At 46.5% G+C, this 144,179-nt stretch overlaps 1 protein-coding gene and 1 long non-coding RNA gene across 5 annotated transcripts; both read left to right on the plus strand.

Moving 5' to 3' along the window:
- Positions 1–14,085: 14,085 nt before the first annotated feature.
- On the plus strand, positions 14,086–52,459 carry LOC8052935. 4 transcript variants are annotated; one of them, XR_005717382.2, is made up of 10 exons: positions 14,086–14,162; positions 18,251–18,338; positions 19,155–19,300; positions 25,456–25,542; positions 33,921–34,130; positions 38,793–38,844; positions 43,603–43,717; positions 47,690–47,783; positions 50,335–50,410; positions 50,959–52,459. It is a non-coding gene; the product is annotated as an uncharacterized LOC8052935 (long non-coding RNA). The 4 variants fall into 4 exon arrangements; XR_005717383.2 differs by lacking the exon at positions 14,086–14,162 and adding an exon at positions 14,186–14,383; XR_005717384.3 differs by lacking the exon at positions 14,086–14,162 and adding an exon at positions 17,025–17,106.
- Positions 52,460–52,703: 244 nt separating this feature from the next.
- On the plus strand, positions 52,704–76,042 carry LOC8052934 (NAD-dependent protein deacetylase sirtuin-1). Its single transcript, XM_029988746.4, has 11 exons — positions 52,704–52,921; positions 53,421–53,561; positions 57,330–57,724; positions 60,578–60,730; positions 60,848–60,995; positions 61,639–61,718; positions 62,218–62,407; positions 64,978–65,095; positions 70,139–70,260; positions 73,991–74,104; positions 74,779–76,042. Exons 1-11 carry the CDS (start codon positions 52,765–52,767, stop codon positions 75,027–75,029), a joined length of 1,869 nt encoding a protein of 622 aa, XP_029844606.2. The 5' UTR covers positions 52,704–52,764; the 3' UTR covers positions 75,030–76,042.
- Positions 76,043–144,179: the final 68,137 nt, after the last annotated feature.

A 144,179-nucleotide genomic window follows, 5' to 3' on the forward strand; every position in this document is an offset into this window, starting at 1 on the left:
TTAGGTCAAAGTTGGAGTTTTGGAATAATTCGCAAATTCTAATTTTCGCGACGCGCTGGGATCGCAATATAGATTTTAATGTTTTTACATTTTGCCGGAATTGTTCACGGGACCTATTTTTCGGAATTGTAGGCGATTCGCGAACTTTGCGAGAATTAGGTCCTCACGAAAATAAAGTCGTTTACAGTATTTTAAAGTGAAGATGCTGCCTTGATTCGCTTCGTCCTGAGTGGTGCTACGCAGAAAAGCAATAACATATATTTTATGAGCCGTTTGTGTGGATATTGTTTTAAGGACTGCGCCGAATTGTTATTAGTTGTACCAATGCCTTTTACTAAGAGATATCGTCCACGAACTTCAAAACACTGTTTCCCCTTTGACAGACTCCCGAGGAGAAGATCGAATACTTGGAACCTTAATAAGCGCAGAGGTGGTCACCGAAAAAATTATTACCTTCAATATGTAGGCTATATAAGGCTCTAGAGCAGTCAACGGGACTGTGAATGAGCTGTTCAGTGCGTCATGGTGTTTGTGTTCGTTTCTAATGTAGCTTTGTGAGATGTATTTGTAGTGCCTCCAAATACCACAGGGACACCATTTGCTGACAAAATCGAAAATAAAAAAAAATTTTTTTATTTTCGGTTTTCAATGCACAAATGGCATCTTGATCGTGTGAAGGGATAATATTTTTGGTATATTTAAAATATTTTTTGATTCATATTTATAATGTATTTTGAATACCTTACGCACGTATTTCGAATGCGGCCAAAATAATACAGAATAAATACAAAATGAACATTCGTACTAAATATATTTCAAATCGTTTAAAGTACGGCCTTTTTTTGCTAAGGGACCCCTAGGCCACGTGACACCCCGAGGTCACGTGACCCCCTTGAGGCCACGTGACCCCCTTGAGGTCACGTGACCCCTTGAGGTCACGTGACCCCCTAATGTCTCGTGACCCCCTTGAGGTCACGAGACCTCAGGGGGTCACGTGATCTCAAGATGGTCACGTGACCCACCCAGGTCACGTGACACCCCTAGGTCACGTGACCCCGAGGTCATTTGACCCCTGAGGTCACGTGACCCCCTGAGGTCAGACCCCCTGAAGTCACGTGACCCCTTTGAGGTCACGTGACTCCCCTAAGGTCATGTGACCCCTTCAGGTCACGTGACCCCCAAGGTTACGTGACCCCCAAAGGTCACGTGAGCACCTGAGGTCACGTGACCCCCTTGAGGTCACGTGACCTCAAGGAGTCACTTATCCCTCAGTACGCTTCCATCTTCCTTCTCAAGAGCTGCGCTCTAACCGGCGTTACAGGGAATTGTAAACGGCTTTCATTTTTTTTTTACTTTTTCTTCAGGTAAGCTCGCTCTTTGCAAATTTTATAGAAAAAATGCAACAACTGTGACCAACGCTGTACAAAATCGGGACGCGACAGGTTAAGAAACTGAATTTTACGGTCGATTTAGAGAGCCTGGCCGCTCCTTGAGACACCCAGTAGAATCACCTTCCGCTTGCTTCTTTGGGTGGGCATTTTTCGCCACCAAATGAAGTGCGTGGTGGGATGGCTTTGTTTTACCTCTTTATGGATATGAAAAGCGCGGTAGCAGTTTCTGTGGCCGTCAAGCAGAGTGCAACGTTGCAACTGATGCAGTAGAATTAGTTCGTTCCTGGCAAACAGGTTGGCTGCACCTTCAAGCGGATGTTTTTTTGTTTGTTTTTCTTTCTGAAAGAGCTGTGGTTTGCTGCTGCTGTTCTCATTGGGATAAGTGGGATTGATCGACGCGAAATTACGTATGAAAAGCAAGGCCAAAGTCTCGATGTGCAAATTAATGCACATTTCAACTTAACGTCCGCTCTTTCAAAATTTTCTTTCCAAGAAACACTCGACCCCAGGGGCAGCAAACAGTTTTCAAGCCCAGTCGCTGGGTTTGAGGCTAGACTCTCACCGACGTCCCTGCTAACCCTAACCGAGTGGACTGTGATTTCGATAGGCGCAGCCTGCATATATATAGGCGCTGTTTCAAACACTGCTGGCGGCTAAATTCTCGTCTTTTCCCGCTGTATTTTGTGTTTCATGGTGCATGTATTTTCCCGAGGTCACTGAGAAATCATTGCACCACATTTGAAAAAAAAAGCAATAAAAAACCTCTAAACTATTTTTGTTGGGTACGCGCACGACAGAACGAATGCGACTGAAATGTATAGTTATATATTTTTTTTTAAGATAAGTTTTGACGGCGCCGCGCGATTCGCCGCATGTCAAACGACAAAACGCTTGGCTGTCAAAAATAAATTACAACAGAAGAGAGCCGAAAGGCGTGCATTTTTCACGCTCACAAATAACGTGTTTACCGATGGACAGGACACGGACATACAATTTAGAAAGTGTTAACATTCGAACAATATATTGTACGTACCGCACGATGCAGCGTTATCTGAAAATAATTTATTTGAGAAAGATCTTAAATAACACAGTCACAGTCGACGACAGTCACATCTTGACGATCGGACGGAATCCAAGAAGTCTTCGTTTTGGGGCACGTTTTGGGGAGAGCTTCCTTTTTTCACAACACCAAGGCAAACGAACGAACGCGCCTGACCTGTTTCCCACCCCAACCCGGACAACTATTTTTGGAGATGACTGAGGATTCTTACGCGGATTATCTCTGGGAGGGGGGAGAACAATGTTCGCAAAATCGTGTCGAGGGTCGTTCGACGTCCTTCACCTCCTTCGTTTCCCGTGAATGTCAAGCAGAAAAGTTTGAATGGCATACACTTACCAGCCTTACCTTACCGGTAAACACGTTATTTATAAGCGTGAAAAATGCATGCCTTTCGGCCCTCTTCTGTTGCAATTTATTTTTGACAGCAAAGCGCTTTGTCTTTTCACATGCGGCGAATCCCGCGGCGCCGTCAAAACTTATCGTAAGAAAAAAACACAAATAACTAGAACTATACATTCCAGTCGCATTCGTTCTGTCGCGCGCGCACCCAACAAAAATAATTTACAGTTTTTTTGTTTGTTTTTTTAATGTGCTACAATGCTTTCTCTATGCCCTCGGGAAAATACATGTACCATGAAACACAAAACATAGCGGGAAAAGACGAGCATTTAGCCGCCAGCAGCGTTTGAAACTGCGCCTATTGAAATTACAGTCCACTCGGTTATGGTTAGGAGGGACACCGGTGAATGTCTAGCCTCAAACTCAGTGACTGGGCTCGAAATCGGTCTGTTGCCCCTGGGGTTGAGTGTTTTTTTGGAACGGTGCAAAAAGAGCTCGCTGGCCGCCGCCATTTTGCGACTCTAGCGACCCCTATCAGCCAGAAATTTCAGCCACCTGCCTGAGCTATGGAAAACCGGTCAGCGTGACTCCCCACCTGCATTGTGCATTCGGAGTTTGCCGGCTTTCCTTGCAAGGTCTTACTTTTTTTGCCTGTTCAGGATGCTTACCCTTTGTGTGTTATCTTCCACTGTGAGAACCAGAGAATACCAGGGCTCGAAGCCTGCTCAGCCTTCGCAGGAAACGAACGAAGAGAGCGAACGCCAAGCAGCTCACGACGCAGGCAGTTCGACGTTCTTGGAAGATTATTTTCGTTGAGATAATCTACAAAAAGCCTTCCCGCCTATGCTCCATAGGCGGGAAGGCTTTTTCTTCGCGAAAAATAGCTGATAGGGTCGGGTCCGGGGTGTGGGGACGGAATAGACACGTTCGTTCATTTGCTTTGAAGCTGTGCAAAAAAGCAGCTCTCTTCTACATGTGCCCCAAAACACGCCGGATTCCGTCCGATCGTTGACACTGTGTATTAGAAATCCTGTGTTATTTGAGACCTTTCTCAAATCCTGCTTTTCAAAACGCGGCACCGTGGGGTGCGTACAATGTATGTTGTTCGATTGATGAGACTCGTTGAATTTCATGTTGCGGGCGGAAAATATCCATGCAGCTCGGATATCCTGTGTGGTCAAATACTTTCGACGGCTAAAATCTTTGTAGATTGACACGGCTGAGTGTGTGGTGACGTAAAAATATCAACATATTATGAAACAAATATTCCAGATGAATTTGTTCCGTAGCGCACGGACTCACCAGAACAGCTTTTATTATATTTTTTGTTCCCAAAATTAACACAATACGTTCTTAAAAACACCGAAAAATCCTATTCGCCATAGAACACAAAATAAAAAAATATAACGCGGCAATTTAGCCTCTACCAGCGCCCGGAAGTGCGTTTACGCAGGCTGCCACAGCCCACTGAAGAAAAAACCCACAGCCCAGCGCAGTCGGGCAACACTGACGTACCCTCTCAAAACCAGGGACGCGCGCTGTAAATCGCTTCGTTCGAGACTGCCGCTGGAAAGGTCTACAGGGTGATCCAAGGAGACGCCAGGCTCTCTAAATCGACCGCAAAATTTGGTTTCTTAATCTATCACGCTACGACTTTGTGCAGCGTTGCCCACAGAAGGTGCATTTTTTTTTTTTTTTTTTTTTTTTTTTGTAAAATTTTTAAAGAGCGAATTTACCTGAGGAAAAAGTAAAGAAAAAAAAAGGCTTAGCTCCTATGGAAACGCAGCGAAGCCACCGGTCTTCAAACAACACGGCGCCGTTTCGCACGGGAGACAAGAAATGGCGCAAGCGGTAGCGGTGCCTACCGCCGCCAACGAACGAGCATACGACGCCGAGACCCGGCATCTTTAGCAGACAAGGAACTGCACTTCCTTGTTGTTACCGCGCCTGTTTTTGTTTCTGCGACTGTCGCCGCCTGCGGAACGCGCGCTGCTTTGGAGTCGAAAAGATTGTCTGCTAAAAACGCCGGCTCTCGGCTTCGTATGCTCGTTCGTGGGTGTAAAATCCAAAAAGTAAGGGCGCAAACGAGCTGATGTACATTGCACATGGTTGAAAAAACCCCGAGACTGCGGGTAAACGACACAACACTGAAAAGTCGCTCGATGTTTTTTCAATGTTAAGGCGCATTCACACTGAGCAAAAAACGCGCGTTGCGGTCGACGTCGACGCCGGCGTCGTAAAATACGAAGCAGTCACACAGGTCCACCCAAACGGCGGCGTCGTCTCGGAGAATCTCACGTTTGTCGAGAGAACACGGAATTTTTTATTCGTCTGCTTCGCACGATTGTTGTTGCCTTGCCTTCGCGATTGCATATGCGGTGGGAGACAACCGTCTTCACTGAATGGACAACGGTGATGATTATATATACGTTTACACTCCGGTTATTTGCAGCATTGGCGAAAGGCACGGACTTGAACGGGCAGCTTCAGGTGCTCTTTTGCCGCGTTTTTGTGCAAACAAAGCACGGTGCTACGCCGGCGCGTCCCAGAGCCTTCGCGTCCGTACCTTTAACACTGCACGCAGCCTGTGCGAGAGTGTTTTCGATGGAGGGCTGTTGTATTCCGTAGTGATGGGTGTACACAAAATTACACAACACATTGGGAGTGATCGCTCCCGCATAGTCGGAGGTCGGAACACACCGCGAACTTCGGTGGCAGCTTTCGCGGCAGCTTCGCTCAAACGATGAAGAGTAGCTTCACAGCGTCGTACACGCACATAAAACACTGCTCACAGTCAGATGTTCCAATCATAGAGTTATTATAATGTACGCTAGAGGTTCAACTGGCGCTAGTGTCTACGCGACTTCCGTGGCGCAAATTGAAGCAGACAGCAACCAGTCTTCTTTTGCGGTGCTCCTGTGCATTCCTATGGGAAAACGCGCGTGCATTTTGCCTCTTCGCCGGATAATAACACGGAACACTTTGGTTATTTGGGTCGTACCGAATAGCATGTACCTTGATTAACACTGTAAAAGTATAATTGCTTTAGTTTGCGCATTTTTCTTCATCAGTGAACGATATTTAACTTCGCTACATTTCAGTTCCAAACGTGTGTTCCGCAGCAGGTGTGTAAGAACAAGCTACGATTCAAAGCAAAATTACAATCGAAACGAATATAGAATGTGTTCAAGACTCGCCAGCATTCCGGTGACGCTTGTTTATTGATAATATGCCAGTCCTGTCACTGTATGAAAATGATCCCGTCGTGCATGAGCGGATAAAAAAACTTTAAAACGTAGTGAATAAATTCCGTGGGCTATGAAAGGTGTCTCTTCGTGTCGTTCTCTCTACCGGGCAGCTTTTATTGCGCACTTCTTCTCAATGATATCAAGGGCGCGGGTGATATTTTGAACGTAGAACAAGCAGCTTCGCTCAGGGCAGAAAAAATAAAGCGGTATTTACTTATTTAAAATCGGAATAGATTGCGTGGTCTTCAATTTATTTTGATCGTACATGCACTGCGAGTTACTGATCCAGTGTTATAGTTCTTGCCGCCGTTCTTGATTTTCCAGATGTCCTTCGTTTGTTTGGCATGTATATCCCCCATGCTGGAAATCGCTGACGCCGCGTTCGCGCTAACAGTGTCCGACGGTGCACATAAATACACGTACGAAGCCGTTTTAGCACCGTTTTTAAGGCGACGAATTCGAAATAAAAACGCCGTAACTGACCAATTATTTTGTCGGCCTGACTGAGAAATGTTCCAAGCTACTTAGTACGTACGAATTATTTGGGATATTGGCTCTCATAATCGAGCGCAGGGAGAAAATGCACTCACTTTTTCCCATAGAAATGCATTACCGGAAGTCAATTTTCGACTGGTTGCTGTCTGCTTCAATTTGCGTCAGCACACTAGCGCCACTTGAACCTCTAGCGTACATTATAATAACTCTATGGTTCCAATCGGCTTGCTTCTTTCCACGCTGGAATATTTCCAGCCACGTTTGGCGAGCGCACGAATCCCCCGAGCTCTCTGCCTTTTCGCCTTCATTGTGAGTCGAAAATTAAAAAAACAGCGAAAACATGTCCCAACCGGAAAAGGGAACACGTCACGTCCGGACGCTCGCTGATTGGCTCAAGCGCGCGCGTCGAGGGACAAATTGGGTTCCGAGGCGTCGTCTGCGTCGTCTCCCTGCGTCGTCCTCCTCGGCGCGCGACTTTTTTCAATACAAAAATAAGCAAAAAATTCCCCACACGACGCGCGTCTTTCCGCTGTGTGAATGCGCCTTTCGTTCGTTGCGCCCCCTCTTGTCTCCAGTGCGAAACGGCGCCGTGTTGTTTGAAGACCGGTGGCGTCGCTGCATTTTCATAGGAGCTAAGCCTTTTTCTTTCTTTACTTTTTCCTCAGGTAAATTCGCTCTTTGCAAATTTTACAAAAAAAGAAAACAAAAAGCACCATCTGTGGGCAACGCTACACGAAGTCGTAGCGTGATCGGTTAAAAAACCGAATCTTGCGGTCGATTTAAAGCATGGAGTTATTATAGTGTACGCTAGAGGTTCAACTGGCGCTAGTGTCTATGCGACTTGCTAGTGCTAGGGAGGCTGTAGTGAGGGTGGGCGCAACTCAAAACCTGGAGAGCGTTTGCAATTTAATGGCGGCGCCTGAGGGAGAGGATTCGAGAAAGGATATGCGCCAGTGTTGCCTGCACGAGAGCAGGCGCCCGCTCTGTTGCAACTCTGTTGCTCCATGCGCCTTTCCTCCTCTCGCCTCCTATTGCAAGCAACGAGCGCCTTGGCGCAGCCTCTCTTGCTTCCTTCTCGCTCCGAGAATTGCAAACGTCGAGCGGAGAAAGCAGAGTGGCCACACAAGCAGCAACGTCCAAGATGGCGGAATTTACCATTTTTCGCGTTAAAAAAATACTTAACCTATCGCAACAAAATTGGTGGCTATGGAAAAGTAATCATTTATACCTTGTGTAAATTATTCAAGCACCTTAATGGGCTTTCATGACCCGAGTTAGGAAAGAAAAGGACCCTTTGCCCCATACGGCGCGTTCAGTAGCGCCTCCCTTGCCTCCGAACGGAGTGCCTCGAGTTGGAGTCATCGGAGCGCCTACTGAACGGCAAAAAAACCCGCGGCTCCAAACCTGCTTCTACGCAACTTCCGCTTCCTCCCCTGTGCAAGACGGTCTCCGAATAAACTGGAAGCAGACGATGGCGAGCACGATCGCTTTTATTTGACTCCGGTATTAAATAAGTCTTTACAAGGTCGTTGAAGAAAAAGCGGGTGATTGTACACATCAGCGCTGCTGTTCGAAGCGATGCAACACGATCGAGCCCTTCGCTTGGTGGTGCAAAGGAAGCTACTCTTATAAAAGCCGACAAAAAACGTCGTCAGCACACGCAAAATAAAGAGCTCAGCGAATCTACCCCGCCGGTTGCGATACTTTTATACGGCCATAAGTTTGTTCTGCCCTTCGTAACGAACTTCCTATAAAATGTATTCGTATACAGACGGGAAGTTCGGCCGCGCTCGGCGATCAAGGTTTTGTCGGTCGAAGCGAGCCTCGGCCAACGTGCACCCCGATTTAGCTACGCAAACAAAACATTAATCGGTATCATGCTCTGCGTGAGTGATTAACCGGCTTCCAAAGTCGCGTTCATACCCTGCCTTGCTCTGTTCAGTGCGGACAGGCGTATCGTCAATATTACCGAGTTTCAGTGCAACGGTGATCAAGACACGGCGTCAAATGAACGTTTGCGTTGTTTATTAGCATATTCAAGCCAAACAAAATACGGTCGAATGCATTTTCCGAAAGAGCCTTACCTGAAAAAGATATTCGACCGCGTTATTCGTCTTACCTGAGCACTTTTCATTATAACAAAAGCGAGCAAACCGCGTACCCGCAACAGAACCGAAGCAGCTTATCCCGCCATATTGTTTGTTTTTTCCTCTTTTAGCGCCGGAAATCGTCACCAGTCAGGAAATGACGTCACTTTAGCTCCTTTGACTCTACGTGCACCGTCTCCGGACTCGGTGCTTCGGAGCTTGACTCCGAAGCCCCGGAGTTACGTGCACCGGAAGTGACTTTTGGCCGTCCAGTGGAAGGAGTCAGTGACTCCTTGACTCCGGGGCCGCTACTGAACGCGCCCTAGCAAAATTTAGCAATTAAATGGCGTCCATGTCCCGTGATCGCCGATCTAGCAGTTGCACCCACCCTCACTTGAGCCTCCCTACGACTTGCGGGAGGCAAATTGAAGCAGACAGCAACCAGTCTACTTTTGCGGTGCTCCTGTTCATTCCTATGGGAAAACGCGCGTGCATTTTGTCTCTTCGCCGGAAAATAACATAAATAGCTTTTATTATTTCGGTTGTACCGGATAGTATGTACATTTATTAATATTGTAAAAGTGTAATTGCTTTGATTACAGCATTTTTCTTTACCACTGAACGATGTTAAGCTTCGATATATTTCAGGTCCAAACCTCTGTTTCATGGCAGGTATGTAAAAACGAGCGACGATTTTAAGCAAACTAACGATCGAAAAAAATGTAGGGTGTGTTCAAGGTTCGCTAGCATTGCGTTGGCGCTTATATATTGCTAATATGCCCGTCCTGTCACTCTATGAAAATGACTCCGTCGTGCATCTTAACCACGGTTAAAAAACATCCGAATGTAAGAAATAAAGTACGTGGACTACGAAAGGTGTGCCTTTTTATTATTTCCTATGTCGGGCAGTTTTTATCGGGCACCCGTTCTCTGTCTTCTCCGTATTTGCAAAGATTTGGGGCGTGCGGTTGATGATTTGAACCCAGAACATGCATCTTTGCACATATTCACGAGCAGAAAGAATAAAGCAGTTCTTATTTATTGCAAATCGGCCTGTATTACGCGGCTTTCAATTTATTTTGGTCGCCTGCATGCAGAAGGAGTTACTTATCCAGTGTCACTGCGTAGTTCTTGCCGTCTCTTTTGGTTTTCCTCATGTCCTCCGTTCGTTTGACACGTATATCCCCTATGGTGGAAAGCGCCAATGCCGTGTTCGCGCTAACAGTGTCCGACAGTGCACATAAATACATGTACGAAGTGGTTTTAGCACCGTTTTTCATGCCACGAATTTCAAATAAAAACACCGTAACTGACCAATTATTTCGTCTGCGTGACTGAGAAATGTTCCAATGTGCCGGTACGTACGAAATATTCGTGATATTTGCTCTTATAATGCAGCGAGAAAATGCACTCGCTTTTTTCCATAGAAATGCATTACCGGAAGTCAATTTCCGACTGGTTGCTGTCTGCTTCAATTTGCAGCAGCACACCAGCGCCACTTGAACCTCTAGCGTACATTATAATAACTGTATGATTTAAAGAGCCTGGCGCCTCCTTGAATCACCCTTTAAATGCATGTCCGAAACACCCCGTCACACGATTCGTGTTGACCGTTTGAGGCGGCCTAATCACACTAACAATCATCTTTATCACTTCAAATAAAGAAAATCTTTCTCTCCAATCACAATGAAAACAATATTTATTTTTATTTTTACACAAGCTATGATCTAAGCAGAGTTCCGTTCGGCATTCAAAGACGTGCAAACGAGCGAGTGCGACACTGAAATTGCGATTAACGCTCTACGTGCTCTTTCAAAGTATCATATATACTTGCACTTACCTCTTCTTCGCCGCAAGAGGCTCTAAGGATTTCCATCCCTCCTCGGTGTCGTCAGTCTCGAAGAAAAACTTCGCTGCGTTTCTTCGAGTCATGACGGCAAGTGGTCGTCTGCTATTTCCCGCCAACGGTGTTACATTTTCTGTTTGCCATAGCTCAAGACGAAGCCAATCCGAAAAGTATCCGGACGAGCCAGACGATGATCGATGATTCCCTCCGTTCCAAAATTGAGTAATGATCATGAATCCTTTACTCACTGTGTCACGTGACGTAGCAGACAGGTTACTCGGGTACCGTAACTCGTGTAAGGTTTGGAACACAGCCATAGAGGTCACTATAGGTGGCGCCACTCGTCTTCCAAAATGGCCGGTTTAGTGAGGGTCGGAGATGCGTGCCGCTGCTGAGCCTGTCTAGTGTGCTGGCTTCACTGAGTGACACAAATTATTTCTGGTAATACTAGGGAGCTAGGGTGTTATGAGCGCAGGTCACCTCTTTATCCTGACAATAAAAACGGTATGTAGCGTAATATTTAGGCCAGGAGGTACGTTTTAATTCTGGAGCAAAACCGAAACTAACCTTTATTTGGATTTAATTTCTCGGTATCGGTCTTAATTTCAGATTCTTTCATAACTCAAAATGTTTCTCACACCGTAATTATTTAGTTAAAAAGGTTGTTCGCGAAACCTTCTTCCCTTTAAAGACAGGGTCTTTCATACACCTTAGAGGTAACATAGAATGCTGTAGTTAGAAAATTCAGTGCTGATATTTTTGCATTCTTGCTGCCTTTCTCGCTCACATAATTGTCATATAAACCAATGAACTGCGCTCCTTTCAATGGCTTTTCGGGTATTTAGAAGATTCATTGCTTTAATATCTTTCACAGCACAAGAATAACAGAATAAATCCAATTTATATGATATGTTCACAAAACGTATGAATTAATATTAAGAAACGCTGTTCTCACTAGGAAAATTCAAAGACAAAATCCGAGTCGGGCAGCTGAAGTGTGCGTCTTTTTAAAGCAACGTGTGACGCATATCAGTTTATATTGCATCCAGTGTTTGACTGTTTGTCTATCTTGGTAACGATGCCAGAGGTCTTCATGTGCTAATAAGAAAACAAAATGACACCTTTCAGAAAAGACGATCATTGTTAAATGGCGTATTTCTGTGATTGTACGGTTAATTAGGGGCATATATTGCCGCGATCTTTATTAATAATGTTATAAATATTAATATTAAGATATCTTAATACGTAAATTTCAAGCTCTAAAATAATTAGTTGTTTATGATCTAATTTCAAACGCGCGAACAAGTATGACAATCTGAAGTGTGCTAATTATCATCACTGGTGCCAATTGCAGCATTTTTAATTACTAAGTGAAAAAATAAATAAATTCTGAAATCAATGACGACATCCTAGCTAATCTGAGAAATTCATGTAAAATTAGATTAATTGAGGATGCTATCAAAGTAGCGACTTTTGACAATCGGCAAAACTTCCAAAGTCGCCACCAATATTCTTCCAGACCAAATGCCCCCTCCAGAAAAAAAAAAAAAAAAAAAAAAAAAAAGATTATTTTTTTAATTAATACTCTTTTAACATTCATATCGTTTCGTATTTGCTCGCCGTCGTTTTGCCATCCTCAGCCTTTCCAGTTTGAAGGAACACCGACCTGCCTGCGCGTCCGCTCACTGCAGCACGTTTCGTTGGTGTTGGAAAACGGTGAAACAGTAGTGAGTTTTAGTATTGCATATACGAGCAAACGCAAGCGCTGTGTGTGTGCGTTAGCTTTGCATGTTCCACACTGCGCGTGCGCGGAGGCCAGGATTGCGGTCTTGGATTGGAGCATGGCAATGATGCGCACGCGCGACGTGGAGCAGGCTACCCTAACGCAAACGCACAGCGCTTGCGTTTGCTTCTATACGCTATACTCAAACTCTCTAATAAGGTACAATCTCATACGGGCTGCAGCACCACGTTGGGACAGTGAATAGTGTAGTTTGCTTTCGGAAACGACATTTCGCGAGCCATGATCGCGCGCAGTTCCGCCGTGCCCGCTGAGCAGGAGAATCGGGGGACCCTCACTAGAGCGCTTCCCGTTTCCGCCGTGGGAGGGCGAGCGGCGAGCTGGAGACGCGACACCCTGCAATGGATCGCTGGGCACACTACAAACCAACAAAGCCAATCCAGTGGCTTGTGGGTGTCATGTGCTTTTCAGAAACCTGAAAAACGAAATGAAATTGCAACATCCGCCGCGGTCCATCGAAGGGTGGTTCGCGTGGTTCGCTTGGTGTCCTTGCTGCGCTAAGTTCGCAAACTAGTCGAATCTCAAGCAGTCTCAAGCCCGCAGGTTCGACGAAAGTTCGCCGGATTCCAGAGCCAGCAGCCAGCCAGCCCAGGCCAGCCAGCTCTGAGCTCCTCCAGCCAGCCGGCCTATGCAGCCGGCCAAGTGGATTGGTTTCGTCAGTCGTATGCATAGAGTTATTATAATGTACGCTAGAGGTTCAACTGGCGCTAGTGTCTATGCGACTTCCGTGACGCAAATTGAAGCAGACAGCAACCAGTCTACTTTTCCAGTCTTCCCGTGTATTCCTATGGGAAAGCGCGCGTGCATTTTGTCTCTTCGCCGGAAAATAACACGGAACACTTTGGTTATTTGGGTCGTACCGAATAATATGTGCCTTGATTACCACTGTAAAAGTGTAATTGCTTTAGTTAGCGCATTTTTCTTCATCAGTGACCGATGTTTAACTTCGCTACATTTCAGTCCCAAACGTGTGTTCCGCAGCAGGTGTGTAAAAACAAGCGACGATTCGAAGCAAAATTACAATCGAAAGGAATGTAGAGTGTGTTCAAGGCTCGCCAGCAATCCGGTGACGCTTATATATTGATAGTATGCCAGTCCTGTCACTATATTAAAATGACCCCGTCGTGCATGAGCGGATAAAAACGTTCAAAACGTAGAGAATAAAGTCCGTGGGCTATAAAAGTTGTCTCTTCGTATTTTTTTCTCTGCCGGGCAGCTTTTATCGGGCACTTGTTCTCAAAGATTTCGAGCGTGCGAGTGATATTTTGAACGTAGAACAAGCAGCTTCGCTCAGAGCAGAAAGAATAAAACGGTACTTACTTATTTAAAATAGAAATAGATTACGTGGCCTTCAATTAATTTTGATCGTATATACACGTGTAGTTCCTGATCCGGTGTTACTGCGTAGTTCTTGCCGTCTTTCTTAATTTCCAGATGTCCTTCGTTCGTTTGGCACGTATATCCCCCACGCTGAAAAGCGCCGACGTCGTGTTCGCGCTAACAGTGTCCGACAGTGCACATAAATACACGTACGAAGCTGTTTTAGCACCGTTTTTAATGCGATGAATTTGAAAGAAAAACACCGTAGCTGACCAATTATTTCGTCGGCCTGACTGAGAAATGTTCCAAGCTACCTAGAACGTACGAATTATTCGGGATATTTGCTCTTATGATCGAGCGCAGTGAGAAAATGCACTCACTTTTTCCCATAGAAATGCATTACCGGAAGTCAATTTTAGACTGGTTGCTGTCTGCTTCAATTTGCGTCAGCACACTAGCGCCACTTGAACCTCTAGCGTACATTATAATAACTCTATGGTCGTATGTCTCATCTCAGCAGAGTTGCCGAAGTGGCGGTGTTTCCCCAACCACGACCGAACGTTGCCGTTGCCCAGGTAACCAAGTTTTGCGAAGTCAACCAGGTTCGGACCATAGGCCGTTTAGGCTCCGTAGGCACATCGCAACTGCGGCCCCGATCGCTGCGATGAGAGCGCACTTCGGCATGGTTTCGGGTAGGGTGTTCTTGGGAGCGCGGAGCAGAGACCCGGCGTTCTGACGCCCGCTATCCCCATCCGATGAGCGGACCGGCCTCGCAGGGAAGCGACGACGGAACCGTGTGAGTGGCCTCCGCTGAATCCGGACGAGCCTTGTCGCGCAATGCACAGACGGCTTCGTCGCCTTCGTTCGCTGTCAAAGACGCTAATCGTCGTTTCGCCCACGCTTCGAGCGCCACATTAATCGAATCCAGTTGCTTACGGGTGCCAACAAGGCTGCGTCGCACGCATGCATGCTCGTGCCAGAACGGTGTACCGGTTTCAGATGGAGTTAGCTGATAAAACCCTGTGTAATCTCTTTTTTAATTATGACTTTAGAGGCTTTGGAATGAAAGCATATGTTCGCGTTCCATGAACGCGTCCATATAACACAGGCTTTCAAACGAGAGGCTCGTGCCAGCGCTCGTGGTGCACACGCACGTCCTTTTCCTAAACGCCGCAGCGATTTCTGAGAAAGGTCGGAAAAATATACCGAGAAGCATTTGCTATGATTCAACTGAATATCCAACAGAAAATATTTTTAATCAACTCTGTATAATGAAAATTCATGATTTGTATATTTACCATCTTATGGGCTAGAAGAAAAGATCATCAGTCGCTGTCTCGAAAATTCGGCTAATTAACAGAGAAAGTGTATACATATATAACCAACACGAAGTATGCATGGGAAGTACAATTTATCAGAACAAATATGGTCATCACACATTAACGTACACTCTTCCGATCATTCTCAACCAGCTTAGTGTCAAAAATATTGAAATTAGCAGTATAAATGTTCTTCAACCCTATCACCTAATTCCAACAACAATCTGTCATGTCTACGGTTCTTTTTTTAATGTGCATATAATGTGATTTAATGTAAAATCTATTAATGTTTTTCTTTTCCTTTTTTTGCTTGTTGTTACCTGTTAAATGCATAAGTTTGCTTTTAAAAATGTGCTTCATCATGCTGTTGCATTTATGGGCGGCTTGAAACCAGTCAAGCTGTTTTTGTAAATAGCATTTTTTCCTCTTCTCCCCCCAACATTGTGTTTGTCGGAAAATAAAGGGAAATATTATTATTAATTCATTAGCCTTAGTACCTACATGACAGGGAAAAGCTGATGGCATCTGTCTGTGGACAAAGCAGTGGAAAGGGAAGCTTGCCACATAGAGAAGAGGAGAGTAAGAGAAGTGGTAAAGGAAAAAAGCGAGAGGGAAGCAATGTCACAAGGCAGAAGCCAATGCGCGTGCGGTACACCAGTGAACAATGTGAGCAGTGTCAAAGCTTGTGGGACGTGCGAGCGAGACGGAGGAGCGGAAGCAGTGCCCAGCTCGGCTTGCCGAAATGCGGCACAAAAAGTGGCAAGCCGATGCAGGTCTGGGTGCGACAGAGGCTGGGACAAAGTGGGCTTGGCGAGCCCGCTTCACTGGAAAGAATTAAAGAAAGATTTATTGGTTGATCCTTGGGAAATATGTTAGCACGACCTTTGTGAAACGGCACACACGTTCCCCTTCGGGAAACGCTAACACTGACCGTGTAACAAAGCCAAAAAGAAGCGGCAAAGACCAAAGGAAGCAAAAGAGAAAGCCGAAACAGAAAAGTTAAGAGGTCAGTGTTAATGTTTCCCAAAGGGGTCAGTGTGGCATTTCTCAATTGTCATGCTAACACATTTCCTAAGGATTCACCAATGAATCTTTCTCTATTGTTATAATTTTGAGCATGAATACAGCAGGGTTGCTGCCACTATAGAACAGATGGGAGTAGAAATAATTTCAGTTTGTATCTGTAGAGCTGCATGGCACAAAGTGCCAACCATTGTGGTTACGGCTACTTGACTGCATACTTGTGGCTACTATGCTCATCTGCTTCGCTGTGAAAACCCATCTGCAAAAGAAATAGATGTCAAACAAATTTATACTCTGGTGCTGGATATGGTGGCTGCTGCCTGAATGGCTTACTTAACCTTCCCTTTTGTCATGGGCAGATTAAGGGGGGGGGGGGGGGGGGCGGAGTGGAGGTAGAGGAGGCCAATACCCTTCCCTAAGCTCCCCAAGGTCAACTTTGTTTTAATAAGATAATTGATATACACCAGCCAAAAGTTTAGTTTTTTATGAAATAGCAAAAGGTGACATAGGTCAACAAAATAGATCTGGGCAATGTTTCGACCGTAACGTCATAGCTCAGCAGACTCCCCCTTCCCCCTCCGCCAGCCAAAGGCCAACCCGCCCCCCCCCCCCAGGTTTGACCCATAAATCCGCCCGCCCCTGCCTCTTGTACACCAAGAAGATTGGAACAGCACCAGGTAACATGGTAATCTGCAGACTCATGACCAAGGTGCACTGCATGCAAATGGTCTAGCCCATATTTGTTCCAGACTGACAGCTGCAATAACTGTCAGTAACCAAGGGAATGTCGGTGAATTCTTCAATGTTTTGCCTCACAATTCTCTAGTGAGGATCACAGCCAGGCAGTTAGGAAATTCTTTATATCTTTAGAGATCAGGTTTGACAGTACTCCCCTCACTCTCCACAAACTAGGGACTGAAATTACAATCTAAGTACAATAATCCCATATGTTTAGCGCTCACTCTTTCCTTATGCGAGGATTCCTACTGGTCATATGAACTATATTTATGCGACATGCACTCAAGGCAAGGAATTGGGACTGACAGCTTGTAGCATTGTCTCCTTGCTTCCTGTACATGGTGGTTGTCCAAGTTGGAGGAAATGAAAACCCACTGTGTCTTTCATCTTGTCGAGTTGCCCAAGAACAAAAGAAAAAAAGCCTGGCACCTATATTTTTGTGAGTCCCTTCCTCCTCGCAGCCTCACTGCATTTATAGGAGCAATGAATTCATACTCAAGTTTCGTCGTCATAGATTTGGTAGGGAGCAGCGGGCCCAGAGAAAATCTACGGCCCTGCTTGTGCATCCACTTGTTTGTCTTAGGAACTTGCGGTGCACCGAAAAAGACAACAGAAACTCCATTGAAACAAAGGACACTGCTATCAAGATCCAGCTTTTGTGCTTGACTTTTGGCAACCATTGGCCCGTGAAATGCTTAAAGGGACACTGACCCCCCCCCCCCCCAAACTTAAATTTTTTGCCAAGTGATTTAGTATGGGTGTCAGAAGACTACCCAATCAAAATTTTGCTACAGAGTCACATATATTCTTTATAGTGTCAGAAAAAGGAGCTGCTCTTAACCGAAACATGTGCACAGAGGTTCGGAAGAGATAGTTGCCGGTAGTCACGTGGCTATCACTCTCTACCTTGTTATTCTCCGTCCCTCTGCTTCTCGGGAGTGTGAAACAGACGACGACAACGAGGACGTTGCTTGAACCATTTCTCATGCATTTGTTTTGTTTCGCACTTATGCCCCTTCCCCTCTGCTCTGTTTTTGGAGATTGATTGACGAGTACCACGAACCACACTTGCAAAGTAGCGGTCCCACGTCTGTCGCGCGCCGCCATCGCGCCGTCCAGCACGCGGTACCTTGCCATATTGAGAATGTCGTCCACATCTACTTTTTGTGGAATGTATAACAATTGTTTTCGACTAACGTATTTGCATTTTCTGGGAAGCCACGAAAAATGTGGTTCAAATTCTTATCTATTTTTAAATTGAATATGTGCCTTAGATGAGCCACGACTTTGCGTCAGCTTCAACGGCATGTGACCATAAAAAAAAAAAAAAGAGTGAGCACACCTGAAACCGGCCAATTCTCAACCGGCGGTTTTTGGGCGGGAAGAATACAAATTTCAAGCCGCCAATGGTGTTCTGGGTAGTTGGGCTTTTGTTGGTCATGTTCAGATAAAAACCTTTGGCAAGCAGAAATACACTGTCAGTGTCTCTAAAAGACGTGCCTATTCGTGACAGCTGTCGTTTCAACATGGCTGGCCTGTCCGGGCAGTCTCGCTGCATCCAGCTGAGGTCATCTCTTCTGCAGGATCTACCGTGGAACTCTACCTGGCTACCAGGATGCCAGCTCAGGGTCCCGGGGCACCATTCCTACAATGTCTTCTTCGTGGGATGAGGTGAGTGGTCTACCCAACCTCGAGAAAGCTACGTTTTCGGCTCTTGCTTTCGCTGGCGAAATTTCTCCAGGCCTCAGATATTGCTTTAAGGGGGCTCTAAGGAGGCTTCTGAGATTGTCTTTTTATGATGCAAACTCAGTCTACATGCCCCAAGTGTCCTAGAAAACTCAAAATTATGATCTTGCATATCCTTTTTTATTATCAAAAACATAACCAAGCCTAACCTTTTCTGAGATATTTCCCAGGGCGTGGGCGTTTCGCGATGTTCGGTCGCATTTAAATTTGGAGCAATGTCGCACGTCACTGTAATATTAGATTTTTTTAGGGCGTGTCAATTAAGTTGTTGCCATAAAAGGTCATAGGCAAAATCCACTTTAGTCTCCCTTTAACTTCTGAGTAAGCTAGTGTCCCCTGGCTGAACATATGCGAATAAAATGTGCACCATCATGCGCTAGCCTTGTGGCTTACCTAACGGTAGCTCATTGCCAAACGTATTTCCCATGCAGAGCAGAACCATGTGTCTTTCTCCGTTGCCCAGCCCGAGCTGATCCGCGGCATGGGTCGGACTGGAAGAGAGTCGGGCGCACAGAGGTCCTTTTATGCGGCCTGGGCGAAGCCCGAGCGTCATGGTTCCGCTTTGCCGCTGACCTTTTTTAAACATTTCTGTAGGACCAAAGAGTGTTTCCCGTGATTTTGGGCAAAGGTTAGGACAACCAGCAAGAACGATTCAAAGCACCGAGACGTCTGAAGTGTCGTTACTCTGAAGCGCAGCTTCTTTGGTGGCTCCAACCGGTGCCGGACTCTGCATTACCACAGGAATTTGGCGCCGGCGCCACGGCCGAGGTGCAGCGGGCGCTGGACGCTGTGGACGGCTTCCTGTACGAGGGCACCTGTGTGGGGGTGCTCGGAGGGGAGCTGGAAGCCGAGTGCCAGCGCTGGGCAGACGCCTTCGTGCACCTGAGGTGAGGGCACCGTTCGGAACGTTTCTTTGGCACCCTCTGGATAAGCGCTGCCGAAATGTGGATGTTGAGCTTCGAGCCAGCACCTTCTAGACAAAAAGGCCATACTGTCCAATATTTTACTTCTGCCTAAGGAGACAAACAAGGGGCACGGATCAGACATGATTGTTGGGACATGATTGTTGTGTTGGCGTTTGGCCAAGACTCGTCCTCAATCGGCAAGAATACAGGTCTTGGCCAAACGCTGACGCAGTCCTCGTGTTCACTCTGTACCCTGCATTTGCCGCTTAGGATGACGGTGAAGATTGGACACTATGGCCTTTCATCTAGAAAGTTTCGATAGAGCTCAATTTTCCCCGAGATTCTGGATGCTACCTCGCTCCTGCGATATTTTGCCGAATGGCATTTAACCCAAATTATGGAATAATGGTTTGTATACTGTAAACGTTATCACACCGCTAGTGGCTGGAGAGGGTGCGAACTTTTGTCGAATCACAATGTTTGGCTAATTTTGCCAACCTTTGAACTAAGCAAAATTTGACAAAGATTGAGTTCAGACAGAGCTGCCCTACTTCTATACAAATATTGTGAAGTTTGTGAAAAAAAAAAAGAAAAACAATTCTACTTTATGGCAGTTTGTTTTAAACCTTCCACAATAATGTCCAGTGTTTGGATCATAAAAAGCAAACATAGAAACTTTTAACATCAATAAATTACACTTCTCCACCAAGTGGCATCAGTTAGTTTTCTATACCCACTCATGCCCAATTGTTGTAAGGTTTGTCCTTTGTGTCTCAAAACTTTGCATTTAATCTTAGAAAAAGTTGAACAGGTTTGAACTCAAACCTCAACGGGTCTGCAACGTTGCTACATTAGCATCACATTAGCAGAGTTTGCATCGGTAATATGGAACTTTTTCTAACCCATTGGTTCTCAATTATTGATGTTTCGCAGACCCCTTGTGGCTGGGTGGAGATGATGGAGGACCCCGTTTGTGGTGAGGGGAAAGGAGAGGTATAGGGTAATTATGATAATGATTTAGTAACTATATATAACTAAGGGCTAGTGTGAAGTACACCTCTTATTGACATACACACAAGATAACTCTTCCGAAAATTTAAATGTTTCTTCTCGGTCCGAAAAAATACACCTTTTATTGCTTTATTGCTGGTCTAAACCGATGAGGCAGGGCTTCACGGACCCCTAGAATAATGCCTTCACGGACCCCAAAGGGTCCGTGAAGGCATTATAATCAAAACATAATCAAAAAGGTACAGCAAAAGTTTTTTCGTATCATATACAATAGACAGATTGGTCATCGCCGTTTTCATAGCTATAATTCTTTTTTGGTAGACCTTAGCCTTCAGACTCTTTACGACAGGCGCCTGGCACGTGATTGGTCGTCGCTGTTTTTATAGCTAGAGTTCTACGTTGGCAGATTTAAGCATTCAGTCTCTTCATGACAGGAGGCGCGCACGTGATATGACATTTTTACGCCAAGTTGTGCACAAGTAGCGTTGACTGATGAGCAGTTGGCGTCGCTATGCTTGTCCATTCCGCCTAGGAAAACCTGTAAATGTCTTCACAGATTTTATACAGATATTCATTCAAAGAGCCCAATAACTTGATAACAATACACATACAATTCAATGTTCTTGCAAGTTAAGATTTTCAATTGACTTTTTTTTTTTATTTTAATGTACCGTGTTTGCACGATTATAACGCACACTTTTTTTCAGGAAAATGAGAGCTCAAATTTGCATGCGCGTTACAATCGAACCCATGAACCGAAATTTAAAAAAAAGTCAAAACTCCGTCATGGCTACATAGTATGCTAGGTGGCGCGGGCTACCACCTGTTTCAAACGTACAGCCGCTACGTATCCATCCATCTTTTTTTTATCACGTGGTCCAACCTCGTCGACGTGACGCCATCTTTTTGCGTTCCCGATAGTCACACCGGTCACTCCCGTTTCGCTCGTGTGTTCTTCAGTTGTATTGGCAAGATGGAGAAAAGGCGCGTTCATTATGAGGCGTCTTTCAAGTGCAAAGTCATCATCCTTGCGGAACAGGAAGGCAACCGAGCTGCATCGTGAGCATTGGGCGTCCCGGAGACGTGCGTGCACAACTGGCGTAAACAACGGGGCAGGATGTTCGCCTGCTAAGCTACGCGGAAAGGGTTCAAAGGCCCCCAACGTGGACGCTTTCCAGAGCTCGAAGACTCTCTTGCGGACTACGTAAAGGACTTGCGACTCAATCAGCTGCCCGTCTCCTCGGATGTGATCACGGTGAAGGCACTCCAGCTTGCAAGAAGGTGCAACATTCTCCGGTCTTATTTTAAGGCCAGCAGGAGCTGGATCTCCAAATCCATGAAGCGAAAGGGATTTTCGCTTAGGCGAAGAACCAGTATCTGCCAAAAGCTGCCAGAAGCATAGGAAGAGAAGCTGGTTACATTCCAGCGGTTTGTAATCAAGCTTCGCCAGTACAGGAGCCACGTGATTGGACAGATTGGAAACGCTGGTCAAACTCCCATGTTTTTCAAGATGCCATCGAACTACACAGTGGAATCCAAAGGCGTTAAGCAGGTGCGAATCCTCTCGACGGGAAACGAGAAGAATAGGATTACAGCGATGCTATGCTGCATGGCAGACGGGCACAAGCTGGACCCCTTCCTGATCTTCGAGAGAAAGACGCTTCCGTCGAACGTTACATTCCCTAAGAATTTTATTGTTCGGGTGCACTCCAAGGGCTGGATGGATACAGATCTCATGATCGATTGGATAGACTCGGTGTGGAGGAAGCGACCTGGTGCCGACCTGGGCGTGCATGCCATGTTGGTGCTTGACTCGTTCAGGTGCCATATCAGCGACCGTGTGAAGGACAAACTTGCAGCCTGCCACACTGACCTTGTGATCATCCCAGGCGGCATGACCTCTCAACTTCAGCCGCTTGGTGTCTGCTGGAACAAGCCGATGAAGGACTATGTACGTACAGCGTACAATGAGTGGCGGATTGATGGGGAGCACACGCTGACGCCGGCAGGGCGTTTGAAGAGGGCAACGCTCAACGACTTAGCAAAATGGGTACACGACGCCTGGGAGGCACTCCCTCGGGCGATGGTCGTCCACTCCTTTAAAAAGTGCGGCCTCTCCAACGCCTTGGATGGCAGCGAGGATGACTATCTGTGGTCTATGGACAGCGAAAAGGAGCTATCGTCGGACTGTGACTGTGACTAGTGTGGTGGTTCCGAGTGTATGTGTGAGTTTACTCGTTCCATAAAATGTGTCTTTCAGGTTTGTGGTATTCACTCTCCATTTATTTACCTGCGCGGTGCAGTCGGCATCAAGTTATTTTTCGAATATTTGAGGGCTAAATATACCTGCACGTTACAATCGTTACAAGCGTTACAATCGTGCAAACACGATAACTGTGCCAACAATTTAAAAAAAAATTATTATAGGTTATATTGATTTTATTGTACCCGTGTCAACTGTGTACTATTGCGGACCCTGTTAGCTGCGGCGGCCGTCCCATACCCCCAATGCCGCATAGCAGGCGCCTTCCACAACCCCGCGCGTGCGCCGTGTGGCAAACTCGCTCTTCCCGCCAGCGAGCGCACCTCTGCTTTGTCGTCTGCTAGGCGCAGAGCAGACGTCACAGCGCTTGCTAATGTTCGCTGAACACGGTTTTGTGTTCAGTGAACCACCATGTAAAAGGTGCATGAGAGGTGCCCACGGTTTCGTGGGCACCTCTTACGCGGTGGTTGATTCCCTGACTCACGTATATGCGTCCGCCTGACTGAGTATAATCATCACAATTAATTGTATATATCACGGTAGATTACTTTATTTCTCCCGGTCAAACTTGCAGTTGACTGTCTATTTCTGAATCACACCTGCTGCGCTCATGCTGGTTTGCAAGCGCATATTTTTGAAACATGCACTGTGCACGACTACTTCCAAAGAAAGCAAAACAAAAAAACAAAAAAATTACCGCATCTCCACGTGGTGAATGATGTTGATTGAGGCGAAGTACTGGTGGTGCTGATGATACTGATTTTTTTAGCATTTGACCGCAGTGCCCTTTCGTCTATAAACGTTGATCCAATGCATGCAAAGTTTAAGGCAATTATATACGCATTTGACCGCAGCACCTTCTCCTGTATAGACGTTGAGCGGCTACATGCAACGTTTCATCCATGACATCCCCAGCTCTTGAGTTACTACTACATCTCAGAGCCCCCTACTCGTCCCGCGGTCATGGCCGAGTGGTTAAGGCGATGGACTAGAAATCCATTGAGGTCTCCCCGCACAGGTTCAAATACTTTCAACTGCACAAACATTTTTTCTTTTTTTAAGAAGACTGATGGGATGGCAATCGATGTGAGCACGGACGCCGGATAAGGCTAGACCCTAAGGAGCTTCGCCCCTAAAAGAAACAAGAAAGGTAGACAGGGTTTATGCCACAATGACTCTGCAATCTGCCCCAATAAATATTTTCTGCCTAGAATGAGTGCGACACCCGTTCTTCATGGCGAGAATATCAAACGAGCAGAGACGGCTCTTAGTCGATCTGTGCCTAAATAGGCGCCCACAAAACCGTGTTCAGCGAACATTGGCAGACGCGTCGTCTGATCTACGCCTAGCAAACGACAAAGCGAAGGTTTTCCCGCAGGTGGGAAGAGTGAGTCCACCACACGGCGCATGCGCAGAGGTTTGGACGGCACATGCTATGCGGCGCTGGTGGTGCGCGACGGCCGCCGCTGGCGTGTTACAGCTAACAGTGTCCACGATAGTACAACTTCCTATTCAAGTCCCCATATATATGACAGCTCTAGTAGGCCTCATGGCTTTTGATAGGCACTGAATGAATTACTATCTGCCTATCTCATCTGTAAAGACCACATTATCCATGCCTCTTTTCTTCTTTTGCCGAAAAATATCTTATTTATGCCTTTCTACAAATGCATTGACTTCTTCATATAAAAAAATATCATCTGGGTGGGACCACCTTCCAGCATATCTAGAAAACATACCATCCCTTAATTTATTTATAGAAGCATCAGCTAATCACCTTTGCTAATATACCAGTCTAGACCAATGATTATTTGACAATTATATTCTTTGCAGTCTTGGTGCTTTTAAAAAGTAATTTTTTACAGTTACAGTTACTTTCGAAGAAAAATAGCAAAGTTACCGTTACAGTTACCACAACAAAAAAGTAACTCGTTACAGTTACGATCACTTTTGAAAAGTAACGACGTTACTTTTCAGGTACGTTTCTGTAACACAAAAAAAATTAAGAAAATCTAGAAAACGCCCCTCACAAAGGTTTATTGCATAAAATTAAAATTCTTGAAATTAGTGTTTGAAAGTTTTCCCCGCCAGAGTAGTGGTGCAAATCAAAATATGAAACATGCGTGGTGCGGAGTAGTGGCACTAATAAAAATATGAAACATGCGCAGTGCCCTTCGCATGTATTGTTGTTTCATGGTTGATTCGCCTGATTAAAAAGTGTTTGCACAGAAAAAGAAAACCACAACATAGATAGTGCTTCAAGACACTAAGATGTAAGTGTTCAGTCACAAAGTACAAGCGCATGAGTAAAGATAACTAAATCTTTTTTCATCACATCTACACAAGGCTATATTTGGGTCGTGACTCGCGAGAAAGAACGTATTCACAAGTTCGTGCAAAGCCAACTTGACGCTCGAAATGTCGGAACAGACGATTTGGAAAGTGCAAGGAATAGCTAGATTATACTCGTTCAGTAATATATTATTCATAAAGAACAGAAAAGTGACGTCTTTACTTTCATCATTGCCCCAGGAAAGTAATAAAAGTATAGTTACATGTTACATTTTTAAAAGTAACTCGTTACAGTTACAAGTTATCAAAAAGTAACAAAGTTACAGTAACGCGTTACTAGTAACGTGTTACTACCCAAGACTGATACTTTGTTCGTGCTTTTTCTGTCTATATTTATATACCGTGAATTATTATGCTTTCTGGGCCCTGAGGCTATTGAAATAAGTAACAAAAGCTATTGGCTAAAATGAGCATTTTTAATGAGAAGCCATATTGGATGTCATTGGGCACTAACATCCTATCTTTGCTGGCAGCAAGGGCTTTCCCAATCACTTTCTGTTTTGTCGTGCAGGGCCGTCGGCCGTGGAATTACACCTCCGACGTGTGTTGAGCCTCGAAGTGCATCCCCAAAGGAAAACAACTCTGGATCTGCACAAAGGTAAGCGGGCTCTCTGTGCAAAGCGGGACTTGTGTTCTGTGCACCTTACCTAAAGCTGGCACAATTGAGAGTTGCACCACAACCGACCTGTTTCTCTTGGAAAGGACTTGCGGTGTTTGACTTTTTGTTGTTACGAAGACAATGCAGTTTTCTTTGGTATCATCAAAGAAATTCCTGAATCAAATATTATGACGTAATCCCATCGAAATCTGTATTAAAATGCCTAACAATCCTTTTAAATCTACGCTGTGTGACGCAGTTAACACGAACATGCCTAGGCATGCTCATAAAACAGGGATGTACAGTGAGGGCGCACCGTTACCCTGCTTCCAAAACGCACATCAGCTGTGCCATACTGCTCTAAAATACAGACCTTTTTCTGTTAGAACCAAATTTCGAAAAATGAGTTCGACAAATATTCATACTATATTGAAACTGAAAGCACCAAGCTTTTGTTATAAGTTAATCCCATTAATCCTGGCATATAGTAAGTCCGCTTTGTCTTGGTGATGTTTTGTTTACAAACTTCGGCTATGTGCCCGAACAACACTTGCACAAGCTGCGGTAGAGCGGACACCGTCGAATGCAGACCAGGGCTGTAAAAATTAGTTCAGAAATGTACCAAAGATACAGTTACTCATGCAAAAAGTACCTAGGGTACGGTTCTAGATACTCATTTTAGAATATACCTAAGTACAGACACAGTTACTTAAGAGATACTATTTTCATGAAAACATAGTGAATGGTACAAAGACTTTGACCAACATAAATGTGCTGAACGTTAATGCGTAACCCTCTTAAAAAACAAATTAAAGTTTTGTGGATAGAAAAAAAATTTTGTTGACTTTAACCCCCTTAAAGTCAACAAAATTTTTTTAACTGGTTAAAGGTTGAACTTCTTAACTACTCTAGTGTTCGGGATGAAATTTGCAGGGGAGATTTAACTTCAGATGTAGGCGTACTGTGCAAACTTTCAGCTCTCTAGAACAACTTTACATATCTGCATAAGAAGATGTGTCAGTCTTGTTAAGAAATCTATGATATGCAAATGAAGCTATTAAAGGGGCCCTGCAATCATATTTAAGCGTCTACCTTTTATGCGGTTTCCACGTCTCTTGGGGTTCGGGCAAGCCAGCGAACACGGAAAGAGTAGCTAAATATCAGTGCGCCATATTTTAACCGGACGACACGGAAACCTCCTCCTCCGACGAGGGCGACCCGCGGTACCGAAAGCGCACAAAATGTGACGTCTTTGGTCCTGGGCTTACTACTGGTCAGAGCCACTAAAAACTTCTTTTTGGTCGAAATACAAAATATAAGTGGCGCGAACCGTTTCAATTATTTATAAAAGTAGTTTTTGTTCACTATTATAGATGAAAAAAAAGAAAGAAATTCAGTTTATAAAGTACGGAAACAAGAAATGACCCGTCAACATACCCGCCGCCGAGCAGTGGAAAAGGCGGCGCATACTAGAAAGGAGTAGTGGGATAAGGCGCCGACACGGGAAAATCTTGGATGTACGCGGCGGCGCTGCAGTCGTATGGACAGGAGGATCCAACCGGCTCCGAGCGTTCCGAAGGCCTTCGGCGAGAGGCTTTGTCTTGCGGTTTGGCCGTTTCGCGGTATGGCAGCGCGAAGTGGCTCCCATTCTGAACTGATCTTTACCCTGTGTATGCTGTCGTTTGTGGCCAATGAAGTGTCATGCCGAATTAGTGTTTAATCGCGCGGCAAACGCAATAAAAACCGCTTTGACTGCCCGTTGCATACAGCCTATCTAGAACATGCTTTAGTGGCGTTCTCTGGCGCCGTCGACACGGAGTGCGGCGGCCGTGAGCGCTCGATGAGCCCACTATTCACGGCCACTCAAGCCAGGACCTACGACGTCATGAAGGAGGTTATTTTTTGCTTGTTTTTGTAATTCTTAATTGCCTATAACTTTTAAAATAAAGCGAATTTCGCGAAAAGAAAAGTTTCACTAAGTTACTACGTTCAGTGCGCTCAGGTTCGGTGCAAATTAAAAAACGGTAAAAAGTCCTTGCAGGGCCCTTTTAAGCATCATTTTAACTGCTTGAATATAAAGTGAGGGGTGTGGGACTTCGGGCTATCTAGTTTTTATAACCCAAATGTAAATATTTCTGGAAGAGTGATTACCTCAAAATATAAGATACATATCTGTCCTATGTCAATTTTAGAAAACATAGTTCTTAGTAAACAGGATAACTGGGCGAGTTGGTATGCGCTCGTCCTGTCCAGTTTCTTCCTCTGTCCTTCCAAAAATTCGCGCTGTTACATAGTTCTTTTCTCAATCAGGACTTTAACTTGAGAAACAAAATAAAGTAGATAGCCCGATTCTCCAGTAAATTTCAGTTCAGAAACATCTTGATTGTGGTATCAGAAAAATTTTACCTTCGAACAAAAGATTCTTTTGTATGAAATTTGCAGCAAAAAGTGTAACTGAGAATAATGCATTCAAACATTGAACCCTTTTACTTTGTTACTGCCTCATAATGTGTTGAAAATATTTGATATCAATGTAACTATTTGGTGCATGGTTATGAAATTTAGTGTAAGGGTGTAAATTAGTTTCTAAAACCGAAAACCTCAAAATTGAAAAATTAATTTTTTCAAAAAATTTGGAAACTTAGGTCCATGTCCCCCTTACGGTTATGAAACATAAATGCGTGATTGATCATGAAATTAACCAAAATCAAGACTAGTATGAAAGAGTTGTGAAATGTGCAAATATACTTACGATATATATATATATATATATATATATATATATATATATATATATATATATATATATATATATATATATAGGTAAAGTAAGGTAAATATAAAAACAATGGACCGGGAAAAGTTAATAAGTCAAAGATGCATACTGTCGGAGTTACTAATTCGAAGTTTATTACGACGTTTCGAGCGGGGACCTATGAAGAGCGGTCCCCGCTCGAAACGTCGTAATAAACTTCGAATTAGTAACTCCGACAGTATGCATCTTTGACTATATATATATATATATATATATACGTACATACATACATACAGGGCCGTAACCAGGGGGGGGGGGGGTTAGGGGGTTCTGACCCCCCCCCCCCCCCCGAAATTTCTTTCTGGGTACGGCCCTGGTCGGTGCACTGGCAGCGGCAGCCGATTTTAATCTCCACCTCTGCGCACGCGCAGTGGTGCCGGTCGGCTACCAGGTACCAAACCGGGACCGGATCTCCGGTTTGCTGTAACTCTCCATTATATGCCACCGATGCACATGATTCATAGGCGAAAACAAGACAACAGACACTTTCAAAATGGCCGCCGTTGTCCCCGAAAAACCCCCCCGAAATCTTTTTCTGGGTACGGCCCTGTATATATATATACATGCATACATACATACATTTATAAATAAAAAAATAAATAAAGAGAGAAAGAGAACATGGTCATTTAACCCCTTAACCGTTTTGGACGAGCCTACATCATCAACATGGAGCCGTCCCCAAACCGATTGAGGATGAGTATAGCTCATCTGCTTTCCCCGGTTCACGCACTCAACCGTTCTGGACAAACCAAGCTCGCTCATGGCTTAGTTTGAGGCTCTGTTTTTTTTTTTTTTTAATTTTGCTTCCATTTTGTTTGTTACTAGAAACTTGAGTTGAAGGCAACAAATGTGACTTCGAAGACAACAATTAAGCAGTTGAGGATGATAAATTCCCAAAAATTAAAAAAAGGTTAAGGGGTTAAAAGTTGAAGTCACAGTTGGAGGAGCTGAAAGTACCACAGTAACAAAAACGGGAAAAGCAGAAAGCACGGTGTATTTGGGAAACATCATCACCCAACATGCCCAGCAACATTGATGCATTCCATGTCAAACCAGTTTAGCAAAAATAGACAAATTTTTAAAAATCATAAAAGATTTTGTTTTTGCTAATACTATAAAAGATCTCCATGTCCAAATGTATCATCCTAAGTATAAGAAAATATTCGGAATAAGGCCTCTTTCTTTACTACGGGGATACACAAACACAAGTTCGTAACAACTTCATTGGCGCGTCAGCGCCAGAAATAATTAAAAAAACCGCAGTCACTCATGGGCTTTTGGCAGCATGTTATCTTTTCTTATTTCGCTGCTCTATTCGCCTTTAGAACCACTACCTCCTCAAAGTGTTTGTCTGACATCTTCAATAGCAGCTTAATAGCGATTGTCCTTTCCATGCTAAAACGCACTGCACTACCGCACTGTTCGGAAGTCCTGTGTTGAATTTTAAGAACACGCTTTCTATCAGTGGCATGTGCTTGAAACATTCCAAATTTCTTGTCGGAGCAAGTTCAGTGTGTTGTATAAACCGTTGCTCCCATAAAGCACTTGAAGACGACTTCAAAATTATAAAAATGCTCATGAATGTCACAACTTTGCTCACCTGCTGAGGCTACTCAAAGCTTACATTAGTTCCATTCCCAAGGCTCGTATGAGTTCATATTTAAGATAGTCCCATGCGCGCTTGAATTTCGTTTCACTGTTTTTCCAGGTGACCTTAAATTTTGGATGACAGACGATAGCAATTATCAAATTCCTTCCTTCTCTCATTCCTAAGAACCCTCTATTTCCAAGTGAAGAAAAACATTTAGTTACTTCTTTTCGGTAGCACCTACAATAAAGTGTGTAGTCGACGATCACAAGCCTTTCATGTTTTCAAAATAATTGTATTAATTGTGGGGCCGTGGCAAGCAAATGAGACCACCTCAATTTATCTTTATGATCGTTCTCTGACTGAATGTGCCCTTCGGCTTCACCCTAGAGTCAATACTTTCCAGTTCTTACTTTCTATATATGGCTAAAGCAGACGAAAAGTACCTGCAAAAAGTAATTTCACAAAGTTACAAGTTACTGGAAAATGTACCTTAGATACAGATACAGAGAAATAAAGTATAGACTAACACGCGGGCTTGACGTCGCAGAGCTGCGGCGACGCTGCGATCATGCCAGAGCCGGGTGGTGTGGGCAGAAGGGCGCACGTTTCGCATGGGCGTCATAGCATTTCAGCGTGCCGCAAAGCTATGTTGCCATTAATTGCACCGAAAGCTACAGCAAAAGTAGCGGAGTGAGGTTCCTAGAAGTTCTCGGCAGACTCTGAAAGGCACAGAAGGTGGATAATATTCGTGAATTGAAAAGAATGGTCACCTCGCACGAACAACTGTTTGTGCGGCAAGCACTTTCTTGAAGGCAAGTGCGACTTCCATATCAATCTCCATCCCGAGCCTTGCTGATGTGCAGAAAAACCGTTGTCAATCGAGACCACCCGGATTATGTTCTCCCATGTTCATGCACAAAGCACTGGCCAAGCGCTTGTCGGAGGCTCGCTACGCCCATGCTACCAAGCACAAGGAAATCGGCAACAGAATGCCAGTATTGTAGGCGTTACTGAAAAGAAGCAACGAAATACGTTACTTGTTACTTGCAAATAAAAAGTATGCATTACCGAGCTGCGTTACCTAGAAATAACAGGAACGCGTTACCGCTACCGATAAAAAGTGAGACACGTTACTTCTGTGTCACTTTTTAAATTAGGATTTAACACGTTTTAGTGTTTTGACGATACAGGTATGCATAACATCATATATCAACCATTTTGTTTTTAGCCCGAGACTGAGGCAGGAAAAGAGGAAAGTTTCAAAGTAGAAGAAAAATGAACAGTCGAGGACACGTCTCTAACACAGCTAAAGACAAGTTTATTTGGTCACCTTCTTATATACAGTCCACGAACTTCACCACAGAACCTTCCCGATCTCGAAAGCCAAAAGATAACAAAGGTCTCACATCTTTCCACCACAATTGTCAAACGACCTTGACGTTTTCCACAAAGCAACAACAATGGCTCCCCTCACCCGGAAGACACTTGACTGAATCCTTCGCGTACGGAGTACACTCTCCCCCTCTACTCTCCGACCCTAGAAGTCCAATAGAGTCTAATAGTCTAATAGACCAATTGTGGTGGAAAGATGTGAGACCTTTGTTATCTTTTGGCTTTCGAGATCGGGAAGGTTCTGTGGTGAAGTTCGTGGAGTGTATATAAGAAGGTGACCAAATAAACTTGTCTTTAGCTGTGTTAGAGACGTGTCCTCGACTGTTCATTTTTCTTCTACTTTGAAACTTTCCTCTTTTCCTGCCTCAGTCTCGGGCTAAGAACAAAATGGTTAACATCCACCAGCTCGCCTGCGCAATCACTACATTATCATTGATCATATATCAAGAAACATTATGTTTATGCAGAAACTGAACATAATTACCTAAATACTCACAAGAAAAAACAAAACAAAAACAAAACGCAGAAAACTCGGAAATTCAAGTGGCTTGACGCTTAAAAACACAGAAAAAATTGAAGTGTAATTTCTTTAAGATTTGGGAAGTAGTTAACAGGTAACGTAACTACATTACCTGAAATAGTAACATATGTTACCCGTTACTGCGTCGAAAAAGTAACGAGTAGGTTAATACGTTCATGAAAAAAGTAACACATTCCTGGTAACGCCGTTACTTGTAACGTGTTACTGCCAAGACTGCAGTAAGGTGTTTCTGCTTGTCATGCCTTGTGGTCATGAGGGTAGGAAAAATATCATACCTTCACTTGAGGACGCTGTGTGTATTTAATCATTTAATAAATGCACTTCCGCTGACCCACAGTCTGCTGATACCACCGGCAGTGCAGAAAACGACTCGGAAGTAATCGTAGGCCTCGAGAGACTTGTACGCCTGCACCGTGTCGGCCGTGAACTGGCTTGGCGAAAAAAAACTAATTAAAAAACGACGTGACCCGTCGATTTCGGTGGCAACAACTTCGCGTCGGAAGTCCATCAGGCCTTGTTTGCGGCGTACAGATCCTCGAAAGCAACGCCGCCCACGCACAGTATGTCTCGATACCGCTGCCATTCAGGCTCGGTTAGCGAGCTTAAATAATCGGGCATAACGTATGGCATACATTTTCAGGAAATACGACGCACAAATGAAGCTAGAAGTGTCTCTTCAACGTCAACAACGAGCGCACGCCACACAACGCAATGGCGAAAACACATAGCTTCCATGCATGCGCGGCCTTCCGGACGTTTTGGTAAACAGAGCCGTTCCGCGTGTCGGTCTGTTCCTTTGAAGATATATTTGAAGAATTTGAAGATAATCCCGAAAAAGTGGGGGATGGGCGCTTGTTAGGTAATCAGTCTCACATATATTTGTATTGTGCATATTTTTTTAGATGTTACAAAATTTGGGGGTGGGCACTTCCGTAAAATGGGTGGACGCTCGGTATTTTATGGTATGTTTGTACGTTGAAGGTGAACATTTGAGAGAAGTCTCTCTGGTTGGGGAGCAAAAATAATAATAAATAATATATACACCAACCAAATCCTTGTATAAAGGCAAAACGCCTTCGCCACCCAACCGATGCAAAACGATAGACACTGCCGTAGAAGAAGAAGAAAACAGATTACTGCTCCTCAACGGCCATAGCCGCAGTCAACCCCTGAAGAAGAGACCGAGCTGGTCTCGAAACGTAGGGTTTTGCCTTTATACAAGGATTTGGTTGGTGTATATATTATTTATTATTACGTTTGTACATTGGTTACAACAAAAGTACCTTGTTACCAGTTTGCAGTTAGTTGTACCTACAGTTGGTGACAGGCTAAAAATTCAGGAGGCATTCTTCCCACCTCTTTTCTTTTCAGCAAAACGAACACTGGAGAGGAGGCGATCTCCTATCCAGCGTTCGCCCTGCTAAACTGGAAAGGGGTGGAAGGAGTTTCCCCTGAACTCTTAACCTGTCACTGACAATAAGTCCTTTTTAACCCCGATGCAGACTTTGCTGCGGTGCAGGGAATGCTTTCTCCATGCTTGTTTACGCAATAGTTTGGATGTCTGTTTGCATCACGTGGGTGTCTAATGTCTCTGACAATGTGAAACCAATGCTGCCAAACCAGGAAAGGTTTCGATTTTGGTTTGTGCTCGTGTCTAAAGCAAGATAGCACAAAAAATATTAAAGCATAGTCCACTTACCAGTTGTTAACTGTCGAACAGATTGTCCACTCTCTCTTGCGCATTGCTGCTGAACACTACTGCCGCGAGTGCTTCAGTCGCGCAGGCTATACTAGTTCGTTGTAGGTTAAGAAACCAGGTCAAGTTCCTTTTGCAAAGCCCTCCTCCACTTCAGCAGAGCAAACGGTGGAGAGGAGGCAAGGAGGGACTCACCTCCTCTCAGCATTTGCTTTGCTAAAGAGGAAAGAGTGGAGGGTTTTGTGGGAGAAGTCTGTCTCGGTTTCTTAACCTACAACAGACCATAGTTTGGTCGTTTGGTTGAGTGCTGCAAGTTCCCCCGTTCCTTTCTTCGCATGCTCAGCAACTGCGAGGCGGAGCCTGCCATTTCACCAACGGAGGACCCACTCAAAGACGAGGTGGCCGATCGTCTCTGTGCCCTTTTCTGGCCCGAGGTAACCGGGCAGCACCGCTCGCCCCTGCAGCACTTGCACTGCTCGAAGCCCCGGGCACGCACTGCACTTGATGCACACTCTGCGGTTGAACTGCGGCACCCGTGACATCTCCACGACCGGTGGGTCTGCTGCACTGATTGTCTGCTCACCCCTTAAAAGGAAGCTAAAGAGGTCCTTGGATTGAGCGAACTGTAGAAGTTGTAATGTAGATACCTTAAAAATTTAGGGTCTTAAGTTTTATTTTAATCTTATAAGTAGGAGCGTCGCAATAGCCAACTAATATTTCGAAGTATACCCACCCGTTGCAGCGTGCCGATGGTAGGAAGGCGCGAGAGCAGAGAGAAAAACTAGCAAAAGTGACGTCATCTGCGGGGTGAGATGAGCCTTGCTCGCCATTTGGGATTACGACTGCTTTCAGCTAAAGCATTGTCCCCGAATTACAAGGTATAGTTGTTTTTTTTCTGATATGGTGCGTATTATTATAAATATCACAACTGAAAGTTTGGTTTCGGGTGTCTACGGCAAAACCAAAACTATCTGTTAGAGGGATGGCCACACTGATCATCAGCCGTGCGACCACGACGTGATGTTACCAAGATGCTGCGGTACGCGGTACAACCAATCAACCCCAGCTCCACTGTGACGTGATGTCACAGGGGTGCTACGCCAGCGTTCCTTGACTAAAAGCTAACTTGCTTGCCACCCGCTAAAGAGCAGCTTGTCGAACCTTTAAACTCGATTTTAGTGGATTACATGGCTTCACTTTGAAGGAAGTGAAGCCATGTACTTACAAATATTCTGAGCATTTCTCTCTGCTTTCTTATCTACAATCATAAAGACAACCTAACATTAACTGATTTCTCCGACCAACGACCTGTGGTCATTTGACGTGGATTACCACCGGAACTTCCTTGCCCTGATGGGAATTATCTGCAGCAAACAATGTTGTCAACAAGAACTGTGGAGATTACCATGGTAACAAGGTTCGCAACACTGGTTCATTGGCAATGGCTATCTTGAAGAGTGTCACTACCCTAAGCAAAGTGCACACAAAGGTACCCTTGGATACATATCCCAGGCACTGTAATTTAGATGCCAGATTAGCGTGCCCACCTCATGGTCGTCTTTTGGGAGTGTGCTGCCCCCAGGCAGCAGAGTGAAGTTCTTAAAGGGACACTGACACCCTCCAAAAATGTTTTTTTTTTTCATTTTTTGCCAGGCGATTCAATAAGGTGTCAGAAGACTGCCTAATTAATATTTTGCTACAGAGTCACATATATTTTTAATAAAGCCATAAAACGCAACTGCTCAAAACCACAACCTGCGCACGGAGGTCGGAGAAATATAGAGGAGGAGGGAGTGCCGGAAGTCATGTGGCTGCACCCGACCGTATGCTTTTTATTTTTTTCCTTTCGTTTTTTTTTGTTTTTTTTTTGCCGTGGGCAGCAAAAGATTTGCGTTGCGGGAACTATTTGCCCTGCGCTTGCTTTGCTGTTATGTTTGTTCCGCTCGCTGTTCTGCACTTCAGGATGAGTTGTTTTGTACATTGAAGAATCGGAAAGGGGTAGCGAGTGTCCATGGTAAATGCCCGTGGTTGGCATCCGAAAAGAATGCCCCCAAGGTGTTGCGTGAAGAGCTGCCTCATAGGCTCCGCATCCCAAAGTGGTATTGTGCAGCAGAGTCTGCACAAGTATCTGAAAGATCAACAAGATCTGGACCAATGGCTGGTTGCAATTCCTGCAGAGCAGCTACAGGCACCTCGGAAAGCAGACACTACCCGATTTATATGCTCCTTACATTATGTGGAAAGTGACTACATTGAGTTAGCAGGTGTCAAAAAGGGAATCCTATACCATTTCGTTCGGCGACGTTTCGTCCACAACATTTTTTTTCCAGTGATAATTGTAAAAAAATAAATGTGTAAATATCCTAAAATGTTTGACAAAGAAACAAACAAAAAACAGTACACCCACACTGGATCGAACCAGGGTTCGCTGCGCGTGAAGTGGACACCTTTGAGCTACCGGGGGAACTCTTTGGTTCGTAGTAATGCAGCCCGTCGACTGTAAGCCGGAAAGTTTGCTGCAGATTTTCCTCCAGCAAAGGCACTCCCTTAGCTCGAAGTCGGGCAGCACCACGCAATGGCCATATTCGCACCTAGTAAAGAGATTCTACGCGTGCATATTCAAATCAAAGTACGCACTTCGTGCTTGGCGTTTGTGCAAGCAATGTTTTCAGCCACGAGAAGAGACGACGGCTTGGCGACAGCTTCGTGCAAATTCCCTTGGTGGTTGGGCGTGTTGTACGAAATGAATCCCAATTCTCTTGATCGGTCCAAAATTTCTCTTTTGAAGGAAGACAGATTCACTGGTACCGCGAACGTAGGGTGACCACCTTCCTGCTAGCGAAATGCGGGGCATGCTGACCCCGGGAAGGGGGTGGGGGGACGGTAATATACTTGGACTGTGGCAACTGCACAAATTAACTTAGTGCGCAGTCGAGCTTGGAGAAGTTTACCATGATGCTTTTTAACTTGAGACTGGGGTAGAAGCAGGAAGCATATTTTTCCCTCCTTGTGCCCCAGCCTCAGTTTTTTTTTTTTTACCTGAGACTGGGGCATAAGAAGGGAAAATAGAATCATAGAAAAAATAAATATTCTAGGAAATTTATCAACAGACACCACGAAATGTGGCTCTGCTAGCACATTTAACATCCTGTCTTGTCTCAAGGCATATTCTACAGCTGCAAATTGTATTGCGGCAATTACGCTCACATTATTTTCACTCTCAGTGATACATTTTGAGTTTTAATGGCCCATATGTTAACAAATGTGCCTATGTTGAAAACATAAAATCGACTGCAGTAGAGCTCAATGCATCAGAAGGAAAAAAGAAACAGTAAATATTTTATGGCTTCTTGTTTCCTGTTGATTCTTATTTTTACCAACATGCTCCAACAGAAATTTCGAGTCTTGTTGTTTTTGGCCGCTGTTATTTGCAGTCGTTTAGCTTGTTTAACCATCTTTACAAAAAAAAAAAAAAAATTGACAGCAACTTTTTTGCATTGACCTAGCACGATTTGAAAATAATTACAATAATTTATTTTCAACTTTTGGCGAGCAATTTTTTCTGGCAATATGTTGCCACCAAGGGAAGAGAGGCACAACGGCTCATGCGCGTCAGTTCTAATGCGTAAATGACGGTCGCTTCCCGCAATGCTTGGATTGAAAATGCTGTACCATAGCGATTCACACGATTGCCAGCGACCTCCACACTTCCCCGTGCCCCGTTGTTCAGCAGCGCCATGAGTTGCATAGTGAAGTTTACAGCAGTGTGAAATGCGGGACATTTTCAAGATTTTGGTATTTCTTGCGGGACGCGGGACATGATCACTCAATACGGGACAGTCCCGCGAGTCGCAGGACGGGTGGTCACCCTACGCGAACGACAGTTCTGAAGTAGAGGTCTCACGGCCGTCGCAGTGAACCCACAGAATGCTTCCGGTTCTTTGTGCAACTTTTTACAGCGGAGCTGTTAAGGGCTAGTTTCCCCATTATCGTGTCCGCGTTATCGTGTCCGCGTTTCCCCATTATCGTGTCCGGACAGCTACCGCTATCTATGAGCAACAACAGCAACCAGACAACCGGCTTGCCAGTTGTCTGGTTGCTGCTGTCACTCATAGATGGCGGCAACCTTTTCAGCCTTTCCACTCTGGTTTTCACCAAAGATGAAAGGCTGAATTTCTCTAGGCGTCATCCTAGAAGTCGTCCTCGAGGTCGTCCTAAAAGTCATCCTTGAGGTTGTCCTAAACGTCGTCCATGAGGTTGTCCCTGACGTCCTTGAGGTTGTCCTAGACTCAGTCCAAGAGGTTGTCCTCGAGGTCGTCCTAGACGTCATCCTCAAGGTCATCCTAGAAGTTGTCCTTGAGGTTGTCCTAGGCGTCGTCCTCGAGGTTGTTCTTGAGGTGGTCCTAGACGTCTTCCTTAAAGTCATCCTAGACGTCGTCCTTGAGTTCCTCCTAGACGTCGTCCCTGACGTCGTCCTTGGCGTCGTCCTCGAGGTCGTCCTAGAAGTTGCCCTTGAGGTCGTCCTAGACGTCATCCTTGAGGTCGTCCTCGATGTTGTCCCCTAGGCGTCGTCCTTAAGGTCATCCAACAAGTCGTCCTTGAGGTCATCCTAGACGTCGTCTTCTAGGCATTGTCCTAGACGTCGTAAAGATAACAGCTTCGCTGGTCCTCCATCTTCACATAAAGTTGAAGGGCTCTACATTTTTTTTCAATCAATGTATTCGCTGCTTTTTAGAAGCCACAAAAAAGGGGTTTCATGTTTTTTTTTCTATTTTTAATATTAAGTATGTGCCTTCAATGACCCACGACTTTGATTAAATTTGGTGGTCGTGTCTAAACCTTAGAGAACGGCCCGGGACCACGGAGAAGAAAGTGAGCACGACTCAAACCGGCTAGTTTTCGGGCAGAAAGAAACCAAATTTTAAGCCACAAATTCTGTTCTGGGTAGTTGGGCTCTCATATGTTGTGTACAACTAAAAACCTCTACGAGTATAAATACTTTGTCAGTGTCCCTTTAAGACGCTGCACGTGACATTACTGAACATTGCGCACATTCCGTGGGACATGGCTGTGTCATGTTGCATGAGGTAATGTTGTTACTTACTGCGTGCAGTGACATTAATGGACGACCTTGCACTCCCGTTGCAGTGTGTACTGCAGCCGTTATTAGAGCAAAAAGTCTTCATTTATGGCTTCCCTATCGTCTCGGTTTCAGGTGGAACTCTGGCTCAGGCTGTGTAAGGAACGACCTGTAAGCAAGCACTCAGGTGTGTGGCACCAGTTTCAGCCATTCCACCTGTCCTTTCGTGGTGAAACACTGGTTGTTCTGAGTAAGCTTGCCAGCTCAAATACATGAGCCCTGTTAACACTCAAGGGAAAAAAAGAAGAAAAGGTGGCTTGTTTGCAGTGTTATAAAAAGTGAGAAGGGATTCCAGTGACTTAACTGAGACGGCAAAAGAGATTCCTCAGTGGTTCGAAATAGAAATTGGAGTCTCGATTAAAGGGACCATGAAATGATTTTGAAATCGAGTTTCATCCACCGCACGTCGTAAAAGGTGTGAAAAGAAACACAAAAACACAAAAATAGGGAGCCCAAAAAAATTATTTGCTATAGAACTTTTAAAAGAAAACTGGACTCTTTTGCGCCTTCCTTCCTTCGCCTGTTCACTACGATGCATACGCAGAATCGGTGCACGTCAGCCGAATCCACATCGCCTATTGGGTAAGAGCCTACCTCACCAGCACCGCGATCGTAAACAATAAATAGCCGGCGAATGTTTCCTAAAAGTTTTGTTAAATAATATTCAGATCCACATTTTGTAGCATAATTAGAGATGTGTGGCGAAAATTGCCAAATTTGATAATGCTGAGAGCCAAGCGCCATCTATCGTGTGGTAAACGAAGCAACTACTGCGCGTGCGCAGTAGGGCAGGGCCGCCAGTTACTTGGGTGACGGCGACCGACGAACATTTATTTTCTTTGTTTTCCTTCCTCTCAAAACTCTGACTGACTGAACGTTTATTTTTCTACGTGTTCTTCCCGCGCGTGCCGACTTCAAGCAGCAAGAAAACAGTACTTAAAACAGACCACGACGAACAAGAACGCTGGATTCACCGACTCCGACGAAGCGTATAGGCCTAGCAGGCATTCCGACTCGGCGCTGCGTTGCTTCGTCGCAAGACCGTCTGCCTACGACCGGCTGGCGTGCTAAATGGAATATGCCCGCGCGACCCTTGTGGACCCTTCCCGTATTATAGTTTGATCACTGACCTCAATTCTAGATTAAGAGGTGAGGAGGTCAATCTCTTCCCCTTGTTTTCCGAGGCAGTGTTGACGAACACTCGTCGAAAAGGGACTCTCGTCGATTCTATCTTCTTGTTTTGTGTGATATAGAGCTGAAATAAACGCCGTATGGATTGCCTTCGTAACACGGTATGTACACTTTGTTATTGGTATGCCATTTTTATTCTGAGAGACTGCACGTCACTGTCGACCCCGGTCCAACCTTTCTTTGCCGAGTGTCGCGTCAGTATCGAGTTGCAATCGTAAAAGAACGGTCCCGAAGAGCTTACCAACAGCGCGAATACAAGACTTCCATCAAGCGCGCGCGTCCGCTCCGAGTGTAAGCAGGTATTTACGTGGCTCTTGCTGACACTCGTAGTTCAAACGTATCTTTTTTAACGTCGCCTCGCTCCTGCATCTCCGAGGCCGCGAAAAACGCCATCTACGTCGCTTTGCAAACGACTGACACGGGCCGGCCCTTCTGCCAACAATGACGGGGTGGTGACAAGACTCGCTGCACTTCCCAACAGGCATACCGGCGTATGGGACTAGTCCCATGCTGTCGCTGTAGCGCAACATATCTCATTGAATTTCGCTCAGCTGCGATGCGGCGATGAGAGGCGCCGATTCAGGAAATACGTCGGTGACATCAGCGCAGTAAAACCAACCGGCGGACTCTTCCTATACCTCCCATTGGGACTCCAATTGCAGACGGCAGCGCCAAATCTCCCCTAACGGGCGTTGGGTTTCTCCAAAAGAAATAAGAAATAGACAAAACAATACGCGCACCGTCGTCATGGCAACCGCTTGGTTATGGGAGAGGGTGAGAGAAGTGTGTTCCCTCCTCTCCCTCTCTCTCACCCTCGGCGACAAAAAGATGCGAGTTCGTTCGGAGTTCGGAGCAGCCTCCGAACTCCGAACGAATTTGCATCTTATTGTCGCTGATGTTGAGAGAAGAGGGAACTGCTCCCATTGCCGCCGTCTCGTTCTTCTACAATACAATGTAATCTTTTTTAGAACAAAAAAAAGTGTTTACCTTTTTTTGCGAATGTCCGACGCTTCCGAAACAATTGCACTTGACTTTGCCTCGCTCGATTGAGATCGGCTTAGCAACAGTGCATGTTCAGTGACAGCCAGTTCTCATAAAATCGTGAATGAATGAATGCAAAGCACGCCCAGCCGCTGCTGTTTAGCGGCTTAAGATGGGCGCACATCGCCAGTCTGAGCACAAGTCCAAACTTCTTTTGCAAGTTCTCTTTTTATTAGGCACGCTCGTTATACAAAGAAGAAGAAGAAAAAAAAAAAACGTTCATTGCACAGCACAACAAAGTAACAAAATCTACACGAAACTACTATTTAAGTATTCACAGACCTGCAATCACACATTTAACTCTGCGGTAGTTAGCGACAGTGATTCGATCGCCGGGGTTTCTCGCAGGTTCCTTCTGCAGCGAGCTGCTCCACGCACGAGCTACCGAGCTGCGGTGCTCTAACACCGATACCGCCCACACCGCCCATTTTAAGATACATGCGCTGTCCCTTGTGACCTTTTACAATAACTCTTCCATAAAGAAACATGCACCAGCAAGTTTTCGGCAATCCGAAACTGTATAACCAAAAGTATAGCAGCCCGTCTTTACCTTTCGTCACTCGATCGGCAACCCAAAGAACTTGGCAGAGCTGTTGCCACTGGAATTAGAGCACCACTGAGTCGAGCAATGAACAAGGTTTCGTTTGCTCTGTGTACTGGTAGCAGAAATAGACCGATAACCAATAGGTCAACGCTACTGCCCGCTGCCGCAAACGAAAACCAGGCGAAAACCACCACCGCACCGCTGGCACAGGCGCCGCCGAGCAGCCGACGCATCCGCGAGCGCGGCAGCCGACGCGCAACTGTTCTCAACGGTCAAAATACAAAAAACAACCGGCCAATGAGAGCAAAGTATGAGGGCGAAACTTTAGCTAACCAAGATATTTGCTTCATCTTACCAGGATAATTTTTGAAATTTGTAAGCAGCAACAATAATATGTATCTCATCCTATTAAATAAACTTTCCGGCGTAAACCGGAAAGACTTAATAGAATACCAACGGATAAGAGATGGCGCTGAAATAGCAAACCGGAAGACGCTCGAAGTGTCCGCCGGTTGGTAAAACCTACCGGCGCACCCCAACTCGTTGCCGCTACTGCCGAGAGAACTTCCGGTTCCGGAAACGGTCTACGTCACGGCTTCTTTTGCGGTCAGTTGGAGAGAATGAAAAAGTCGATATTTCAATAATTTTTTGTGTAAAAGTTAATAAACCGAGACGAAAACGGATGCCTGTTCGGCATTCAGTGAACATTGACGGTTTAATGTAAAAGTTATCTGGAAAAAGTAAAAAGGTCATTTCATGGTCCCTTTAAGATGGCTGCAAGCGTGCTTGTCGAGATGTGCAGCACTGAGAAACACTAACCAAACACCTAGGGTTTGAATGACAGAACCCTGGTGGCAACCTTCTTTGGGGGGTGGGGATCCAACAGCTTTGCCACGTCATAACTCTCCTAAATGTAGTGAAGTAGCTGGAGGGTGTATCTAAATATGTTTTTTCATTGCACTTGCTTCCTTCATTGGGTTTATCGGAAGTTGAAAGAGCAAAACTTTGTACAAACAAATTGTGTCGAGTCTGCACGAGGAAACTTTGGGAGGTTTTTCATTTGTTAGTGCATTATAGTACTTTGAAATACACTCAAACTGTTTTTTTTTTTTTTACATTATCTAACTATCCCTTTTGCTTAACCTGACATTCTGTAAGTTTTTATGTATTTCCAGTGTTTTGATATTGGTACTTTGCATTGCGATACATATACAGGGCGTTTTTTTTTAAGCTTTACAGATTTGTTTAAAAAAAGCTGTGAAAGGTACACTAATGCGGTTTGTGCAGGTGAGTTATACAACCAGGGGGACAGTGTATAAGGGGGTAATCATAATGATCAGTTGGCTGATTATGTAAAATTTATTAACTTTTTAATTAGTGAAAATAGGTATATGGTTCCAATTAGAAACTTGCTGAGCTTCATCGAAAACCAACTAATCAATTTATTTAGAAGGATATAACGCAGGGGCAGCATTTTTATGGCATTTCATAAAAATACTCTATTTGGACGCGTTTCTAGGTTTCGGCTTCTTATCGAAGCGCATCTCTGTGCCCGCGGTCCTGCTTCCCAGTGGCTGAGACGCGCAACACATGTGCATCCTACTTCCCTCCATCCTACGAGAGAGGCGAGGGGGTGGCTTTGCGCCGCAACCACCAGACAGCAGAATCGTGGGCGTAAAGATGCGCTCCTATAAAAAACCGAAACCTAGAAATGTGTCCAAATTGAGGTTTTTTTTGAACGCCGTAAAATGCTGCCCATCTGATGTCTTCCTTAAAAGAGTTTTCGAAGATGCTTAGCAAGTTTCTAATTTGAACCATATGTCTATTTTTTATTAATTAAAAGGTTAATTTAGAAATTAAATTTAATTAACTGACTGATCATTGCGATTAGCCCCCTATACAATGTCTCCCTGGCCGCATGACTCGCCTGCACAAACCGTGTAAGCGTAGCTTTCAAGGCTTTTTTTAAACAAATCTGTAAAATTTGAAAAAAATAACCCCATATTTTATCCAAATGGAACCAAACAAGCCAAATTGGCTATGGGCCCAGATGGTCTTTCAGTAACGTGTAATATGCATAGACCCTAATAAAAACCGTACTGAATGCAGGGGCTGGGAAACTGCACGGCCGTTCAGGCAGGGAGGCGCCGGGACTGGAGGGGGTCCTCACAGTGGAGCCCAAGCTGCTCGAAAATCGCCACGTGGGAGGGTACCATGACGCCGGGTAAGCGGGCCATGCTCATGCCATCGGGGCTCGGATGGACAGAACTGGGAGTGGCGCAAATTTCCACAGGAAGAACACATTCTAGAGAGTGGCAGCGTCACGTGCAGCATGGGCGAATCGAAGCCTTAGGTTAATGTCGCCAACACCTGGAACAACATTCAAGCACCCAGAAACGTTGCACAGTGACGTGATGACGCCTTTGGAAACTCGCAAAAGTTGTTAGATCCACCACGAATTTCCAAGGCAGACGGCGTAACTTCGGCACCTGTTGCGGTCACGTTGCACGTGGCACCGAGTGGTCGCAGCTGGCAGCACAATCGTTGCCAGACTCCCCGACGATGAGCTTGGCTTGCTCACAGTCAGGCGAGGTTCAGATGAGCAAAAAACTAAGTTTTTTGGGTGGTGACAGTTGAGGCTTCATTGCAGTCAAAGTGGAATGCGTCTTCAACTTGCGTGCTTACCATCTCCTCGTCTGTTGTCCCTCAATTTCCGCTGGATGAAGTCATCGCAGTGACATAACTTTTGCCTTCCGCGTATCCACCACTGCAATGGCAGTGGTGGATACAGAAGACGTCTGTTGTGCTGCAGCTCGTTCTGTGGGCAGACGATTAGCTGAAACCAAAGCAGACACAAGGTGAGACACCACGACGATGGCGACTGCTATGTCTGTTCTTTACCACCACTTCACCAACTGCCAGGATTGCGATGTTTGACAGCACGACAGACAGGTTCTCGCGACGTAATTCGTTGTCTCTTAGTGACCACACTCGATGCATGAGCGGTATGGGACGTTAAACACACCATTCGAAGACACATTTTAGACATTGCATTCAAAGTATGTGGCGTGCCTGTTCTTGAAAGTTTCTGTGTCGCGCGACTTGAAAACAAATCGGTGTCGGTTCGTATCGGAGACCCGAGCGTACTGAAGTAAGTGGATGGCTTGCCTGCCTCGTTAGAGAGAGAATGTTTATTTGCTGCTCTCGTGTCTGGAGCTCCACCATTGTTGTCGATCATTTTTCGCCAAGCAGGCTCTTCGCACGTCGAACTAGGAGGGGCCACGGCACGGTCTTGAACACCCCGTGAGAGTCAGCCCACTCTGTCCAGCTTTGAGGGTGTTGGTGGACAGAGGGGAAAAAAGAGGAGGTCTCGTGATGTGCAAGCGTTGAAATCAGTGGCAGATCCAGGGGGGGTCCCTGGGACCCCGAGCCCCTCCCAAGACATATCAGGCCACCTCCCCTCGCCCTCCCCCCCCCCCCCCCCTCCCCCCGGCCATGCTGCACGGACTGCACAAACAAGAACCTGGCGCGAAACTTTGATGGATTCAAAACGTCTGTATCCAAGCACAGGAAATTTGAACTTCAAAGTTTGGAATTTAAAAACTTTACTGTCGAACATCTGAGGTGATTGTTTAAACTATGTATTGGTGTCATTTCTTGCGACTTGCCGGTTAAGATGATAAGCAGGGCAGCATTAGAGCACACCTGCATCGTCGTGACAATGTGACGCAGAAAAAACAAAACAACGAACCTGTTTTTATTTGATATTGAGCTTTAGAGCAGCGACCTTCACTGTCGTCTTCGGAGGGCTTCGGCTGGTCTGAGGGGATTAAACATTGCCATTCCTGAACATAAGAAAGAATATCTAAAATAAGCAGATTTGAGCATGACAGACTAATGAAACCCTTCTTTAGGCGTCAGGGTGACTGTTCTTTGAGGGTCATTACTTTCCTTCGAGCACCCTGTCCAAGCAATCTGCCTTCGAGCTGTCATTAGCACTTGTGAGTTGGAAAGGCTCTGGATTAGCAACTTCGAATGCCTTTTGTTGCCATGCCCAAGAATTCCTTCAGAGAGGCAAAAAGAGAAGAGCTAGCGTTATTATGAACAATCTCAACGTTATTGGCTGTTACTCCAATCTCATCAGGTCCCCCGCGTAGGGACATAGAAAAAATGTCTGGCTTAGATGAATATGGTGAAGCCTATGCCCTATGGCCACACTGAATGGCAACGAGCAATTGAATTTAATTCCTGGGATTTTGGATTAGAGTTTGTTTCTGTCTGGTGTCTGAGCCAACCGAGTCTTGCTTGTCCGTTTCGACCTTATCGCTTACATCACATGCAGCGCAGAAAAAATGGTAAGCCTTATTATATTGCCTTTAACTTATTTAGTGGTTGTTTTTCATGTTGTATGTTAGCACTACCGAGTCAGCTGAAAGAGTATTTAGGACATAATTTAATAAAATATTCAAGCTTATTTTGTTGGCCTCATTGTGCATTGCATTCTGGTGTAGAGCTTTTTGGCAAATGTTTCGCCATATAATAATAACTGATCTCGGTTATAACGAAGTGCAAAAGAGAACGAGAAATCGTGATCGCTTCGCTGTAGCCACTATTTCGTTATAACCGACTTCATTTATAATCGGTGTCGACAGTAGCCGACGCACAAATATCCTGTGGCAATCTCAAAATCTGAAATTTGTTATGAAGATCCAAAAGAGACGTGGTCTAATTAAACTCTACGCCTGTGATCAAAGGTTCTGTCGCACATGGCTAGGGTTTTATCTTTTTGGTAAATACTGAGAAACCCCAAAATTAACCTCCAAACTAGTTTTATCAAAATCAAAGAAAATGGAAAAAAACTCGAATCGGAGCTGTCCTTAAACAGCCGAAACCCAAGATTCACTGGAAAAAAAACCTGTATTACCGCTTTATTTTATTTTGAACGGGAACACCACCCACACTGAACTGTCCGCGAGGCTGCTGCTTCCTTCATACTCCTTATCGCCTTTCTTTCTCTTATCGGCACGGGACTCACGCACATGCTCCATCGAAGGTAAGGGAATCCTATGCCCTTTCTTCTTCAACGTAAGTCCTGATAAACTCAGATTTTTTTGCGAGTCAGCCTGATCAACCTCCAGAGGGCCGTCTAGCTAGCTAGAGCTTTCATTGCTTTGAGCGTGTCTCCACGCGTTGGTGCCCTAGCTCATAGGTTTGGTAGGGTTTTATGTTTTCGGGGTTTATTTTTCTCAGAATTTGTGGATGCTTTTTCGGTGTTTACTTTCTCCCGCAGATTCAGTCTCCTTTGGTGACCACTTTTGGTGTTGGACGAAAAAACGAGGTTTATCGGAGATTATGTTAAAGAAAATAGGGCATATGATTTCTCAACCTCAGGTGAACATTCGCGTGACCCGAATAATCGAAAGGTCATGCCCGTACCGACGAGGAAAAGAAATGAGATGTGGGGATCCAGAGCAAAAACCAGCCTCGCAGGCAGTTCATTGGAGGCAGTGTTTTGTGCCAAAATAAAACAGTAGATGAAGATTTTCTTCCCGCAAAGGTTGGGCTTTTCTTATTTATTGACCGATTTTGATAAAACTGACATGGGTGTTAAGTTTTGTGGTTTATCGGGATGTACCAAAATCCTAAACCATCATAAGTCGTGCGAAGTGGGCAGAGATGTGAATCAAGATACTGTTATCCCTTGCTTCGAAGCGGGAGATATCGAAATCGTGTCTTGAATTGTGACACTTCATGTTGCTTAGGAGGAAAGACCTCTCTCTACTATTTATATGTGCATTTAAGCAAAGATCCAACACACAGTGAGGTGTGCAGCGAATGTTCCCCCCCTCTCTCCCTCCCTCCCTTTCTTTTTTAATCCTGGGAACCCCCCCCCCCCCCCCCTTGGAGGGCTTCTAAGGATCCGCCCCTGGTTGGGATGGTCCCGCAGGTAACGCGCACTCAAGGGGTAGCCGGTACAGTGTGGGCACGCCGGCCAGCCGCGACGTTTTTACAAAAAGTGGGTGTAGTGCGGTGTCACAAAAGTCTGCGTTTGCGCCCTCTTAATGGGTGTGCCGTCTGCCTGGCTGAATCGGAGTGAGGGAAAGTGTGGAGGCGTTACGCCGCCTCGACTTCTGAGCCTCATTAGCTTGGTCCGGGGGCGTTGCTCAGGGTACTAATGCCCTCTCTCCCGTCGCAGCCCCCCTGGGATCCCGCCGGGAAGGTCGTGGTCCGACGGTTCCTCTCTGCCGCCTCTGAGCTCGGAGGGCAGCCGCAGCTCGAGCAACCTGCCCGTGAGTGTCCCTCGTGGCCCGCAAGGAGGCGGGCCTTTTTTGCGTGTCAGTCTATGCTCCGTTTCACCTTATCTTGTACCGCAGCGAAGGCTAAAAGCGCAAGCTCATAGCATTGGCAGCTGCCCTTTGTGCACGAGAGCTTGTGCCGCCGAGGTGTGCCATAGAGCAAGGAGCTCGCGCTTGCAGCCTTTCCTGCGGTACAACACAAGGTAAAACAGAGTATAGTGCCCAACGTGTCTCTAGCACATTGTTTGCAACTCGACCCATTGTTTGCCACGGAGGCATTCCGTGTCATCGTGACGTTTGATACGACAAAAACGAGACTAAAGGCCGGTTCACACAGTTGCGGCTGTCTACGACCGAGTGCGTTACAACCTCTTATGATCTCTTAAGACGTGAGAATGCACTGGCGCTATCTAATGGGTGGTCGTGGAGCACATGCGTTTTCCGGGTATTTTTATTTTTTTCGCGCATCATTCTTTCACTATTGGCTTGAAAATCTTTTGACAATGTTATAAACGACCATTCGTCTCACAAATAGTACTGCAAAACCTTCGCTTTGGTGAAATTCGGTTCCAGGGCTACCTGATAGTTGGCACCATTGCTCCAGTGGTATGTCCTCGCATCGTAAGAGATCGCACTCAGCCGTAAGCAGCTGTGAGTGTGTGAACCAGCGCAAGATGCAGCGAGTCTCTCGTGTTGTTTGATCGAATGCCACCACGGTACACTGTTCGGCTTCTTGATTCCAGTGAAGAATGGGCTTTACCACGAGCGTTGCTTGGGAACAGCAAGTTTCTTTCATAAAATTCCAAATTGGGCGCATTGATCTTGAAAGATTTTCCGAGCGAACCTATCGTCTACGGTCACTGACAGGATGAGAGCGGCAGGGAGGACTACATGCGCAAACATAGTGATGTGATGCTTTCACAGTCGTAGATTGGCTGGGGTGGCTCGTAGCAGCTGCTGCAGTGCTTCGTGAGGTAAATCCGAGTGTACACCAACTTGTGTTTTCAAACAAAGCGGAACACACCACTGGCACCGCGCATGCGGAGTGGGGTGGAAGCAAGAAGCATCGCGTCCCGCATCAACAAACCATTGGAATGGAACGATGTCGCCGCCGGTGTTAGTCCCCATGCTCTTTTCCGTGTTGGGAAATATTGGTTCTATGTTTTCCTCGTAATGTCTCACTACTTTCGTGGCCTGAGCGAAATTAATCAGGCTTCTTATACCGCTAGACTTTGCATAAGTAGTGTGGCCTATGGCAATTCATTCCGCATGATGCTGCAAAATGGACACTGAAGCCTGATTCACATAATGAAATTTTGCTCGGTATTTTCAGCCTCGACATCACTCGCGCTTCAAATGTGTGGACGGTCGCTGCAGTGCTTGCCATCGATAGTGAAAATATCAAGCAGAATCGGACCAAGTGGATCAGGCTTAACAAGTCGGTGATAGCCACTGGTAACAATGATATCTATCATTTTGTGTTTACTGTCTCCACTGAGCCCACTTACCCCAAACAGCCTTCAAACTTAAAAATATTTTGAGGCCTGCACTTACACTTATCACAACCTTTTGTCTGCTGGCTGTTGTTGTTTGTACGTGCAGATGACAGTTCGAACGAGTTTGGAAACGCAGACAACAGTTTGAGCGATCAGACGGCCATTTGAATGTAAAGCTGCACTGAATGTGGTCCGTGGGTGGTCTGGACAACTTGGCAGTTTTTCTGCGTTCATGTTGGAACAAAACAAATGCATTTGACGGACCCCAAGGATCCATGAATTCAGCCCAAAGTGCTTCCCGCACAAGCAGCCATGGTCGGATAGTGTCTGGTTTTCCCTTTTTACGGTACCTATCCACATTTTCATACGTACCAAACGGGCAAAAAACACATGAAAGCTGATCTTCACACCTTTCCCGGCTCCTTTGGTACAGCCCCAGTTGCGGCATTTTGATGAAAAGGCAGTTTTTAGTGTGGTTTATTCCAGAACAGCACAGGAACGCCCATCCTGGATTCCGCCCACACACTTCGACAGGAAGTGCGCACGAAGTGCCATTACCATGACGTGACGTAACTGAGTTGAGTTGTCGTATAGTATCTGCACTTCTTTCGGCAATAGACCTTTCCGGAAAATAACATAAGGCCTGTCAACCCAGCAGTGCACCGCCTGGCTCAGGGCATTGTGGGGCTGTTCCAATGTAGGCTTGGGCCAGCTCGTACGCTCCGTACATACGGAAGCTGGCTCAATTCTTTTCTTCTTACCAGTCTGTGTTCAGAGAACAAAGAACACAGAGCAAACGCATTCCAAAGCTGATGCATGCCCTGTTTTGTTGTCATACTGCTTTTTTTGTGTTCTGAAATCGCAAAATGCTAAGCAAACATGAACCGCTCCTTTTACTTACGGGCACTATTTCACGTGCCATGCATCGGATTGCCGTAGTGCGTTCACAAACCAATGGGAGGTGCCGCATATTTCGGAAATGGTCCACTAGCCAAAGGGCATTGTCATAGTGGGACATGTGCTGAGGGGATGCTTCCGTCTTTTGCCAGGCATCGTCGACATCCAGCCGGCAAGGGACCAGCAGCGGCTCTTCAGTCTCCAGGCTGCCTCCTATTGGCTCATTGTGTAAGTGGCCCCATCGTGTGAAATGAAGCCCCGTTTGTCTTGTGCACTTGCGTTACGAAGGAGTGGCAGAATAGGGGAAGGGGGGGGGGGGGGTGCACGCCAGTACGAGCCGCACACCGTTTGTTTTCTCGGACCAGAAAGGCAGGTTGACCTGAGCCCCACCCGTGTACCTTCTTTGCATTCTAGTCGCATCACTGGCACAGGGGTAGGAGTAGATGCACGCGTTTCGGCGCATTGGAGGCTGCCAGTGTCATACGTAGCATTCTTTGCTTTCTGACTTAAACTTGGGGTACATCATGGCTTGGTTTTTTGGGTTTTTTTCTAGGGACGAACAAATTTTAGCATTAGTTTAGAGAGATCGATACATATGTGTGTCAGTTACATTACCCTGGCAGCAGTTGCACCCAATTCTTCGACGTACTGCAAAACATCATCCTGGTTCGGAGGCTCGACACTGGCGCCACTCGCATCTGGACTCTGAGTGTCTCCCAGTCCGGGAGTCCCCTGTTGCTGTGTCGGTCTGAGAGCGCGTCCCTCTTCCTGTGCAGCCCTGGGAAGCCTGTGCCTCGAGGGACGCCGGATGTCTGTGACCTCCAGGCCCCCAACGAGGAGTGCCAGGGGCTCGCATCTGCCCAAGCACTGAATGTCCCGTGAGAAGACTGTCAGCAGCGTCGGACGAGTGAGCAACGCTTGCCACACGGCCACATGTAGGATCCTCTACAGCCTGCAGTGCACTTGCCAGTTTTCTCGCCGTCCGGCGTGGTGTCACATACCGTCGGGTGGCAGTGGACTTTCTTTTCTCTTCGTCGCTGTGGACAAGTTCTGACGGACTTGCGCTTCCCTGGTTGCCTTTTGGGGGGTTGATGACTGTTGTCCCAAGACGGGTTGATCTTCTTGCCACTCTTGCGAATGTCGTTCTTTCTTGTGGGGAGGAGGGGGCTTTGAGGTTTCTTCTTTTGTTTTGTGTGTCTGCCCCTGCTTCAGGCCACTAAACAAGCTTGGCAGCATCGTTCCACGGTGCTCGTGCGATGTAACTGCGAAGCAAAACAATCGGGTTTCCGCAGTGCGAAGAGCAGCAACTAGGTGCACCTCGAAGGATCCCAACGAAGTTCTGGGCCACTTTGAATTGTTTGTTGAGTGCTGTCATTGATGGTTAGTATGGCTGTGCTCTATACCCAGGATTGTGTGCAGCATTGTCAGCGGAATGGGTGTAGCTGCGACTTAAAGAAAGGGCTTTGGTTGGTTTGTCTGGTGTTTAGTAGAGCTGGTTCTTATGTCTTGTGTGACATTGTAGCACGCCAGGTGCAGCTCGCAGACCCACAAACACACACACTTCACATAGTCGGTATGCACCACCATGCCAAACTTATGTGTGGTTCCGAAATGTGCACCTTTATCTTTTGCCCCCCGTTTTACTTTTGATATCCTTCGGGATATTGCTATGCCCTCTGCAGTATGTAAATGGGACCTTTCAGTGCATATTTGAACTTGAATATCTGTTACTCGTTTCTTTGGACATTGCACCTTGGGAAAGTTAGATGAAATTATGGTTGTATTTTTTTGTTTATCCTTCCACGATTGTCCTCACATTGTACAATAGCCACGTTTGATTTACTTACACCTCCTGCACCGGTACAGAAAAGTGTAGGCTGGTGTACCTCCGGCCATATCTAAATACACTTACCGGATCCAGTAGGCTGCCCTACACTTTTCTGCACTGGTGCAGGAGGTGTAAGTATATCGAACGCAGCTACTGTTCCTTGGTAAGAATATTTTTGTATCTTCGTGTACTTTTTTTTTATTGCAATTTTTTTTAGAAATTGCACCTTGGGAAACGTGAGATAAAATTATGGTTGTATTTCTTTTTTTTTTTTTTTTCACATTGTGCAATGTTTTTTGGTAAGAATACTTTTGTAGCTTCGTGTGTGTATTATTTATTTATTATTATTTTTTTTTTCTTTTCAGATGAGATTGTTGGTATTATTCGAGTCAGAAAATCGCCCGAGACAGATTATATTCCGTTTCCGAATTAAAACTTGTTTCAAACCACCTGTTTCCGTGATTTCGGTAACATGCGCCACGCTATGATACAAAATATGAAACAAATAATAGCTGAAGTTCCCACGTAACTATTTTGTGCTGGAACACCTTTCTCTTAAAATTTGCAGAAAAACTCGTGTAGCTTTTCGTGGGTGGAAGGCGGTTTCGGTTTTCTGCGGGCACTGCATCGCGCGCGCGCCTGCCTTGAGCTGATTGAGGCAGCGCTTGAGGGCTTGTCGTGCGAGTCGTGCGCAGTGACGTCAGTGTGACGTGCGTCTTGAACTTGCGCATGCGCAATTAACACGTTCGCAAAGATGGCGGATCGAAGGGAGTCTTTGTGTGCATCACCGGCTTACAAGCGTCCTCGTCTGGAAAACGACAGCAATCTGCTTGGATTGAGTATACCAAATGACGTAGTAATGCCACCGGAGGAGTTTAAGCGACAGAAGTTTGCGTCGGATGCGGCTAACGGTAAGATTAAAGCCCGCAAAGGGTTCCTTCCCTGTCCGACAAGCTGCCAGGTTTGGGCGCACGGGCGGCCGTGCCCGCTTGGCGTTCGCTGATTGGACGAGCCGCTGGCACTAAGCCTAACGTGTCGGGCTCGAGTCGCGGAGCAATGGCCGCTCACTTTGGCCTTCGTGCAGTTCCCGACAGCTTGGCCGCGTCGGAGCCTGACCTCTCTGCAAATAAATTATGATTTGCGCCCAAATTTCTGTTTCTCGTTCATTTTTGAGCTCAGACCAGCGCTTTGGCGTTGCATTGTCGGGCGGCTGTCACGTTGGTTTGTTTACATCCATTGGCGCGACGGGTATCAGCTGATGGCACTGTTGCTTCTCCGGAGTCGAGTTCACTGCGCGCGGTGGCGATCTCCGCGTGGGCGGGGCGATTACTGCTTTTTCGCCGCTTTCCCACTCCGTCCGATCGACGGGGAACGGGCTTAGGTAGACACTTACTTTTTTCTTTTTCCCAGTTTCCGAGGTGACTTCGTCTAGCGATGCCAACTCCGAGATGTGCAACGGGGACTCCGGCTTCCACGAGCTGACTTCCACCAGCGGCGCTGACCTGCCAAACGGCGACGGGCTCTTTCCGGAGAACGACAACGTGGTGACAGGTGAGCACCGTCGGCCCATGCACCCTCCTAACCCAGGCACTACTGCCGGGCTATGCTCGCCCGCGTTACGCTTCTCCGCGTACTTCGTCTGGCGATCGAAGGAGTTAACCGCTAATGGTGTCCACGCGAGGCATTTGGAAGGAACATCGCTGAGAGATGACTCGCCAATAGCAGGAGACACTCAATTGTGCACTCTTGGACAACCTCACCTAAAGGCACGCGCCAAGAGCGACGATTTGAATTAGCCGCGAGAGGACGCGTCGTTGGTGTTCGAGGGGTACGCGCCTCTGGGGGGCTCACGTGTGTCAAGCGGCCTCGCGCACCTGCTTCGCTCTCGTGGTTTGCTTGCATGATCTTCGGTACATGGACATTAGATTCTTCGCGTCTGACAACATCAGCAGAACCTGCAGCGACCCCGGAAGTGTATTTTACGTGGGGGGCTAGCGGTCGAAATAGAGGGGGGGAGGGGGGGGGGTGGAGAGGGAGGAGGAGGGAAGGGGATTAAAATTGAAAGAACAACCATTACCAAGATTTCACAGTTTATAGAAGGTTTATTATCACTACCTATGCCATGTGTCCATACATTCATCCAAAATTCCTGTCAACGAAACAATGAGATGTTGACACAATCGGATCCAATAGTAGTAGCTATACGGTGGCATTGATCTATGGTGTCGATGTAAAATGCACTGGTTAATCGGGCGCCTGCGCGTAGAAAGCTCAAATTTTCAGCGACGGTGTACCTTAGTCGTGGACACATTCCTGTGAAATTTCTGGGTGCAGCTCAGTTCCTGTAAAAAGTTATAATAACGCAGTCTTAAAAATTTCAAGAAAGTTTACTACAGGTGGACGCAGTCTTCCTTGGGTGGTAAAGCTTCACTGGCGATGCCCTTTTTTATTTCAGCATGTTTCCTGTTTTTATGATTGTTTTTGAAAAGAGTGTAAAACAGTCTGAGTGTATGATAGGGTGTTCGTCTGAACGTAGCAGGCTGGCTCGCCAAGAACCAAGTGGTGTTAAGAAAATCAGATGCAGAAATACAGGCGAGAATGCCGCTATTTTTTTATATCTCCGACGGCCACCGTGATAGCGGCACTTCAACACAGTCTGCAGTGCGATCTCTCCCTTGACAACCTGTGTCACCTGCTGAGGCCTCCTCTGGCCTTGGGAGTTTGGATTCTTTATTCCCTTAAAGGACACATGCAAAGGAAAAAAACATTTTTTTTAGACAGCTTAGATGGAAAAAGGATGTCATAAAACGATTTTACAACGAAGAAACAAAATTTTTAGAGCTATATTTACGGCGCTATACGAATTTGTAGTTGGCGCTCGCGGGAGCCGCTGCTGGTCACGTGGTAGGCCTGCGTGCCGCCACGCTGCGTCGCTGCCGCACGCTGAGCGTTGTGCGAACGCCGCTTCAACGCGTTTCTCCAAGCCGCCGTCGCCGCTGCCGCACAAGTTCGTCTGCTTCGGGGCGCCGCCGCCGTCGTCTGACCGGCGCACAGGTCTATCACGTCTGCTTGCGCTTTTTCAGGAGTTTGGGCCTTTGGGCCTTTCAGGAGTTTGGGCCTTTGGGCTCTAAAAGTTACTTATTCGTCTTGGTTTTTTGTTATACTTCAAAGAAAGATAAATAAGTTACTTTTAGAGGCCATAGGAAGCTTCCGAAAGAGCGCAAGCACCACATGATGAATAAAGACCAGTCACGTGATAAATACAGACCACTTTTCCGCGGTGCCTGCGGGCGCCAACTACAAATTCGTTTTGCGCCGTAAATATAGCTCTAAAAATTTTTTTTCTTCGTTGTCAAATCGTTTTATGGCGTCCTTTTTCCATCTAAGCCGTTTAAAAGAAATGTTTTTTTCCTTTGCATGTGTCCTTTAACTTGATACATCTGTAGGCAGTCCCTCGTTGACGAAGGTTTTTTTTCCCCCACACAGACCATCTCCCTGACTCGCGCTTTGACTCTCCCCACGGAAACAGTTGCCCGATCTTTGTGGTTGCTCAGACCGCCAAAGCAACACCAATGAAGCACAGCTGCAATGAAAAAAAAAAGGCTAAAGAAATTTTTTTTTTTTTTTTGGGAACTCTACTGCTCAAAATAGAAGCAGACGAAGAAGACGCCTGGCTGGGTGGACAAAAACAGTGTGCTGCACATTCCCCCCTATGGCCAACTCGCACGTGCAGTATGGGAGGGCTCCAGGAAAATGACCAAGCAGGGGATGAGATCTCCCTGACTGCTGTGCAGGCCGCAGGCACCGGCTTTTCTTTTCTTCCCATTTTCTCTGAGCTGCCGTATCGTCCGCGGTTCACTAACACTTTGCTTTAGTTTGTAATCTTTTTCTGGAATTTCGTGGGCAAAGGTTGTGCTGTGATTTGGTGGGTAATCAGCCGTAACCAAAACAGAGCCACGTGCTTGCCTTTAGCCAAATATGTGGCTTGGCGGAGCTGAGGAACGACGGGAACATAGATGTGGCGGGGGTGAAGGCATTGTTCAGCACCCCCTGGAAAATGTCAGCGGGTGCTCAAGTCCCCATTGCCCCCCCCCCCCCCCCCCCCTTCCCAGTTTTGGGGTCCCTGAGAACCTGCTATTACAAGATAGAAAAACTTGAAAGAGAAGTGTTAGCCGGCGACAACAAATGCACGGTATTTGCGGTGACTGATGCTACGCATGACGATGTTGGGGAGTTTGAGAAAACTGTCTCACAACTTCAACATGACTGAGCCCTAGCCCAGTGAAGATGTTGGCACAGTGCAGCTTGCCAAGCAGCATGCCATAATCCAGCTTTGCTCAAGTTGTTTCAATCGCAACTTTTCGGTTTTGCTATCACAAGGTAGAGAGACGGAAATGACATATGAGGTTCCTGCTTCGAAATATTGTGGTCAGTGGAAACTTAAGAAGTAGCGGCCCAGCCTAAGGCATCGTCTGCTCATTTGAATCATATTGCCAAGGAAATCGAACTATAGGGGGCACTCTGTCCGTTTTGTTGTCCCCACGCCTTGGTGTTTATCCAACACAAGGCCTGTGGACATGTCCGCGTCATCTTCGCGGGGCTTGATGTAAAGTGGAAATACTAACAATAAACAAAGTGACGTTTATTGTTTGTGCCAGATCTCTTCCAAAAGCAGTCGTAAGAGAATGCGAGCTTGACCCACTTCGGCTTTTGTGCTGAGCTGGGCATATGCACCGTGCATGCTGCATGGTTCATGCAGGCCGTAGTGGTAACAAAAGAGCCTGTCTTTCCTAACGGGTGATTCGAGAACACAAACTCCAGCCGAACGCTGATGCAGCATTCACTTATGTCAGCCGAGCACCGAGTCATTGCTATTTGTTGCCCCTGTTTGTGTTCTAAAGTTAGCTGCTTGGAGTGTTATGGTCTGATCTCCTCCTCAGTAGGGCTGCCGGGAATGTCTCGGGCATCCGCGCTCGTGGTTGAGTGGTGAAATGCATTTATCCTTTGATCCGGCTGCCCTGGATTCTATTCCTTTAATCACTTGAAAAGGACTACACTCCGGAAGAGCATTAGAACCAAGGACACCCAATCAAAGAAATAATGCATTTAACCCCTCGACCACAAATGGAGACGTTTGCATCCGCCCTCTCGGAGCCCTATGTGAATTAAATTGACAGATAATGCGCCAGTTTCCTCGGTGGTGCGCTTTAGCTCGGGAGCTTGCAGCACTCGCAAACGCAACCGGCGAGATCCTTTCTTGGAGACACGGGAGTGGCCGCCCGAGTCCTAAGGTGCGTCGGTGCACGTGGGGCCTTGCAGAGGGTGTGGCCCAGGAGAGCCCCGCCTTCCTGGGAGCCCTGGGGTGCGAGGAGGATGACGGGGCCTCGACCCTGAGCGAGCTGTCGGGGCTGTCGGACCTGTCGGAGCCGAGCAGCGGTTCAGAGTGGAAACCGAGCAGCGAGGGCCCCATGGGCTGGGTGCAGCGGCAGATGAGCCTCGGGGCAGACCCCCGGGCTCTGCTAGAGCGACTGCTGCCCGAGGGGGCCTTGGTGCCTCCCAGTCTGGACCGCCTCACCCTCTGGAGGATCCTGGTGAGCGTGCTGAGCGAGGACGAGCCCCCCCGCCGGGCCAAGCTGCCCCACGTGAACACCCTGGACGACGTCGTGCACCTGCTACGCTCCTGCAGGCGCATCCTCGTGCTCACCGGCGCAGGGGTGAGTGGCTGGTGGTGCCCGCTTCTGCCCTCTTTCTTCTCGTGTCTCTCGGCCTCTGGTCTCCCGGCCTATCCTCCGTTTCACTCTAAAGGCTAGATTGCACACTCAGAATTACTTACACCTGTGTGCCCTAAAACCTATTAAAAAGCATGTGCAAAGAAAAAAAAAATTTTTTAAACAGCTTAAATGGAAAAGGGATGTTGTAAAATAAATTTACAACAGAAAATTTAAAAAAAACACATTTAGGGCTATATTTACGGCGCGAAACGAATTTGTAGTTTGCGCCTGGTGGAGCCCGCGAGAAATTGGCGACTAGCAGTCACGTGACTGTCCACTTGTCATGTGGTGTTTGTGCTCCTTTGGGAGCTTTCTTTGGGCTCTAAAAGTTACTTACTAATCTTAACTCTTCCTTTTTTTTAGCAAAATTTCTTGATGTTTAAAAATTGTCGCTTACGTTTTAACTGATACAATAACAAACAAAAGCTTCGCCATTTTCTCTTTGAAGGGGCATGGTGTCACATGTTTTAGTTTCTAACATGTTTGTTCCCCCAAAGCGACTCTGCTGCTCAACAATCACGAGGACTGCAGCCCTTCGTCGAGCAGCGGCGTTGCTTTGGAGGAACCGACATGTTAGGAGCTAAAACACATGACACCACGCCCCTCCAAGTAGAAAATGGTGAAGCTTTTTTTTTTTTTATCGTACGAGTCAAAACGGTAGTGGCAATTATCTTATACTTGTTGTTTCTCAAACATCAAAATATTTGTTAAAAGGGCCCTCCGGAGCGTTCTGCGATGGTCTATTTATGGCGGTAACTCAATCTACGGGCCCTAAGGATCCTAAAAATCATAAAATTACGGTCATGCGCGGCAGATTTCCCTATTAAAATTGCTATCAGAGTCCTCGGTTCGCCCCCCTTTCTGAGATGACCCCGGAAAACGGGAGGGGCATCTCTTTACGCGACAGCCAATAGCAAGCGAAAAATTCCGGCATCGCTGCGCGTCACCAACGCGGCCGACCCGCGGAGGAATCTCTCCGGACTTTGTGCTCAGCAGTCTTCGTTTGTTGCACCGCACCGTCGCGCTGCTACTGCAATACGCAGTCGCATTCCACTGATGACAAGGAAAAGTTTGACTTGTTGACGTGGAAGGATCGCAAAGCTGGCTTCGGAGTCGGGATCCACGGGAAGAAGGAACACATGTCCCGCAAACGCACGCCTGCAGACGCCCCGGGAAGCAGACGAGCCGACGCGCCGACGCATCACCCCCTAGCAACAAGCTTGCGGGGAGAAAACATAGTTTGCTGGTTTTGGAGCGATAATTGCGGACTATGTTTCCCGCACCACAATCAGTTTACGTTTTTTTTTCAAACTCTAATTTACAACAAGCTTAGAAAGTATTGCAATAATAACGTTCGCATTCACCGCGAGATGCAGCATTTCCATTGGTCAAGTTTTAGCGATGGGCAGGGAATGGGGGGATTGTCTCCCAAGAGAAAATAGTCCCGATATATTTCTTCTGCCATCTGCCTAATAAACGGTTTTGTAATCTAAAACTTCGTATACAAATAAACTTGCATCTACTACGCAATATAACAGCATAAACAGACGATCGCAGAAAGCTCCGGAGGGCCCCTTAAAGAAGGAAGTGCAACAAAAAATCAAAGATTAATAAGTAAACTTTGGAGCTCACAGGTAGCTTCCGAAAGAGCGTGAGTACCATGTGGCCAGTCTTGTGACTGCAAGGTGGCACTTTTTCGCGGGCTCCCGCAGGCGCCAGTTACAAATTGTTTGTGCCGTGAATAGAGCTCTAAAAAATGTTTGTTTTTCGTTGTAAATTTATTTTACACCATTCTTTTTCCAGTTAAGCTGTTTAAAAAATCAAAGTTTGTTTTCCTTTGCCAATGTTTTTCCTAAAATCTCTTGCGACAAGTGCAAGTAGAGAGCCTGGATTGCATAAAGTTTTCAACTGCTTGATCGGGGTCACGCGGCTTACGGAGCGCATTTGCCATGCGAGCTGGAGGAGGTGGCGAAAACATTGGATCGTCTGCTAGCGCCTCCGCCTTTTTGCTCACTTTCCTCGTCGCCACGCCATGACGCTACGCATGCGCACTTGCGATCCATCTCTGCAGGAGGCGTCCACCATTAAATTGCAAATGCTCCCCATGGTTTGGCATGGGCCCTTTCTTCAATCGAGGCTCTCTAACGACAAGAGAACACACCTGGCACCACCTTTGGGGTGGTCTCGGAACACTTGGAAATCTCCTATATTTTAGACTTTTTCCTGCCCTTCTTTTTTTTTTGGCTCGAACAGTGTGTGACTATCTTGTAAGCGACTATTTCTCATAGATATGTTTTATATTGCAAATGATACAAGCCCTTTGCTCTTGTGAAATGCAGTTCAAGGGTCACCTCATAGGTGGCGTCAGCGTCTTCTCTCGTCATAAGAGATCGCAAGAACTTGTTCGTAAGCAAATTGAAGTTTTTCAAACGGGCCTCAAGTGCGAGCCCAACGGAAGCTACCGGAGAGAACACTGGGGCATCCAGCACCGCCGCCCAGGATGTGTGCTCATGCAGATGCGGGCTTTGTTCGGGGCAACATGCTTGTGCTCGTAGCTGCAGCTTTGCTCGTACACGAAGAAGCAAAAATAACTACCAGTCAATGTTGCCTGCCATCCTTGCCGGGCCACGCAGTCTCTGCAAGGCATGGCGCTGTTACGGGGGCATTGACGTTTGGGGCCTAAACCCAGACGTTTTGGTTGTGCTCTTCGATTTTGTTGGCACGGTTTTGGGAATGGGTTTGGGCAAAGGCATGGAACGAAGCAGTTTGTGAAATACCACCGTGTTCCACCGCCAGGTCTCGGTGTCGTGCGGGATCCCGGACTTCAGGTCGCGTGACGGCATCTATGCGCGCCTGAGCAAAGACTTTCCCGCGTTGCCGGACCCCCAGGCCATGTTCGACATCCACTACTTCCGCAAGGATCCCCGGCCCTTCTTCAAGTTTGCTAAGGTGGGTGTCTGCCTGGCTTGGCCGATGGGGAGGGGCGTTAAGGTCTTGTTGAGGGATCGTCCTCGGCGGCTGGCAGCGAGCGTCTGTCGCGGGGACTGAGTGGGTGCACCTCTGCAGGAGATCTACCCAGGCCAGTTTTTGCCATCTCCCAGCCACTGCTTCATCAAACGCCTAGAGGAAAGCGGGAAGCTGCTGCGCAACTACACCCAGAACATCGATACCCTGGAGCAGATGTGCGGCATCCGTAATGTCATAACCTGCCACGGTAGGTACCTCTCCCACTGGGGGAAGGAGGCGAGGGGGGGGTTGCATAAAGACATAAGTGGAGCATGACGAATCTTGGTGGTGGTACCGTTAAGAGGAGTGTGGTAAAGGGCACGAAGCAGGAAGAGAAAGCGGGCAGCACGTTAGGCACATTTGTGTTCAAGTGCTTGTCACCGTGACAAAATGTAGCTAGAAAAGGGAAAGTGCCAACCTTGCAACGAATCATTTGATGCTGCTTTGTGGTTAGTTTAATCTGGGCCCAGCTGCACCTGCTGCCTCAGTGGCTCCGAGGCGAAGTGCCGGCCCACGGGTCCCTGGGGGGCGGGTTCGAGTCCAAAGTGCCCACATTCCGACAAAGCTTTATTGGAGAAGGCACTGCGTACCCAAGCTTTAGGTTGCATGTCGTAAGATCCCCAGGTAGTTGAAATTAATCCCCAGTGCTTTGCTGGGGCGAGCCACATGCCCTTCCTTGGTTTGACACGTAAAACCCCCCCTTTTGAGTTTGGCCCACCAATACCATTTATATCTGCACTTTGCCATTCCAGGACAGCTGAAAGGAGAAATGGCAGTCTTTTTTCTCTACAGTTGTTGTACAAACTCTGTAGTCCCACCGTCCCACTCACCCTCGTGAATTCTGTCTGCAGGTTCCTTCGCGACGGCCTCCTGCACCAGGTGTCGCCACAAGGTTGACTGCCACACAATCAAGGACGACATCTTCAACCAGGTAGGCCTGTCCCTGCTTGCCCACCTATATCGAATGGCGCTGGGGTCATCAAATTGTTTTTGCAGTTGCCCAACTTTTATTTAGAGCTACGAGTGGATATAAGTACAACTCGGTCGGCACAGTAATGAGCTTATGCATCACTCGAGCTACGACGCACTTTGGCACAGAGTCCGCTATACCCGTTGGAGGGGCTGCGCGAGTGTCTTCTTTCTAAGCCAATAGTATGCCTCGCTATAGCCCGCTTGCAGTACATGGACCAGCGCTACAACTACGGCATTTCCCAAGTTTGTAAAGTAACGACAACTAGTTTGCTACACTGGTTGCACCCTTGCTCGTTGGCGGGTGCCGGCTAGTTCTACATATCTGTACACGTCCGAAGGTGCCGCTCCTGCTCGAAGTGTGAGAAGTGAGCAGTTAACGTTGAGAAATGCGTCCGTCGGGCTTCGTGGGGCACTTCCCTCTCGTGCGCCCAGAGACTGACTTCCGGGTGCCCCCGCAGAGGATCCCCCTGTGCCCCGAGTGTCCCCCGGGGGAGGATGCCATGGCCGTCATGAAGCCGGACATTGTGTTCTTCGGCGAGGGCCTTTCCCCGGAGTTCCACCAAGCCATGGCCCGTGACAAGGCCGAGTGCGACCTGCTCATTGTCATGGGCTCCTCTCTCAAAGTGCGCCCAGTTGCCCTCATCCCGAGTGAGTGCTTCCCTCTCCCTCGGTCTGCACTTTGTGCCCACTGCTGCAAAGTGGATCCTGAAGTTGCGACGGCGACGGTCACATTCCCTCAAATACGGCTCCGTTTTCTCGGCTTCGGCAGCTGCTCAAGTGAGCTACGTGGACCCTCCTTGCACTCTTGATAGTGCGGAAAACCTTGTATAGTCGGTGACCAGATGAAAACGGCAGGGAGCAGTTTTAGTTGTCCCGCCTCCAGCTCGAGCTTTCTACCTTTAAGCTTTCTACCTTTCTACATTGCCTGGGATGGTCAACTTTTGAACCATTCCCTCAAATTGACTCAAACTTTCAGGATGAATTAGCACCTTCCACTTTGAGACTTTGTTGTTTCCCTTTTCAGACTTTGTTGTTCCCATGGCAATAGCTACCTGTTTGTGTCGTTTGTAGGCAAGCTAACTTTTGTAGCAGGTAACCTTGGTAGCAGACAGATAAAACTGGCGAGAACTAAGAGGCAAATCATAAAAAGGAAGAGCAGCAATGCAGGAATAGGATCTGAAGTGGAAGATAGTGCGAAAGGGTGTTACTGAAGATGGCACAATATCACGTCACTGGGCAGGACCAATCTTAAACCTTGTTTTGAGTCTCAGCCAATAAGATTGCTCATAAAACATTTTCTGGATTATTTTTCTGTTTGGATGTAAAAGGTTCTCCTGGCCCTTAATACTTTTAAACTTGGAAAGCTTCTACGGGCTAAATTTAGAGTAAATGGCGCTTTCAGTAAGGGTGAGATGTTCTGGCTATGGTAAACGAGTATGAAGCAGCGCTAAATAAAAAACGCAAAAAAAACTTGCTTTATGCTAACTGGAAGGTTGCTGACATGTCGAAAATATTTTATTGTGAGATAAATCCTGCATCTTTATAAATAAAAGTTTCTGAAAACATTCTTTGGAAGTTAATAAACATAACCATATCATTTTTTTAAAACATTTGAATTCCGAGGCCATATCCCCCTTTAAAGGGGCCCTCCGGAGCGTTCTGCGATGGTCTATTTATGGCGGTAACTCAATCTACAGGCCTTAAGGATCCTAAAAATCATAAAATATACGGTCATGCGTGGCGGATTTCCCTATTAAAATTGCTATCAAAGAACCCGGCACGCCCCACTTTCTGAGATGACCCCGGAAAACGGGAGGGGCATCTCTTTACGCGTTAGCCAATAGCAAGCGAAGGATTCCGGCGTCACTGCGCGTCACCAATGCGGCCGGCCGCCGACCCGCGGAGGAATCTCTCGAACACGCGCGGACCGTCGTCAAGGAGCCCAGACTCTCTGCTCGGCAGTCGTCGTTCGTTGCACCGCACCGTCGCGCTGCTACTGCCATACGCAGTCGCATTCCACAGATGACAAGGAAAAGTTTGACTCGTTGACGTGAAAGGATCGCAAAGCTGGCTTCGGAGTCGGGATCCACGGGAAGAAGGAACACGTGTCCCGCAAACGCACGCCTGCAGACGCCCCGAGAAGCAGACGAGCCGACGCGCCGACGCATCACCCCCTAGCAACACGCTTGCGGGGAGAAAACATAGTTCGCTGGTTTTGGAGCGATAATTGCGGACTATGTTTCCCGCACCACAATCAGTTTACGTTTTTCTCAAACTCTAATTTACAACAAGCTTAAAAAATGTTGCAATAATAACGTTCGCATTCACCGCGAGATGCAGCATTTCCATTGGTCAAGTTTTAGCGGTGGGCAGGGAATGGGGGATTGTCTTCCAAGAGAAAATAGTCCCGATATATTTCTTCTGCCATCTGCTTAATAAACGGTTTTGTAATCTAAAACTTTGTATACATATTAACTTGCACCTACTATGCAATATAACAACATAAACAGACGGTCGCAGAAAGCTCCGGAGGGCCCCTTTAATGCCACTTTGGCGTCCGTAAGCTTCACGTGTGTGCGCGCAGCCGAGGCATAGTGAAAGGCAACAAGCACGTGCTAGAGGTCAGGCACTCTTAAAGGGAAGCTACGGAGGTTCTTGAAAAAAATAAGTTAGAAGTGAATTCTGCTGTATTTCTACCCTGTGAACCCGAATACCCAAACCATTTGCTGCGCAAGTATTGTTAAACGCGAAAGACAGTCGCTATACATTATGTCATCGACGGATCTTTTGGCTGCCCAAGGCTAGGGAGGCAGGGCTTCAGCCCTATTTTGAAACTGCTCTTATGGCTCTCCGGCACGTCGCATTGAAACATAATTGTGACATCTGTTATTTTAAAGGTGAAATGAACGCAATTCAAGTGTTTTTTCTCAAATGCAGAACTGCCCCACCTTCCCTTTAAGAGACAGCCCATCGTCCTCACCTTGTCCGCAACTATAGCTGCTTTGCAGACTGAAGAAAATGTTTTTTTGGGGTAAACAATGCACGAGAAAAATTTATAAGTGAAACATTGGGCCTCGAGTGCGCATACCTGTACTACGCCAGAAGCCCAGCTGGCAAGGGACGGCGTGGCCGAGGGGTCGATGTGGGGAAGGGATGCCTTATTGTCGCATAGGCCGAGGAGATGTGCGGCTCCCAACACCTTCCTCCCCCGTGTGCAGGCTCAATCCCGGCGGACGTGCCCCAGATTCTGATAAACCGGGAGCCCCTGAAGCATGTCACCTTCGACGTGGAGCTGCTTGGGGACTGCGACGTCATCATCCACGAGCTGTGTCACAGGTGGGTTTCACAGCACTTCCGGGCAAGGGCGCCCCGTGGCGCGATGAATATCGGCGAAGCCGTTTCCCTGTCTCCTCCACCGCGACTCGGTCGAGTGCGTTGGAACGAGGGGTAACCAATCTGCTTCATCGAAACGACAATGTCTGGCGGCATCCACCTTTTGGCAGGACGCAACTTCGAAGCTGCGCCGAATGTGCGACACATTTAGTTTCATTTCTGTGTAACTCTTAGGTCCACCTCAGACAGTGCAACTTTCCCAGCAATTTCGGTGTTGCTGGCAAGTTGTTCCCTAGCTTTTCCTAGTGCGACGCGAATTGCTGAGATATCATCTGGCTCGAAACGAACAAGCTACTCGGACATCTCTGAGAACTCAACTTGAGCCGCATCTCCTTATAGTGTCAATCGGAACGACAGAGGCGAAGCACATGACGGCCCTGCCAAAGATGCAGGGGAGAGAGCGTAACCCCAGTAGCTGGAGAACAGTGGAAGTAGTTAAAGGGACCATAAAATGACCTTTTTACTTTTTCCAGATAACTTTTACATTAAATTGTCAATGTTCACTGAATGCCGAACAGGCATCCGTTTTCGTCTCGGTTTATTAACTTCTACGCAAAAAATTTATGAAATATCGACTTTTTCTTTCTCTCCAACTGACCGCAAAACAAGCCGTGACGTATGGTGTTTCCGGAACTGGAAGTTTTCTCGGCAGTAGGAGAATGGGAGCGTTAGCAGCGACGAGTTGGGGTGGGCCGGTAGGTTTTACTGCACTGATGTCACCGTCATATTTTCTGAATCGGCGCCTCTCATCGCCGCATCCCAGCTGAGCGAAATTCAATGAGATATGTTGCGCTACAGCGACAGCATGGGACTAGTCCCATACGCCGGTATGCCTGTTGGGAAGTGCAGCGAGTCTCCCGGTGAAGACTCTAGAAGTCAACCCAACTGTCATTATTGGTAAAAGGCGGCCCGTGTCAGTCGTTTGCAAGCGACGCAGATGGAAACAAATTGCATCGGCGTTTTTCGCGGCCTCGGAGCTGCAGGAGCGAGCCGACGTTAAAAAAGATATGTTTGAACTACGAGTGTCAGCAAGAGCCACGTAAATACCTGTTCACACTCAGAGCGGACGCGCTCGTTTGATGGAAGTGCTGTATTCGCGCTGTTGGTATGCGCTTCAGGACCAATCTTTTACGATTGCAACTCGATACTGACGCGACACTCGGCAAAGAAAGGTTGGACCGGCATTGCACGTATACCTCCCACGAACTGTTATAGCTCGACAGTGACGTGCAGTCTGTCAGAATAAAAATGGCATACCAATAACAAAGTGCACATGCCGTGTTACGAAGGTAATCCATACGGCGTTTATTTCAGCTCTATATCACACAAAACAAGAAGATAGAATCGACGAGAGTCCCTTTTCGACGAGTGTTTGTCAACACTGCCTCGGAAAACAAGGGGAAGAGATCAGGGACAGCACCAAGGGGAGGCGAAGGGTGGCGGGCGCCTCCCCTAAAATTTCTCCTGCCACCCCAAGATGAAGCAGCTTTGTTGACAAATTATTTCCTACGACGTCGGTTTGAAGACCCAGTGTAACAAGTTTCCAGACTTTAGAGCCTTGCATGCCTTTTTTTTCTATTAACTTCCAGCCACTGGAAGTTGTACCGTGGGCGAGTAAGCTATCAAGCGCTTTAGAAAAAGCAGCTCCCCTTTGTGACGCCTGCTGGATTTTCTCTCCGTATAGGCTCCTTGCACTGGCATCACATCGCACACATTTGAACACCAAGTAAAAGGAGGAGAGAGAAGCTGCTTTTGTAAGAATTTTGAGTGACAGGTTAATCTTCTATAATCTTCTGGGAGGAGAATGGCGACGCCTGTGCAAATCCGGGAGGCACAGAGGAGGATCCCGATAAGAGGGGAGCTCCTTCTTCCCTTCTTCTCTGGAGGGCAAGGGAAATGACGTCCTGTGCAAGCCACGTATTCCCCTCTGTGGTGCTTATCTTCAGCGGAGACCGGAGACGTGAACGAAAGGGAGCTTAGTTAAAGTCGAGGTCATGGGGAATTCCGGACTGTCTCAGAAAGGGAAGCAAAACCTGGCTGCGAGTCTGAGCACAGGGGGCAGAGGTAGTGGTGCAAAACTATCGATAGTACTATCGATAGTATCGATAGTCGCCAGAAATCTGACTATCGATAGTAAAAAAAACTATCGATAGTACTATCGATAGTCGACTATTGAAAAACTATCGATAGTCAACTATTGATAGTACTATTGATAGTCGACTATCGGAAAAATATTGTTAATTGACTATCGGAAAACTATTGATAGTCGACAATCGTAAACCTATCGATAGTGCTGTCGACAGTTTACTATCGATAGTTTTCCGACACTAGCAGTTTGCGTCGCTCCCTTTTTTTCTTTTTCTTGTTTTTTTTTTTTTTTTTTTTTTTCAAATCGGACATTAACTAGCCCAAGAACTTACCATCCCAACTTTGGTTTAGCTTTCAGTGATGACGAAGACGGGAGTTTGGGTGAAAAGAGGAGGAAGGTCAGGCGAGTGGCGGTGTGGCAACTGTGTTCACTCTAGTAGTGGTGCAAAACTATCAATAGTACTATCGATAGTCTCCATAGCTGCCAAAAATCTGACTATCGGTAGTAAAAAAAACTATCGATAGTCGACTATCTAAAAACTATCGATAGTACTAGTATCGATAGCCTACTATCGGAAAGCTATCGATAGTCAACTGTCGAAAAGCTATCGATGGCCGACTATCAATAGTCGACTATCGAAAAACTATAGATAGTCGACTATCGATAGTTCTGCGACACTATCGATAGTTTTTCCAAAACTATTGATAGTATCGATAGTCGATTTATTGATAGTTTTGCATCACTAGGCAGAGGTCCCTGCTGTGCTAACCCCCCCCCCTCTTCCTTCTCGTGTCTCCGCATTTCCTTTTTCAATGAGCACACCGCATAAGCCATCTTCGATAAGCCCGTGGGCGACAGCACCTCAGAGCAACCTCCCCTCCCCCCCCCCAATTCGGTTCGCCTCCCCACTGCCCCCCCATTATGAAGATCCTGGCGCCGTCCCTGGAAGAGATTGACCTCACCTCTCAATCTAAAATTGAGGTCAGCGATCAAACTATAATACGGAAAGGGTCCACAATGGTAGCGCGGGCATATTCCATTCAGCACGCCAGCCGGTCGTAGGCAGACGGTCTTGCGATGAAGCAACGCTGCGCCGAGTCTGAGTGCCTGCTAGGCCTATATTCTGAGCAACTCGCTTCGTCAGAGTCGGTGGTTTCGTGGCCGTTGTCGCTTTTCTCGGGTGTTTGTGGATCCAGCGTTCTTGTTTGTCGTGGTCTGTTTTAAGTACTTTTTTTCTTGCTGCTTGAAGTCGGCACGCACGAGAAGAACACATAGAAAAATAAATGTTCAGTCAGTCAGAGTTTTGAGAGGAAGGAAATCAAAGGAAATAACCGTTCGTCGGTCGTCGCAACTCGAGTAACTGAAGTTGGCCCTGCCCTACTGCGCACTTGCAGTAGTTGCTTCGTTTACCACACGATAGATGGCGCTTGGCTCTCAGCATGATCAAATTTGGCAATTTTCGCCACACATCTCTAATTATGCTACAAAATGTGGATCTGAATATTATTTAACAAAACTTTTAGGAAACATTCGCCGGCTATGTATTGTTTACGATCGCGGTGCTGGTGAGGTAGGCTCTTAACCTATAGGCAACGTGGATTCGGCTGACGTGCTCCGTTTCCGCGGATGCATCGTAGTGAAAAGGCAGCGAGCTTTCGAAGGAAAAAAGGCGCAAAAGAGTCCAGTTTTCTTTTAAAAGTATTATAGCAAATAATTTTTTTTGGCTCCCTATTTTTGTGTTTTTGTGTTTCTTTTCACACCTTTTACGATGTGCGGTATATGAAATTCGATTTTAAATTCATTTCATGGTCCCTTTAAAGGGGTACACTCCTGAGAGTGTCAACTTTTGAACCCTTGGCTTAAAATTAATGAAATTTACAGAATAGGCTGGTGGTCATGCTAGAGGGTGCATAACAAAATTTCGGGTCTGTTGGTTAAGTGGGAAGGAAATTAGGGCAGCTTCTATCAGCAACACCCCTACATTGTTTAGTTAATCTATCGTTGAAAAACTATCACAATACCCTATTCAAGATTTTTATTCGCTAGATATGTAGCAGAATGCCTAGGAGGTGCACCTATAAAAAGTTTTTTTTGTAAAAAGTCATTGATTTCTATCAGTTTTCTCTTCTGCAAAATTGGTCAACTTTTTGGTCTTCTGTGTCTCCGACGAAATGTCAACATTTTTTTATAAAAGACATCCGTAAAGTGCCAAACAAACTCCATAGGCACATTCCTTATTAAATTTCTGTCAGGAAAAGTGAAGAACAAGCCTTCTCTGTATTGCCATTATCCAATGATAGATTGACAAAAATGGAATTTATACCAAAAAGTGGAACGGAGAGAAATGTGTTCAAAGTGCTCCAAACCCTACCTTTTCTTTAGCTTCGGTGGACAGAAAATAATTTATAAAAAATTAACTATGCAGTGTAAACAAGGGAAAATTTCTGGGAATACTCCCTGGATGTAGATGGATGTAAATATGTAATTTTTCAAAATCAATGTTTTTTGTAGAATTTTTTTTTTCTCTGGGTAGTGTCCCCCCATAACCCAAACATTCTTTTCGGGGTCCCAGACGTAGCTATTCTCCCTCTAGAAGATAAGCCTGTCACTCAAAACTTGTAGAAAATCGACTTTCCTCTTCCTCCCGCCCGTGACATCGACAGCATTGTTGAAACTAGCGCAATAGATCATAGTCGGACCTCTCCCTCCAACGGCGCGAAGGGGCCAGGGCGTTTGCTCCTTGCCAAGTTATGGCGAAACGAAGTATGGTAGCCGACGACCACCGCCGACGTTCTATTTTTGGCACGATGTAGAATTATCTAGGACACACGCTTTCTTTCTGCGGTTTTGTGCTTTTGCGGGCCGGGCCGTTTTCACATCAGTCTCCATTGTTCCAGGCTCGGCTGGGAGGTGACGCCAGACGGGCAGCCCGCACTCACGCAGCTGGACTCTCTGCCCAGTTTGAGGGACTCGCTGGGGGCAGGGGGGGACGCCGTGGCACCCTGCAGCAGCTCTCCGGGTGAGCCGCCGACGCATGCTCTCTCCTCGCAGCGCATTTCACAGTTCGCTCCTCGCTCTCGGGCGGGTATCCTTATCGAAACCGGCGGTTAAAACACTGGCCCAGCTTTGCAAATGGGTAACGAATACTTAGCATGCCACTCCCTATCGACAAATTTCGTGCCTTCAAAACATTCCTGAAATTAACGTATCGCCAAACTTTAAGGCCCGTTCACACACCTGTGTTCGGAGCGACCACTATGCTTACGAACGAATGCAACCGCTGCGACTTCAACGACAACTGTGCGCGACGTGTACGCACACATGCAACCGCATGGAACCACACGAATCAACAGCCAATGAGAAACGAGCTTCAGCTCTTGCTCCCAGCCAATAGAAGCAACCCAGCTATGCTTACAAACACGGCGGACGGTTTCATGCTTGATGCTAGGTTGGCTAGGTCCTCACCGGAGCAGCCGGAGGTTTCAGCTACAGCGTACAGTCACGAAGATCTGCTGAGCGCCTACAATAGCTGTGTAAAGGCTAGTTCAGACACCGGAAACGAACCCGTTATCCACGACTGCTTCCGTTGTGACCGGAACGACCGCTCTGCGCCGCGCGTACACTCCTGCAACCACCACAACAAGCGCAGCGGGTCAGCAGCACGGCGACCGCCTCTCTGCCGCCGTCAGCTGTTTCAGTGGTGCCTCTAAGAAGAAGGGGACGCACTGCCACTCACTTGCGTAACAGAAAATAGACAGACCATCTTCTATGACCACAAACTTAACTTTTATTTTTCAGGATACGCTTGCAGGGTAGTGCTTAAGGGGGGATATGGCCTGGGAGGGTCAACTTTTGAACCCTTCACCCAATTTGGTTCAAATTTTGAGGGTTATTTCAGCACTATGAGGAAGGATAATCTGCAAAGTTTTAGCATTATTGGTCAACTTTACAGCATGCTACGGTTCTCGCACTTCAGAAAAAAGACACTTCATTAGGAAGTCTATCGTAGAAAAATAAAATTAGCTGGTGGCAAACTTTTTGCTTTAATGTGAAGAACAATACCCACAGTGCAACCTAGATAAAAAATAAATTGCGAAATAATCAATTATAACAAAAATAAGAACATCCCAAAATTTAAAAAGAAAATGTAAAATTTTTGTTTCAAAAAAAATTTTTTTTTTTCATGAAGGAGTAGATTTTTTGAATTGTGAAGTAGTCTATCTTGTTCCCCAGAAAATTTCAGTCCCAGAAAACCTTGAATGATGTCCCTCTGTATTCAGAATGTCAAATGATAGCTTTCCTAAAACAAGAATTCCTGCCAAAAAGTGAAACTGAGAAAAATGCGTTTGAAGTTTCAACTTGTTTTTTTTTTATTTTCGGACGATGCCAGAAACTCGAAATTTACCCGAGTCATTGGTGGCACCTTCAACTACATGAGCATGAGGAGGGCAGTGCGTTGAGGCCCCCGAAGAGATTCGTGAGCTTTGTGAAACTGATGCCACAGTCTCTTCCAACGACGCCTAGACGTACCGCGAGTTCGTTCTCTCGAAACTTGCCGAATGATGGTGAGTGCGGTGTCGCGACGATGTCTCCGCAAGTCGAGCAGCTAACAACAAACTAAAGGTTGATGTCAACTTCTTGCAAGCTCAGTAGTTTTCCGTGGCACTTGAGGCAGAGTAAAATCGCAACAAGAGTCTGCATGGCGGACACATTGAGGAGCCGTTCAGGGGCTTTTCAACGGGAGCGTCTGTCAGCTCCGGGTCGTCCGTAATCCCCGCGTCGAAATCGCGCAGGCTGAGCTTCCTCTCGAACGTGGTCAGCACATCCGATTCGGAGATGAAGCTGTAGGCTCCGATGTCCGCCAAGCACCAGTTGAGCTTGGAGATCGTGACGACGGTGGCGGAGACGGCGACGATGGTGCCGGCGGAGACGGGTCCCTGTCTCCGCCGGCCCTTTGTTTCCGCCGTTGAGAACGCCGGCCAAAGCTACTGCGAGTGCTAACTTTGGAAGCAGGCATTTCTCGGCAGAAAAACTACCGGGAACAAAGAGGGAAAACAAATCTAAACAGCGGCAAACTAGCGATACGATCAGAAGCGATACAATCAGAAGCGAAAGAAGCTGCCGATAGCGCGCGCAGGCGGCCAATCGTGAGCCCTGTTTTGGGTCACAACCAATGGGATTGCTGGTATCATAGTTCCCTCGTTTTTTCTGCTTGTATGTACGGGGTTCTCCCGGGACACAGATAGCCTCAAACGTAGCAAGCTTCTATGGGCAGAAACTAGAAGAAACGGCGCTTCCAACGAGGGTAAGATATCTCGGCTGCGTCCAACGAGCGCGGAGTACGCCTAATTTGAAAATGCCGAACTTCGCCGTCTGCTTGCTCGGCGGGCCGCCGCGCGCGGCCGCGAGCTTGCCGAAAATAATTTTTTGCGAAATAAATACTGCGCATTTATAAATAAAACTTTCTGAAACTATGCTTCAGAACATAGTGAACCCAAATATAATATTTTTGAAAATGCATTTTTTCGGAAAAAAATGGAATTTCGTGGCCGTATCCCCCCTTAAAAAAAGAAAAAAGATGCTGTACGCCGTCTTGCACGATCACAACTTCAATACACTACTTTGCCAACAGTACAAATCTCGTCACACGCCTTTTCTATGATTATAAAAGACGATGTAATCTTAGCAGTGATATAATTTCGTGACTGGATAGGCGTTGCGAGAGTTCAGGATTGCTAACACTAATCACCTTTCTCGGATGGTGAAAACTCGTGAAAATTCGCATGCTTTATACAGTGCGCACCAGTAATACCTTGAACTTTAACAAACGCATGGAATGCGCCAAAAAAGAAATATGGGCGATGTTCGAGGACACAAATGCTAAGAAAGTACCACTGCAGTCGAAGTAAACAAACACGACGGCACGGGCGTTTCTGCTGTCTTGAGAGTGCCGCCACGAGGTCGCCGCACGAGTAGGTGGATCTTCCCTTCTAGTACGTGCTGGGTTATCATAACGACACACGACAAAAATTCACAGTCAAGGATAGCGCTTTTACGGGGAACGATGAGCTTCCACCACGCCGTCCTTGTCGACGGTCACCACCGACGCCATGTTTGCAGCTAGAAGGAGGCCGGCACAATCGGCATGCAACGCGCGCGACCGAGCTCTCCTCGACCTGTGATTGGTCTGTCGCTCCCGTCGTTCCCGAACGTAACGAAAAAGTTCAGCCCGGCTCAACTCCTTGCGTTGCGAATGAATACGAATGAAACGACCGTTTGGCGCTTCGTTGCTATGGAAACTTGTCGTTCCAACCAGTTGCATTCGTTCGTAAGCGTAGTGGTCGCTCCGAATGCAACTGTGTGAACGGGCCTTTAAAGAAACTTGTATGGTATGTTTGTTTTAGTTTGCAGCTACGAATGTTCACGAGCTTTTCGTGACACAATTCGAGTTTACACCTACGAATGTCGGTGTAAAATTAATTGTTTAATTGTTTAGTGACAGCTGCTCTCCGTCTCATCTCTAGTGCTTCCCAAAGGGCGTTCCTGCACCTTGCGTTTTGCGTTTTCCCAGATCATACGTTTGGTTTTCCCAGTCCCCTAAAAGAAAAGTATGAAATGAGGTTCTACCGGACATGCTCAAGAGTGTGTGCACAAACGACGGTGGACTCGGAAAATTTATGGAGCAGCTATTAGATAGCGAGCGCTTTTGGAAGGGGTCCGTTGGGAATGCCATCTCTTGTCTTGAACAGACGCAGCAGTGCCAGACTCTACGAGCGGAGAGGTGGTGGAGTGCTCCGTGGGCCCCGACCGGCCGTCCCAGGGCCCGTGGAAGCCCAGAGAAAGCGTGGCAGCCAGACTTCCAGGTGGGCCTCCTGTCTTTGACTTTCTTGAGTGCCAACTGTCCACTTATTTCCGCTAATGTTTGGGGTAATTCGGCAGGTTGCCAGTTTCTCATTTTAAAGCCGTAGGAAATGTGTCTAAAGCGATTGACGCCAATTTTAAGGATTGAAAAGGAAGCGTAGGTAAAGTGCTTGTAACACGTCTTCGACCAGCGCGTTCGGCGTCCTATGCTGCCGGTTTATCAAAAGTGGTCCTAATCGGCAAGAAATGCCATTGTGGAAGCCGAACTGTCTAGCTATCGAATGCTGTGATCCCGGGGGTTGGGCGTAGAAACCCTGGCAAGGAGTAAGAGCAAATGTCGCCGTTGTCACGACATCCCGACTCCTGGCTGCCAAAGCTTCAGCGAGCCGTCAAAAGCGACCTGCTTCAGGACTGGCATCTGCCATGTCTTTCATCGCTGTTGCGACACTGCCAGGATTGCGGCCGGAGACAGCGTGACACTACTGCGACTTCGTCGGGCAGAAACCGAGGGACCACTTTTTAGGATGTCACAGACACACTAGTTGGAGACGTGTTCCATGCACCATAACATAAGGGTGGTAGACAATCTGCTTCTGTGTATTTTGGCTGACAAGCGTGCCACCTTTTCCTACGGTAAAAATGGAGCTCTCAAATGTCGCGCCCACGTGTCTTACAGGGGGCCACTTCCTGTTCACGCCTCCGTCGACGTACGTCTTCTCGGGGGCCGAGGTGTTTGTGGAGTCGGAGGACTCGGACTCTCCGTCCCCGGCCGAAGAAGAGTCGGACTCGTCCTTCAGCTCGGACGAAGAGGAGGAAGCGGCCGGGACGGGAAGCGCCATGGAATGCGAGGCCGCCGACCGCCCCCCCGTGGGACAGCAGGGGTCGCCTGGGAGGCAGGGCGAGGCCGAGACGGCACGTGGCTCCTGAGGCATCCCCGGGTTCCCACACCCCCCGCCGGGGCACTGTACATAGGCTAGGCTCATCTCGTTCCCTCTTCCCCCGCGAGACCCCTCTCCTCCCGCCGGACGGAGGAAGCGTCTCTCGCCGCGCTCACTTTGTAAATACGCTCATTGTCACCAAAGTTCCCGGCTCCGTTGGACTCCCTCGGCGAGAAGAGCGCTCGACCCCGTTCCTGAATCCGGCGTTGGCGTCTTCCCCGTGGCGCCTCGGCTCCCGTCGTTTCTTTACCCGCTTCTCGGCGCCGACTTCCTCCTCCCCCCGCGGCAGCAATAACCGGCAAGCTCGGGGTGTCGGGCCCCCCCACGGAGACGGCGCGTAGCGTAGCAATACCACTGGTTCGAGTATGCACACCGCTAGACGGGCTTGTCCCGCGGCTCCCTCCCCCCCTGCCGGATTCTCCGGACTTCCGAGGCCACGTTCTCAGTGGCAGGCCCTCTGCTGGCGTCGGGGCAGTGTGCAATGGGTGCGTGCGAAGAGAATCCTGCCATTTTGGTGCCCCACTCGGCCGGTTTGCGTGGAAGCTCCGGCCAAACGAGGACGCCCGTTCCCCGTCGTAGACGGAAGCAACCAGCAAGGTCAGCCCGCAAAGTCGGCCCAACCTCTGCGCCTTCTTTGAACAGCTCTATGCTACGGGCGGCGTTCGCCGGCTGCTTGGATCCACGACGCTGCCGCAGAGTGCACGTTTTGCAGCGTCGAGATTGTCATTCGGAGCGACAGCCCGTTTTAAGCAAGTCCCACTCGTAACTCGCGAATGTGTAAATAGTTGTGGGCCGTTTCCTCGTGTCTTTGGTATAAAGAGACCTTTTGGTGGTTCCTGTACATAACTCCTTATTTATTAAAAATTGTCTAGGAAAGGTTGCCTTTTTATTTGATACTTGAGAGATTTAACAGTTGAGGTAATTAGGCTTTGTATGTGAACTGTGTCAGATTGTTGTGTATTTGATGGTTTTATGTGAAAATACAATGCTGTTACCTTTGCACGCTTTACTTACTTCACTCGTACCCTTCCGAGGCTCACTGTGGCGCAGGCTGCCTGGAGCGACTCGCAGGTTTAACGTGACACTTCCGGCTCAAATTCTCGCGAGGCTCCGAGCTAATGAACCATGGTCGCGTGCGTGGCATGCGTTGAGGCTGCTTTTCCTGGAGTGTTGAAGCTGACTCGCAGTGTGAGCGGCAGCACAAGCCGGAAGAGAGACTATGCCTGCGCGTTGGTTAGGAAACATTGCAGTCTAAAACCAGAGACAAATAGAATGTCTGACAACTCGACACAAAATTTTAATGCATCCGAGTTGTTGCGAGAAAATGAAAACAAGTGCGCATCTACACAGAGACGAGGAACAAAGAAAGATGCATATTCCACTGCAAACTTGACTGAACCTGGCCAAACAAATTAAATTTGCATTCACACTGGCGTTCAAATCGCAACTGCGAAGCAGATTTCTTTGTTTTCATTGTCAAATGTGTGTGAGCTGCAAATCTTTAAGCAGCTGCGTTTGTGACTGACTTGTGTATGCAGTTCAACCCCCAGTAGGAATAAGGTTTAAACCCCGCCCCACACACACGCACGGTTTAGTCACCACCACGATGCAAGTGTAGATGGTGCCCTAAATCAGGGGGCCCAACAATCCTCTTCCCTATCATATTGGCATGGAGAGTTTCTTCCACAGAGGTCTGCTCGCCTTCGCGGCATCACCGTCCCGTTTGCGAACGTGCCTCTCCTCTATTTTACTACAATAACTAGGGGCAGGCGAGGCCCGCTCATTGTTTGGATTCGTGACTCATCATCTCTGTAATCGATGGTGTTCCCACTAATGATGCAAAACTCGATAAATCGACTATCAATACTATCAATAGTTTTTCCAAGACTATCGACAGTGTCGCAGAACTATCGATAGTTTTTCAATAGTCGACTATTGATAGTTTTTCTATAGGGTTTTAGGAAAACGTTTTTGCACATCTGATACGGTACAATGGGCCTTCCGGTACGAAGTGCACATTTGCAAGTCTTCTGACGTAGCATGCGCAGTGCGTACTGGAGGGCCTATCGTACCCTATCGTATGTGCGAAAACGGCTTTCTAAAACTCCCTATTATCCATAGTTTTATTACTATCGGTAGTCAGATTTCTGGTGACTATTGATACATCGATAGTTTTGCACCACTAGAGCGAACCCAGTTGCCGCATCGCTGCTCTCCTCCTTTCCTCCTCTCTTTGCCCAAACTCTGTCTTCATCATCACTGAAAGCTAAACCATACTTAGGATAGTAAGTGCTTGGGCCAGTTGTTGTCCCATTTCGAGAAAATAAAGCGAGAAAAAGAGAAGAGGGAGTGACACAAACTACTAGTGTCGCTAAACTATCGATAGTAAACCGTAGACAGTCCTATCGATAGTACTATTGATCGTTTTTTGATAGTCGACTATCGATAGTACTATTGATAGTGTTTCGATAGTCGACTATAGATTAGGGGTGTCGCGAACCGGCCGCGGTTCGAGTTCGACTTTTTCGAACTTTTAGTGGAAAGTTCGACGAACCTTGTATTGAGGTTCGACTCGTGTGCGCATACGCGACAGGCTGGCCAGTTGGCTTCGGATTGGATGAAAATGGCTAAGAGATGAATTAAGTGCAGCACTGATTGGCGATTTCAGTTAATACAGTACTAAAAATAAAGTTATTAACTTCTTCATTGATTAGAATTAGTTTCTTTTAATTTTAGGTGTTCAAAATATAAAATAACCCTTTGCATAAAAACTTTTTTTTCCAAACCTAGACATGCTTGCATCAAGGTCTGGCCACACTGTCCACAAAGTTGAACCGGTCGAATCTGGTGAAAAGTTCGAAGGTTCATCGAACCCCGAAAGTTCGACCAAAAAATCTGGTTCGACAAAAGTTCGCGACACCCCTACTATAGATAGTTTTTCGATAGTCGACCATCGATATACTATCGATAGTTTTTCAATAGTCGACTTTCGAGTTTTATAGACCGACGCGCGGAGCGGCTCTGTTTACCAACACGACCGGAAGGCCGCGCATGCGCGGTAGCTATGTGGGCAAAAGCAGCCCGGATCTCCGTGTTTTCGCCATTGCGTTCTATGGCGTGCGCTCGTTGTTGACGTTGTAGGGACGCTTTTAGCTTTATTTGTGCGTCGTATTTCCTCACAACGTATGTCGTATGCTATGCCCAACTATTTGAGCTCGTTGCCCGAGCCTGAACGGCAGCGGTATCGAAACAAACTGTAAGTGGACGGCGTGGCCTGCGAGGATTCGTACGCCGTAAACAATTGGCCTGCTGGACTTTCGACGTAAAGTTGCTGCCACGGAAGTCGACGGCTCACGTCGTGGTTTATTTAGTTTTTTCGCCAAGCCAGTTCACGGCCGACACGGTGCAGGCGTACAAGTCTCTCGAGGTCTACGATTACTTCGAGTCGGTTTCCATACTGCCGGCGGGATCAGCAGACTGTGGGTCTGCGCAAATGTGTGTATTCAATAATTGATTAAATACACAGAGCGTCTTCAAGTCAAGGTATGATATTTTTCCTACCCTCATGACTACAAGACATGACAAGCAGTAACGCTTTGTCCGTTCTGCAGTCTTGGCGGAAACAGGTTACAAGCAACGGCGTTGTTGGTAACGCGTTACTTTTTTCAGTAACGTAGTAACCCACCCGTTACGTTTTCGACACAGTAACGGGTAACGTACCTATGTTACTATTTCAAGTAACGTAGTTACGTTACTGGTTACTACTTCACAAGTCTTGAAGAAATTACACTTCAATTTTTTCCGTGTTTTAAACGTCAAGCCATGTTTTTCTTTGCGTTCTTTCTCGTAAGTATTTAGGTGAAGCCGTAAAAAGAGATAAAGTAATTATGTTCAGTCTCTGTATGAACATAATGTTTCTTGATATATGAGCTGTACCGTCAAAACCGTAAAATGTGTTAAATCATAATTTTAAAAAGTAACGCAGGAGTAACGTACGTGCGTTTTTTTATCGGTAGCGGTAACGCGTTCCTTTTATTTTTAGGCAACGTAGCTCAGTAACGCGTACCTTTGATTTGCAAGTAACGAGTAACGTATTTCGTTACTTTTTTTCGGTAACGCCTACAACACTGCCGTTGTGTCGCCGATCCCCTTCTGCTGGGTAGCGCGTGCGTAGCGAGCCTCCGACGAGCGCTTGGCCGGTGCTTTGTGAGAGAACATCATGGGAACAAAATCCGGGTGGTCTGGACCAGACGACGGTTTTCCTGTGCATAAGCAAGCCTCGGGACGGAGATTGAAATGAAAGCCGCACTTGCCTTCAAGAAAGTGTTTGCCGCACAAGCGGTCGTTCGCGCGAGGCGACCATTCTTTTCGATCCACGGATATTATCCGCCTCCTATGCCTTTCATAGTCTACCGGGAACTTGTGGAAACTCACTCCGCTGCTTTTCTTGCACATTTCGGTGCAATTAACGGCAACACAGCTTCGCGGCAAGCTGAAATGCTATGACGCCCATGCAAAACGTGCGCGCTTTTGCCCACACCCCCCGGCTCCGGCGCGATCGCAGCGCCGCCGCAGCTTCATGACGTCAATCCCGCGTGTCGGTGTATAGTCGGACGCAACCTGGGAACAATCTCTTAGCTCCACCCACAAGCGCATTGCGCCCATCTGAAGTGCCTCCGCCGTCGAGAAAGTAGTTCGCTAGCAACGTTGCTTTTTCTTCCTCCAGGAAACGTGTCTTAAACTACTACAATATTTAATTAATTCAGGACATTTAAAGGGACCATGAAATGATTTTAAAATCGAGTTTCATCCACCGCACGTCGTAAAAGGTGTTAAAAGAAACAAACACAAAAATAGGGAGCCAAAAAAAATTATTTGCTATAGAACTTAAAAGAAAACTGGACTCTTTTGCGCCTTCCTTCCTTCGCCTGTTCACTACGATGCATCCGCGGAAATGGAGCACGTCAGCCAAATCCAGGTCGCCTATTGGGTAAGAGCCTACCTCACCAGCACCGCGATCGTAAACAATAAATAGCCGGCGAATGTTTCCTAAAAGTTTTGTTAAATAATATTCAGATCCACATTTTGTAGCATAATTAGAAATGTGTGGCGAAAATTGCCAAATTTGATAATGCTGAGAGCCAAGCGCCATCTATCGTGTGGTAAACGAAGCAACTACTGCGCGTGCGCAGTAGGGCAGGGCCGACAGTTACATGGGTGGCGGCGACCGACGAACGGTTATTTTCTTTGTTTTCTTTCCTCTCAAAACTCTGACTGAACGTTTATTTTTCTACGTGTTCTTCCCGCGCGTGCCGACTTCAAGCAGCAAGAAAACAGTACTTAAAACAGACCACGACGAACAAGAACGCTGGATCCACCGACTCCGACGAAGCGAGCTGCTCAGAATATAGGCCTAGCAGGCATTCCGACTCGGCGCTGCGTTGCTTCGTCGCAAGACCGTCTGCCTACGACCGGCTGGCGTGCTAAATGGAATATGCCCGCGCGACCCTTGTGGACCTTTCCCGTATTATAGTTTGATCACTGACCTCAATTCTAGATTAAGAGGTGAGGTCAATCTCTTCCCCTTGTTTTCCGAGGCAGTGTTGACGAACACTCGTCGAAAAGGAACTCTCGTCGATTCTATCTTCTTGTTTTGTGTGATATAGAGCTGAAATAAACGCCGTATGGATTACCTTCGTAACACGGTATGTACAGCTGCAACGGAAAAAGAGTAGCACAAGTGACCGACGACCGGAGCGGCAAAATCGCGACACGCGGCGCTATTGTTCCCGAGCGCGCCGATAGCGAGAGTGCCAGTCACGTTCCATGTCTCAACGCGGGGGTGGCCGGCAGAAAATTGAGAGATAAGATAGCTGTTAAAATGAGGGCTTTAGGATGGGCTGTTTTTTGCCGGCCACCCCCCCGCAATGAGACATGGAACGTGACTGGCACTCTCGGTATCGGCGCGCTCGGGAACAATAGCGCCGCGTGTCGCGATTTTGCCGCTCCGGTCGTCGGTCGCTTGTGCTACTCTTTTTCCGTTGCAGCTGTACACTTTGTTATTGGTATGCCATTTTTATTCTGACAGACTGCACGTCACTGTCGAGCTATAACAGTTCGTGGGAGGTATACGTACAACCCCGGTCCAACCTTTCTGTGCCGAGTGTCGCGTCAGTATCGAGTTGCAATCGTAAAAGAACGGTCCCGAAGCGCTTACAAACAGCGCGAATACAGCTTTCCATCAAGCGCGCGCGTCCGCTCCGAGTGTAAACAGGTATTAGCGCGTTTTAGTAGACCGTGTTTCCCGCTCCGCTAAGCCCCTCCGCTACCCGGAACTCTACGACTCTACAGCCAAGGCCATCGGCGCGCAGGCGCAGTGGCGGTTTTTTCGTAACGGAGGGCTAGCGGAGCGGGAAACACAATCTACTAGAACTCCCTATTTACGTGGCTCTTGCTGACACTCGTAGTTCAAACGTATCTTTTTTAACGTCGGCTCGCTCCTGCATCTCCGAGGCCGCGAAAAACGCCATCTACGTCGCTTTGCAAACGACTGACACGGGCCGGCCCTTCTGCCAACAATGACAGGGTGGTTGACTTCTGGAGTCTTCACCGGAAGACTCGCTGCATTTCCCAACAGGCATATTGGCGTATGGGACTAGTCCCATGCTGTCGCTGTAGCGCAGCATATCTCATTGAATTTCGCTCAGCTGCGATGCGGCGATGAGAGGCGCCGATTCAGGAAATACGTCGGTGACATCAGCGTAGTAAAACCTACCGGCGCACCCCAACTCGTTGCCGCTAACACTCCCATTCTCCTACTGCCGAGAAAACTTCCGGTTCCGGAAACGGCCTACGTCACGGCTTGTTTTGCGGTCAGTTGAAGAGAATGAAAAAGTCGATATTTCAATAATTTTTTGTGTAGAAGTTAATAAACCGAGACGAAAACGGATGCCTGTTCGGCATTCAGTGAACATTGACGGTTTAATGTAAAAGTTATCTGGAAAAAGTAAAAAGGTCATTTCATGGTCCCTTTAAATAAGTTAGAATACGTTTTTGTCAACGAAATAGCTGTTTAGTAAAGAAAGAAAGTCATGTCCAATGTACCATCTTCCCAATTCATTTTCTGTCCAAGATACTAACATACCATCTTCCAGCGCCTTCGATTGAGGGAAAGCGAAGCACTTCTAGTTCCTGCAAATAATAAATATTTAGTGATTTACTTAGTTTTGTGGGCTTTGCGCACGAAATGTGTGCCTTTATTTTGTTGGATGAATAGAAAACAGGAATAATTATACTTTTCGGGTTTTGACAAATCGGCACCCTCCCAAGTCCTTGACACCACCACCGCGCCCCGCTCTCTCTGTCTTCCGTCGTGGATAGGGGTGTCGCGAACCGGCCGAGGTTCGAGTTCGACCAGGTTCGACTTTTTCGAATCTTTTAGTGGAAAATTCGACGAACCTTGTATTGATGTTCGACTCGTGAGCGCATGCGCCACAGGCTGGCCAGATGGCTTCGGATTGGATGGTGATGGCTAAGGAATGAATTAAGGGCAGCGCTGATTGGTTATTTTAGTTAATACAGTACAAAAAATTCAGTTATTAACTTCTTCAGTGATTAGAATTGGTTCCTTTTAATTGCAACTGTTTATAAAATAAAAAAAAATATTTTGCATAAAATTTGTTTTTTCAAACTTAGACATGCTTGCATCAAGGCCTGGCCACACTGTCCAATAAGTCGAACCGGTCGAATCTGGTGAAAAGTCGAAGGTTCGTCGAACCGGTTCGATTCAGTCGAACCCCGAAAGTTCGACCTAAAAATCTGGTTCGACAAAAGTTCGCGACACCCCTCGTCATGGACCCCACTGAGGTGACATCGGAAAGCGATTCCCCTGATTCTTCTTGGACGAAACAGCCTGGTGCAGCATTACTGGCGACACCAAAGCGGTTCTTCAAGAAGCACAAGCGAGGTCGGGTTCTCACCTCTCAGCAGTGCTAAGCTTCGCGCCCGCTTCGAAATTTTCGTTGGCGATAGCGTCGCTGGATTCTCACGTCGCGCAAAAACTGCTGCAAACGCAAGCCAATACCATTAAGATTTCGTGGCGTAACCTCGGGCACGTAAAACACGGTGCAAAAAAGCAGAATAATTGTCACGAGAAACTAGCGTCGCGTTGCTAAGGCCAGCAGCCATGTTGAGCTTTTTTTTCTTTTTTTCAAAAGGATCGCGATTGGTTTACGGAATCGTGACGTCATGAAAACTATTGGCTGGCGTTTCTCGGCGTAGGATTACATTTTCCTCTGAGAGGCATTTCCGGTTTTTTCTTAAGGCCCGTTCACACTCTTGCTACCTCTTAAATCTGGGTTCCTTAAAACTTCTTAAACCAGAGAACGCGCTGGCGCCATCTATTGGGAAGCAGTGTAAACTCGGCGGTTCGGCATTTTTCTTTTTTTTATTTCTCGCGCCATATCCTTTCTTTCTTGGCTCGAAAAACTTTTTGTCAATGTTATAAACGAGCCTTCCTATGGGTATTACGCACATTTGACCTCGGAAATCCCACAAACCCTTCACTCTTTTGAAATGCAGTTCCAGGGTCACCGCATAGATGGCGCCACAATGCCAGTGTGCTCCCTAATTCTAAAAACATTTAAGTTTTAAAGGCCCGTTCACACACTTGCGACCGAGTACGACTGAGAGAGACGAGATTTCTTAAATGTTTTTAAAATGAGGGAACACACTGGCATTGTGGCGCCATCTATGCGGTGACCCTGGAACTGCGTTTCACAGGAGCGAAGGTTTTGCGGGATTTCTGAGGTCAAATGTGCGTAATACCCATAGAAAGGCTCGTTTATAACATTGACAAAAGTTTTCTGAGCCAAGAAAAAAAGGATAATGCGCGAGAAATAAAAAAAAAAATATGTCGGACCGCCGAGTTTACACTGCTTCCCAATAGATGGCGCAAGTGTCTTTTCTGGTTTAAGAAGTTTTAAGGAACCCAGGTTTAAGAGGTCGCAAGAGTATGAACGGGCCTTAAAGGCCCGTTCACACTCTTACGACCGAGTACGACTGAGAGAGACGAGATCTCTTAAAACTCCTTAAATGTTTTTAGAATGAGGGAACACACTGGCATTGTGGCGCCATCTATGCGGTGACCCTGGAACTGCATTTCACAAGAGCGAAGCTTTTGCGGGATTTCCGAGGTCAAATGTGCGTAATACCCATAAAAAGGCTCGTTTATAACATTGAAAAAAGTTTTTCAAGCTAAGAAAAAAAGAATAATGCGCGAGAAATAAAAAAATATGCCGGGCCGCCGAGTTTACACTGCTTCCCAATAGATGGCGCCAGTGTGTTCTCTGGTTTAAAGGGCATCTCCGCCGTAATTTTGATGGTCACCGATTTCTATAAAATTTTCACCATGTATCTGGATGCCCTTCCTGAGCATGTGTACAAAATATCTCGGAAATATATTAATTTTTTTAGAAGAAAGTGAATTTTGAAATTTACATGTACACACCCAAATCACTTGCTGCAGCCCTACTGGCAACACTGAGCAAGAGCGGCACACGGAGGCTGCCATGATGGCGCTGACGTTGCCGTGACGTCACATGTTGGCCAGGGTGCTTGCTTTGTAGCTAGTTGGTGCTAGCGACTGTCTGCTTTTTGCTTATGTTATCGGTTTATACAGTTATGTAAGTGCGCGTAATGGCGACTGGAGGAAATTGGTGTTGTGTGGAAGCGTCGCTTGAAAACACGGTCTACTAAACCGTCTATTGTCAGACCCCAAGATATAACAAAAAGTGCCTCCAATTAAAAAGCATAACGTCGATCAGTTTTCTTGGCGTGCTAGCAACAAAAGCTGCCTTACCATTCCGCTTCGGAAGCAGCATCTGGGTCCACACGGCGGCGGATCACGAATGCAGCCGCCGCTGGCGGTTTTCTCGGAGGCGATGCCGGCGGATCGTATGAGAACGGGTTATCGTCATCGTCCTCAACATCTAGCAGCATATCCTCATCGTTGCTCGATTCAGACGAGCCTGATGAGTCCATTTTTATCCGCGGCACGAACACAAAACAAAGACCTGCTGCCAGGCTGGCCAGGCTCAAACTGCACACGTGCGAGTGTTTATACCATATGTGACGTCACGTCAAAATGGCGGACCAGTCAAGTGGCAAGTTAGTTTCGGTATCAGTTTCAGCGTATTTTAACGATTATAAATTATTTAAATAGTTTTTTCATGATTTAACCGCTGCTATAGGCTAAATTTTTAGTACCCTTTCCGAAAATATGTTTTGATAAAAACGCTCAAATTGACGGCGGAGCTGCCCTTTAAAGGGGCCCTGCAATCATATTTTAGCGTCTACCTTTTTTGCGGTTTCCACGTCTCTTGGGGTTGGGGCAAGCCAGCGGGCACGGAGAGAGTAACTAAATATCAGTGCGTCATATTTTAACCGGACGACGCGGAAACCTCCTCCACCGACGAGGGCGACCCGCGGTACCGAAAGCGCGCAAAATGTGACGTCTTTGGTCCTGGGCTTGTCACTGGTCAAAGCCGCTAAGAGCTTTTTTTTTTAAACGAGATACGAAATAGAACTGTCGCGAACCGTTTCAGTTATGTATGAAAGTAGATTTTGTTCACTATTTTAGATCAGAAAAGAAACAAATGCAGTTTAGAAAGTACGGAAACGAGAAATGACCCGTCGACATACCCGCCACCAAGCGGCGGAAAAAAACGGCGCATAGTAGAAAAGGCTAGTGGGATGAGGCTACGACAAACGAGGAGAGTAGAAAGGTCCCGGATGTACGCGGCGGCGCTGTGGTCGTATACCGGCTCAAGAATCCGACCGGTTCCGAGCGTTCCGAAGGCCTTCGGCGCGGGCCCTGTTGGCGATTTGGCCATTTGGCGGTGCGTCAGCGCGAAGTGGCTCCCGTTCTGAACTGATCTTTACCCCGTGTTTGCTGTCGTTTGTGGCCAATGAAATGTTATGCCGAATTAGTGTTTAGTCGCGCTGCAAATGCAATACGAGCTGCCCTGGCCGCCCGCTTCATACAGCTTATCCAACACGTGCTTAAGTGGCGCCCTCTGGAGCCGTCGACACGGAGTGCGGCAGCCGTATGCGCTCGATGAGCTCACTACTCCTCCTCTAGCTCAAGGCCGCTCAAGGCAGGACCTACGACGTCATGAGGGAGGTTATTTTTTGCTTGTTTTTGTAATTCTAATTTGCCTATAACTTTTAAAATAAAGCGAAATTTGAGAAAACAAAAGTTGGATTAAGTTACTACGTTCAGTGCGCTCAGGATCGGTGCAAATTAAAAATCAGTCAAAAAGTTGTTGCAGGGCCCCTTTAAGAAGTTTTTTTAGGAACCCAGGTTTAAGAGGTCGCAAGAGTGTGAACGGACCTTTAGAGATCTCGTCTCTCTCAGTCGTACTCGGTCGCAAGAGTGTGAACAGGCCTTTAGCTTGCAACATAGAGATCATACATACTAACTCTAGAGGAAAAGGTCCGCCATTTTCCCATGCATTCTTGCTGCCGCAAGCGGCGGAGTATGCAGGCGATGCAGGCAGACCACTGATCAGTGAGGCAGACCCTCGGGGTCCCACATGGTTACCAACTGCCTTCGATTTCACAAATATATCATCAGAGCAGTTTCATGAACTTCAACAATCCACGAACTTACCGGTGGAAAGATATTCGCGTTCCTTTCGAAGCTATCTTTTTGCATAGCACTCAGATGTGCGGCCTCCCGTCAACACTAAACTAAACCATATAACCGGTTTCGGTTATCGGGTTTAGTTTCGTATTTCCGAGCGCGGGTGGCCGCGCCTGGAAATATGAAACCGCGCAACCCGCGCAACCACCAGATTTTCGAGATTTCGACAGAAGGGAAGTTAATGCAGCGTAATGAGTATGCTGCTTTTTATAAACCTTAGAATATCCCAGAATTTAGTTTGCAGCGTTAAATTATCACTGTTTATATTACTGAGAGTTTTCAGTCTTCGCGATTACCATTGCGACTGTCGTCCTTCAGCTGGCAACATTGGTTTCTTTCTCTCGTGTTCTGTCGCTCTCTTTTGCAATCTTTCACTCGGAACCCAGGATGTCGGCGCGCGGGATTTGCCAGTCCTCCTCACCCACCTTTACCCCCCTGGCTTGCAACCGACTTATAGACGCTTTGCACACGCACCAGATTACGACAGCCATTGCTGACATTCTCTTGTCTTATCCAGATGCCGAGCCATTAAAGCGAACTTTGACGCGCCTTCACAAAGCCCGATGCTGGGGAGAAGGACACGATAAAATCTAAAATGCCAGTGACCTGCCCTGCTAGGGTAATGATGACGTGAATTAAGCGCAATAAGAGGAAACAAAAACTGAAGGTCAGCTATGGCGGTACCCATGCACAGCTGCTGCAAAGCGTCTATAGATGCGGAGCATCTCTTGCTCGGGTCTATGTCCCGCGGCGTCGTAGTCCGCACTCACACTACGCATGCGCAACTCTCCTCCTTCCCTCTCTCCAACAGCGGCGTGTGTGTTGTTACTCTCTCCGCTCTCTCTCTCTCTCTACCAGCTGCGTGCACTTCGCGTGCGTTCGCTTCTACTCACACCGCGCGCACATGCGCAACTCTCCTGCTCTAGTCTCCTCTCCTTCAAGTGTGAATATAAGCAGCGGTAGCGCGCTGCGCGCGTTGAGGGGAGGAAGTGACCGAGTGGGCTAACGCGTCTCAGCTCGGAGCGTGGAGCGAAAGCTTGCGCTGGGAACCTCCTGGGTTCGATCCCCGCCGCCCCCGCCCGTTTCGATCTGGATGAGTTTCGTACCGGCACGCGTTCGTGTGATCACTACTGCGTGACGCACGTTAAAAAAAACCAGGTTTTAGATGCGGAGCATTTCTTGCTTGGGCTATGTCCCGCGGCGTCGTAGTCCGCACTCACACTACACATGCGCAACTCTCCTCGCTGCGCGTGCGTTCTCTCTCTCTCCAACAGCTGCGCGTGCGTTCTCTCTCTCTTCAACAGCTGCGCGAAGTGCACGCAGCTACCAGCTGCGTGCACTTCGCGTGCGTTCGCTTCTACTCACACCGCGCGCGCAGGCGCAACTCTCCTCCTCTAGTTTCTTCTCCTTCAAGCTTGAATATAAGCAGCGGCTGCGCGCGTTCAAGGGGAGGATGTGGCCGAGTGGGCTAACGCGTCTCAGCTCGGAGCGTGGAGCGAAAGCTTGCGCTGGGAACCTCCTGGGTTCGGTTCCCAACCGCCCCCGCCCGTTTCGATCTGGATGAGTTTCGTACCGGCACGCGTTCGTGTGATCACTACTGCGTGATGCACGTTAAAAATCCCAGGTTAGCGATTGTACTGCACTGGCTAAATTTCTCATCTACAGCTAAGAGACCGATTACCCGTTGAGGCGCATTTCCATCAAGGCTGTATAAACCTAAAGAGCAAACCTTTGCTCTTTAGCGCGTTCAGTTCACCGCTGTTGACTTCACTCCGTTCTTCCGATGAAGTGTGATGGAACGATGCTCCGCATCACCCCATGGTTCCCCTCGGGAAGATGGTGTAATTTTTTTTTTTTTTTTAACGTGCATCACGCATCACGCAGTGTACCGCAATGGTTAAATTTCTCATCTACAGCTAAGAGACCGATTACCCGTCGAGGCGCATCTCCATCAAGGCTGTGTAAACATAAAGAGCAAAACCAAAATGCGCGCTTTCGGTTCACCCGCTGTTGACTCTACTTCACTCCGTTCTTCCGATGAAGTGTGAGGGAAGCAACAGTCCCGTCAGTTCGTGGGTTGGCGCAAGCAAGCGTCAGCACCACCCCACAAACTAACAGAAACGCTACGTCCACTGAAGACAAAGCTGCGCAGCGAAGGGACGCGACGCTGAGCGCAAACGCTTGAAGCGAGCGGCAGACCCTGAACTACGGCAACGAGAAGCGGCGCCCATTCGTTAACGTCGAGCGCCGGATGCTGAACTACGACAACGTGATGCAGCGGCGGTTTGAGAACGTTGAGCAGCAGAACCTGAGGTTCGGCACCGTGAAGTTCAATGTAAACGTACGAAGCGAGCGGCGGAACCCGACCTTCGAGAACGGGAAGCCGCGTTGGTTCGTGAACGTCGAGCAGCAGAACCTGAGGTTCGGGACCGTGAAGTTCAACAACGTTACTAACACCGTTAATAACGATCCGCGATGCTCCGCATCACCCCATGGTTCCCCTCGGGAAGATGGTGTAATTTTTGCGTCTCGCCTGGATTACAGGGGCTGGATCACATGGTTTGGTTAAGCACGCCTTAGTGAATCGCGCGCTAGCTTTTAGCGGCTTCGTGAAGAAATACGTTGTCGACAAAACGTTGCAGGGGCATGTGCCCACAAAACGTACAGCGTCGACGAACCGTGTGTCCATGAAATGTATGTCCGTGAAAAGTTGTCCACGATACGTATTTCCACAAAGCACGTTTCTAAGAGACGACAGGGATCCTAAGAAAGGTCTGATTCTTACTGAAGATCGCTTCAGTTAGTGCATCTTATCTCGTCAAAAATGCTATCTATAGAAAAAGTAAAAGTAAAGAATGCAGGCCATCAATCGTCCCGAGAAAGCTAGTTTCTTGGCAGGGAAGGAGCGGAAAACTTTCTCGGGCAAAGAAAAACCTCAAACGAACAAATCACAAGAAAGTAGAAGAAACCTCCCCCTCTCCGCAGAGAGTGGTGTGGTCATGATACCAAAAACAGAAGTGCTTCGACAGCGAGCACGACCCTGTGGCGCCACGGTTTGCAAAGTTTCAGAAACAGCGGCGCACGCACATAGGCAGCCCTTAAATTGCCTGTTTCTTTTTTGTATGCTTAGAGTTCTAGCCAAGTCTGGTGGTTTATATTCGTCCGGTTACGACGCCAGGGCGCCAGCAATGCCAGCGGCTGCCGCGCGCAGCCTCCGTAACCGCCCGAAAAGAAAAAAAGAAAAAAAAAAAAAAGCTTTTTTTAATATATTTATATTTGGGCCTCTGCAGGCCGCGATCTTTCTCGAACAGCACGTTAGTCGATCCGATCAGGCCTTGGACACTGACTTAGCGGCACATCCGCCCGCTGGCTGACACGAAACACCGTAGTCGGTCGCAAGAGTGTGAACGGGTGGCGCCATCTATGCGGTGACCCCGTTGCTCAATTCACCCAGGAATTAACCAAGCTCAAGATGTCTCGAAAAACAATCAGTTAATGTGACAGTTGTTGTTTTCCTGACGACTTTTACTACAACACTCGAACAAATACTTGCATTTTAATGGCAATAGCTTTTTGAAGGCGAGAATCCCGAGCTCGTAGCTTTATCTTTGCCAGTTGCTCCTGCTGATTGTTCGCGCAGACGAAATGCATCCTTCAACGAACAGTTTGCGCTTGCAGTCTAGCCGCGGAATTATTGTACATTACAAAAATCTGGGAAGCAAAATATAAAGTGAAACAAAGGGCAAATGAACACAGATAAGCATAAACTATGCGAATACGTTAAAAGAGCAGGGCTACTTTTTGAGCGAAAATGAATCGGCGAAATGTGATCACGCTGGCGCATGCCATTTCTAGCGCTACATTGGGACCGGGACGCGTAGCCGGTTGCCTGCGGGCTGCGTCCCAGCGAGTCGTGGGCCGCATGCGACCCGCGGGTTGCGTGTTTGAGACCCCTGCCCTACGGCGTCGGTGCCGTCTTGGCCCAGTTGGACAGCGCAGGCCGTGAAGCGCCGATAGCGTTTGCTTCTAGGACATTAGGAGACATTGAGAAGAATTATTCTCATGTTCTCTAGTTAATTAATTATTCTCTAGTTAATTAACTAGATAGAAAGGGCCTCGCAATTATTTACGGCGAAATACATTTTCACCAGCACATTGCCGGACGACATGTTATCGTCGCGAACCACCAACCACTGCTCGGCATTCTGGGACCACGCAAGCCAGTGCCGCAAGTGCTGTCTCCGCGCATGATGCGTTGGTGTGTCAAGCTTGCAGCTTATGAGCTCGTGTATCGTCCGGGAAAGAGGCACCAGAATGCTGATGTATCGAGTCGACTTCTCTTAGTGGACAGTGAGGACGAACCCTGCCCGCCTGTAGGCGTGCTGATGATAGAAGCGCTTCCGGCATCACCGCTCACGGCGAAAAGGGTTACAAGCATGACGCTTCAGACCGTATCCTCTCCCAGATTTTCAAAGCGTTACAGCAAGGGAACTCTGACCACCTTAAGGGGGACGGTTCTTACCATACAAAAACAGACTTACTGAACTCTCGACTCAACGAGGCTGCGTCATATGGCACTCACGGGTGGTCATTCCATCATCAGCACGTTCGGAAGCCATGGAATTACTAAACGCTGGGCACAAGGGCGTAGTGTCAATGAAAGCAACAGCCAGGAGCTATTTATGGTGGCCTGCGATCGACAAGGACATCGAGTGCGCCGTCAAAAAATGCATGACCTGCCAGGAATCCTGGCGTACACCGGTGAAGGCACCAGTTCCTACCTGGGAGTACCCATCTCAGCCATGGCGTACGATGCACATTGATTTCGCAGGACCGATGGAAGGACACATGTCCTTCGTTGCTGTGGACGCGTGCACCAAATGACTGGAAATGAGAGCAATGACTTCGGCAACCTCCACAGCTGTTATTCGGGAACTGCGTGCTATTTTCGTGACTTTTGGCCTGCCACAGAAAACTGTCAGACAACGTGAGCGTTTTTGTATCAAGAGAGGTGCTCGACTTTTACAACCGAAATGGAATAAAAGCGGTGACAAGCGCACCCTATATCATCCTGCCACCAATGGCCAGGCTGAGCGCATGGTCTATGAACTGCAACAAGCGCTTCAGGAAGATGAAGTTGGTAGCTTGTTGGTGAGACTGTGCAAGATTCCTCTACATGCAGCACACCACCGTTACAACTTCGACAGACAAAACGCCTGAACTGCTTATGCTCGGTAGCGAACTTGCATCTAGCATTAGCCGACTGACACCAGAGCAAACAAGCAACCAGGAAAAAAGGCGAGGAAGGAAAGGAAGTGGCAACCTCTTCACGCCACTTTGTTGAAGGACAACCAGTGTTTGCCCTGAATTTTCACTGGAAGCCAAGGTGGATAGAGGGAATGCTTCTCAACCACCTTGGTCTAAGGTCTTGGCTCCTTCAAACAAGATTTGGAGAAATTCGCAGGCACGTGGACCAGATACATAGACGATTCTCGGGTTCTATGTCACATGCATCTCGGGTTTCCCTGGGTCCCTCAGAGGCGGCTCGTGCGAATCGTCGGCGCCAGCAGCGTGGTTCACAGCCGCGGAGGCTGAAACCGTCACTCCAACTTTTATTACTGAGAAGCTGCCTCCAAGTTTATCGTTACAGCATCCGGAAGGAACTGCAGCAGTAGACCCCGTCCAAGTTGGTCTACCGGCTACTCTACCGGTGAGAGTGCGGAGGCAGTGGACCCGGCTCAAGTGTATCGACGCACCAACCCCCCTCAGGCTAGGCATCCACCTTCAAGATATCAACAGTCAATCTAAGGGGGAAGAAGTGTTATGTATTAAGCAACCAAGCTGCCGTCCAGAACAACCAAACAGCGCGAGCCATGATCTTGAGCGGGTGCATACGCGCGGCGGCGCGACCATCCGAGACTGACCTAGGCGCCATGCCAGTCCTGTCCGTTCCGTACCAGTAAAGATCTTGATGTATTTAACACTATGACGCCGCGAATTCTCGATCTACACCCTCTGTCCGCGCACGAAAAAAAATGTCAGAACCTAAACTCCGTTTCACCTTACGTTGTACCGCTGGTACCGCAGCGAAGGTTAGAAGCGCGAGCTCAATCCTTGGCGGCTGCCCTTAATGCACGAAAGCTTATGCCGCCGAGATGTGCCCTAGAGTGAGGAGCTCGCGCTCGTAGCCTTCCCTGCGGTACATCATACGGTGAAATAGGGTCTTAGCGGAGAGATATTTTGGTGGCGCCCCCCTATTGTTATCTCTCGTGACGTCATTACCTTGCGAACAAGTTCGATGTTATTTGCAATGGGCATGGTGGAAGCTTTAAATCATTGCGCTCTGAAAGCAACACCGCCAACATTGAACTTCTTGCATTACTCTAATTTCCCTCGATGAGAAATCTTTTGCTGACGTCGTAGTCAGAATTCGGCCAATCGTGGAAGGCCGACCACAGCGACCCTTTCGATCGCACACGTCGCCAATAGCCACAGACAGCTTTGCTGTAAAAAACGGCGGCGATGCTTGTTGTGAAACGATGGCTCGAACAACGCGCACAACGACGGGTTTTCCGCGAGCACGCGGATGCCTTCGCGATGCGCGACGATAGCTTCCGACGACAATACTGCTTGTCGAAAAGCACAGTGAGACGGCAGTGTGACCTGGGGGGCTATGTTGTACGTTTTGGACTCCCAGGAGACTAGGGAGAAGGAAGTGACGTCAACAACGCTCTTTGAATGTTGATTGGTAGATTCGCTGATTGCGCGTTAATTGCGTGGTGCTGCTAAGATACGTTCATTGACACCTACGTCACTTCCTGCTCCCTAGTCGCCTGGGAGTCCAAAACGTGCAATATAGCCCCCCAGCTGTGCGACGAGAGACGGCGACCATGATGACCGCCGAGCAGCAGCTGCTAATCGAGTCGGACTGAGATTCTTCGCAGCTGGGATCTACATGGGCATGGTCGCCACCGATGACCACATCGCTAATGTTCAGTCGATGATGATCTGAGCCGCGACGGACGACGCGAGTGTCGTTGTCAACCGGCTGGGAGGAGGCGGCTGGGTGGACAAAACTCCGGACCGAGGCAGCCAAGGCTTCTGCGAAAGAAGGCTTTCATGGCCACCATGCACGGCAAGCTCACCGACGTCATTCCAGGTGAAAATATGAAGTGGTATTTCAAGTGGTACCTCTTGCTTTCAAGTGGTACCACTTGCAAACTAAGTAGTACCATTTGGGCCTCAAGTGGTGCCACTTGGGCCTCAAGTGGTACCACTGAGTTTGCCAATGGTGCCAAATGAGCTTCAAGTGGTACCGCTTGGTTGCAAATGGCACCAATTTGCAAAATCACACATATCGCTTATAAAATAAGTAAAAGCTGTTGCTCAATCTGAAAAACAGTTTCAGGTGTCCTAAATAAGTGGTTGTTACAAAAAGCCAAATTCAAATATTTTGACAAGGTTTCACACTGTATACAGTGTGCTATAGACGCTTTACACACGCGCCAAATTACAGCCGCCATAACTGACCTTCTCTTGTCTTACCGAGATGCCGAGCAACTGAAACGGTAGTTGACGATCCTCTACAAAGGCCGATGCTTTAGAAAAGAACACAGTTGAATCTAATGTGGCAATAACCTGGCCTGCTATTGTAAAGATGAAGTGAAATAAACGAAATAAGAGGGAGAACAAAAACTGAAGGTCAGTTATGGCGGCGTCCATGCACAGCTGCTGCAAAGCGTCTATAGGTCTATGCGACATTATCCGACACGACCGCCGGAGAACAATCACGAATCAGGAAGATAACGAGCCACGCCCAGCGTTTCTTAAGCCGTCATTTGCCACGTGCACTGCGTGTACCCTTTGGGGATGTTTTCTTCATTGTTATATTTTCATATGTTCGGATAACTTCGTCCTCTTCTATGCTATGTATTCGATACTTACTTCTTCTTCATCATCATCATCATTTTTGAATAAAGAGTCTCATGAGAGCAGCACAGGTGGCTGGACGTTCCTCCCCGACCCGCCGGGTCCACCTAGGACTCTACATTCTTTTCACGATGGGATGAACGGCGGATTCGGCATCAAACCCCCTCAAGACGTTTTGAGTGAACCAGGGAAGTCAGAAATTCTCTGGGAGCGATGGATTTCGCTCTTCGAATGTTTCATGGGGGCATGTGGTGCTCACGCACTGCCCTCGGAATGTCGTCGATACCTGCTGCGCCAATGCCTGGGAGCGGAGGGTCAACCGGTCTTTGACGCATTGCCCTCATCCCGCGCTGTCACGGTGCCGTCGCCAGCAACGACGTCAGCGGCAGCCGCTTCTAAAACTCCGACATTATTCAAAATGATGATGATGAACATCGCTTTGCCCGCACCATTAGTGCCTCTACCTCCCTCTTTGTCCAAGCGCCTACCCTGTGGAATCACTTACCAGATGCTGCTCGCCAGGCCCCAAGCGTAGACGAATTTAAAGATCTGGTGCGGAATCACCATGACACCTACTCTCTTCATTAGACTAAGTATTCTCACCCTTTTGTAAATTACATTCCAACATCTCCATTTCATCTGTTAACGTATGGCCGAGGAGGAAATCAGCATATGTATGCACGGGCTTCTGCCTTTTGATTGCCTCAGGCTCTCGGTCGTATGGTTGTTTTAGCCAATAAACACCTTTGAACCTTTGAACCTTTGACAAGAGACGTCGACACCCTCAGCGCGCACTATGAAAAGTCGTGCAACATGGACCTGGAGCGTCATCGGTTCCGCCAGCGTTATCAACAGCCCGAAGAACCATTGTCGGATTATTAGACTACCCTACGGGACTTGACAGTTCCGGTCGTTCCGACCAATCGGGGCACCACGATTGGCTCCTATCAAGCAGAAAAAACAATGAAGCAGACCAAACCAACCATGGTAGCAAAAGACATGGCGCCAGCTTTTTGGGGTCGCGTGGGACTTGCCGGAGCGACTTATGGGGGCAAGGTGGCACCGAAGGACAAACAAAAACAAAATGTGGTGGTCCGGAAGGAACTGAGTCCCTTCAAAGTCATAGGTAAGTGAGTTCAATATGTTCAATCATATGACTGTATCCCCATGAGCTGTTATTAGATTAGTATCTTTCTGTTGTCTTTGCAGAAACAGTGTAACATTGGAGACACTAGAACAAGGTGCCTGTTCAGCAAGTCATCAGTAACATGTCGACAGTCCTGTCACAAAAGATCCAGGACTCCCGAAAAGCTCTGAGGCACCTGGGTTTTGAGGATTTTTAATCTTCATCAGCCAAAGTGCTTCTGCTCTACAAGCACTTTCAACTGCAAAATAAGAGTAAGAAAGACAAACACAGTCAGCGCTTTGTCCGTGCACTCCTTTCACTTGTCCGTTGTTCAATTTTTTGCGCTGTTTTCACGTTTGACTAACATCTGGCTTTGTTTTTGTGCATCTATATCACAATGGTACCCCTCGCAAGTGGTACCACTAGGAAGTGGTACCACTGGCAAATGGCACCACTAGCAAGTGGTACCACAGGAAAGTTGTACCACTTGCAAGTGGTTTATTAAACGGGTACCATTTGCAAGTGGTATCACTAACAAGTGGTACCACTTGCGAGTTGTACCACTTCCCAGTGGTACCTGTTCAATAAACAACTTGCAAGTGGTACCACTTGCACAGATTTTTACTTGGGATGGGGTACGTTGACTGAACCTAGAATCTAAATGAACCTTTGTCACCATCATCGGTCTGAAGGAGACCGTCACCGTTCTGAAGGCCTCCTACATTTTGCCGCAAATACCACTTTGCCGTTAACATCGTGGTGGTAAGTTGACGTTAAAACTACAGTTTTTAACCGCTTCCAAGTTAGTGCACGTTTAGTACCTACGTCTACAGTTGACCATTTGTTGCAATTTGTAGCTACTGTCATTCACACAATAAAGTCTGAATGGGCTGCTGATGGCATTTTATTGTATCAATTATATATTTAGCTTTTCACGCCAAGCTTCTGCAGTTTCATGCCAGTCATTGGACTAAGAAACGCTGTTCGACGCTCTGCAGTGAACTGTCAGAACAGGTGGGTCCTAAAATTAGTCGTTAGTTCTATAGACCGCAGGAGCTTAGTCTGCCAAAGCATGGAAACATTGACTGTCGACGATAAATTTAGACAGTGCATTCTTGTAGATGGTTGTCATCTCCGTGACCCCCCAAAAAAATAGTCCTAGTTCCAACACACGTATGTTCAATACGAATAGGCAGTGTTTACCTATCACCATCAAGCACAGACGACAAGCCGGAGCAGAGCAGATAGGAGAAGGGGGGAAAAGTGAGCATATATGTACTAAAGAAAACACTACTGCATACGTAACGTGCTTCACATTACGTGCTGTGTACTTGACGTGAATCGTATCCAGTGGCGTACCAACTTGTTTTTGAGTAAAAAGCAAACCTCCCCCCCCCCCCCCTCCCCTCCCCCCAGGTCCGGGGAGCGGTGCCCATGGTATCCCTTGGGCGCCGCCGGCCTGTATTTGCCCTGCCCAGTGGCGGCTGTTTCAGGGGGCGAAGCAAAACACATGCCTTGCCCCCCCCCCCCCCCCCTCCCCCCCTGTGAAAACTTTCGGGGGGGGGGGGGGGGGGAGGCAAGCGCTCCCTTGCCCCCCCCCCCCCCCCCCCCCCCCCCCCGCTTGGTACGCCCATGATCGTATCTGCAAGCTCAGTGGCTATGCATGTGCACATGCAGCCTGTGAACGTAGGATGCTCCCCCATACGGTATCAACCAGTGACGCAGCCAGATTGGGGGAATGAGAGAAAGAAGGCTGCCAAGAGATCTAGACACCCTTTATCGGCCACTTCAAGTTCGCTTCAAGCTCCGTTCAAGATCGGTTCAAGTTAAGGTGCGTTTATGAAGCGCGCTTGCTCGTCGCAAGACGGACTTGAGCAAGTTGAAGCTCGACTTCAGAGCAAGTCACATCTATGAATTCGGGGGAGTGTAACCTACACAAGGGAGCACAAATACAAATTGGGATTTAAGGTCTGTTCACACGATGCATCTTTCAGGCGCGCAACTGTTTCGCGACACTCAAGTTTCGCGAAATGTGCTCGTTCACACGTACCGCTTCACGCGCAACAACGACGACGTTTAGACTCGCGAAAATAGTTTGGGTGTTGACCATAAAGCGGCGCTTCAGTTGAAAGCCAACATCATCATCATCATCATCACAATTAGCCATTCAGCGTCGTGTCATTTACTTCCATTTACTTAATTTACTCTTAAATTGTCATTTACTAGTTGTTGAATTGTCATTTACTGCCATTTACTTTATTTACTGTTGAATATGTATAATTTAAATGGAGGTTGACAAAGAAGAAGACTGGTGTGGAAGTAACTGAGAGCTGTACGCTGTGCTGGTTTTGAGACTGTACTGTGTACGTTCTTTTTTGTTTTCTTGTCTCAAGGTTTTATTTCTTAATTATGACTAAAAATACACGCGAATTATCATAGTCACCAATTACGTCTTCGTCCATCGCTGGATTTTTTTTCCCATACGCTACTCACTTTTCCTTCAGTGGTGCTTGACGTGCTTGCGGAAGCGCCGGCATGATCCATCGTTCGTGGTTTCGGTTTTTTTCGGATTTGGCTCGGCTACAACACCGGCAGTGAAGTGGTCTTCTCAAACAGCTCGCTCCCCCCTCAAAGGCCACGTAAGAACGTTTCTGAGCGGCCATTGGCGGCGCCCTAAGAGTGATTGACAGGACTCGGCAAAGTTTCGGCAAAAGCTCGCTCCAGAAGCGAGCCGTGCGCGCAACTTTTTTAGATGCGCGCGTCCTTTTCGGACTCGTTCAGACGGCGCAACCATTTCGCGAAACTACGTTTCGCGACACTAGATACGCGAGAAAAATGCATCGTGTGAACGGGCCTTTATAGACGCTTTACACACGCGCCAAATGACAGCCGCCATTGCTGACCTTCTCTTGTCTTACCGAGATGCCGAGCAACTGAAACGGTAGTTGACGATCCTCTACAAAGGCCGATGCTTTAGAAAAGAACACAGTTTAATCTAAGGTGGCAATAACCCTGGCCTGCTATGGTAAAGATGAAGTGAAGTAAACGAAATAAGAGGAAACAAAAACTGAGGGTCAGTTATGGCGGCGTCCATGCACAGCTGCTGCAAAGCGTCTATATGCAACAATAACGGTAGTGCATGTAATATACCAGAAAGGATGCAAGATATCATTTCCGGTTGTTCACTCTACACCACTGAACGTACGGAGCTTCAGAATTCCATGCCAAGTCACCACACTAACGACATGAGCATATAATCAATCTTAGGCCGCTTGGTGTCGCTATATATGTATCCAGCGCAAGGCCTCCAAGAGCATTTCAGCAGTACTGGAAAATACAGGCGTGGCAGAGAGGCTTTAGCGATAAAACCTGCAAAACTACAATGTTTTTCCTAACGATATTTGCGACAGTAGACAGTTTTAGAATATATTATTTATTTATTTATTTATTTTTATTTAGTACATATACGAGGGGCGTTCATAAAGTTCGTATTATTGTCACGAAGGAATAGATATTGAGCAATCAAATTCGATTAGGAGTTGAGACGTTCTCTATATATTCGCCACCAAACGTTACTCACTTTTGCCAGCGATGGACCACCTGCCGGAGGCCATTGTTTTAGAACGCCTCGTTTTGAGTGTTTAGGAATCGCTCCACTTCAGCAATCACTTGGTCGTCGTCCTTGAAATGCTTTCCTCTTTTTTGGCCACGCTGGAAGCGTCAGCACTATTTAACCACAGTTTCATAAACTTGGGCGTTGTCCCAGAACAACGTTTCCATATTGGAATGAATATCCTTGGCATTGCTTCCCTTCAAAAAATAATAATAAAAAAAAAAAAAAAAAAAAAAAAAAAAACGGATTATTGCTTGTGCTTGGAACCGACGGGGATGCCATTTTGGTTTCGACTCCCTAGCGTCGTTCCGCACTGTGCCGCAACTAGAATGACGAGCGCTCTTGTTGATGCTTGTTTTGCTCCGCTTTTTAATTTTTTTTTTTTTTTTTTTTGTGCCGATATTACGAAATTTATGAACGCCCCTCGTACTGCGGATCTTCAAGGTCCGAGCAGGGTTGGCGAAAAAATAAATAACGCTACATAAAACAATGGTTGCACATAAAACAAGGTAACAAAAGGGGGAAAAACTACTGCACAGAAACACAAGACACACAAAATATACATACGTTAATCAAATTTTAGTAAATCACAAAGTTATAACAATAATCGATCAAAATATATGATGACAAAGATTACAGTAAAACTACAAAGCTGCGGGGTCACTGGGATATATAAGAAGATTCCAATAATGGCGCTAAATCAGATGATGAAAACAGCTCTACTACGGTAAAGCTTTGCGTACGCCAAGAATAGCGTCGTCGCCACTGCGCATGCGTCGAACGCTAACTGCGCTTCCCGTGCGCTATTTTAGCGTACGCTATTTCTCAGAAATTGCGTGCGCATCCAAACAGACTTTGCGCTCGTTTGCGCTCCTTTATAGAGGACTCCTGATGAGAGGTTGACTAAAGCGCAACAAAGTAGAGAGCTGAGCTAGTTGGTGGAAGTTAACATGGTGTAGGTGCAACAGCACGTAACAACGAAGACTAACCGCCGAATTCAGAAACCTCACTCAAACTACACTCAAACTGAAGGGCCCCTCCACTTGCTCGAGGAAGGCGCGAGGGCCGGCGCTGGCCAATCGCGACGGCGGATCCGTCCTCGCGATTGGCCAGCGCCGGCCCTCGCGCCTTCCTCGAGGAAGTGTAGGGGCCCTTCAGTTTGAGTGTAGTTTGAGTGAGGTTTCTGAATTCGGCGGTAAGGGAAGGAACACACAACACAGGGCAAGCGCTGACTCGCAACTAAATTCTTAATAGTGCAAACAGACACCGGAAAACATAAAAGGCACACTCAACCAGGCATGCGCCACCCAAACTGTGTCGTTTCCGATTGTCCACTCTAGAACACTGAACGTGCGGAGCTCCAGAACGTGCGGAGCTCCACTTCCCCTTTCAATAAAAACGATTTTTTGAAAGAATGAGGATGGTTTGCGTGGCAAATAACGTTATTTAACCTAAATAAAAAAAAAAAAAAAAATTGTCGGTTTTTGCCGACTGCCAATCACAGAAGGCTTAACGTTGATGTCATTGGTCGCGGGTTTTCAACACAATGTACCACCACCGGACGTTGGGCTGTTTTTGGCTTATCGAATTAAAATATGATGCGCTAATATTTCGTTCTACTTGTTGATCCCCGACTAGCCGGAACCTAATAAGGTAGTGACATAAATGGGTCAGAAGCTCAAATGTAATTAGGCTGACACCTGACCTGATAATGACTTTGACGATCCAATCAACGACTGCACCTACAGATCAAGACGATCAACACGCAGACACGGATGCTCCTGGCTACTCCACAGAGCCGCCTGAAGCCAAACAAGCAACCCCTCAGGAGACTCGAAGACAGCTGCTGGTCAGACCAACTAGAGAAAATGTTTTAAAGGGACACTGACAGGGTATTTATGCTCGCCGAGGTTTTTAGTTGTACGTGACATATGAGAGCTCAACTACCCAGAACAGAATTTGCGGCTCGAAATTCGGTTTCTTTCCGCCCGAAAACCGCCGATCAAGAACTGGCCGGTTCGAGTCTCGCTCACTCTCTTTTCCGCGGTCACGGGCCGTTTTCTAAGGTATCGATGCGACCACCAAATTTAATCAAAGTCGTGGGTCACTGAAGGCACACGCTCAATATTAAAAATAGAAAAAAACATGAAACCCATTTTTTGTGGCTTCTAAAAAGCTGCAAATACGTTGATTGAAAAAAAAGTTCCAAAGACAACCGGAAGCATTCTGTGCGTGTGTCGTTTCGCGTATCGTGGGACTCGCAGGGACGGCGATGGCAGCGGACGACGGGCGTGGGACCTCTATTTCAGAACTGTCGTTCGCGGTACCGGCGAATTTTGTCTGCCTTTAAAAGAGAAATTTGGGACTGATCAAAAGAATTGCTATTCATCCCGTACGACACGCCCGACCACCAAGCCGATTTGCACGAAGACGTCGCCGAGCCGTCGCTCCCTTCTCGTGGCTGAAGACATCGCTCGCGCAAACGTCAAGCACGACGTGTCTACTTCGAGTTGAATATGCACGCGTACGATTTCTTTACTAGGTGAGAATGTCGCCAATGCGTGGTGCATCCCGACTTCGACCCGGGAGTGCTTTTGCTAGAGGAAAATCGGCAGCAATCTTTCCAACTTACAGTTTATTGGCTGAATTATCACCAAAAAAAGATCCCACATTTCCGGTATGCCCCAGTAGATCAGTGGGAAAGACGTCCGCTTTACACGCGGTAGGACCGGGTGCGATCCCCCATGAAACTTTTTTTTTTCAAATATTTTTGATGTCTACATTTTTTTTTCTTACAATTATCATTGAAGAAACAAACGAAAAAAAATAAGAAACAAATGTTGTGGACGACTCGTCGCTGAATTAAATGGTATGGGATTTCCTTTTTGACACCTGCGAACTCAATGTAATCACTTTCCACAAAATGCAAGGAGCATATAAATCAGCGTCCGCTTTCCGAGGTGCCCGTAAATGGCCCACAGGAATCGCAGCCAGCCATTGGTCCCGACCCCGTTGATCTTTCGGAAACTCTGTCGCACAATGCCACTTCTGTTTCGGACGCAGGACATGTGAGCCAGCTCTTCACGCAACATCTTGGGTGTATTCTTTTCGGAGCCGATCAAAATTCACCACGGGCACTCACTACTCATCTCCTACTCCTCAATGTACAAAACAACTCATCTTGGAGTACAGAACGACGAGCGGAACATACATAACTGCAAAAGAATCCCACGGCGAACAGTTCCCGTACGCCGCATGTCGTCTGCTACCGGGAAGGAGAGAAAAAAAAAAAAAAAAAACACGGTCGGGTGTAGCCACGTGACTTCCGCCACTCACTCTCTTCTCTCCACTTCTCCGACCTCCGTCGGGTTTCGGTTTCGGTTTCGAGCAGTTGCGTCTTTTGGCTTTATTAAAAAAATATGCTACTCTGTTGCAAAATATTAATTGGGTAGCCCCCCGACACCATAATGAAGCGCCTGGCAAAAAATTTAAAAAAATTTTTGGGAGGTGTTAGTGTCCCTTTAAAGGCAGGAGGGAAAATGTGGTGTGTACTGTGTAACCGAGATGGCGCCACATACCCGATCTCTCCCTGTTGTGAACTCCAAAGGCAGGGCAGGCAGTGGGCGAGAGCGAAACTGCGAACAGGGGAGAAGAGAAATGGCGGACGCGTGCAACGGACATAGGCCTCCTACCCTGTGTTATAAAAAATAAAGGTATAGAGTTTTCATTGCACCTTCCTTGTCATTACTAAACGACACTACAGTATAATTCGTACCTCGCGAAATACATCTCGCAGTTGAAACAACACGATCCATTTTAACGAAGCTCATTATAGCGAACGCCGGTTGAGAGACCTCCATTTATAGAATCCCTTTATAGAGAAATCCAGTTTAGAGAAAATGACGACAAGCCTCCTTTTAACAAATTCGTTTTATATAGAAACACAAACAATTCGGATTTTTGCGTCTCGCCTGGTTTTCGGGGACTTTTTTGCGTCTCGCCTGGTTTACCGGGGGGGGGGGGGGGGGGGGGGGGGGGAGAGAGAGGGGAGGGAGGACACGGGTGGGCCAAGGCTTAAGTAAACACGCCTCATTCAATCATGAGAAATCTTGGAGCTTTAGCAGCTCTAAGATTTCCTTGCGCCGACCCAACGGGTTCACCAAACAGCGTCCCTTTTTGAATAAACAGCGGTTCTCTAAATTGATGCTCCGCTTTCTCTAATCCGAGTTTCGATAAAACGTGCCCGTTCTCTAAAATGTGCTTCGATTAAATGGCTTTCGATCAACCGTAGTTTGGCCGGAGGCATTCATTTTACTGAAGCTCATTTTAGCGAACGCCGGTGGAGACCCCCGTTTATATAACACCTTTATGGGGAAACCCAAAGCAGAAGAAATGGCGACGAGCCTCCTCCTAGCGAATTCGTTTTTCGAGAAACACGATTCAGGATTGGGCGACGGAAAACTTTTTGCGTCTCGCCTGGTTTACGGGGGGACAGAGAGGAGACAAAGAAGGGGGGGGGGGGGGGGGTACAAGGCTTGCGTAATCAGTGAGCTAGCCTTCCTTTAAACAGCGTTTCTTTTTCGATAAACGGCGTTTCTCTAAATTGAGGCTCAGCTCGGCTTAGGAACTATTTTCACGTTTTACGGGATTGACGTCGCGGAGGTGTCAATATTAATTTTGAAGGTACTTTGATCACTGACGTTGAAATAGTCATTACCTTTATCTATTTTCGTACTGTGAAAGAAACTATGCGGGGTGCAAGTTCGTCTGCTTCTTTTGCAGATGTTTCGGTGACGTCAGAACGCCAAACCCTGTTTGGCTCTAATTGAAGGATAGTGCTTCAAAGCAAGCTGCCTTGAGGTCTACCCACTATCCTTCCATTAGAGCCAATGAGAGCTGGGCGTTCTGACGTCACCACAACTCCCGCAAAAGAAGCAGACGAACTTGCGCTCCGCACACTTCGTTTTACCTTAAGTCCAGATGAAGCCGGCGCTACGAGCTGATGGGACCAATCAGACAGTGTCAAAAGCGCACCATCATGGTGTTCCTCATGTTCTCGTACGTGTTCTGTCATTACTGAATCAATCATAAACCGAAAAAACCCAGTGATGTAGCGTAGCATTGGCTGCGTAGCGTTGGCTGCGTCTGGACTTATGGCTCGTTCACACTTGCGAAATACAGAGAAGTGGAATCGCTTTCCCTTTTGGCTGCTGCAAACAAGCACGAAGGAACGTCGCAGTGCAGCAACACAATAAAATTACTCAAGGCACCGGAACACTTGCTTCCGGCCGGCAACATAGCGAAGAACTGAGACCACTTCAAACGGAAGTTCGATCTGTTCCTGGAAGCACCAGCATCGCTTAAAGAACCAATGTCGAAGTCTGCCAAGACGGCACTACTACTGAGTGTTGCCGGGTATGACGCACTCGAGGTATTTAACAATTTTACCTCGAGGTATTTAACAATTTCACTTGATATTTAACAATTTCACTTGATATTTAACAATTTCACTTGATATTTCATCATAGTATTTAACAATTTCACTTCGGAGAGCGAAGGCCGTGAAGATTACACGACAGTTGCAGAAATATTCAAGGAATATTGTCAAAAACGGCAAAACGAAGTTTACGAGAGGTACCTTTTTCGGTCAAGCACCAAAGCAGAAGGAGAACCGTTTGAACATTTTCTGCGGGACCTGCAGAAACAAGCCCGCAGCTGCAACTTCGCACAGCAGAACGACTCCATGATTCGCGACCAGATTGTATTCATTATGAACAATCCAAGATTGCGCGAAACGATGCTCGAGGAGAGAAACCTGACATACCCAAAACTGAGCAGATCTGTAAAACGGCAGAACTAGCTTCCCTTCAAAACTGCAGCTGTCTGGAACTCTCCTCATCCGTTATGCCTGTGTAAACAACACAATCAACCGTGAACAAACGTACCCGTGAATTTACACAGTCATTAACGTCATTAACGAATATTTAAAATAACAAGGGTGCCGAAAATAGAGTCTTGCGGTACACCGGTTGTTACCTCAGCAGAATTTGAAGTTTTACCATTTAAAACAACACATTGATTGATAACGTGATGATAGATACGCTTGTATCCACTTTAGAATAACCGTTGTTTAGTAATGCTGCGTTTTCAGCTTTTACAAAAGTACTCGAGACTTTTTTTTGTTTATTTTGCTTTTGTGTTGTGTACCTACGTCAACTGAAGGAGCTTAACTTTGTTCGTTGTTTTGTGTTGGAGATTTTTTTACTTAACTTGTAAGAGGCTTAGGGTGACAATATTTTCATCCTGTACAGGGAAGGAGTAAGACAGCGGGGAGTTTCACATAGAGAACCGGTTAGAATAATAAATTTAGTTATTTGTGTTGCCGACGTGCTGTGTCTCGGGTTCTAGCAGGTGCTTTAGTTCCTTTTCCTGTCTTTCGCTTAGGGGTCGCGGCTGGATCTTTGGCCATGGCTTCTTTTTTACCTCGCAAGCGACGAGAGTTCAACCTTTCATTCGACAGGTTCAAGTACAACAAGCAGCGAGAAAACGACCACAGGGTTTGTTCTTCGTTATATTTCGCATAAACGTGGACCGCGGTTTCATATGTCTTGCAGCCATTGGTCGACATTGTTGCTGAAGCGAAAAACGTTTTTTAACATCTTTGATATATGGTCAAGCATCGCCTTTTGAGTAAGCCTCAAGTAGGCCCGAACAAACCCGCATGCGCTTCTCTAGCAACAGTTTGACGCCCCCATACAAATAATGCTATTCATACTTCGCTGCAGTTATCCACCGAGATTCTGATGTGTATATGGGTTGTTTTTTAGTTTAAGTTGTCTCACGTTGTCCACCTTCTGATGGATTATCTGATTCCTCAGTATGTTATAAACTGACAAAATATAATAAATAAGATTGTGTATACATACATGTTTTGTGGAGAAATAACACGCGTATTGATACGTACATATTTTGTGGAGAAATAACACGTGTATACTGTTACTTAAATTTCTTTGGCAGCTGTAAATGTTAATCATCTGGTTAGGCAAACATTGGTAAATTACCCAAACTAGCCTAAGACAGGTGCTGTGGTTTTTTGATAGACACTATGACTTTATGTATCTCTCGCTGAAGATGGTGGGATCACATCATAAGACGTGGTCATGTTATGGCTTAATATACACAGGATCATCACGTAAAAAAAACTAGAGGTATCAGTTAAGTTAACTGATACCTCAATTTCTTTACGTGATGATCCTGTGCATATTTATTTTCTCATATATTTCGGCCAAGATTCAATAACAATGCAATGTTCTATCCACAATACCATAAAAAAAAAATTGCCACCGGGGCAAGGATAGCTCTGATATGCCAATTGTTGTATTAATGTGCTCTCAACTAGCTGTGTTTTGCTGGAGGTTTTGAGGATTCAGATAACTACACTTAGAAACTTCATGACGTTGTAAAATAAAATTGATTTTAGAATAAAAAGCGCATTGACTAGCTCTATTATAAAATCAACAACTTATATGTATAGACTTGCCAAGGTCTCACAATGTTTCAGCCCCAGGTGCAAATTTCTTCAAATGACTGCACTGCACGAACACAAAACATAAGCACATTGACGAACAAAATTAAAATTCATACAGTCTTTTCCAACTGCACTTGTATTACATAAAATGTTAAACTGCACTTTTTTAATTTTGTGATATGCGGTGGTAGCTTGGGAAATTTCAGCCATGATAAAGTGCCTGCTTAATAAGTCTCATATCGAATATGCCTACTGTGTACTAACATTCTGCTTGATTCAATAAGGGAACAAAAATCTGTAAACAAAATCTTCATTCGAACTCCAAGACGTATTTATCTTGGAGACCGTTCGACGCTACATCATAGTACACTTGAGACAATCTCAATCTCGTTGAACCGAGAATAAGTGGCTTCCAACCACGCAAACCGTGACTTGCACAATCAGCGCAGTTCGGGACAAGTTTTAAACTCTGACAGGGTAGTACTTACAACAGCACATTGAAAGAAAGCTACATAGAACCCTCCAGCCTTTTTTTTTTATTATTATAAAAATGAGGGTCTGGTATCGTAGCAGTCAAGGCGAAGGGTGAAGGGTTTATGCAAATTAGTTGGGCAGTAGTGGTCAAAATTATATGCATTAAAAAAAAAAACATTAATAAAAGGAGGAAGTGAGCAGCGTGGTACGGAACGGCGTTCCAAGGAACGGCGTTCCTGGAATGCGTTCCTTTTGAGAGAAACGAAGGAACGCCGCCGTTCCATTTTGCTTCGGTTGAACTGGAACGGGGACTCATTAAATTTTTATTGGAAGTGAAAAAAGAACGGGGTTCCTATTTTTGTATAGTAGGGAAATTTTTATTTTATTTCTAAGAGGGAAATTCTAAAATTATAAAAACAACGACGACAATAATAATTCATTTAGAAAGAAAACAAGGGGGACAAAGGCAAACAAATCTCAAAACACAGCTAGGTGATTGGTGCACAACCGAAAAAATTCGCCTGGTCCTGGTATCAAGCCAGGAACCTCTCAATTTCCAGTGGAGCCCTCTACCAACTGAGCTAACCAGAAGTTAGACGTTTGCACTAATTGCATTATCAGTAAAAAAAAAAAAAAAAATACAAAAACAAGCAAACAATATCTTTACGAAGAACAGGATCTCTTTAACTTTTCGGTTACTTATCCCCTAAGGGTTTATTTTGTGTGGTCCTCGCTTGGTAGCAGTCGGGTGCAGGAGAGCTAGTGGGCATTGATTATTTTCTCAGTGCCTGAGGCTGCAGTACGAAAAGCAAAACGTTTAGTCAAAGGAGAAGACACGATAAGATGGACGTTTCAAACTCAGGTACTTTCTTTGTTTCCAGAAATCCTCATATACCCTCAAATCTAAGGCCGACTACAGCCATCGCTGAACTTCCACAAAGAAACCTACACTTACAACAAAAGAACAGGTTATTAGACATCGAATGCACCTTTGCATCCCGAACCTTGGTTACTTAAAATATACACAAAAATTAATATTTTGTCCTTCTCCCCTTGTCCCCCGACTTTAAACTGAACAGCGAATCCAACCTTCCCGAAAAAGGACTGGTAGGTTTCAAGACAGACGTTCCGAAAGCCCTGCCATTATGTTCACTTGCTCGTCTTGTGGACAACAACATTGAGAAGCAACTGTTGTTAAGTTCGAACAAGGGATTCTGTTAGATTGAAACGTGTGAGGCTGTTGTAAAACGCTCATGCAATATGGGGCAACAGTACATCTGGCTCTTCTGAATCGTTGTAGAATAGATAAATGGGCTAGCTTGTACATCACTGAATGGAAAGCGCCGAATAAACAAGGACGAAGAAGGGGACAGAGACGAAGCGCACTCTCAACTGAAGGTTTATTGAGATAAACATATACCGTCTATCTGGGTGTTGGCTCAAAAAGAAAAGAGAAGTAGCGGATAACCTTGTTTCCATGACGAAGAAAAAAGATGACGATCATATTCCTTCCAGACAACTAACAAGACCCGGCGGTGATTCCTTACATTCACAATCGATCTCACAATCTAAAAAGAAAGTGGCGGCTCATTTTGAAGTGCCAGTGGTGTTTTCAGCGCCACAGAAGCTGTCTCAACTATGTTCAAAAATAAACAGCGAAAAGGGACAGGGTAAAGTGTGTCAAAAGAAACACGCCAAGCAATACGTGGAGTGTGCAACGTCCAGTGGTATATAACATACCAATGAATTGCGGGAAATCTTATGTGGACCAAACGGGTCGTTGCATAAATGAGAGGGCCAGGGAACATGTCTGGTCAGTGAAACAGTCCCCGTCGGGCAATCTTTCGGTGCACTGTAACTCGGAATTAAAAAAAACAAAAAAACATCAGTTCTGGGCAGATACAGAAACAAAACACGCGAGAAATACATGGGACATTCCGCGTAAGAGAGCAAGGAGGGAGTTTGTGTATGAGTGCGCCGTCACTGCACTTCACAGATATAGAGTTTTTCTTTCATAGATAGACGGTATTAATAGTCAGTGTTTGTTTCAATAAACCTTCAGTTGAAAGTGCGCTTCATCTCTGTCCCCTTTTTCGTCCTTGTTTATTCGGCGCTTTCCATTCAGCAACTTCTGAATCGCCCACCAAAAACATAAATATAGTTAAAAGCTGCGATGCTTAAAGGTGAATATATAAAAAAATGAAACTGCTTCCGGTTGTTTTCTTCTCCTGGTGCCCTCCCATCACGGCATTAAAATTCGTTATTTGCCAATTGATACGACAGATAAAAAAAGAAAACTTTTCTCGATATAACAAAGTATGGTTGTCAGCAAAATACATATGTAACTTATGCGTAACGATACGTCACATTTTTTTACCTGTAACGGGAACGAGTTCCTTTTTCACAGATGGGACTCGTAACGAGTACGCGTTCTAAAAATCGGAAGGAACGAGGAACGTGTGCAACACTGGAAGTGAGTAAGCTTACTTGAAATTGTCCTAAAAGTCGCAAGGATGAGATGGCTATGCATTTCCTCAGCAACGTGATCTCTGGTGATCTTAAATCAACCCATTAACTGCAAAAGTGGATCAATGCTGCTTTCCGCGGTTTCGATGGTAGGATAAAATAACTAAAAATAAAAGAAGCACAAACAATATGCTGTCTTACTTTCCTCTAATTAAACTACTCGTACAATACAAAAAAAAAATCGTTACGATAAACAAAGATAAAAATAAGAAGCACAACCAATTGTTTTATTTGAACGCACAGGATACAATTTATTACAAAATTACGAGGAATGAAGGGAAGGAAGACTCGAGAGTGCTTTTGAAAAGGAGCTCTTCTGATTCACAATGAGGCGACCGTAGCCGCGCTAGGAGGCTTTACTTTCTTTACGTTCTAAACTGAAGCAAGCTCATTAGTGAAATGTTAGGCACGGTTCTGCAAACTTTGAAGTCCTTTCCTCCAGTACGAAGATCAACAATTATGGCGACATCCGTTTTCCACTTGGTGGTTCGTTAGATTTAATGAGTGTTTCGCAACTGCTATACTCGCGAAGGTGAAGGGGAGAAAAGAGTAATTTTCCTTTCTTATTTTGTCACCGCTTGCTTTCGTTCCTTTTTTTTTTTTCTCGTGGATCGTTAATAACGACCTCTGAAATTGCCTTTTTATGAAGAGCAGTTTTGAGAAGTTTAGTTTGGAGACTACCTTGGTTAACATTGTTTTCGGAAGAGGTGGTGTTTAATGGTAAGGCAAAATTTAAATTGTAGCAGAGTAAACTTGTTGCCTTCCTGGGTTAACGTGCTTTCAGGAATGGAAGCTTTTTATTGTATTTAAAACAATACTCTTTTTTTTTCCCCTTTGTTTCTCCTCTAAGTGGTTTGAGAACATTCACGTTCTGAGCGCTCTTATATTTTGATTTTTTTGTTTAATTTTTAGTTATTTAAGCTCAGATTTAAATACAAACTTTATTTAAGACTGTTTCTTATTCACTGCCTGTTTACTGCTTACTGCTCACAAGTTTTTTTTTTTTTTTTTTAATTGAGCTTGGCGCAAACTAGAACACTCTGCGTGAATTATGAACCTTACTGGTTCATGCTCAGCGCTATCGCAGGTGAAAATATAACTTATTGGTCGTTACATTAAAAATAACTTCCGCGCTCAGCGGGGTCAATAGCAAACATCGACATATTTTTGAACATCCACAAAAATAATTCAATAGACAGAGTGCTAATATATAATTTAAGCTGTATTTTCTTATCGACTGAACGACTAGAGACTATTACACAGGGCGAAGAGCATCAACAAAATGTCTGCTCAAGCTATGCGGGCAGAAACTGAGAGAGAGGAGAAGGCGAGAGGGAAGGCGCGGTGACGTCCGAACGCCGAGCTCTGGTTGGAATGATTAGAGGGTAGACGCGTTGCCCACAAGAGAGTGGCATTCACCGATGAGAACGCAACAGATCGAATAACCAGGTACTAGACGCTCGAATATAATAAACAACGCATAAACTACGCCCTGCGTTCCTTACCCTTTCATTGGCTATAATTGTACTCAGCGGAAAATCCCTGAAAGTGTCTCATTATTCGCCAATCGAGGGCGACAACAGTTTCGGCCGAATTAGGTTTAGGCAACAATCCCTCTCTCTCCCCCCCCCCCCCCCCCCCCCCCCCCCCCCCTCTCGCGATATGTCGGTCAATGTCGTGCTCGGCGAGAAACGACTTCCCCCAAAAACGGGGCGCGGTCTTTTTTTTTTTTTCGTAGACATCCATAAAGAAACGAACTGTCGCTGCTGCTTTCCTGCTCCGAACACGATGGGAAACAAGACCTGTCATCCGCCTTTTCATGGCTGTTGACGTGAAAAAAAAAACAACACCCCATCTCAACCTCGCCAAGCCGTGGTATAGCGCATTATGATCGCGGGCGATGAGGAGTACGAAGGCCCTACACCACGGTGTGTGGCGCAAGAGCATGCTGTCTCATTATAAGGGGGGGGACGAGGGCGACTCGCCGACTGCGTCACGTTAATTGCTCACATGGGGCTTGTCGTGCCACGGGCCTATAAAGCGGTTGCATTGTATTCCGGGAGGCCACGTGCAAAACTGCAACGAAGGGCGACCGTGCTTGGTCGTCACGCACAATCAATCGGTCGCGCACCGTGCGCATGAAAACATAGGATAGTATGGACCCGAGCTCTTAGGTATGTTTATTCGGACCTTACCTTTCGCTAGAAATGATTTTCGTTCGAAAATATTATTGTCTGTTTTTTAAACGTTTTGTTTTCTTACGAGAGTTAGCGTTTATGTCATCCGATTACGTATTTTGGTAGTTTACTAGACTTGCTGCCTATACGTATCTCACAAATAAGGGATGGGGACAAAAAATTAGTAACTGCGCCAGATTAGTTCCATCATAACCGGCTCTCAGAATTCAGATTACGATGTTTCCTAGTCAGTCCGCCTGCATACTCTCGATACTTCCAGATTGATACTCTAACAAAAAACACAAGAACCTGCGTGTGAACGGATTTAAAGTGTTACGACGCTTTGCTCACTGGATTTCTCGGTTGCCAAAAGTAGTGAGCGCGCGCTAGGGTGATTGTGAGCTTATACTTTTAGACTTCTAAACCTTTGATGTGTGCATTGATGTTCCGTGAAAAATATAATTGTTTATCCTTAAAGGCAATTTTCAAACAGTTAAATGCGATGAATGAATACAGCGTTGTAAAGCGACTCCTGATTGGGTAAGTAATAAAGTACAATAAATTATTATTCAAATTGGCCAGAGACCATAGGATGCGAATCGCCATTAGAGGACACCTTCCTTCGCGGGTTGGTATTTCAGCCGCCAGTGGCTGGTAATATTTTTTATCAGAATTGTTCGAACTTATTGCTCAATCCACTATCATATATTTGTATTTTGGCTTTATTGTCGGATTATGCTACAAGCCGGTCTTGCTGTTTATTATAAAAAAGAATGATGCACGCATGTTTTTTTTGTATCTTTCTCTACTTGCTTTACGCCCATTCTCCAAATTACGTTAGGCGAAGCTCAATATTTGCAACGGACGCGAGCTGACGGCTTATAAGGTCTTATAAGCTTGAGCATCCGAGCGTTACTGAGTTCTATACAAGCAAGCTTCTGCTCTAGAAGAAAAGTGTAGCATAAGTTTTTTTTCTCTTTTTTTACCATTTACAGACAATGACCCGGAAAAGATGGTGCAGCCCAGCTTGCGTGACGTGCGCCGTATGCATCTTGATCGAGGTAAGCCAAATAATATCTGCTGCGTTTTACACGTTCCTGAAAACTAGTTTTCGATCTTTTGGCACACGGTGGCATTGCCACAACGCGAAACTGCACATTTACAAATCAGGCACATAAAAAAAAAATGCACAGATTATTTTCTTAGAGACAAGTGACCTCGAATTACTACAATATCGTGCATACATTGACAGAAATAAACAGTTGTCTCTTTCTTTTTACTTTCTAGGCTTTCCGTTTGTCCTTTGCCCAAACGGGTGAGTGACACTTTCATTTTTTTTTCAATCTCGAACTTTCATGTTGAATATTTCGTCCGTTCAATCTGTGGTTCAAATCAAATCAAATAGTTACGCGTTAAGTGATCGGTTTTTGCCCCTGCCCATTTCGATCCGAAGGAGCACTGTACCAGCGTGCGCTAGTGTGATAACTACTGCGCGACACACGTTAAAGACACCAGGTTTGCAATAGTAGTGCACTGGCTAAATCTACAGTGGGAACCAGTGTCGCCAGTCTCAAAGGCGGATTGACCTTACAGTGTCTAGACTTCTACGTCTAACTTGCTATTTTTTTATCTTAACATCGAACACAGGGTGTGCGCGCCACTTCCGGGTGCCGTGACAGGGAAAAAAATACTTCCGGTTTTCCTCTGTCTACCTTGTGTTTTGGTGGGTGTGCGACGACTCTTGGTTTACCAGCGAGAAATGCCGCGAGAGCTACGCTCTGAAAATGCCCCAGTGTCGTGCATCTAAGTTGCCAATGCGTACTGGCACGAAAAAAAAAAAAAAGTCACAAGTGAAGTTATTTCGATTGTATCGAGACGAGGGACGCGACCGACGCCGCCGAACCTGAATAATCGCGAGATAACGGCACTGGCAGGCGGTGCCAAGTCCGTCATGGTGCTGGCCTACTTCCATGTGCTGCCAATAGGTGGCACAACTCGGCAAACGCGAGAATGCGGCGCCTCGACCGGTAATCTTCGTGGAAGTTACACGATGCGCCATTGCGGCACGTACAAAGGTGGTGTGTACGGTGATCTGGGAAAGCAACCCTGAATACCGAAGCAAGATAGTCAAAAACACTCGAAAATTGTGCCCTACAGACACTCGCTTCGCGCCAAAGGAAGCGTAAGAAAAGAACTGTCGGATGATCATCTGCTAAAACCAAGACCCGGCTTGGCGACCCCTACGGGGAAGCTCAGAGGTTATCCTCTGCGCCTGGATGAATAAGGTGCCCACCGCGCCGATGGCTTGTCGTCCACGAAGTGGTTTAACGCGTTTAGGGATTTATAGGTTTTAAGCCGTTGTTAGGTATATGAACCAGGCTAGTCGAACAGGTAGTCCTCGAAGTGCGCCCGATACCTTCGTCCAGTTTGTCATTTCTGTGAGGAAGAAGAGCTCTTTCTTTTCATCGAAGGGATCAGGCAGGCATGTCAATCCCGTATAAGCAAATTATAGGACTTGTCGCAGTTAGCACCCGATGGCGAGACTTCTAAAACACTCGCTACTCACTGCGGGTTTAAAACAACAAAAACAACAATCAAACAAAATATTTAACCGGAAGTAACATACCCACTCGCAAGGCACTATTCGTTTTATTTTACCTCCGCACACTCTGTATATTATAGTCACTGCTAACTAAAGAAAAACAGAGTGTGGCGAGTCCCTGCGCCGAAGAACGAATCAAGAAGCAAGTAGCATGAATATGTTAAGTGACAACGTAAAAAGCACCCTGCATTTCTTAAACTGTCAGTGATAACAGACATTTGAAAGTTAAGACTCATCTAATACCTGATATTGCGCTTATAGTTACAATATCTTCGATGTTTACTTGCCTATATTTTCTCATAGCCTGACATGTCGTTCTGCTCGGGGACACGCAGCTTTTAGTTAATGTACTTGGTTTAGGAAACCCTTAGCCATTGTTCAAAACTTGGCCCTATCGAAAACTGGAAAAACAAATATTCCTTAAGGGTGTCTAAAGCCTGGTGTGCTAACGGCATGCCGAAAATCTACAGGGTGATAAAACCATTAAGTACTTCCTTTGGTCCAATAAGCCAATCGTGGCAGCGCCAAATACGAACCCTAATTTACTCCAAGTAGTAAGTAGATTTTGACCGGTAAGAATTATAGGACGTATTGCTCCAGGCTCGACAAGACGGCCCTTTTGTCTTTAAAACTAGCTTTTACCACCGCACCTTTTGCGAGCTTCCAAATATGAACGGCAAACAATATGAGTTGCCATTGTTTCCGCGACAGTTTAATTGAGCCATAAGTCTTTTGAGCGCGTCAGCGTTAGTCACGCAGGCCACCGAGTCGTCCGATAGGATTTGAGACAGCATTCTCTGCATTCCTTTTTATGCAGACACTGTGTTTGTGCTCTCAGAGTCGAATTCCTATCGTGAAGGAAAGAAGATGAAAGAGGGAAATATTGTCACGAATGAAGCTGACGAGAGGACGAACAGAGAACTGAAAAATAAAGGTTTTATCGGCGAACTTGTGCCAAACAAAAAAGGCGAAGAAAGAGCGTCGAGGCAGCAGAAAAGCAGGCGGCCATTCGGCAGCGTAACAGAGAACGAGAGCAGGACTGACTCGACAAGGTCGCAGGCAGCGACTTATCTACAGTGCGTTGGCGTCGCGCCCTATCTCGGAAATTCGGCAAAGAAGGTTCGAGCGTCGCGCGCTCGGTTCGAGGATGAACTGGCACTTTCGAGAATAAGAAAGCATGACGAAATTTACAACCGGAACCAGAATAAACGCGAATCTTCTACAAGTCCGTGACCGAGCATTGCTTTCTCAGCCCCGCTGGCGGCAATATTAGATCAAGCGCTAGCGATTAGGCGAAGAGTTTCTTTTATGGGCTGGCATAGTTCATGAGTTTACACGACATGCCAAACGTAGTGATACAGGATTGGGTGTTTCTTTAGATATCGCCGTTATTTGTCATCCATTGGTCGTTTTGGGCAGAGGCGCGGTTCAACTTAAAGGCACGGCTTCTCAAGAGCTTCTGAGTCACGGGTTGTCAAGCTGAATTGCCGCGAGAGGAACTTATTCTCATCATTAAAAGTAGGAGGTATTTTTCTAAATTTTATTTTGGGTCATATATTTGACGAAGTTCGGCCCCAACACCGTTCGGCTAAGCGGCTCGGGGCCATCCAATTTGGTTCCGGATATTTAAACTAGAAACTCGAGAAGGAGCGAGCGAAATGAGGGCGGACACTGCACCTGCCGTGCGTACCACCTCATTGGAGATATGAAGTCCGGGAAGGCTAATTTATGGAAATGGCAGTGCGTAAACGAGCTCACACAGCAACAAGAAGTTTCAAAACAATGCTACTGAAAACAAATCTTTGAGGAAAAATGTTAAAAAGATGGCAAGATAAAAAGAGAGTGAGAGAGAGAGAGAAGAGAGAGAAAGGTAGAGACAAAACCGCAAAGAAGCAAGACCGCCAACATGCAGGGATGGGCCAAACACCAACAAGGATACACGCCATCAAAGAAACTAGCAGTCATGGACGAAAAAGAAACAACCAGACAAGGTAAGAGGAACTGAAAAGTAACTGAGAGCATAAAACATGACATAAAGTTTCCGCAAAGTTTAGCGGGGAAAGTGAATTGGTGCATAAGTCACGTGACGTCAGGTAACGTGACATCCATTTCCCTGCCAACTTTGGAAGTGGCAACATAAATAGTGAGTAGGAAATCGAACGCAGTTGCGTTCGGTTTACTTGCTCCTCCCGCACCAGCCGCACTCGCTTCACACCTCCGTACTTTATCTATGAGAGCAGCCTATCCAAAACACAACCGGAAGTACACGGCCCTGCACTTTTCTGCACCGCGCTGCACTTTTTCGCACCGGTGCAGGCTGGTGCACCTAAATGGAAAGCAGCATAGATCACGTGACGTCAGGTCACCTGACATCAATTGGCGTCATATGGCCTAAGCACCAATTCAGTTTCACCGCTAAATTTAGCGGGAAATGCCCGGATGGACTGACGGATGGACATAATTTAGTAATTTAGAGATTAAAAGTTCCGTTAAAAAAAACAAAACAAAAAAAAACAACATGTCAAGTTTTAGAAAAAGAAAATAAAGCCTACAACTCAAGAAACGTCTTCACGTGATAATGTAGTATTAGTTATGAACGGCTGTCACAACCGTACGCTATTAAAAAAAAAATCAGCACGCCGGTGGTCATTATTGCTCCGAACAAATACAAACAAAAACAAACAACAATACTCTATCTCACTAGTTGTGCGCAGTGCTGGCGAAGCCACGGATCGGAGAGAGAGAAAAGCCGCTTTTGTACGAATGTTGACAGCATTTCCGAAGTGGTGAAAAGCTATATACGTCTGCAGGACGCACGAAAGAGGTGAAGAGAGAGGTTTCTTCATTCTTCTGCTGCTAACGGTACGCTCTCACCCCTTTGCGTATGTTAACGCTGCGCGCGGCTAGTGAGATATCAAGATAGTTTTAGTATATCCTAAGTTGCGTAAAGCGGGCACAGCAGACACAGGCGCATAAAAGATGAGTTGTCCACAGCACGTGCCAAGCGGTTCCTTTTTTTTCAGATGTATCTTTAATAATGCGCACATCTTTTTATTTCTTTTTTACACATAATTGAAAGTTTATTCTCTATTCGTTGACACAAGTTGCGCAAGTCCATGTGTTTCCCAAGTTTAGAGGTAGGAGAAAGCCTGAATTACATTTCCGTGCTGACACATTTGACCCGCCTTGCCCACATGCCCGATTAACTTCGCGCACAGTTTCCTCCACACGATGCACGAAAGAATACTTATGCCGCTGTAAAGGACATGTATGACTACCCTCTACGCAGACTAGACTTCCAGGTTTATGGGTGCGTGGTCTTGCCTCTTTCCGGTTCCATCTCTGTCTGTTTTGTTTTTCCCCCTCGATGTGCAGACGAAATTTCAATACCAAACTTAATAAGCTCACAAACATGGGATAATTTCTGTTATACTATCCGTTTTGTGCCATCTTCCCAGTCTCAGGGTTTTGACGGATGTCGATGAATTAGAAATATTTGGCAATGTGCAAAACGAACGCAATGGGTGCAGTGTCTGACGGCCCTTTTTCTTCCTTTTTTTTTTTTTTTCGTTCGCCCCCTCCTGTGTGCGGCTTAGGTCCAGGAACCGTGACCGCCTTGAGTCCAGTGACAGTAACTTCGAACTCAGTGGTGTTGAGCTGGAACCAGCCCTCAACTCAAGTAGATGGCTACGAAGTGCGATTGTCCAGAGGCTCAAGCCTCGTGTTCGTTTCGCGCTTCGAGCTGTCGGCAGCAGACAAGAACAGAACGACGCTCTTTTACGGGTTGGAGAGTCTTATGCCGGGCGTCACGTACAACTTCTCGGTGGCTGCAATCGCTGGTTCTCAAACAGGATCCTTCGTCAGCGTCCTGTTCACAACACGTAAGTTTTTTTTTTTTTTTCAAAAACAAGACAAAATTGAAGTGAATAATTTACACAGTGGAGATCTCACTATTGTGATTGCAGTGCCATATGCTCCAAACTGCGTTACGATGCTCGTCTGGCTACGTTCTGCTATATTTGTTTTCTATTTTCTAAATATACGCATTATGGGCTAGCCTGGCGTCATAATACCTTTTTTCCTCTCAAATGCGAAACTAATTACGCGGGTCTCAAATAATTGCTGGGTTGTTGTGTTGGAATTAAGCCGGTCTTGAAAGGTTTTGAATATTGATGAGAATAGGCTGAAGTCAAATACATTTAACCGCCGGAAATTGCTCGTATCAAGCGGTGGCTTAAAACTCAGCGAAAGGAACAAAATCGCAAAAAATGAAATCACAGGAATACGATTCCTCGCATAATTTAATTGGAGCTATAAATTGGCTTAATTGATTAGTTTATCTTGAATCGCTAAAAGTCGTATGCTTCGAAAGTATTAGGAACCAAAAAGAACTCTTCACGAAATCGTGAATTATATGAATTCTTTTTACAACGGCATAAGAAATACCGAGTGGTTTAAATATCTTCAACTTTTCGAAGTTTGTTTGGACGGTTTATGTAACCCCGCATGTGTGCGCTTCTTACGAAGCCTTGTTGCGCAGCTGGGAAACGAAACCACCAGAACAATTAAAAGTCGCGATATCGGTTCATCATTTTACGGAGCTCGCACTCCGTTAAATGATGAACCGATATCGCGACTTTTAATAAATACCTTTCTAAAATAAATTGCAGACGTTCATGATATACGAAATGCATCGTAGTTTAAACACATAATGAACGAGGTTGAGTAAAAAAAAAAAAAAAAAACGAAGACATTTCCGACTGCTTCCGTGTAGGAATGCGAAAGCATTCCTGCACGCAGCGCATTCCTACAAGCAGCGCGCCACGTCCTCCTTTTGCACACGGCGCTCCGTCGGTAACATCACGCTCCTCCACTGCGCAGGCGCGGCACCCCCGCCGGCTCCAGGGCTTCCGTGACGATGCATCTGCGTTGCTGTGCGTTTCTTTGTGTGTTTTTTTTGAGGCGAGTCCGCTTTGACCTTGAGCGTCCCGCAGGCTTCAGTGACACAGCATCTGCGTTGCCGTGCTTTTGGCCAATGGGAATTCAGGTGCCGTTCTCGCTGTTACAGACAACGGTTGCAGACAACGGCTGCAGACGACGCCGGCTTCGCTACATAAGAGAATTAATGCTTTCGCATGAAAAGAAGATCGCAAATATGTGACGCAAGTGCAACACGTAATTTCTCGAGTTAAATTTAGCAGGAGAAACTAAACTGCAGGGTCCATAATTATACAGCAATTTCTTCTATCGTCAGATTTAGGGGGAAAATGTTCTCTGCGAGAATTCGGGCTTATATGATAAAAAAAAATATACGAAAAGAACGCAGTCTGAGTTGTGACATTAAGTAATGCAAAACGCCACGCTTGCATTGCTTAATGTCACAACTCAGTCTGCGTTTTTTGGTCTAAACATATGTTTCTGCATCGTCATTCCCTGAGCTGCCTTATTATTTGATATGGTGTCTCGACGATTTTGTTTAATTACAAGAACTCTTCCGATGTTTTCACCATTCCAGCTCGTCGAATGTATAGAAAAGATGGTTGTTATATAGTGTCGCCATTGTGGAAACGATAAAGCCGCTCATATACCTGTGTTTTGCTCAAATACTTTACTGGAATATACATCCTACTCCGCGAAGATCCAATGGCCTTCGAGGAGGAGCCTGCTTTTACGTAGTTAGAACTGCTGGACGCACGCAGCCTCGGGATTTTACCTTTTGAACTGGCAGGGGTGGCTGCCGCCATCTATCGTGATGGACAGCCTCTGAGGCAGCGGAGGCAGCCGTTTTCGATGTCTTGACGGATCAAGTATCTTAGTGCGTCGGCGCAGCACGAAAGTGCGACCAAGCGTGACTGTGAGCTCATCGCGGTGCGCACGGGTTCTCTTGGACGCGGTCTGTCCACAGCAGTAGTGGAGGATTCGGAGTTGTAAGCGCGCTGTCAAATGGTAATGAGCAGAGAACAGTATAAGTTCCGTGGAAAGTATTTGTTTTGTCCAACGCACTATCTTTAAAGGCTCGCCCGAGCTTAACAATTGTATCAACTGTTGTTTTTAGAGCGCAGCTCTTAGGGGCCCGTTCTCGGCTTGAGCGGCGTCGGCGTCGCCGTAACCAAGGTCACCCCAAGGTCACGTGACTCCCAAGGTCACCCCCAAGGTCACGTGACCCCCAGAGTCACGTGACCCCTCCCCCAGGGTCACGTGACCCCCAAGGTCACGTGACACCCAAAGTCACGTGACCACCCCCCTGGTCACGTGACCACCCCCCTGGTCACGTGACCCCCGCCGAGGTCACGTGACCTCCCCGATGACGTCATCTTCACTGATGACATCACCGGCATCCGCATCGTCATCGTCATCATCACTGATGACGATGACAATCCGTCATGATGACGTCATCGGAGTCCGCATCGTCATCGTCACTGATGACGTCATTAGTGACGTCACTGATGACATCACCGGCATCGTCACGTAACCCCCCAAGGTCGCGTGACCCCCCCAGGTCACTTCACCCCCCCCCAGTTCCCTTCCCTCCTCCTCCTCAAGAGCTGCGCTCTAATTCGGTGTTACAGGGAGTTGTAAACGGCTTTCTCTTTTTGCGCTTATTTGTTTTATCCTTTACAGAACTTTATATATATATATTTTTTTTTAAAAAAGGAAAGAAAAATCCCGCAAAATTTATTGCACCCTGTGCTCTTTGTGGTCAGCCATCGTAAAATCACCGAATGTTGCTTGTACGTATAGAAACGAGGCAATGAAATGGATTATCTATTTGTCTATAATCACGACATTGGGTAACTTGACGCGGAAAACTTTACGCTATTGGTAGGTTATGATTTGTAACCAGAAAGCAATTGTGCGTTGAACTATAAGATTGGTTGCTTTTGGGTGTCCCCTCGTACATACATAATGGTAGATGAACGTCCAGTTCGCACGACCATGAAGGTGGAGCTCACCTGCCCCTCCAATGCATATTTTTTGTTTTCTTTTTTAGCTTTAACGTCAGCGGAGCAATATTTTAAACCACGTTTCGCGGAGTTTTGGGACGGTAAGTCCCGTCCCACCTCCTTGCTATAACAATTACGTAAACAATTGCTTGTTTCCTTTAATTCCAATTATTCTGACCTCATAAGCGACCTGAAGCCCATCAGTTAGGGAGAAATCTTGACGTTAAATAAACAAATACGTAAGTGAGCTCCGTAGAAGCGTCGTTTGTGAACAAAATCTTTCCGTTGCAAGCTAAGCTAAGGCGATCCTGAAGAACGCTTAAGCGGAGGGTTTTATACGCACCAAGAGAGATAACTTGCTTGCTAGTACGCGGTAAAAGAGTCGTACTTATTTGCCCGGATTTTATACCCGTACTAGGTTAAGCGGGCGACTCGGTTAAGATATTTGCCAGTATCACAAATAAATGGTACAGTAATATTGTTCATTCGCTCCTGAAATTATTTCATGCATGTTCCAAAATTCAGGCGAAAATTGCGCGAACCAATTGATACCCGCCTAAAAGCATGTTTCCAGAACAGCTGCATATAATAAAATAGTACCAAATAAAATATCTCGCTTGGCATCACATCTTGAGAGCTCCGCGGTAGGCATTAAGAATTGCCTGTATTAGATCTTCTCTGACATCCACTGAAGGCACGATAGTAATAATACGCATTTACTAGCCTATCGTATAGACCAGGGGTGGCCAAACTGCGGCTCGCGAGCCGCATGCGGCTCTTCGCGTGTTAAAGTGCGGCTCGTGGCTCCCTCCCCTGCCTCCCCCCTCCCCCATCCTTCCACTCGCCCGCCTCCCTCCAGGTCACACGAGCACTCCCCCCAAAAAAGGAATTGAACGAGGTTTAAATATAAAGACAGGTTGCGGTTTGGTAGTCTTGTGCGACTGCTACCTTACTTACAGTTGGACTGATTTTGACTCGGATAGATTGAAAGTAGTTCGAGTTTCGGTTATTGCCCTGACCAAAAGTTTGCCCCCCCCCCCCCTCCCTCCCCCCTGCGGCTCTTGGAAGTTTCGTGGTTCTGTTTGCGGCTTTTAGGCCGGGTCAGCCTGGCCACCCTTGGTATACACCGTTTTATTGTGGGTAGCGCTTTTTGAATACTGTACCGCCATCTAGCGAGCGTCAAGTTATGCGGCCATGATGAGTGGTCAGAACACTGATCTCTAGGTCTATTTGCTGGATCGCGTTTGACCAGCTCCGCCTATGGACGGGAAGGCTGCCCACGGCCGGCCATCTTTTTGGTTGAGTTATATTCTTTCTAGCCATAATAGTAAGATGGCGGACAGCGCTATGGTGGCAGGCTGCCATAAAAATAGCCGTGGGTCTCGTACACTGTACTGTGGGTGATATTTCGTGCTTGGTTGAAGTTGTTCGAAGGAGCAGATTCTTGAAACCCTGCGTGAACGGTGGCCCCATCTTTGGGGACCCGGCGAAAGTTTTACGAAAGCGCAGCACCGGGGGAAAGCAGCGCAGCTCGCATCAAAAGCAGACGCTGTACCGGCGCCTGCTTTCGATGCTTCTTTCAATGCCACTTTCGATGCGAGCTGTGCTGCTTTTCTTCGGTGCTGCGATTTCGTGAAACTTTCATCATGGTGCTCAAAGATCGGGCTACAGTTCACGCCGGGTTTCAACAATATGTTTCGCCGAACAATTTCAGTCAAGCACAAAATATCACCCACGGCTGTTTTTATGGCAGCTGCCACCACAACTGCCACAACTCTGTCTGCCATGGATGGATGATAGGGGCTGCAACAGCTGTACATTGGCTAGAGGTAATATAACTCTACCAAAAAGATGGCCGCCAGTGGCCAGATTCGCGGAGCGGGCAAACGCGATCCAGCAAATAGAAATAGCGATTGGTGGGTCAGAAACGTTGGCAAAAACGCTCTTTGAGGCGCCGCTCCTGCGTTGGGTGCATTGGTTAAGTGCCCTGAAGTGCTGGGTAATCGGCTTTGGGCACGTATTTTGTTCTTGTGTGCCGCGGTCAGCGTTTTTCAACTCACTATTCGCAACTCCAACGCCCTATAGGTGGCGGGGCGGTAGTTCCAAGATGGCGGAAGAGACGGGGATAGATTTCCCAGGATGTCCCTTTGCGCCTGATCGCTGACGCTGTTCAGCGCGCTAAAAATGACTTATTTGTCTACAAATGCAAAGCGGTTAAGGAGGGGTCATATTACAGGTGACGGAGTTTCCGATCCACGTTAGGAAAACGAGCATACTGTTAATTAAAAGTTGCAGAAACCTCGAATTGCGATGCTTTGTGGTGAGCGAGCGCGTTTGCATCGGCCACGTTACCGTTTGTGGCAGAATATAGTTGAGGGTGATGAAGATATATTTGCGCTTTGCCTGGCCATTAGTGCTCTAAAAAGACAGCCGCGAACGGTGACCGTCAAGCTTCGGAAGAGCAGCGTTCATACTAATGGTATCTCCGTCACAGTCTCACAACTCGCTGCTCACCGTCTCGGTTTTAGTGTATTGCTACGCGTAATTAGAAAGTTTGCCACCACAGGCTACCGTGAGGTGTAGCATTACAACCGCACGTTCGTGCTGCGCATTTGAAGCACAATTTTCAGTGCGTACCCGGAGCGTTGCTGTGCTCATCACTCTAAAGAAAGAAAAAAGTTGTAGTTTACACCTCTTGTTACATATACGACGCTCCAAAACTTCAGTTCGCCCTGCAGCCCTCTGACGTCAAACGGACGGCTCCAACTTTTTCGAGAGGCTTGATGACGGCGCAATATAAGACATTAAACACCTAAAGTGCGCATCAAAGAGTACCGAAAAAAACACAAAAAACACCGAGGTCTTGCATTAGAGCCAAGAAAACTCCGATTACTTTTTTTTTGCTTTTACGGTCGTTTACACTTACTTAAGCTATTTATTAAGTTGCACAACTCGGCTATCAAGCCGCTCGTGAAAGTTGGTAGCGCCGGTTGACCGTCAGTGCGCTGTACGTCCAACTGAAGTTTAGGGTTGTCGTGTGTTATGCAAAAACTGCCTATTAACATAATCGGCGTGGTTAGGGGTTTTATTTATTGCTCTATCAAATATAAATATTTTAATATAGCGTAAATTTTTTGTACCGTGTTATTCGCAACATTGCGGTCCCTATGGCCAAAACTGCATGTTCTAAGCTCTCGTCACAAACGGCTGGCTAACACGGACGCGCTTAAAATGCTTCGAGCATTTCTTTATTTCCTTTGTAGTTACCTGCAAGCAAGCACGGGTATTCTGTCTTTTTAAAGTGCTTGGAATAAATGGTCAAGTTCCTTGTAACGGGCTTAAAACGCGAACCCATTCCCGATTCGTATTGCTCGACATACCGTTGCGTGACGAGTTTTCTCTTACCTATGGCAAAGAATAGATTTTTTGTAGACCGTACTATAGAGTTCTTCATTATTAGCGGGAGCGTTTTCCGTCACGTTGAGTACAGATTGAGCTGGCGGCCATGCACAAGACCAAGAATCCGCAGCGTATGCGATACACGAAAAGTCCCGAATGAAATTAGACATCCCATTCCTTCGTGCAACGCTGTTGCAAGGCGGAGCACAAGAATTTCTTTTTTAACGCGCTCACTTTTTCCATTAAAACGGCTTCACCCAACAAGGCCGACAGTCCCTGCCACCGTTTCCGCGCCGCCGCCGCCGCCGCCGCTGCCGTCCCCGCTCCTCTGGTTCTCCGTTCGTCCGCGGGAGGGCGAGCGGCGCGCTGGAGTTGCGAATACTCCGTTTCAGCTTCAGACCGAGCGCGGCCGATGTTATGAGCCGAGGGGCCAATCAAACAGCGAAAGAGGCACAACGTCATGGCGTGCTCTCTGCAGTTGATAGGACCAGCCGGTATTCGCCGTCTCTCTGTGCGCGCTCTTCCGCCGGCTAGTCCTATCAAGCGCAGAGAGCACGCCATGACGTTGCGCTTTTGGCGCTGTTTGATTGGCCCTTCGGATCATAACATCGGCCGCGCTCGGACCGAAGCTGAAAAGAAGTATGGGATTGTTTCTTGCCCGCATTATGGCGTCCGCCAGCACGGCGATGCCGAGAACAGCGGTACTGAAAGCGCCATTGATAGAAATGGGAGGTGAGCACTGAAAATATTGTAATAGTTAACAACTATACTTCGTTTCAGCTTCGGTCCGAGCGCGGCCGATGTTATGAGCCGAAGGGCCAATCAAACAACGCAAAAAAGCGCAGCGTCATGGTGTGCTTTCTATGCCTGATAGGTCTAGCCGGTGGAGGAGCACGCACAGAGACACGACGAATATCGGCTGGTCCTATGAACTGCAGAAAGCACGCCATGACGTTGTGCCTGTTTCGCTGTTTCATTGGCCCTTCGGCTCATAACATCAGCCGCGCTCGGACTGAAGCTGAAATGAAGTATAATACATTCCCCTTCAGGTCTTTTGTGGTTTTAGATACAATAAACCGAGACTATTTTTGCGCTTCGTGTCGTACGCAACAATATAATCCGATGTGAACAAGGACACGCGAAATAAGAGCATTGCAGGGAACGGTCTAAGGCAGTTCCCTCCGGAATGCAGATGTTTATAAAAGTTTTAATTAAGGATTCTGTGTCGACAAGTGTGACCTCTGTCGAGAACTGAAAAGAGAAAAGTCGAGATGAGCCCATTTTCGAATCTTGGTGTCGCTGAAATTAGTTTAGACAGTTTGTTGAGCAGAAAAACGAGGAATGACTGCTGGTTGAGATTTATAAATATTTTGGTTGTTGCTTTGACTCAGTCATTTGTCCCACAAGATAACCCGCTCTATCTTATATACCCTTAGCCAGGCAAAGCACACTTTGTTCAAATGTCACAATGAACATTACACAAACAGTAATTTCCGATGAAATAGCCACAGGAGTCTGCATGAGCCTTTGAAATTGTTTTTTGTAATTTTACCTCTTCAGCTGACATTGATCATTCTTGCTTTATGCTTTTCTTTAAAGTATTAGCACAGCTACACTGTACAAAGCATTGGCTGTGATCGGAAGCTAATTTGAATGTCTTTAATACACAGAACCCCCGCACGAGATCTATAGCAAAGCGCTGATCGCGTGCCCTGTAGCGTTTGGTCCGGAGAGAATATAACAAAGGACTTACAAATTACGCGCTACGTTGTTGTCGGAGGAACCGAAGACATATGACGAAGTCATATAAAAGGTCCGAGACCCGAATCGTGTCCGACTTCCTGAAAAAAAAAAATTTACTATTTGTCGAACGTCACGCAAACTTCGGCAGTTTACCTCTATTTTGAGTGGCAACACGTAGTCAACTCTTTGCGAGTCTTGTCGCGGGACTACAACCCGCAAAAATTAGCAACTAAAAAATTACAAGCTGAAACAGCGATTCCCACGATAAAACTTGCACTCAACTAGCGCCAGATAATGGCGTCGGCGAAAAGTATTTTCGGTTTACGGACGCAACCCGCTGCCGCCGGAGATCTTGATCATTTGGGAAGCGATGGCAGTGCCCTCCGATAATAGTCTGATCTTTTGGTTGTTATTCGTGGAGACTATTACCGAACAATGGAGGTCCCGATGACCAGGGGATTGTTTTCATTGAATCCGATCACTCTAACTAAATTAGTAAAAAAAAATAATAAAAAGCTAGAGGGAATTGCGAAAACAGGACGAGAACCTGGAGCAACACACGCGTCTAAGGCGTTCATCGGGATCTTTCTCTCGTTCCTAACTAACCAGCAAAGAGGAAAGCGCTGGCAGGCCTTTCAAGGTGTGAAGGTGGGCGAGCGGATGCATGATTAAAGAAATAAAAACAGCACATAAATGAACACAAGGACAAGTCGAAGCGACAAACACAGCGCTGACTAACGACTGTCGTTTTCTTTCAGAACAGAATAGATTGACATGAAAAAAGAAGGAAGACAGAAAAACCAATACAGGGCACCACAGTGACAGTCAATGATTGAGATTCAGTCACAGCCCGAAAGAGAAAAAACGACCATACAGTGCATTTTTTTAATCAGAGTAAGTCACCATCAGAATCCCCCTTCAATCACGCAGTATCGAACATTGTTCGCCGTGCGTGCTATGACATCAAACTAACAGCTTTGCTTTAACGAGGACACCCTCTACTATTCCTTTGCTACGGTGCGACCAACAGGAGCAAGTAATGTTCCATGCAGGGTTCCCGTATAAAGTTATCGCTTTAGACCTCATATTACACTGATTGAACTCCGCCTCTTTGTAGTTCATGAGCACAAATTGAATATTAAAGGCAAAAAACTAAATTAGGCGAAGAAAACTAAGCCACACGCAACATCTATAGTTTTTGTGTTGTTTCTGCGGCATTGTTTTGCAATGGAAGAATTACCAAATATTTAAACACTTTTAGTATACGGAGGCTATTTGTTTTTAGATCTGAAGATTATATTGCGTGTATGTTTAAACAGCCGGACGTTAGTCTGCCTAAGTGAGCGTCTAGTGTCTCGGTTGTATATGAGAAATTTAGCCAGTAAGGTACCGCCGCTACCCTGGGTTTTTTAACGTGCACCACGTAGTAGTAATTGGCATCCATGGCGAATCCTATCATCTAGAACTAATTTTGGCTTCCAGAGGTTGAGTATCAGATTACCGTCCCTGTTAAACACCTTACATTCCCAAGAAGTTGATTCACCTTGATTGAATGCCCATACAACTCACTTTCTTATATTGAGTGAAAATGTTTGTCTTATGTTTAATATATCTAGTACTTAAGTCTGTTTTGAAACACAACCTATTTTCAATGACACTTATTTTATACAACATCTTATATAAATTATCTTTAGTGTGTTTTTCTTTCGTGTCAGGAAGTCAGTATTGGTAAACTTTCGTTAAATATCCGTAAAAATTAAACTTTCCTGTAATAAATAGAATGTTTGTTTTATGTTTGTTATATCTATTTATTTCAATGTGTATTGAGATGATACTTACTGTACTGCTAAATGTCATGCTAAGTAAGTTATTTTCACTGTTTTTTTGTGTTTTTGATGACAGTGCCGCTCTGCCCTGTGGTTTGGGGGGCAGGAACCGGTCAAGCTGCAAACGTGCAGATTTGTTTTCCTGGCCCTCCCTGTCACATGTGTGTAAAAGCGCTGTGACAAAAAAAATGACCGGATCTCCATGCGGTGAATGATGTTTATTGGGGCGAAGCTCTGGTGGTGCTTGTCTGCGTAGACGTATGAGCCGCAGCAAGCCGAACCTTTCGTTCATTTTCATCGATGTCAGAAAGAGAATGTGTGGTATGGAACGTGGTTATATACGCATTTGAGCATTTAACCGTAGGGCCCTCTCGTCTATAAACGTTGAGCCAATGCATGCAAAGTTTAACGCGATTATATACGCATTTGACCGCAGCGTTTTCTCCTGTATAGACGTTGAGCGGCTACATGCAACGTTTCATCCATGACAGAAACCCCCAGCTCTTGAGTTACTACCACTTCTCAGAGCCCCCTACTCGTCCCGCGGTCGTGGCCGAGTGGTTAAGGTGATGGACTAGAAATCCATTGGGGTCTCCCCGCACAGGTTTGAATCCTGTCGACTGCGCAAACATTTTTTTTCATCATTTGTTTCCCCTACACGAGCACGTGCACATATGCTCACGTACTCGTGAGCACGTGAGCTTGATCATTCTCGTGATCGAGCTCGTGAGCACGTGCTCATGAGTACGATCACGAGCATGATCATGAGCACGAGCACCAGCAAGATCGATGTGAGCACGGACGTTGGACGGACAAGGCTAGACCCTAAGGAGCTTCGCCCCTAATAAACTGTTTCTGATTCTGATAGTGATACACGACCGCACGCCGGTACAATGGTCATCCAGATCGAAACGGGCAGGGTTGGGGATTGAACCCAGCATGTCTGGGTTCGGCAGCACGGGCTTTTGCTCGATAAAAGAAATCTTTCGCTGTAGTAGGATGCCTAAAATTTATATGCATACTCTAGCTAGTTCTTTAAGTAATCGACTCGCAGATTTGGACGATTCTCACGACGCGGGACAAGGTTTTGACTGTCCTTCTAAGCAAACGTTGCTGCCGAGGTTCTCACGTGTTGTGTGTTCAAAGTAAACTGCACGAACTTTCGGAGACAACGAACTGACGGCCATGACGATAGGTGTCGGGAAAGAAACGTCTGTGGTGACTGATGGTCTTGTTGAACGCGTGATGGAATGACTAAGAACGTGTGACGACACAGGCGGTAACATTTTCTTGGGGAGGACATTAAAACACTTGAGCCAAGCCTTTGCATATCTCTAGATCCGTACGATTATTAAGTCTAGATGCAGCTACGGAATGTATCTCAGTTTTGTCTATACTAAATAATTTTTCACCTCTCATAATTTTTACTCGTAAAAAATGTGTCGTAAAAAAATCAGTTTTTGTTAGGGTTGGGCATTTAATCGATTAACCGCGACTTCTTGCGCAGAAGTTGCGGTCACGTCGGAAGGACGCCGACGTCTGATTCGCTTTGATTGAAAGGATAGTGGGTAGACCTCAATGCTAGATCCCTCGAGGTGTACCCACTATTTTGGTTTTTTCAATCAGCCAATAAGAGCTCTGTGTTCTGACATCATCGCAACCCGTGTGCATGAAGCAGACGAACTTGAGCAGCGTATAACTTTTTCTCGTAAATTGAGTTATCGCACTTATCAATTGGGTAAAAGTAAACGTAACCAAATTTACTTAAAAAAAAAAAAAGAATGCGTGCGGCGATTGTGCCGGGCCTATGCGGCTGCATCCCCGAACCAACTTAGTGTCGAGCAAGGGTCATATCTGACCCCGCTGATGACGTGACTGTTGCACTCTTAAAAAGGCCCGTGGGTCTACTTTCCCGCAAAACACTTGGATAGCCAATCACCGCAACTTACGGAGGTAGCTCAGCGAATGACGACACCGAAACATATGTTTCGTTTAAAAAACGCAGTCTGAGTTGTGAGGTAAGCAATGCAAGCGTGACGTTTTGCATTGCCTAATGTCACAACTCAGACTGAGTTTCTTGGTCTAAACATATGTTTCGGCATCGTCATTTGCTGAGCTGCTTCTATAGGTTGCGGTGATTGGCTCGCCGAGTGTTTTGCGGGAAAGTAGACGCACGGGCTTTTATTTTTTTTAGAGTGCAAGCTTTTTCTTCCCACTCTCGCAATTTCCGAACCCCTCGGCGCGCCGCAAAAACGGGCGGGTCTACGTCGAAATTTCACTTGGCCGTCACGACGCTCCTACTAATAAGATCAAGAGAAAAACTTTAGAACTAATTTCTAAGGTGTCTACATTACAACTTTTACCGTTTGTTAAAATTCCAGGAGCTCTTCAGCTTCCCTTTAAGAAAGGCAGGGCGTAGTTTCAGGCATCTCATTATCGCTCTGCAGCCAATCAGCATCCGGCATTAGCCTCCCTATGAGAATGCCTAAGAACCAGTCACGAAGCAAGAAGCGCGATTATAATAATAGGCCCCGCCCTGATTTCTTCAGGCGTCAGTGACTGTGGATACTATTAATTGTTTTTATAAATTTGCTCCAATACGTTTGGCAAGAAGAAGAAGATGCAATTCGCAACAACAGCAGTGAGAGCCACGCAAACGAGCGTTCGCATCCTGCAAACCTGCAACGCATTTAGTTACAACACATTGGCGGAACAAACGCTGAAGGCGACGCATAATACGAAGGTCTTTTATACGTCGGAGAGGTGTTAATACTATACGTGGTTTTGCCAACCCATATTAGTGACATTTGCCTCGATACGTATACAGTCTAGCCATGGTCGCGAGGCGTGATACAGATACGCCTAACCGCATGTTTAGCACTATTGGACAACTTTCTGTGGCTATATGCAGTCAAAGGTATGTGCGCACGTGCTCTTGCGCATCTAGAGCGCTCATCAAAGCTGTGCACGCCCACCCTCCACTTGTTCTGAAATAGCTGTCCGAGACTATAATGTTGTAACAGTATAGTGAAGCCTGACTGCGGTTAAGGGTGACTTAACTGCGGTTGAGGGTGCCCGTGTAACCGGGGTATTAATGAGTTCTCTAAATTCGCCAGATATTCTTTTACATGTAAAGCAGAGCGCTGAGCGTTTCAGTTACGTGAGGCTTTATTCTATATATTTGACCCCCAAAATAGTTTTATGCAGTTCAACGCAAGGTCTACGAAAGCAATACTGATAGTGTGAGGAATATTGAACGAAAGAAGTCAGGCGTCTGGCGTTCGACGTTCGAACCCGTTCGGACAGTGCAGTGTAAACAAAGGCAGCTAGCTTTGCGTCTACCCACAGATCAGTCGAACCAGAGCTCGGTGTTCCGACGCCCCCGCGCGCTCTGTCTTGTCTTCTCCCGCAATTTCTGCCCATAAAGCTAGAAATGAAGACTGTGATGTGGCACTGGGCGTAACTGGAGATCGCGGACTTAGTTTTTGTACTAAACATATTTCCGAGTCTCGACCCGGTCCTTCGCCGAGCTTCCTCCGCAGGCTGCACTCATTGTCTCAAGATCATCTGGCGGGCTAGTTGGTAAAACATATTATTTTATTATGTGATTATATGATATAATATGGCACTCGTTGTCTCACCAAGAGCTCTACAGGAAACTCGGCTCATGGCATCTTTAAGGATGTACCAATTACATTATCAGTCCTTGCTAAATTGATTTTGCGCCCCCCCCCCCCAAAAAAAAAAATGAGGATAAAGCACACCTTCTAAAGATTTACTTTTTTAAAATTTTGCTGTTATATGTAGAATAACACACACACACACACGCATAGTTTTTTTTAAGCTTTACAGATCTGTTTAAAAAAGTCGTGAGTTACACTTATGCGGTTTTTGCAGTTGAGTTATACGGCCAGGGGGACATAGTATAGGGGGATAATTGTAACGATCAGTCGGCTAATTAGTTAAAATTCGGTAATTAACTTTTCAATCAACAAAACTAGACACAGTTCCAATTAAAACTTGCTGAGCGTCCCCGAAAATACCCGTGAGTGTTACAACTTTGCGTCGCAGTATTAAAAGTCGAATACTGTTGTGCTCTTGAACTTAGGAATTAATTACAGTGCATCAAATCATGAAATGGGCACTTCTTCGCCATATAAAGCCTGAAATTTAGTTCGCAAAATGCGTTTCAAATTATGTACGATCACTACGGAACTGAGCTAAAAGCAATATTTCAGGAAAGTTTTAGGACAAACTCTTTCAGTCTACATTTTATACAAACACTCAGCGGGGATCACAACACTTGTTTTCCTGACCTATATTGTTTACATGCCGCACCGTGATAAAGGCGAATAATCATTCAGAAAAGAGTGACCTTCGTACACCGATCATATCTCGACTAAAAGAGCGCGCACCGAAGTGAACATTTTTGACAGAGCTTGGCGTTTGAAGTTTGTTCTTAACAAGACGCCGATCAATTCAATTTGCAAATAATCATTACTTTTGTTAATTTTTTAGCTTTTTTGTTAAATAAAGCAAAGTAGTATTTTATACTCTACTCGGAATTGCAGCTACTAAATTTGTTACTCTCTGACGGTCTGCGTGCGCAATCGTCGTATTTCCGCCACGCGCCACCCTGTATTTTGTTTTCGTCCTGCCCAAAGACACATAAATTTGTTGTTCATCACATAAAAAAAAAAGACAACATACTTATTTATGTTTGAGAAGCTGAGTACGCATCAGGAACACATATAATATTTAAATCAGCTTGAAACTAAAAAAAAAAAGAAAAAACAAAACAAGTTTGAGATTCTCACAAATCACTTAAAGACGCGCCTATCGAGGAAAAAAGCGCCGGAAAAGATTTGCAATGCATATTCCAGATAATATGAGGGTGCATTTACTTATGATGCATATCTTGAGGATGATCGGCCTTTTATTTATGTTGTCAAGTCTTCAGGCAGTAAGAAAATATTTGTTTCTTTATTGTCATCAATAAAGTTGACTGTACGAAGTTCGCATAACCGCTTGAGACCGACATGGGAGGACGATACTCGAAAATACGCCATCGGTTGAGTCTGCGGAAACGTGCTTTTCTGTTCGCTATTTGGCGGTGTGAAACACCGAGTTGCGGGGTGTGCCAGAAAGGACTGTGTGCTCACATAGAACTGAAGGCCTATACATGAAATGTGCAGAAAAAGAGATCATAATTTGTATTCTTGTAAAGAATCTCATACACGACACCTTACTGCAAAAGGAAGTATGTAAAGATGCATGGTTTAGGCGTAAACACGTTTGACAGAGATCCGTCTGGTTGGGCCAAAAATTTGAGAAATGCAGACCTTCCCCAACCAAGTCCTAAACAGTTAGAAGCCCGACGTTTCAATAGGTCGGGCTAAACAGGACGACAGGCACTTGACCATCGGCGTATGTTAACGGACAAGGTCACTTGAAGAAAAAGTGAGTGAAGTAAACGACACACTGTAGATGGAAAAGAAGCTGCTGCTCTCCACGTGCGAAAAGTCGCCCTGATAAAAAAAAAATCGAATCGGTTTTGAAACGTCGGGCTCCTAGCTGTTTAGGACTTGCTTGGTATTTAACTAATAGAAATGTCTGTAATGATGTACCTAATTACACATAAATACAGCGAAGAACAGACAATATATTTCTAATTTAAATCACATTTGGACATCGGCTTGCACGAGCTCGAAACTTCGCAGAATACTGTCTCGGGAGGCTAAAGTTATATTTGGATTTACGTACACTTGATTTGGGGCCTCATTTTGCAACTCTGTGCTTTATCAGTCGTGCACGATCTAACATTTTAATGCGGAAGTGATAACTGTCGCATGGAACGGAGCCGACGTTGTCCGTAACCGCGAAAAACGGCAGAAAAATTCCCGTAGCACCGTAACGGCTCTTAAAATAGCCGCGACGCGGCCAAGCGGCCCTCGCGCCGGGCAGTTCCAAGGAACGCCACCCCACACCCCTGGTGCTGCTTCTGCGTGCCGCCGCCGCAGCAGCTTGTAGGAATACGCTACGCATACGAATGCTTTCGCATTCCTACACGTAAGCAGTCTTAAGTGTCCTCCTGTAATTTTTTATTAGGCTGCCACATATCATCGCGAGATTGCTGATGAACATCCCTTTTTGCTATACTTCGTTTCAGCTTAAAAGGGCACTGCAAAGGGACGAAGAAAACCAAATGCTGCTTCGAAAGGCGTGCCTATCAGTGCCAGATAGGAGCGTTCAGTGACGACATTGGTCTAGAGAGCATCGGATAATGACGACATAGAATTCTAGAGGTAGGACGGGTGAATAGACGTAAGTGACCCCTCAGCTCCTTTCAAGGCCGTGACTCTCACTCAAAGTTTTGCTTGGAACAACCGTAAATTGGTGGGGCGTTCACATCTTCCTAATTGGATGTTAATTTCCAACACTTAGGAAGATCGCGCACGGTTGTTGCACGCTCTTGCCCTTTCGGTTCTTTATTGGTTCAGACCAAGGACGTCATCAACAAAAAGAGAATGTGCTCTAATTCTGAATGTGTTGCTATGTTCCACACAATGAGTTTAACTTGTTGCTAGAGTCCCACTCACTAGTCGGAGCGAACGAACGCGATGCAAATTAGAAAACGGCCAGAAACGCTTTGCAGAACCCTTTTAAGTAGACGCAGCCGATGCAACAAGCGCGAGCATGTGGGTCGGAACAGTGCTTTCACTGTACGAGCGCGCGTGCTTCGCAGGGAGTTTGAAAGCCCGGAGCTCGCTCTTATAGCTTCTGCTACGCTCACACTTAAAGTGAAACGGAGAATTGTGTTGAGGACACTGATCTCCACTCTAGGGGGCTGGATGGCGAATAGCTGCTCTCCGAGCCTGGCGCAAGTGAAGCCGCAGGAAGTTCGATGCTTGTCACAAAGTCGGGCGTGTGCAGGGCTTCCTAGTGCATTCAGTCGATATTTTGGTCATGATTATAATGCAATTTAATGCAAAGGTGCAAGCGAGCTGAACAAGAATGGCGAAAATAATCCCTGCAGAAGGGGAACAAGAGGGACAAAGGACAAACACAAATCTCCAAACACAGCTAGGTGACTGGTGCGTGACCTTTGACTGGTGCGCGTCCTTTGTCCCTCTTGTTCTCCTTCTCCAGGGATTATTTCGTCATTCTTGTCCAGCTCGCTCGCACCTTTGCATTGAATTGAATTATAATCATAACCTTAAATTGCAAGCTTCACCCTTGTTGGTGTTAGACTGGTGGCGGCCGATAAAACCCGTTTGCTCTGCTGACGACTGACCCCTGGTTAGCTCAATTGATAGAGCGCTCCACCTTTAATGGAGAGGTCCCGGGTTCGATACCTAAACCAGGCGGAATTTTTCAGTCGCGCACCAATGACCTAGCTGTGTTTGGAGATTTGTGTTAGTCCTTTGTCCCTATTGTTCCCCTTCTCCAGGGATTATTTTCGTCATTCGTTATTTTGGTCCATGCTTTTTTGTGTCTCTGATTGGGTTTTAATACTCCCGTTCTGAATTAAATCCTGAGAATAAGGCATCTGAACGTGGGACATACACATACTTGACCAACTAAGATCTCAGAATTTTCACATTGAATGGCTTCCCAAAAGACTTCTCGGGTCCGCATGCGCTGTTGGCTCCCTTGAAATGACAAGAAAAAATCCAGCGCCCTGAACTATGTTTGATTCAGCACTAGGAAGAGTTGGAAAGCCTGACAAGCGCTTACTTCCGGAACAAGCCGCTTACTTCCTTTGGCTTTATACCTGTCTGCTCAATGCGCAATCGAGCCCCCTATAGTGGAGATCAGTGGTCGAGAACGTCACATTTCAACAGAAAACTGAACTGTTTAACATGCTTTGAACGTGACATCACTGCAATATATGCTACTGGTCATCGAGATTACTTTTCGGTGATAAAATCAATTCTCCTAGTGCAAAATACACGCTGCAGAAGGTTCGCGCTCAGTGCAACTCGTGTATTCAGAAGCAAAAATTATTTTTGCTTGGTTCAGCGTCGTGAAGAATGGCGCGAGAGGCTGGCACCACGAAAACGCGCTTTCTGGCAGGAGTGATTTTGTAAACAAAGTCGTTTTGCGGGATCACGCTGTCTGGTCTGTGCCGAAGGTGCGGAGTAGAGGAACCTTTACAACACAGTGTGTTTTTACCCCCCCCCCCCCCCCCCCTCCCTTCTTTTTCTTTTTACGATGCTCCACCAGCGAATACTTTTTATTCCTAAGGGACTCCCTCCTCCGTTCGGGGGTGCCAATTGGACACATATATTTGTGCCATTTGTTAACAGTACATCTCCATTTCTTTTATTTTGCTCCCAGAAACTGTGAAGTTTAAACAAAACTGCAAAACCTTGAGCAGCTGCCAACGTTCGGCTGTCCCTCTGAGGCCACAATAGCACCTTTCTTTTCAGGTATCCCTGTCGTACACACTTGTAGTTATATTTATCATCAAATTAATAAGTCATATTTAGTTCTTTCAATACTTTTATATTAGGAGACAACTTTCTAAGACAGTTAAGCAACAAAGAAAACATGTTTTGGTGCCTCAATGATATGTACATGTAAATGGGTCGTGCAAAAACGTTTTCGCTTTCAGTGAATGCCGCCAAAAGCTAATCCCTGACGTTCATAGTTTACAAAAACACCCATTAGTCTCCCTCGCCGCTCAATGGCAGACGCAGACAAAATAAAGAAACAGCCTCAATGTTGTGTACCTGTAAATGAGTCGTGCAACAAGCTTTCGCTTTCAGTGAATGCCGCTAAAAGCTCATTCCTGACGTTCATAACTTGCAAAAACACTCATAAGTCTTCTTCTCCTCTCAGTGGCAGACGCAGAAAAAAAAAAAAAAAAACAGCTTTCCACTTCTCGACTCGCTATTAAAACCAGCGGCGATGTGGCCTGACGCTAATAGTACCTATACCGCCTGTGTTCATCATAATCATGCACTAGGGTTGGCAAAGACTAAATCAGGGGTTGAGCTTTTGACTTATTAGAGTTTGGCTACTCCCATCTTTGACTGAAAGTGAGCCAACACGAATATTTGGCGATGCTGATTGTCAAGATTCCCAGCACTCGACTCGGGCTTAAGACAATAGAGCACGACACGGTGTCACGTGACTCGCAGTAAGAAGTGATGCTATGTGACGCCACGGAATCAACAAATCTAATACATTTATAGTCCGTTGCAAGCTAAGAACGAAGGACGAAGGTAAGACGGGCCGGGGAGGAGGAAGCAGACGGAACGCTAAAGAGAGAAGGAGGTTTCTCCCTCTCTTCTCCAGCGTTCCGTATGCTTCCTCCTCCCCGGCCCATCTTACCCTCGCCCTTCGTTCTTAGGTTGCAACGGACTATAGTAACGTTCTCAATTTAAGTAGATTGACGCGGTGAGTAACGCGACTACATCATGGGGTGACGTGACGTGACGTTATTTGACAGCATGTCTTGACACTATGACGTCACGTGACCACGTGACACATGATTAATCGTAGTGAAAATACGAAAGCGCCACGAAAACTCACAATTTCTCCTGCATTGCAAATTGATATATGAGACTTTGATGACTACATAGAAATGCAACTGTCAATATTTACTTATCAAAAACTTATTTCGCAGTGATAAAAAAAAATATTACCGCGAACCGTTTTAAACCGGTTACCGTTATATTTTTCCCGGTTCAATTCCGGTTCACTTGCAAGAGGACGGCGAAGATTTCGGTTCGGTTCAGTTCCGGCTCAGCAAAAAGTAACTGTTCAGTTCCGGTTTTCAGTTCGGTTCGGTTCTTGTTCGACATTCTGGATGTGACACTGGGTATGACTGGAGATCGCGGACTTATTTTTCGTACTAACATCTTTTCGAGTCTCGACCCGGTCCTTCGCCGAGCTTCTTCCACAGGCTGCGCTCACTGTCTCAAGATCATCTGACGGGCTAGTTGGTTAAGCATATTATGATATTATATGATATGATATGCACTCGTCGTCTCACCAAGAGCTCTACAGGAAACTCGGCTCATGGAATCTTTAAGGATGTACCGATTACGCCGTCAGCTCTTGCTACTTTTATTTTGCGTCCAAAAAAGATAGAGGATAAAGGACACCTTCCAAAGATTTAATTATTTTTATTTCGCTTTTGATATGTAGAAACACACAAACACACACACACACACACACACACACACACACACACGCACACACACACACGCACACACGCACACACGCACATACACGCACACACGCACACACGCCACGCGCACACACACACACATACACACACGCACACACGCCACGCGCACACACACACACAGGTACACACACGCACACACGCCACGCGCACACACACACACATACACACACGCCCACACACACACATATATATGTGTATTTTTTTAGTTAACATATATGTGTAAGAAGTTCCGTAAAGTTACACTTACGCGGTTTGTGCAGGTGAGTTATTCGGCCGGGGGTACAAACTATGGGTGATAATCGTAACGATCAGTCGGCTAATTAATTTAAAAAAAATTAATTAACTTTTTAGTTAATAAAATAGACATATGCTTCTAATTAGAATCTTGCTCAGCGTCTTCGAAAACCACTAAATCACTAATTTTCAGAAAGGCTTTGAGCGCGTGAAAAGCGTTCTAGTGTACTAAAGTTACCGCTCGTGGAGCAGGTACAAGGCCAGCGGTTGCGGAACGCGATGATAATCTAATCATCCGCGTACCAGAACCGCTAGCATTGTTCCTGCTCCACGAGTGGTAACTATAGTGCAATACTACGCTTCTCACGCGCTCAAGGTCTTTCTTAAAATGACTAATTTAGTGGTTTTCGATGACGCTGAGCAAGTTTCTAATTGGAAGCATATGTCTATTTTTATTAATTAAAATAATTAACAAATTTTAATTAATTATCCGACTGATCGTTACGATTACCCCTTTATACTATGTCCCCCTGACAGTATAACGCACCTGCACAAACCGCAAAGGTGTAATTTTCATGTTTATTTTTAAACAAATCTGTTAAAATTAAAAAAAAAATGGAAGCCGTTTACAAATCCCTGTAACGCCGAATTGGAGCGCAGCTCTTGAGGAGGAGTAGGGAAGGGTTCTGAAGGGGGTCACGTCACCTGCGGGTAGTCACGTGACCCCGGGGGTCACGTGATTTCGGGGGAGGGGTGTCACGTGACCTCGGGGGGGGGGGGGGGGGTCACATGACCTCGGGGGGGTCACGTGACCTCGAAGGGGGGGGGGGGGGTCACGTGACTTCGGAGGGGGGGTCACGTGACCTGGGGGGGGTCACGTGACCCCCCCCCCCCCCCGGTTACGCAGACGCCGACGGCGACGCCGACGCCGACGCCGCTCAGGCTGGAAACGGGCCCCTAAGAGCTGCGCTTTAAAAAAGCACCCTGTATATATAATGATAAGGATATGTTACAAAGAAATAGGCATTTCCAATAACGCACGTTTGCAAGGAGCATGTCCTAATATTGGACGCATGGATAGTGCTTCGAGGTGGTAGCGTAATACTAACTGCGCGACGCGAGTGAACTTCAACTAGGGTATTATTCGTTTATTCCACTGGCCAACTTTAGCAATGAGATGAGACGCCTGATTTTAAGTTCGAATCTCGCTGCGTAAATTCTTGCGCACGGCCACTCGATCCCCCCTGTTGGTGCGGCCTGCTGATGTTTTTCCGAAAACAAAACAGCGCGCGTGAGAGGAGAACTTCTCCCATTTTCCGTGGGGGCGCTGCACATCGGTGAGCGGTAAAGCCCCTCGATATGTTTTCGTTTGTCTTTGCAAGTAGCGCCGAATGCGCGAGCGCACGTGGCCCAGGTCTCGAGCGGCCCTTGGAAGCAAATGGCGGCGCAGCACTGAAATGAGCGGCCCTTGGAAGCGAATGGCGGCGGAGCACCCGCTCGTGGCACGTGTCTTGCGCATTTCCACAACAATGGTTGGCGGTACTTGTGAAAACACCTTTATCAAGGGGCTTTAGTGAGCGGTAGCGCGCGTGTGTATGAAGGCACTCTAGTGAGCGCTCTTGTGAGCTGAAAGCTATACTCTGTTTCACATTATGTTGTACCGCAAGAAAGGCTGTAAGCGCGAGCTCCTTGCTCTGGGGCAGATCTCGGCGGCACAAGCTCTCGTGTAGTAAGGGTAGCTGTCAACGCTATGAGCTCGCGCTTCCAGCCTTCGCTGCGGTACAACATAAGGTGAAACGGAGTATAGAGAAGGCACCCAACGCGCTCTTGCTCCGCTACCCAGATAGAATATCTCCCTGTCATTGGCTTCGCCGATACCGAGGCACTGCCGCGGTTGCAGAAGGCAGCAAAACTCGCTTCCCCTACCCCCCCCCCCCCCCCCCCCCCCCCCCCCCCCCCTTATGCACGGCTGTGCTCGGCGAAATGTCGTAGTGTCACTCTGCGCTCGCGTGTGTGGTTTGTGTTGGCATTTTGGAAGCTGCCGGAAATGTAAATGCGCGTTCTAGTTCTGAGTGCCATACGGCGATAAATGTGCCAACTCCACTCATGAAACAGGAAATTCTGCAGTTGATGAAGTACAATGAAGTCTCTTCCGAACTTGAGTTCGCACCGCTGACTTCCATGGCTGGCTACTTGGCCTTCGTTTGCGAACAAAAGGTGACCATTTTTATTTGTAGAAATTGTCGTAATTTCAAAGTAATTAGCTGAAACATTCAACCTAGCAAAGCAATAAGAATTTCTCAGTGAAAGCAAGGAAGGCTAATGTGTAGAACCCGATAAACTTTGCAGGTGACGTGTCCTTAATGCAAGCGCAACTTGAGGGAAATGCATCACATGACGGAGCATATCAGTCCATGTTTAGCCTTGACCAAGGAGGACTCAGCTATCCACGACCTGAAGCTGTCTGGCTGCGCAAGCTCGTCTGCACCTTTGTCAAGAGGGCTCTACAGTCGGCAGAGATTCGTGGTTGTGGAAGGATTGGCAAGGCCCTCTCGAGCGCTGTGTTTTCACACCTTATGGACTGCCCGCTGATGTGGTGTGTTAACTGCCGAGACCCCTACCACAGCGAAGAGCTCTGCGAGCTCTTTCTCAGAAAACTCCTCAGACCTTTTTTGGCAAACTGGGCTGGTGACCTAAACAGCCCACTCAAGAATATATTGAGGCTTTCGCGGAAGCCTCTTTCCCGAAAGGTACTCCGCTTGTGAACTATATGACTCCCTGGGTCTGATTTTTGTGAACAATGAAGTTTATATTGCTGAAGTTATGCACGCGGAATTCAATTTTATATTGTCCTTCACAGATAAATAAATGGCACAGCTCGCGCGTGCTCGAGCGTTGGTTAAAACCGGAAATCATACGGCCTAGCTATATCCATCTATAACTCCCATATTACAGCGGTAATAGAAACGGGGCAACAGTTACGAGGACAAGAAAACGACAATTCGCTCATACCGCCAGCAGAATGCAGCTTTAACGCGCAGCCTGCAGCTGAGTGAGCTTTTCGCAGAAAGAATCTTGTGATTTTATTTTACACAGATTTGTCATATCATTCATGCAATTTGACACTCGTTTCAATTGAGACTTGCGGCTTCACGAAAAAAACAAAACAAATCTAAATAGCCACACCGGGCCGGGCCGGGCGTACTGCTCCTCTCTCACTATATTTCGTCTTACCTTAGCATGGACTAACCGCGAACGCTGTGCTAGCGCGGGTGGCTAGCCTTTACTGCCTTGACTGGAGCACTCGCTGCACGAGCGCTCATGCAGCCGCCGAGGCTTCCATCGAAGCAACTATCTCGCGCTTTTAGCACGCGCGGCTAACAAGTACATACTAACGTGAAACGAAGTCTCCCGAATTTGTGTTCATTCTTTCCGGTTGTTTAAGTTTCGAAGTATAGAGTTCCTCGATATGCTCCCCGAAAGGAACTCTCTCACCTCTGTCTCTCACCGATAACAAGCGCCACGGCTGGCGCTGCGGGGTAAAGTAGAAGTATACGCTCTCACCGGCGGAGTGAGGCATACGGCAGGCCGCTCCCAAGGGGAGTCCTAATCGAGTGGCCGTGGCTTGCGCAACAGTGTTCACCGAGGCTGACTGGCGTCAGACGACAAAATACGAATCAATGCATGCACCGATGCCGACTCGCTTCGAGGGCACCAATGCGACCAGTATCCTTGAGTACGTTGACGTAATGCAATGAAGCGTCGATCGAACCTTCACGCTAACTGCACCGCTCACGGATAAAACGATATTCCGCAATCGCCGGTATTTTTATCTTCTTTTCTGCGCACGCCTTGTCCTCGGTCACTTTATGTTTAACCATTGCGCCATTCTGCCACGCGTCGCTCTTCCACGGAAGAAAACCAACGGAGCAAAACATTACAAACAAAGCCAAACTCAGTGTTGCTGGTTTGCGTGGTGGAAATGACCTTTGGCGCTTCCTTATCTACTGCGGATGTGCGTCTGGAACATCGCGAGCGGTGTGCATTATTCCGGAAGAGTCGTCGCCGACGCGCACACACACACACACACACACACACACACACACACACACACACACACACGCGCACACACACACGTGTCACCAACCGGCCTCGCAGCTCGCGCTGTGTACGTCGTCACGGACGGCTGCCACACCTCGCGTCAGTATGGACGCACACGCTCCTCAATATCGCCCACGAGTGTAATCGATTTTGACGCCAAACAATGGGTGACAGCTCAATAAACATGCAGCCCGAGACTGCACAGTTTTATTGCACTAGCCGACGCGGGCGTTAGTTAATACGGGAGTGTGAGACACTTAAAAAAAAAAGGGTTGTGCGTATGTTTATGCAGCCCAAAACTTGGTCTGCCTCAACGGGAAACTTGCCTCCCAGCTGTAGATGAGAAATTTAGCCAGTGCAGTACAACCACTAGCCTGGGGTCTTTAACGTGCACCACGCAGTAGTGATACACGACCGCACGCCGCTACGATGCTCATCCAGATCGAAATGGGCAGGGGTGTGGATCGTGTGATTCACTTACAGTACAAAAAGGTGATCATTTTTTTTGAGAACTGAAGATAATGTTGGGTGTATGTTTAAACAGCCGGAACTTAGTCTGCCTCAGTGGGCGTCTGGTGTCTCAGCTGTAGATGAACAATTTAACCAGTGCGGTACAGCCGCTAGCCTGGGGTCTTTAACATGCACCACGCACAAGTGATACACGGCCTCCCGCCGGTACGATGGTCACGCAGATCGAAACGGGCCGGGGTGAGAATTGAACCCAGGAGACCTGAGTTCTGCAGCACGAGCTTTCGCTCCAGGTGCTCCGAGCTGGTGTGCGCTAGTGTCGCTGAATACTGTGACACTGAAAACGACACTAGTGTCCGCTAGCCCACTCGGTCACCAATCCCCTTTTTAACCTGCGATGACAACAGGCTAAAGAATAGCAAAGGCACAAAGAAACATGTTTTGCTATATTATAGATACATAAAATCTATATGCATGCTCTAACTATACTTCTTTACGTAATCGGCATGCCAATCTCGGCAATTATCACGACGCGGGACAAGGT

The sequence above is a fragment of the Ixodes scapularis genome, unplaced genomic scaffold (assembly GCF_016920785.2).
Source record: "Ixodes scapularis isolate PalLabHiFi unplaced genomic scaffold, ASM1692078v2 PGA_scaffold3__209_contigs__length_174095766, whole genome shotgun sequence".
Classification (NCBI taxonomy): Eukaryota; Metazoa; Arthropoda; class Arachnida; order Ixodida; family Ixodidae; genus Ixodes; species Ixodes scapularis.

Bases quoted from the DNA above. Each gene is read 5' to 3' on its own strand.
- LOC8052934 (XM_029988746.4), top strand. From the start codon at position 52,765: ATGGCGGATCGAAGGGAGTCTTTGTGTGCATCACCGGCTTACAAGCGT. The intron at 61,719-62,217 runs GTAGGCCTGTCC...GTGCCCCCGCAG, and splicing joins AGGACGACATCTTCAACCAG to AGGATCCCCCTGTGCCCCGA. The intron at 70,261-73,990 runs GTGAGCCGCCGA...TGTCTTGAACAG, and splicing joins ACCCTGCAGCAGCTCTCCGG to ACGCAGCAGTGCCAGACTCT.